Source organism: Taudactylus pleione, unplaced genomic scaffold (assembly GCF_031769625.1).
Source record: "Taudactylus pleione unplaced genomic scaffold, aTauple2 ptg000754l, whole genome shotgun sequence".
In the NCBI taxonomy this organism is placed as follows: Eukaryota; Metazoa; Chordata; class Amphibia; order Anura; family Myobatrachidae; genus Taudactylus; species Taudactylus pleione.
In genome coordinates, this window is record NW_028285156.1 from 230,616 (window position 1) to 374,794 (window position 144,179).

The 144,179-nt window shown below is 48.6% G+C and overlaps 1 protein-coding gene across 1 annotated transcript; it reads right to left on the reverse strand.

Moving 5' to 3' along the window:
• Nucleotides 1-20,490: 20,490 nt before the first annotated feature.
• Nucleotides 20,491-86,279, reverse strand: STRAP (serine/threonine kinase receptor associated protein). Its single transcript, XM_088457289.1, has 9 exons — nt 86,087-86,279; nt 62,885-63,020; nt 60,986-61,067; nt 29,721-29,793; nt 27,833-27,932; nt 25,230-25,367; nt 25,006-25,142; nt 23,932-24,081; nt 20,491-20,896 (listed from the first exon to the last, which is right to left on the reverse strand). Exons 1-9 carry the CDS (start codon nt 86,196-86,198, stop codon nt 20,835-20,837), a joined length of 990 nt encoding a protein of 329 aa, XP_088313415.1. The 5' UTR covers nt 86,199-86,279; the 3' UTR covers nt 20,491-20,834.
• Nucleotides 86,280-144,179: the final 57,900 nt, after the last annotated feature.

Below are 144,179 nucleotides of genomic sequence, written 5' to 3' on the forward strand. Positions count from 1 at the left end.
ACCTGGTGCAGAGATCACTCAGTGTTATACACTGTATCTACCTGGCGCAGAGATCACTGAGTGTTATACAGTGTAACTACCTGGCGCAGAGATCACTGAGTGTTATACAGTGTAACTACCTGGCGCAGAGATCACTGAGTGTTATACAGTGTAACCTGATGCAGAGATCACTGAGTGTTATACAGTGTAACTACCTGGCGCAGAGATCACTGAGTGTTATACAGTGTAACTACCTGGCGCAGAGATCACCGAGTGTTATACAGTGTAACTACCTGGCGCAGAGATCACTGAGTGTTATACAGTGTAACTACCTGGCGCAGAGATCACTGAGTGTTATACAGTGTAACTACCTGGCGCAGAGATCACTGAGTGTTATACAGTGTAACTACCTGGCGCAGAGATCACTGAGTGTTATACAGTGTAACTACCTGGTGCAGAGATCACTGAGTGTTATACAGTGTAACTACCTGGTGCAGAGCTCACTGAGTGTTATACAGTTTATCCTGATGCAGAGATCACTGAGTGTTATACAGTGTAACTACCTGGTGCAGAGATCACTGAGTGTTATACAGTGTAACTACCTGGTGCAGAGATCACTGAGTGTTATACAGTGTAACAACCTGGTGCAGAGATCACTGAGTGTTATACAGTGTAACTACCTGGGGCAGAGATCACTGAGTGTTATACAGTGTAACTACCTGGTGCAGAGATCACTGAGTGTTATACAGTGTAACTACCTGGTGCAGAGATCACTGAGTGTTATACAGTGTAACTACCTGGTGCAGAGCTCACTGAGTGTTATACAGTGTAACTACATGGCGCAGAGATCACTGAGTGTTATACAGTGTAACTACCTGGCGCAGAGATCACTGAGTGTTATACAGTGTAACTACCTGGCGCAGAGATCACTGAGTGTTATACAGTGTAACTACCTGGCGCAGAGATCACTGAGTGTTATACAGTGTAACTACCTGGTGCAGAGATCACTGAGTGTTATACAGTGTAACTACCTGGTGCAGAGATCACTGAGTGTTATACAGTGTAACTACCTGGTGCAGAGCTCACTGAGTGTTATACAGTGTAACCTGAAGCAGAGATCACTGAGTGTTATACAGTGTAACTACATGGTGCAGAGATCACTGAGTGTTATACAGTGTAACTACCTGGCGCAGAGATCACTGAGTGTTATACACTGTAACTACCTGGCGCAGAGATCACTGAGTGTTATACAGTGTAACTACCTGGCGCAGAGATCACTGAGTGTTATACAGTGTAACTACCTGGTGCAGAGATCACTGAGTGTTATACAGTGTAACCTGATGCAGAGATCACTGAGTGTTATACAGTGTAACTACCTGGCGCAGAGATCACTGAGTGTTATACAGTGTAACTACCTGGCGCAGAGATCACTGAGTGTTATACAGTGTAACTACCTGGCGCAGAGATCACTGAGTGTTATACAGTGTAACTCCCTGGCGCAGAGATCACTGAGTGTTATACAGTGTAACTACCTGGTGCAGAGATCACTGAGTGTTATACAGTGTTACTACCTGGCGCAGAGATCACTGAGTGTTATACAGTGTAACTACCTGGTGCAGAGATTACTGAGTGTTATACAGTGTAACTACCTGGTGCAGAGATCACTGAGTGTTATACAGTGTAACTACCTGGCGCAGAGATCACTGAGTGTTATACAGTGTAACTACCTGGTGCAGAGATCACTGAGTGTTATACAGTGTAACCTGATGCAGAGATCACTGAGTGTTATACAGTGTAACTACCTGGTGCAGAGATCACTGAGTATTATACAATGTAACTACCTGGTGCAGAGATTACTGAGTGTTATACAGTGTAACTACCTGGTGCAGAGATCACTGAGTGTTATACAGTGTAACTACCTGGTGCAGAGATCACTGAGTGTTATACAGTGTAACCTTATGCAGAGATCACTGAGTGTTATACAGTGTAACTACCTGGTGCAGAGATCACTGAATGTTATACAGTGTAACCTGATGTAGAGATCACTGAGTGTTATACAGTGTAACTACCTGGCGCAGAGATCACTGAGTGTTATACAGTGTAACTACCTGGTGCAGAGATCACTGAGTGTTACACAGTGTAACTACCTGGTGCAGAGATCACTGAGTGTTATACAGTGTAACTACCTGGTGCAGAGATCACTGAGTGTTATACAGTGTAACTACCTGGTGCAGAGATGAGTGAGTGTTATACAGTGTAACTACCTGGTGCAGACATCACTGAGTGTTATACAGTGTAACTACCTGGTGCAGACATCACTGAGTGTTATACAGTGTAACTACCTGGTGCAGAGATCACTGAGTGTTATACAGTGTACCTACCTGGTGCAGAGATCACTGAGTGTTATGCAGTGTAACTACCTGGTGCCGAGATCACTGAGTGTTATGCAGTGTAACTACCTGGTGCAGAGATCACTGAGTGTTATACAGTGTAACTACCTGGTGCAGAGATCACTGAGTGTTATACAGTGTAACTACCTGGTGCAGAGATCACTGAGTGTTATACAGTGTAACTACCTGGTGCAGAGATCACTGAGTGTTATACAGTGTAACTACCTGGTGCAGACATCACTGAGTGTTATACAGTGTAACTACCTGGTGCAGAGATCACTGAGTGTTATACAGTGTAACTACCTGGTGCAGTGATCACTGAGTGTTATACAGTGTACCTACCTGGTGCAGAGATCACTGAGTGTTATGCAGTGTAACTACCTGGTGCAGAGATCACTGAGTGTTATACAGTGTTACTACCTGGTGCAGAGATCACTGAGTGTTATACAGTGTAACTATCTGGTGCAGAGATCACTGAGTGTTATACAGTGTAACTACCTGGTGCAGAGATCACTGAGTGTTATACAGTGTAACTACCTGGTGCAGAGATCACTGAGTGTTATGCAGTGTAACTACCTGGTGCAGTGATCACTGAGTGTTATGCAGTGTAACTACCTGGTGCAGTGATCACTGAGTGTTATGCAGTGTAACTACCTGGTGCAGAGATCACTGAGTGTTATACAGTGTAATGTCTTTCCTGTTAATCTAATAGTCACAACTAGCATTCTAACAGGGCTCCGGCCCAGGCACCTTGCTAGCGGGATCCATTAGGAGGCGAAAGAGGTGCTCATAGGGACCTGCGGCGGCGGCAGCGGTCACAACCTCCTACTTACAGCCCTGGCCACAACTATTTTGTTTGTATGTAATTAGACTGTTGTTATTCTGCACCTATAGATGTCACTTCTCCAGTTATTGTGTCACTTCTCCACTTATTGTGTCACTTCTCCAGTTATTGTGTCACTTCTCCACTTATTGTGTCACTTCTCCAGTTATTGTGTCACTTCTCCACTTATTGTGTCACTTCTCTAGTTATTCTGTCACTTCTCCAGTTATTGTGTCACTTCTCCAGTTATTGTGTCACTTCTCCACTTATTGTGTCACTTCTCCAGTTATTGTGTCACTTCTCCACTTATTGTGTCACTTCTCCAGTTATTGTGTCACTTCTCCTCTTATTGTGTCACTTCTCTAGTTATTGTGTCACTTGTAATTGTGTCACTTCTCCACTTATTGTGTCACTTCTCCAGTTATTTTGTCACTTCTCCACTTATTGTGTCACTTCTCTAGTTATTGTGTCACTTCTCCACTTATTGTGTCACTTCTCCACTTATTGTGTCACTTCTCCAGTTATTGTGCCACTTCTCTAGTTATTGTGTCACTTCTCCAGTTATTGTTTCACTTCTCTAGTTATTGTGTCACTTCTCCAGTTATTGTGTCACTTCTCCACTTATTGTGTCACTTCTCCAGTTATTGTGTCACTTTTCCACTTATTGTGTCACTTCTCCAGTTATTGTGTCACTTCTCCACTTATTGTGTCACTTCTCCAGTTATTGTGTCACTTCTCCACTTATTGTGTCACTTCTCTAGTTATTGTGTCACTTGTAATTGTGTCACTTCTCCACTTATTGTGTCACTTCTCCAGTTATTGTGTCACTTCTCCACTTATTGTGTCACTTCTCTAGTTATTGTGTCACTTCTCCACTTATTGTGTCACTTCTCTAGTTATTGTGTCACTTCTCCACTTATTGTGTCACTTCTCCAGTTATTGTGTCACTTCTCTAGTTATTGTGTCACTTCTCCAGTTATTGTGTCACTTCTCCACTTATTGTGTCACTTCTCCAGTTATTATGTCACTTCTCCAGTTATTGTGTCACTTCTCTAGTTATTGTGTCACTTCTCCAGTTATTGTGTCACTTCTCCAGTTATTGTGTCACTTCTCCACTTATTGTGTCACTTCTCTAGTTATTCTGTCACTTCTCCACTTATTGCGTCACTTCTCCAGTTATTGTGTCACTTCTCCAGTTATTGTGTCACTTCTCTAGTTATTGTGTCACTTCTCCAGTTATTGTGTCACTTCTCCAGTTATTGTGTCACTTCTCTTGTTATTGTGTGACTTCTCCAGTTATTGTGTCACTTCTCCACTTATTGTGTCACTTCTCTAGTTATTGTGTCACTTCTCCAGTTATTGTGTCACTTCTCTAGTAATTGTGTCACTTCTCCACTTATTGTGTCACTTCTCCAGTTATTGTGTCACTTCTCCAGTTATTGTCTCTTCTCCTCTTATTGTGTCACTTCTCCAGTTATTGTGTCACTTCTCTAGTTATTGTTTCACTTCTCCACTTATTGTGTCACTTCTCTAGTTATTGTGTCACTTCTCCAGTTATTGTGTCACTTCTCCACTTATTGTGTCACTTCTCCACTTATTGTGTCACTTCTCTAGTTATTGTGTCACTTCTCCAGTTATTGTGTCACTTCTCTAGTTATTGTGTCACTTCTCCAGTTATTGTGTCACTTCTCTACTTATTGTGTCACTTCTCTAGTTATTATGTCACTTCTCCCGTTATTGTGTCACTTCTCCAGTTATTGTGTCACTTCTCCACTTATTGTGTCATTTCTCCAGTTATTCTGTCACTTCTCCACTTATTGCGTCACTTCTCTAGTTATTGTGTCACTTCTCCAGTTATTGTGTCACTTCTCTAGTTATTGTTTCACTTCTCCAGTTATTGTGTCACTTCTCTAGTTATTGTGTCACTTCTCTTGTTATTGTGTGACTTCTCCAGTTATTGTGTCACTTCTCCACTTATTGTGTCACTTCTCTAGTTATTGTGTCACTTCTCCAGTTATTGTGTCACTTCTCTAGTAATTGTGTCACTTCTCCACTTATTGTGTCACTTCTCCAGTTATTGTCACTTCTCCAGTTATTGTGTCACTTCTCCAGTTATTGTCACTTCTCTAGTTATTGTGTCACTTCTCTAGTTATTGTGTCACTTCTCCACTTATTGTGTCACTTCTCTAGTTATTCTGTCACTTCTCCACTTATTCCATCACTTCTCCTCTTATTGCGTCACTTCTCCAGTTATTGTGTCACTTCTCCACTTATTGTGTCACTTCTCCAGTTATTGTGTCACTTCTCTAGTTATTGTGTCACTTCTCTTGTTATTGTGTCACTTCTCCAGTTATTGTGTCACTTCTCCAGTTATTGTGTGACTTCTCTATTTATTGTGTGACTTCTCCAGTTATTGTGTCACTTCTCCAGTTATTGTGTCACTTCTCTAGTTATTGTGTCACTTCTCTTGTTATTGTGTGACTTCTCCAGTTATTGTGTCACTTCTCCACTTATTGTGTCACTTCTCTAGTTATTGCCTCACTTCTCCAGTTATTGTGTCACTTCTCTAGTATTTGTGTCACTTCTCCAGTTATTGTGTCACTTCTCCAGTTATTGTCACTTCTCTAGTTATTGTGTTACTTCTCCACTTATTGTGTCACTTCTCCACTTATGGTTTCACTTCTCTAGTTATTGTGTCACTTCTCTAGTTATTGTGTCACTTCTCCACTTATTGTGTCACTTCTCTAGTTATTCTGTCACTTCTCCACTTATTGCGTCACTTCTCCAGTTATTGCGTCACTTCTCGAGTTATTGTGTCACTTCTCCAGTTATTGTGTCACTTCTCTAGTTATTGTGTCACTTCTCCAGTTATTGTGTCACTTCTCCAGTTATTGTCTCACTTCTCTAGTTATTGTGTCACTTCTCCAGTTATTGTGTCACTTCTCTAGTTATTGTGTCACTTCTCTTGTTATTGTGTGACTTCTCTAGTTATTGTGTCACTTCTCCACTTATTGTGTCTCTTCTATAGTTATTGTGTCACTTCTCCAGTTATTGTGTCACTTCTCTAGTAATTGTGTCACTTCTCCACTTATTGTGTCACTTCTCCAGTTATTGTGTCACTTCTCCAGTTATTGTCACTTCTCCACTTATTGTGTCACTTCTCCAGTTATTGTGTCACTTCTCTAGTTGTTTCACTTCTCCAGTTATTGTGTCACTTCTCTAGTTATTGTGTCACTTCTCTAGTTATTGTGTCACTTCTCTAGTATTTGTGTCACTTCTCCAGTTATTGTGTCACTTCTCTAGTTATTGTGTCACTTCTCCAGTTATTGTCACTTCTCTAGTTATTGTGTTACTTCTCCACTTATTGTGTCACTTCTCCACTTATGGTTTCACTTCTCTAGTTATTGTGTCACTTCTCCACTTATTGCGTCACTTCTCCAGTTATTGCGTCACTTCTCCAGTTATTGTGTCACTTCTCCACTTATTGTGTCACTTCTCCAGTTATTGTGTCACTTCTCTAGTTATTGTGTCACTTCTCCAGTTATTGTCACTTCTCCAGTTATTGTCTCACTTCTCTAGTTATTGTGTCACTTCTCCAGTTATTGTGTCACTTCTCTAGTTATTGTGTCACTTCTCCAGTTATTGTGTCACTTCTCTAGTTATTGTGTCACTTCTCCAGATATTGTGTCACTTCTCTAGTTATTGTGTCACTTTTCCAGTGTTGTGGATCCGCCCCGGCTTCGCTTAAGAGCAATGTCATCTCATAACATCCTGCGCCATGTCACCACAGTTCCCTGCATTAGATGTGTACCCGGCCCGACATTGCCGGCAACAGTACTCGGCCCGCGGTATGTACACACTTGCCGCTGCCAGGTCTGACCTGATGGACCCGACCAGTGTCATGTTGCATTCTGCAGCTTGACATTGTTAGCGCCCTCCTCCGTCGGCCCGATGGGCGATGATGCTAACGACCCGCGGGAGCGCACATATCATGGATGCACAATGTATCCGATGTCTGATCCAGTGAATAGAAGAGACATATCGGCAGGTGTGCACCCAGCATAACTCCTACATCTCTACAGCGTCACCACAACCCCCATTGCTGCTGGCTGGGGCCTGGCCCCTGGGATGTGCTGGGAAGGGCAGGAGGATCATGGATGAGAGTTTTATATTGCAGCTACCATAAGCATTATCAGCAGCATGTCCCCGGGGCTGGGGGTACATATTACCACAGTCTCCCTGTGCACCCCTCCCCAGCTGATAAATATGGCTATTAGCAAAATGTCCTCTTTGCACAATGTACCCTGTACTTCCTCGCTTTGGTGACATCCATGGGAGGTGCCTCCTGTTCACAGAGTACATGTGGCTGAGTGGGGATATCACACTGGAGAGGGAGCACTGCACACTGGAGGAGTGGAGATATCACACTGGAGAGGGAGTACGTCACAGTGGGGCAGTGGGAATATCACGCTGGAGAGGGAGCACTGCACAGTGGAGGAGTGGAGTTATCACACTGGAGAGGGAGCACTGCACAGTGGAGGAGTGGGGATATCACGCTGGAGAGGGAGCACTGCACAGTGGAGGAGAGGGAATATCACACTGGAGAGGGAGCACTGCACAGTGGAGGAGTGGGGATATCACACTGGAGAGGGAGCACTGCACAGTGGAGGAGTGGGGATATCACACTGGAGAGGGAGCACTGCACAGTGGAGGAGTGGGGATATCACACTGGAGAGGGAGCACTGCACAGTGGAGGAGAGGGGATATCATGCTGAAAAGGGAGCACTGCACAGTGGAGGAGTGGTGATATCACACTGGAGTGGGAGCACTGCACAGTGGAACAGTGGGAATATCACACTGGAGAGGGAGCACTGCACAGTGGAGGAGTGGGGATATCATGCTGGAGAGGTAGCACGTCACAGTGAAGGAGGGGGATATCATGCTGGAGAGGGAGCACGTCAAAGTGGAGGAGGGGGATAACATGCTGGAGAGGGAGCACTGCACAGTGGAGGAGTGGGGATATAATGCTGGAGAGGGAGCACATCACAGTGGAGATGTCACACTGGAGAGGGAGCACAGCACAGTGGAGCAGTGGGGATCACACTGGAGAGGGAGCACATCACAGTGGAGGAGTGGAGATATCATGCTGGAGAGGGAGCACGTCACAGTGGAGCAGTGGGGATATCACATCGGAGAGGGAGCACATCACAGTGGAGGAGTGGAGATATCATGCTGGAGAGGGAGCACATCACAGTGGAGGAGGGGCGACATCATGCTGGAGAGGGAGCATGTCTCAGAGTAATAGTGGGGATACCACGCTGGAGAGGGAGCATGTCACCATGGAGGAGTGGGGTTACCATGCTGGAGAGGGAGCACGTCACCATGGAGGAGTGGGGATATCATGCTGGAGAGGGAGTACGTCACAGTGGAGTGGGGATATCACACTGGAGAGGGAGCACGTCACAGTGGAGCAGTGGGGATATCACGCTGGAGAGGGAGCACATCACAGTGGAGGAGTGGGGATATCACGCTGGAGAGGGAGCACGTCACAGTGGAGTGGGGATATCATGCTGTAGAGGGAGCACTGCACAGTGGAGGAGTGGGGATATCACGCTGGAGGGAGCACTTCACAGTGGAGGAATGTGGATATCACGCTGGAGAGGGAGCACGTCACAGTGGAGCAGTGGGGATATTACACTGGAGAGGGAGCACATCACACTGGAGAGGGAGCACATCACAGTGGAGGAGGGGGATATCACGCTGGAGAGGGAGCACGTCACAGTGGAGGAGTGGGAAATCACACTGGAGAGGGAGCACTGCACCATGGAGGAGTGGGGGTCACGCTGGATACGGAGCACTACACAGTGGAGGAATGGGGATATCACGCTGGAGAGGGAGCACGTCACAGTGGGGATATCACACTGGAGAGGGAGCACATCACAGTGGAGGAGGGGGATATCACGCTGGAGAGGGAGCACGTCACAGTGGAGGAGTGGGGATATCACGCTGGAAAGGGAGCACTGCACAGTGGAGCAGTGAAGATACCTTGCTGGAAAGGGAGCACGTCACAGATATCATGCTGGAGAGGGAGCACGTCACAGTGGAGTAGTGGGGATACCACACTGGAGAGGGAGCACGTCACCATGGAGGAGTGGGGATATCACGCTGGAAAGGGAGCACGTCACAGTGGAGTGGGGATATCACGCTGGAGAGGGAGCACTGCACAGTGGAGTGGGGATATGCTGGAGATGGAGCACGTCACAGTGGGTCTGTCACACTGGAGAGGGAGCACTGCACAGTGGAGAAGTGGGGACATCACGCTGGAGAGGGAGAACGTCACAGTGGAGGAGTGGGGACATCACGCTGGAGAGGGAGCACGTCACAGTGGAGGAGTGGGGATATCACCCTGGAGAGGGAGCACGTCACAGAGGAGGAGTGGGGATATCACGCTGGGGAGGGAGAACATCACAGTGGAGGAGTGGGGATACCACGCTGGAGAGGGAGCACTGCACTGTGGAGGAGAGGGGATATCACACTGGAAAGGGAGCACGTCACAGTGGGGCAGTGGGAATATCACACTGGAGAGGGAGCACGTCACAGTGGAGGAGTGGGGATATCATGCTGGAGAGGGAGCACTGCACAGTGGAGCAGTGGGGATATCACGCTGGAGAGGGAGCACAGCACAGTGGACCTGTGGGGATATCACGATGGAGAGGGAGCACGTCACAGTGGAGTAGTGGGGATACCACGCTGGAGAAGGAGCAAGTCACACAGGAGGAATGGGGATATCACGCTGGAGAGGGAGCACTGCACAGTAGAGTGGGGATATCACGCTGGAAAGGGAGCACTGCACAGTGGAGGAGTGGGGATATCACGCTGGAGAGGGAGCACTGCACAGTGGAGCAGTGGGGATATCACGCTGTAGAGGGAGAACTGCACAGTGGAGGAGTGGGGATATCACGCTGGAGAGGAAGCACGTCACAGTGGAGCAGTGGGGATATTACACTGGAGAGGGAGCACATCACAGTGGAGCAGTGGGGATATCACACTGGAGAGGGAGCACATCACAGTGGAGGAGGGGGATATCACGCTGGAGAGGGAGCACGTCACAGTGGAGGAGTGGGAACTCACACTGGAGAGGGAGCACGTCACAGTGGAGGAGTGGGAAATCACACTGGAGAGGGAGCACGTCACAGTGGAGCAGTGGAGATACCTTGCTGGAAAGGGAGCACGTCACAGATATCATGCTGGAGAGGGAGCACATCACACTGGAGAGGGAGTACGTCACAGTGGAGGAGGGGGATATCACGCTGGAGAGGGAGCACGTCACAGTGGAGGAGTGGGAAATCACACTGGAGAGGGAGCACTGCACCATGGAGGAGTGGGGGTCACGCTGGAGACGGAGCACTGCACAGTGGAGGAATGGGGATATCACGCTGGAGAGGGAGCACGTCACAGTGGGGATATCACACTGGAGAGGGAGCACATCACAGTGGAGGAGGGGGATATCACGCTGGAGAGGGAGCACGTCACAGTGGAGGAGTGGGGATATCACGCTGGAAAGGGAGCACTGCACAGTGGAGCAGTGGAGATACCTTGCTGGAAAGGGAGCACGTCACAGATATCATGCTGGAGAGGGAGCACGTCACAGTGGAGTAGTGGGGATACCACACTGGAGAGGGAGCACGTCACCATGGAGGAGTGGGGATATCACGCTGGAGAGGGAGCACGTCACAGTGGAGTGGGGATATCACGCTGGAGAGGGAGCACTGCACAGTGGAGTGGGGATATGCTAGAGATGGAGCACGTCACAGTGGGTATATCTCGCTGGAGAGGGAGCACGTCACAGTGGAAGAGTGGGGATATTACGCTGGAGAGGGAGCACGTCACAGTGGAGGAGTGGGTATAACACGCTGGAGAGGGAGCACGTCACAGTGGAGGAGTGGGGATATCACCCAGGAGAGGGAGCACTGCATAGTGGAGGAGTGGGGATATCACGCTGGAGAGGGAGCACTGCACAGTGGAAATATCACACTGGAGAGGGAGCACTGCATAGTGGAGGAGTGGGAATATCACGCTGGAGGGAGCACGTCACAGTGGAGCAGTGGTGATATCAGAGGGAGCACGTCACAGTGGAGCAGTCACGCTGGAGAGGGAGCATGTCACAGTGGAGCAGTGGGAAATCACACTGGAGAGGGAGCACTGCACCATGGAGTGGGGGTGTCACGCTGGAGAGGGAGCACTGCACAGTGGAGGAGTGGGAATATCACGCTGGAGAGGGAGCACTGCACAGTGGAGCAGTGGGGATATCACGCAGGAGAGGGAGCACATCACAGTGGAGGAGTGGGGATATCACGCTGGAGAGGGAGCACTGCACAGTGGAGGAGTGGGGATATCACACTGGAGAGGGAGCACGTCACAGTGGGGCAGTGGGAATATCACACTGGAGAGGGAGCACTGCACAGTGGAGGAGTGGGGATATCATGCTGGAGAGGGAGCATTGCACAGTGGAGCAGTGGGGATATCACGCTGGAGATGGAGCACAGCACAGTGGAGCAGTGGGGATATAACGATGGAGAGGGAGCACGTCACAGTGGAGTAGTGGGGATACCTCGCTGGAGAGGGAGCACGTCACCATGGAGGAGTGGGGATATCACGGTGGAGACGGAGCACATCACAGTGGAGTGGGGATATCACGCTGGAGAGGGAGCACTGCACAGTGGAGGAGTGGGGATATCACGCTGGAGAGGGAGCACGTCACAGTGGAGCAGAGGGGATATCACGCAGGAGAGGGAGCACTTCACAGTGGAGGAGTGGGGATATCACGCTGGAGAGGGAGCACTGCACAGTGGAGGAGTGGGGATATCACACTGGAGAGGGAGCACGTCACAGTGGGGCAGTGGGAATATCACACTGGAGAGGGAGCACGTCACAGTGGAGGAGTGGGGATATCATGCTGGAGAGGGAGCACTGCACAGTGGAGCAGTGGGGACATCACGATGGAGAGGGAGCACGTCACAGTGGAGTAGTGGGGATACCACACTGGAGAGGGAGCACGTCACCATGAAGGAGTGGGGATATCACGATGGAGAGGGAGCACGCCACAGTGGAGTAGTGGGGATACCACGCTGGAGAGGGAGCAAGTCACACTGGAGGAATGGGGATATCACGCTGGAGAGGGAGCACTGCACAGTAGAGTGGGGATATCACGCTGGAGAGGGAGCACTGCACAGTGGAGAAGTGGGGATATCACGCTGTAGAGGGAGCACTGCACAGTGGAGGAGTGGGGATATCACGCTGGAGAGGGAGCACTTCACAGTGGAGGAATGTGGATATCACGCTGGAGAGGGAGCACGTCACAGTGGAGCAGTGGGGATATTACCCTGGAGAGGGAGCACATCACAGTGGAGGAGGGGGATATCACACTGGAGAGGGAGCACGTCACAGTGGAGGAGTGGGAAATCACACTGGAGAGGGAGCACTGCACCATGGAGGAGTGGGGGTCACGCTGGAGACGGAGCACTGCACAGTGGAGGAATGGGGATATCACGCTGGAGAGGGAGCACGTCACAGTGGGGATATCACACTGGAGAGGGAGCACATCACAGTGGAGGAGGGGGATATCACGCTGGAGAGGGAGCACGTCACAGTGGAGGAGTGGGGATATCACGCTGGAAAGGGAGCACTGCACAGTGGAGCAGTGGAGATACCTTGCTGGAAAGGGAGCACGTCACAGATATCATGCTGGAGAGGGAGCACGTCACAGTGGAGTAGTGGGGATACCACACTGGAGAGGGAGCACGTCACCATGGAGGAGTGGGGATATCACGCTGGAGAGGGAGCACGTCACAGTGGAGTGGGGATATCACGCTGGAGAGGGAGCACTGCACAGTGGAGTGGGGATATGCTGGAGATGGAGCACGTCACAGTGAGGATATCACGCTGGAGAGGGAGCACGTCACAGTGGAAGAGTGGGGATATTACGCTGGAGAGGGAGCACGTCACAGTGGAGGAGTGGGGATAACACGCTGGAGAGGGAGCACGTCACAGTGGAGGAGTGGGGATATCACCCAGGAGAGGGAGCACTGCATAGTGGAGGAGTGGGGATATCACGCTGGAGAGGGAGCACTGCACAGTGGAAATATCACACTGGAGAGGGAGCACTGCATAGTGGAGGAGTGGGAATATCACGCTGGAGGGAGCACGTAACAGTGGAGCAGTGGTGATATCAGAGGGAGCACGTCACAGTGGAGCAGTCACGCTGGAGAGGGAGCATGTCACAGTGGAGCAGTGGGAAATCACACTGGAGAGGGAGCACTGCACCATGGAGTGGGGGTGTCACGCTGGAGAGGGAGCACTGCACAGTGGAGGAGTGGGAATATCACGCTGGAGAGGGAGCACTGCACAGTGGAGCAGTGGGGATATCACGCAGGAGAGGGAGCACATCACAGTGGAGGAGTGGGGATATCACGCTGGAGAGGGAGCAGTGCACAGTGGAGGAGTGGGGATATCACACTGGAGAGGGAGCACGTCACAGTGGGGCAGCGAGAATATCACACTGGAGAGGGAGCACTGCACAGTGGAGGAGTGGGGATATCATGCTGGAGAGGGAGCATTGCACAGTGGAGCAGTGGGGATAACACGCTGGAGAGGGAGCACAGCACAGTGGAGCAGTGGGGATATAACTATGGAGAGGGAGCACGTCACAGTGGAGTAGTGGGGATACCACGCTGGAGAGGGAGCAAGTCACACTGGTGGAATGGGGATATCACGCTGGAGAGGGAGCACTGCACAGTAGAGGAGTGGGGATATCACGCTGGAGAGGGAGCACGTCACAGTGGAGCAGTGGGGCTGTCACGCTGGAGAGGGAGCACGTCACTGTGGAGCAGTGGTGATATCACGCTGGAGAGGTAGCAAAGTGGAGGAGTGGGAATATCATGCTGGAGAGAGAGCACTGCACCGTGGAGGAGTGGGGGTGTCACGCTGGAAAGGGAGCACTGCAAAGTGGAGCAGTAGGGATATCACACTGGAGAGGGAGCACGGCACAGTGGAGGAGTGGGAATATCATGATGGAGAGGGAGCATATCACAGTGGGAATATCACGCTGGAGAGGGAGCATGCTACAATGGAGCAGTGGGGATATCACGCTGGAGAGAGAGCATGCTACAATGGAGCAGTGGGGATATCACGCTGGAGAGGCGTCATAGTGGAGGAGTGGGAATATCACACTTGAGAGGGAGCACTGCACAGTGGAGGAATGGGGACATCATGCTGGAGAGGGAGCACTGCACAGTGGAGGAGTGGGAGCATGTCACAGTGAAGCAGTGGGAATATCACACTGGAAAGGGAGTACTGCATAGTGGAGGAGTGGGAATATCACGCTGGAGAGGGAGCACGTAACAGTGGAGCAGTGGTGATATCTCGCTGGAGAGGGAGCACGTCACAGTGGGGCTGTCATGCTGGAGAGGGAGCACTGCAAAGTGGAGAAGTGGGGATATCACGCTGGAGAGGGAAGACGTCACAGTGGAGGAGTGGGGATATCACGCTGGAGAGGAAGCACGTCACAGTGGAGGAGTGGGGATATCACGCTGGAGAGGGAGCATGTCACAGTGGAGGAGTGGGGATATCACGCTGGGGAGGGAGAACGTCACAGTGGAGGAGTGGGGATATCACGCTGGAGAGGGAGCACGTCACAGTGGAGCAGTGGGGATATTACGCTGGAGGGAGCACGGCACAGTGGAGTGGGGATATCATGCTGGATAGGGAGCACGTCACAGTGGTGATATCACGCTGGAGAGGGAGGACGGCACAGTGGAGAAGTGGGGATATCACGCTGGAGAGGGAGCACTGCACAGTGGAGGAAGGGAGATATCATGCAGCAGAGGGAGCACGTTACAGTGGAGCAGTGGGAATATCACACTGGAGAGGGAGCACATCACAGTGGAGGAGTGGAGACATGCTGGAGAGGGAGCACGTCACAGTGAGGATATCACGCTGTAGAGGGAGCATGGCACAGTAGGGATAACACACTGGAGAGGGAGCACATCAGTGGAGGAGTGGGGATATCACGCTGGAGAGCACTGCACAGTGGAGCAGTGTGGATATCACGCTGGAGAGGGAGTACTGCACAGTGGAGCAGTAAAGATGTCATGCTGGAGAGGGATCACGTCACAGAGGAGGAGTGGGGATATCACACTGGAGAGGGAGCAAGTCACAGTGGAGCAGTGGGGATATCACGCTGGAGAGGGAGCACTGCACAGTGGAGCAGTGGGGATATCACGCTGGAGAGGGTGCACTGCACAGTGGAGCAGTAGGATATCACGCTGGAGAGGGAGCACGTCACAGTTGAGGAATGGGGATATCACGCTGCAGAGGGAGCACATCACAGTGGAGGAATGGGGATATCACGCTGCAGAGGGAGCACGTCACAGTGGAGGAAGGGGGATATCACGCTAGAGAGGGAGCACTGCACAGTGGAGCAACGGGGATATCACACTGGAGAGGGAGCACGGCACAGTGGAGTGGGAATATCATGCTGGAGAGGGTGCATGTCACAGTGGGGATACCATGCTGAAGAGGAACCATGTCACAGTGGAGGAGTGGGGATATCACGCTGGAGAGGGAGCACGGCACTGTGGAGGAGTGGGAATATCACGCTGGAGAGGGAGCACGTCACAATGGAGCAGTGGGGATATCACGCTGGAGAGGTGTCACAGTGGAGGAGTGGGAATATCACACTGGAGAGGGAGCACTGCACAGTGGAGTAGTGGGATTATCATGCTGGAGAGGGAGCAGGTCACAGTGGAGGAGTGGTAATATCACACTGGAGCAGGAGCACGTCACAGTGGAGCAATGGGGATATCACGCTGGGGAGGGAGCACGTCACAGTTGAGGAATGGGGATATCACGCTGGAGAGGGAGCACGTCACAGTGGAGCAGTGGGATATCACGCTGGAGAGGGTGCACGTCACAGTGGAGCAGTGGGGCTATCACGCTGGAGAGGCAGCACTGCACAGTGGAGGAGTGGGGATATCACGCTGGAGAGGGAGCACGTCACAGTGGAGCTGTCACGCTGGAGAGGGAGCACTGCACAGTGTAGGAATGGGGATATCACGCTGGAGAGGAAGCACTGCACAGTGGAGCAGTGGGAATATCACACTGGAAAGGGAGCAGTGCAGTGGAGGAATGGGGATATCACGCTGGAGAGGGAGGACGTCACAGTGGAAATATCACACTGGAGAAGGAGCACTGCATAGTGTAGGAGTGGAAATATCACGCTGGAGAGGGAGCACGTCACAGTGGGACTGTCACACTGGAGAGGGAGCACTGCACAGTGGAGAAGTGGGGACATCACGCTGGAGAGGGAGCACGTCACAGTGGAGGAGTGGGGATACCACGCTGGAGAGGGAGCACTGCACAGTGGAGGAGTGGGGATATCACACTGGAGAGGGAGCACGTCACAGTGGGGCAGTGGGAATATCACACTGGAGAGGGAGCACGTCAGTGGAGAAGTGGGGATATCATGCTGGAGAGGGAGCACTGCACAGTGGAGCAGTGGGGATATCACGCTGGAGAGGGAGCACAGCACAGTGGAGCAGTGGGGATATCACAATGGAGAGGGAGCACGTCACAGTGGAGTAGTGGGGATACCACGCTAGAGAGGGAGCAAGTCACACAGGAGGAATGGGGATATCACGCTGGAGAGGGAGCACTGCACAGTGGAGGAGTGGGGATATCACGCTGGAGAGGGAGCACTGCACAGTGGAGGAGTGGGGATATCACGCTGGAGAGGGAGCACTGCACAGTGGAGCAGTGGGGATATCACGCTGTAGAGGGAGAACTGCACAGTGGAGGAGTGGGGATATCACGCTGGAGAAGGAGCACGTCACAGTGGAGCAGTGGGGATATCACACTGGAGAGGGAGCACATCACAGTGGAGCAGTGGGGATATCACACTGGAGAGGGAGCACATCACAGTGGAGGAGGGGGATATCACACTGGAGAGGGAGCACGTCACAGTGGAGGAGTGGGAAATCACAATGGAGAGGGAGCACGTCACAGTGGAGGAGTGGGAAACCACACTGGAGAGGGAGCACGTCACAGTGGAGATACCTTGCTGGAAAGGGAGCACGTCACAGATATCATGCTGGAGAGGGAGCACGTCACAGTGGAGCAGTGGGGATATTACACTGGAGAGGGAGCACTGCACCATGGAGTGGGGGTGTCACACTGGAGAGGGAGCATGGCACAGTGGAGTGGGAATATCATGCTGGAGAGGGAGCACGTCACAGTGGGGATTTCACTCTGAAGAGGGAGCACGTCACAGTGGAGGAATGGGGATATCACGGTGGAGAGGGAGCATTGCATAGTGGAGGAGTGGGAATATCACGCTGGAGAGGGAGCATGTCACAGTGGAGCAGTGGGGATATCACGCTGGAGAGGGAGCATGTCACAGTGGAGCAGTGGGGATATCACGCTGGAGAGGGAGCACTGCACAGTGGAGGAGTGGGGATATCACGCTGGATAGGGAGCACGTTACAGTGGAGGAATGGGGATATCACGCTGGAGAGGGAGCACGTCACAGTGGAGCAGTGGGGATATCACGCTGGAGAGGGAGCACTGCACAGTGGAGGAGTGGGGATATCACGCTGGAGAGGGAGCACTGCACAGTGGAGGAGTGGGGATATCCCGCTGGAGAGGGAGCACTTCGCAGTGGTGATGAACATCTGAATGTTACTAATCAATGCTTTTGTAACAATGATAGTGTTTTTTCCTTTTGACGCAGGCTGTGCGATGTTTACCACCATCAAATGGCCATCATCCAATGGTTGTTTGCTTGTTGTTTTTTTCTTAATTCCTGATAGTTATGCCTCCCCTGGCTACAGTGTCTGCATCAGGGCACCTACATGGGTTCGTTGGAGGCTCTCTCTCACTCTGCCTGAGGCATGATGCTGCTCAGTCCCTGACGACCCCCCTCCTCTCTAGGCTGCTGCTACGTAACAGGGCACATTATCTAGGAATGGCTCTCACTGTCTCAGAGAGCCAATCAGAGTGCTGCCCTCAGTCCAGTAGCATTCACTCACACAGCACAATCGTTTTTTTCTGGGACTTGCTACATTCCGAGCCTCGGTTTCAGATGCGTTCTTGCTGTTTCAGCACCACGTCCAGCTCTTATACAGCAGCTTGGTGCAAGAGGTTTTTTTTTTCTGTCACTTGCTTTACTAAAATAGTCACTGCCCAGCTCCATATTGTTACTGATAAATGGTTCATACACCTAAACTTTCCTCATCCCATGCTGATAGAATAGTTTAGACAGACCCCTAAACCAGTAACACAGACGCCACTGTCTTCTGATCTGCAGGAGACAAGTGGTGGGTGTTTCCCAGAGCTACAACCTAGGAGCAGAGTTACTAAGTCGTCCAAGCCGCCAATAGTTTTTAAAACCGCTGTAAAACTCAATGCGGAATCATGGTGGCGTCATTTATATTTATTGCACTTAAGCAGCAGATAAGCAGCAGATAAGCAGCAGGTTTGAGAGCGGCTCCTTAGTAAATCTGCCTCCCTAGTCCCCATGTGGTGGGGACATAACAATAACCACACAGACTAGGAATGGCCAACCTGTGGCTCTCCAGCTGTTGTAAAACTACAAGTCCCAGGACGCACTGCTTCACTTTTGATATTCGGGAATGCCAAAACTGTGGCAAGGTATGCTGGGATGTGTAGTTTCACAACAGCTGGAGAGCCACAGGTTGGCCGGCCTGCATTACACTATACATTAAACGAAACGGACGATAACATTCAGTATTGTCCAGAGAGTATGAACAATATGGCTAATATATATGACGCACGCATTGTTATATATGTCTTTCATTGCTCATACTTGCAGGACAACCTGGCGATCTAGTCAAGCACTGCAAATACGGGGAGGTGGCAGGTAACGTTCCTGACATTGAGCTCGGCAGCGCAAGGGATAACGCAACGCAGGGCTTGACAAATTTTTGTAAAATCTAGGAGCCATCTTAAAAGTTTAGGAGCCAGACAATCGTCCATTACCAAATTATATCAAAGCTTGTATAGACCACCACACATGCCCAAACCAGCCCCTGTAATAGTGCCCCCAGTAGTAGGCCCCCTGTAATAGTAAGCCCCCTGTAATAGTGCCCCCAGCAGTACGCCCCCTGTAATAGTGCCCCCAGCAGTACGCCCCCTGTAATAGTGCCCCCAGCAGTACGCCCCCTGTAATAGTGCCCCCCCTGTAATAGTGCCCCCAGCAGTACGCCCCCTGTAATAGTGCCTCCAATAGTAGTAAGCCCCCTGTAATAGTGCCCCCAGCAGTACGCCCCCTGTAATAGTGCCCCCAGCAGTACGCCCCCTGTAATAGTACCCCCAGCAGTACGCCCCCTGTAATAGTGCCCCCCCTGTAGTACGCCCCCTGTAATAGTGCCCCCCCTGTAGTACGCCCCCTGTAATAGTGCCCCCAATAGTAGTAAGCCCCCTGTAATAGTGCCCCCCCAGTAGTAAGCCCCCTGTAATAGTGCTCCCCCAGTAGTACGCCCCCTGTAATAGTGCCCCCAGCAGTACGCCCAATGTAATAGTGCCCCCAGTAGTACGCCTCCTGTAATAGTGCGCCCCCCTGTAGTATGCCCCCTGTAATAGTGCCCCCAATAGTAGTAAGCCCCCTGTAATAGTGCCCCCAGTAGTACGCCCCCTGTAATAGTGCCCCCAGTAGTACGCCTCCTGTAATAGTGCGCCCCCCTGTAGTATGCCCCCTGTAATAGTGCCCCCAATAGTAGTAAGCCCCCTGTAATAGTGCCCCCAGTAGTACGCCCCCTGTAATAGTGCCCCCAGTAGTACGCCTCCTGTAATAGTGCGCCCCCCTGTAGTATGCCCCCTGTAATAGTGCCCCCAATAGTAGTAAGCCCCCTGTAATAGTGCCCCCAGTAGTACGCCCCCTATAATATTGCCCGTGGGGAAGCCAGGCGCCCGCTGGTAAAATTTCAGCAGGCGCCCGGCACATGAAGTTTCCCTGCGGTGGGGGGGGGAAGGACCCTTGCAAAGCTTGGTCACCAGGACTAGAATCTTAGTCGCCATGGCCACCAGCATTTGTCCAGCCCTGACTTGATGATATGCTCCGTGATCGATATCATCAAGTGTGTATGAGCCGTAACTTCCAACAATATAGTGATATAACAGTTATTGCTAATTGATTAAACTACACAATAAATACGTATTTCACAACTCCTGGGTGACGTCGTTTATATGGCGAGCGCTCGCTTTCCCTTCAGACATGAGCAGACCATCTTTGTAGAGTTTATTCATAGAACTGAAATACATTCCGCAATGTGGAGAAGCCGGTTATAATGTAACAAAGTGGTCAGGCTGGGGAGTAATAAATGCAACTAATACCGAAATATATATATACATACTCCCCCATAAAAGAATAAGGACATTTTTTCCATCTCCGACAGTTAAACACATCACTGGAACCACCCTTGTGTCCCTTCACAACAAGAGCTGCCAGGTCGCCTCCGATCCGCTCCATCCCAGACGCTGCGCTGGTTGCTGTAGGTCGCACTCCGGGAAGACATTTGCTGAGTCTCAATGTCTGCGCGTTTCATGACATCAGTTGAAGATCGCACTATTCAGGCCTTAGTCTCAGAAGTCACGCTGTAGATGGCATCGGAATTTTCAGAGATAAGCTCTTCTGCCAAAACAAATACACATACTATAACATGGTGATATGGGAAGTGCTGCTTTACATTCACGTGGTCCCCCCGGCTATAATGCCCATGTCCATACCTGGTGCAGGCCACACGGGATCACTGCAGCCCCATACCTGGTGCAGGCCACACGGGATCACTGCAGCCCCATACCTGGTGCAGGCCACACGGGATCACTGCAGCCCCATACCTGGTGCAGGCCACACGGGATCACTGCAGCCCCATACCTGGTGCAGGCCACACGGGATCACTGCAGCCCCATACCTGGTGCAGGCCACACGGGATCACTGCAGCCCCATACCTGGTGCAGGCCACACGGGATCACTGCAGCCCCATACCTGGTGCAGGCCACACGGGATCACTGCAGCCCCATACCTGGTGCAGGCCACACGGGATCACTGCAGCCCCATACCTGGTGCAGGCCACACGGGATCACTGCAGCCCCATACCTGGTGCAGGCCACACGGGATCACTGCAGCCCCATACCTGGTGCAGGCCACACGGGATCACTGCAGCCCCATACCTGGTGCAGGCCACACGGGATCACTGCAGCCCCATACCTGGTGCAGTCACACGGGATCACTGCAGCCCCATACCTGGTGCAGTCACACGGGATCACTGCAGCCCCATACCTGGTGCAGTCACACGGGATCACTGCAGCCCCATACCTGGTGCAGTCACACGGGATCACTGCAGCCCCATACCTGGTGCAGTCACACAGGATCACTGCAGCCCCATACCTGGTGCAGTCACACGGGATCACTGCAGCCCCATACCTGGTGCAGTCACACGGGATCACTGCAGTCTCATCTCACATACACAGATCACTTAGCCCACATGCGCCTTTCCCCAATGGTGCCAGCTACACCCATTCCCATGTAGGCAGAGGCGTTTAGTTGCTCATGCACTAAGCTATGAAGGATGTAAAGACTGTTAGTAACTGATTACTGTGGAAACCATAATAAGTAATTACCATGTGCCCCCATCACACGCACATCTTGGATCAGGGTAAATGAATGAAGTGATTACCATGTGCCCCCATCACACGCAGATCTTGGATCAGGGTAAATGAATGAAGTGATTACCATGTGCCTCCATCACACGCACATCTTGGATCAGGGTAAATGAATGAAGTGATTACCATGTGCCTCCATCACACGCACATCTTGGATCAGGGTAAATGAATGAAGTGATTACCATGTGCCTCCATCACACGCACATCTTGGATCAGGGTAAATGAATGAAGTGATTACCATGTGCCTCCATCACACGCACATCTTGGATCAGGGTAAATGAATGAAGTGATTACCATGTGCCCCCATCACACGCACATCTTGGATCAGGGTAAATGAATGAAGTGATTATTATGTGCCCCCATCACACGCACATCTTGGATCAGGGTAAATGAATGAAGTGATTACCATGTGCCCCCATCACACGCACATCTTGGATCAGGGTAAATGAATGAAGTGATTACCATGTGCCCCCATCACACGTACATCTTGGATCAGGGTAAATGAATGAAGTGATTACCATGTACGCACATCTTGGATCAGGGTAAATGAATGAAGTGATTACCATGTGCCCCCATCACACGCACATCTTGGATCAGGGTAAATGAATGAAGTGATTACCATGTGCCCCCATCACACGCACATCTTGGATCAGGGTAAATGAATGAAGTGATTACCATGTGCCTCCATCACACGCACATCTTGGATCAGGGTAAATGAATGAAGTGATTATCATGTGCCCCAATCACACGCACATCTTGGATCAGGGTAAATGAATGAAGTGATTACCATGTGCCCCCATCACACGCACATCTTGGATCAGGGTAAATGAATGAAGTGATTACCATGTGCCCCCATCACACGCACATCTTGGATCAGGGTAAATGAATGAAGTGATTACCATGTGCCCCCATCACACGCACATCTTGGATCAGGGTAAATGAATGAAGTGATTACCATGTGCCCCCATCACACGCACATCTTGGATCAGGGTAAATGAATGAAGTGATTACCATGTGCCCCCATCACACGCACATCTTGGATCAGGGTAAATGAATGAAGTGATTACCATGTGCCTCCATCACACGCACATCTTGGATCAGGGTAAATGAATGAAGTGATTATCATGTGCCCCAATCACACGCACATCTTGGATCAGGGTAAATGAATGAAGTGATTACCATGTGCCCCCATCACACGCACATCTTGGATCAGGGTAAATGAATGAAGTGATTACCATGTGCCCCCATCACACGCACATCTTGGATCAGGGTAAATGAATGAAGTGATTACCATGTGCCCCCATCACACGCACATCTTGGATCACGGTAAATGAATGAAGTGATTACCATGTGCCTCCATCACACGCACATCTTGGATCACGGTAAATGAATGAAGTGATTACCATGTGCCTCCATCACACGCACATCTTGGATCAGGGTAAATGAATGAAGTGATTATCATGTGCCCCAATCACACGCACATCTTGGATCAGGGTAAATGAATGAAGTGATTACCATGTACGCACATCTTGGATCAGGGTAAATGAATGAAGTGATTACCATGTGCCCCATCACACACACATCTTGGATCAGGGTAAATGAATGAAGTGATTACCATGTACGCACATCTTGGATCAGGGTAAATGAATGAAGTGATTACCATGTGCCCCCATCACACGCACATCTTGGATCAGGGTAAATGAATTAAGTGATTAGCATGTGCCCCCATCACACGCACATCTTGGATCAGGGTAAATGAATTAAGTGATTAGCATTAGGGTTAAGCGCAGTATTTTTTGCTGGAATGCAGATAGAATTAGGCAGAGATGAGAATTGGACAGAAAAGGACATATTACGCCCCCCAGATATATCTAATAGAGTGCAGTAAAGATACAGGGTGGTATCTGTCTAATGGAAACGTGCGCAGTGCTCCCATACCCCCCATGCAGTAAATATCCGGCGTTATCCTCTATCACAGTATTACAGAATATGGAAGAACGTTACCTGGCAGGACGCACTTCCACAGGCCGTACGTCTTCCCCACCGCTGTCTGCCACAGTCTTAAGGTGCCGTCTTCCGAGCCACTGGCATAAAGTTCCCCATCAGGACTGAAGCGCACACAGTGTACCGGCCCAAAGTGCCCTTTGTAGGATTCTAGCAGATGAAACGTTATTGCAGACTATGGGCCGTATTCAATTAGCGACGAAAACGCAATTGGAGAAAAAAAAAAAACTGGAGAAAAGTTTTCTCCATCCCAAATCAGGCGTCAAAAAATGCAAAATCCCTATTTTTGGGTAAAAATGTGGGGATTTCTTACAGAACACTTGGGACAGCCCCCCTAATGATAATTTGGTGCAAAACGACAGCTGAAATTTCGGAATTTTTTTTTTTCCATGAAAAATGCGTTTACCATATTGGGTCTGGTATTTCGGAGTGCCATAAGGATGCGTGAAGTGTTCTAAACATCGCATGTGGCTGGTGCAGGCGGTTTTTTAGCAATTATAAAAATTTGCCTGCGCCAGCCACGCGCGATGTTTAAAACAATTGGCGCATCCTTATAGCCCTCTGAAATACCAGCTCCAATACGGTAAACGCATTTTTCGTGGAAAAAAAAATTTTGAACAAAATTTCAGCGGTCGTTTTTCAACAAATTGCGCAACTTACGCTTTATTTTTCCGCTAAAGTATCATTAGGGGGGCTGTCCTAAGTGTTCTGTAAGAAATCCCCACATTTTTACCCAAAAATAGGGATTTTGGCAATTTTTTCGCCTGCCCTAGGGTGGGGAAAAGTTTTCTTGAGTTTTAGGCGAAAACCGTATGTTTTTCGGCGTCGTTGGTGAAATCGGCCGCAAAGTTGACTGTTCTCGGCCACGATATCGGCCAATCGGACAACCGATTTCGCCAACGATGGCGAAAACTGCCGATTTTGCGTCTAATTGAATACCCCCTTATGTCAGTAACTGAGTAACAGTACTCAAATTGGTATTAATAAATAAAAAGAAAAGTTTTAAGTGGGGAACAGTCATGTGCTTTTCCCAATGACAACCCTGGAAGTAAGAGGTCAGCTGTGAGGACTCACCCAGTTCTTCCCCAGTGGTGTAATCGTATTTATACAGCTTGAAGTCATCCCCTCCAGCCACGATACATTCCTTCTCCGGATGGAGCGACGCAGAGTTAATGGGGGCCGGAGCCTCGAAAGATTTGATCAGATCAAGACTGAAAAGAAACATTTATCACTCAGCATTTCTGTCCATGACAGAGAGAAGAATAGCGCAAATACTCAGGGACTGGGGCTGTATGTACCTGGCGGTGTCATAGAGGGCGATCGTCCTCCCATAGGTGATCAGCAGAGTCTCCCCGTCTGGAATATACTCCATGCTGCTAACCGATAGGCTGAAGGTCAAGGACTTCACCTCCGTCATGCTGGCTCTGTCCCACAGCCTGGAGACACAGAGGAATCAGTAATAATGTTCTGTGCTCCCCATAGCTACAAATAGCTGAGCCCCATAACAAATCACTGCAACAGCTACCCTTCCAAGTACTACAGCATGCCTACTACTCATTACCTGGTGCCACACAATACTACAGCGTGCCGAGTACTCATTACCTGGTGCCACACAATACAGCAGGGTGCCTAGTACTCATTACCTGGTGCCACACAATACTACAGCGTGCCTAGTACTCATTACCTGGTGCCACATAACACTGCAGGATGCCCACTACTCATTACCTGGTGCCACACAACACTGCAGGGTGCCCAGTACTCATTACCTGGTGCCACACAATACTACAGGGTGCCCATTACTCATTACCTGGTGCCACACAATACTACAGGGTGCCCACTACTCATTACCGGGTGCCACACAATACTACAGCGTGCCGAGTACTCATTACCTGGTGCCACACAATACTGCAGGGTGCCTAGTACTCATTACCTGGTGCCACACAATACTGCAGGGTGCCTAGTACTCATTACCTGGTGCCACACAATACTACAGGGTGCCGAGTACTCATTACCTGGTGCCACACAATACTGCAGGGTGCCGAGTACTCATTACCTGGTGCCACACAATACTGCAGGGTGCCTACTACTCATTACCTGGTGCCACACAATACTACAGCGTGCCGAGTACTCATTACCTGGTGCCACACAATACAGCAGGGTGCCTAGTACTCATTACCTGGTGCCACACAATACTACAGCGTGCCTAGTACTCATTACCTGGTGCCACATAACACTGCAGGATGCCCACTACTCATTACCTGGTGCCACACAACACTGCAGGGTGCCCAGTACTCATTACCTGGTGCCACACAATACTACAGGGTGCCCATTACTCATTACCTGGTGCCACACAATACTACAGGGTGCCCACTACTCATTACCGGGTGCCACACAATACTACAGCGTGCCGAGTACTCATTACCTGGTGCCACACAATACTGCAGGGTGCCTAGTACTCATTACCTGGTGCCACACAATACTGCAGGGTGCCTAGTACTCATTACCTGGTGCCACACAATACTACAGGGTGCCGAGTACTCATTACCTGGTGCCACACAATACTGCAGGGTGCCTAGTACTCATTACCTGGTGCCACACAATACTACAGGGTGCCCATTACTCATTACCTGGTGCCACACAATACTACAGGGTGCCTACTACTCATTACCTGGTGCCACACAATACCACAGGGCGCCCATTACTCATTACCTAGTGCCGCACAATACTGCAGGGTGCCCACTACCCGTTACCTGGTGCCCCACAATACTGCAGGGTGCCCACTACTTGTTACCTGGTGCCACACCATACAGCTGCCTGTCTACAACTCGTCCTTGTGGCACACTACTACAGCCTTCCTGGTAATCATTACCTGGTGCCACACAATACTGCAGGGTGCCTAGTAGTCATTACTCAGCTGTATCATACTGCTGCCTGCCTAGTAGTCATTACTCAGAGCTGCATCATACCGCTGCCTGCCTAGTAGTCATTACTCAGAGCTGCATCATACTGCTGCCTGCCTAGTAGTCATTACTCAGAGCTGCATCATACCGCTGCCTGCCTAGTAGTCATTACTCAGAGCTGCATCATACCGCTGCCTGCCTAGTAGTCATTACTCAGAGCTGCATCATACCGCTGCCTGCCTAGTAGTCATTACTCAGAGCTGCATCATACCGCTGCCTGCCTAGTAGTCATTACTCAGAGCTGCATCATACTGCTGCCTACCTAGTAGTCATTACTCAGAGCTGCATCATACCGCTGCCTGCCTAGTAGTCATTACTCAGAGCTGCATCATACTGCTGCCTGCCTAGTAGTCATTACTCAGAGCTGCATCATACCGCTGCCTGCCTAGTAGTCATTACTCAGAGCTGCATCATACTGCTGCCTGCCTAGTAGTCATTACTCAGAGCTGCATCATACTGCTGCCTCTGCCTAGTAGTCATTACTCAGAGCTGCATCATACTGCTGCCTGCCTAGTAGTCATTACTCAGAGCTGCATCATACTGCTGCCTGCCTAGTAGTCATTACTCAGAGCTGCATCATACTGCTGCCTGCCTAGTAGTCATTACTCAGAGCTGCATCATACTGCTGCCTGCCTAGTAGTCATTACTCAGAGCTGCATCATACTGCTGCCTGCCTAGTAGTCATTACTCAGAGCTGCATCATACTGCTGCCTGCCTAGTAGTCATTACTCAGAGCTGCATCATACTGCTGCCTGCCTAGTAGTCATTACTCAGAGCTGCATCATACCGCTGCCTGCCTAGTAGTCATTACTCAGAGCTGCATCATACTGCTGCCTGCCTAGTAGTCATTACTCAGAGCTGCATCATACTGCTGCCTGCCTAGTAATCACGCCATTAGTAAGTCTGTGTTCTCCTAGTACTGCATATGTACCATTTCTTACCGGACTGTTTTGTCATCAGCTGCAGAAATTATTTGCCGGTCATCGTTGTACCACAAAGCCTTCTTAATGGCAGATGTGTGACCGCCAATCTGTTCCGGATCTAGGAAGATGAATAATGGACACATTTATTATTATATTCACTTACTCCTGAGCCAGCAAATCTAGAAGGGGTGAGGAGGGACACCTACATTCACTACGCCTCCCACCACACTACATACTGATTATAGCAGGCACAATGGTTCAGACCCAGATAGATGACAGATCACATATATATATATATATATATATATATATATATATATTATATATATATATATTTTTTTTTTTTTTTATTTGTGTGTGTGTGTCTTCCTTCCACTCATCTTAGTAGGACTGAAGGTTTTGAATTTAAATAAACGCGAAGGAGATTAAACCGTGTAGTGCCTCTCTGTGTAGTGCCTCTCTGATGTGTTGGGAGTTGTTTACCCTTAAAAACTTAGAATGTTAGTTGGGGTTTTCTCCTGTCCTATAGGATTGTTAGGGGAGGATTATGTGGAGTATTAACTGATACTAGGCAGATTTACTACCTCTGATCTGCTTTACCCTGCTTATTTCTCAGTTGTGTGTAAATTTAATGTATTGGTTCAGCTCACTCAAATAAAGACCACAAGCAACAAGAATGTGGACTATCAGGGGGATTGCCTAAGAAGTCACAGCTTGGCTTGAACCAGTCAACTCTGATAGATACTCATGCAGGATGATTCTGCTATGCATTGCGCTATACACACAATTGCACCCCACCACCAAGCATACATGAGACACCAGACATAAGGGTTGCACCCTTCACCCATCTATCCCCGGATGCCGCTATGTGAAGCGGCACCAAATGGTCTGTACAGCAGAGGAAGGATAAACTCTGCCAAATACTCCCATTGTGAGAAGAACCTTCATCACACAGGTGCATGCTTTATAGTAAACACAATGACTAATGAATATATCGCCATCACTTGATCAATGGAGCCAGACAGATGGTGTGGTTGTAAAAAACCATCATGTTTTTGGGGATCTTTTCTGACCATTGTTAATCCTCAAATTGCGTGGCCTGTGGCTATTCACAGGAGTAGGAAACCACAAATTAATGGACAGGGACAACAGAGTATATCTAGGACAGCTGCGTTGCTAGTCTATGGTTTGGTAAAATTTGCCCTAGGTGTTGCTGTGGATCACAACGGTTTGCTTTGTGTCGTGTTGGGATAGATGAGGATTAGAATGTTCTGCCCTGGGTGTAGTGGTTGCTGTAGAATAGAATGTTCTGCCCTGGGTGTAGTGGTTGCTGTAGAATAGAATGTTCTGCCCTGGGTGTAGTGGTTGCTGTAGAATAGAATGTTCTGCCCTGGGTGTAGTGGTTGCTGTAGAATAGAATGTTCTGCCCTGGGTGTAGTGGTTGCTGTAGAATAGAATGTTCTGCCCTGGGTGTAGTGGTTGCTGTAGATGTTCTGCCCTGGGTGTAGTGGTTGCTGTAGAATAGAATGTTCTGCCCTGGGTGTAGTGGTTGCTGTAGAATAGAATGTTCTGCCCTGGGTGTAGGGAATATTAGCTTGCTCTGTCATGGGTTGTCGGTCTCTGCACTGAATTATGCTGGGGAGGGAATGTGCCATGTGTAACTGCTGGGCACCACAAAGTGTTAGGTTTGGTTGCAGAATCCATAATCATCTGTTTGTAGTTTCCCACCAATAATGGGCCTACTGGTGCCATTCCTCACTGTTAGCTGCAAATCAGGCAATTACTGTGTGGACATTGCTTCACTTACTAGTGTCTGCTGTTACCATTGGTTGGATGACCATGTGCTGCATGGGTCAGTAAGTATAAAACAGAAGCCACATATACCTCGGGGGAACGGGCAACCTACCGGCTTCCGGTTTGCTGAGGTCATAAATGCGCAGCAGCTTATCCTGCCCTCCGGTCAGCAGATTGTTACTGTCCTGTAACATGGAGATAAGGAACGTATCACCTTTTATACTCAGTTACTGGTTACAGCATTTCTTAGTATGTAACAGTGCATGCAGGTTATAACAAGCTTGTGCGTCATGGAGGCCAGGACACCTCAGCGGACCAGACCTATTAGTCTCAGCGTTAGGTGACCCATCATTGATAAATGGACCCAGTTTAGATGTTACTGGTTCACGATCAGAATACTGAACAATTAGGAATTTCATAGAGCCTGAAAGACAATAGGACTCGAGCCGTGGAACCGAACCAGGCAGCTAACATGGCTCCAACTACTCACACGTTCCAGGCTGCGGTGCCATAGAGAACATATTGGCACAATGCGCCTGTCCTGGACTGAGGACGGAATGATGTATGCACAGGTGTTTGCAGCACCAAAGGCGTAAATCCCAGTACTGAGTGTAAACCAGTAGTTACCATCGCGGCACCCTGGAGAAGCAGCACCCCCTAAGGACAAATGGTTTTTATTGGTCAAATTCTTAAAAACTATAAAAATTAAGTAAATTGCTCACCTGGCATTCAGGTATGTGGTGGTGACCGGTTTGTGCGTCTGTCATGGTTGGCAGCCACCAGTGCCGGTTTTGCCTATCACATGGACCATAAATAATTTAATTTGGTCCTGGTCCATCAACCAGTGGCATCCCTGCAAGTGCCCTGCAGCACCCCAGGGTGCCATGACACCCAGATTTGGAACTACTGGTGTAGACAACGTGCAATATACAAGTAGGTGAGCATGTATTAGAATTCATACGTAGTGTAAAATATGTACAGAGAATATACAAATGTGTTCACTGCGCACTTTATCGTTAAAGGACGTCATACGGTAATGATCCGGCCTTAGCAGAAGGCTCCAAACACCTCCATTCCCTTTAATGCACTCCAGGGGTACTCCCATATTTTGGAGTATTCTAGGATGACAATGGGTTGAACTCCAAATTGGGAATATTTCACTTCCCGATCATAAAAGTGACTATTTGTAAAAACATCCAGATTTGTTAATATTATTGGTTACAGGGACAGAAGGATGGACTCTAGCCCTGCTTTATGGTGTGCTGAAGCTGAATATTGTGTATATGCCGGCACTGGCCATCAGGGAGGAGCAGCATCTGTACGCTGTGTGCATTATTCATACCTAGGACTAATACTCTACTTTTTCAAGACATTTGGAGCTAAAACAAGTATAATTTTGCTTTAAGACCACATCTGCCCTGAGACTGAGCCCAGTGTTTCCAAGCTCAGGCCCTCTGCCTGCTACCAAGTACAGTACTGGCCTACAGTAAGAGGCCAGCGGGGAATTAACCGATACCAACCAGGTGGTGCTGCTGCACGGTGACCACAGTAACCAGTACAGGGAGTAGCGGTACCAGGAGGTGGTGATGGGGGGACTGGGAGTAGCGGTACCAGGAGGTGGTGATGGGGGGACAGGGAGTAGCGGTACCAGGAGGTGGTGATGGGGGGACAGGGAGTAGCGGTACCAGGAGGTGGTGATGGGGGGACAGGGAGTAGCGGTACCAGGAGGTGGTGATGGGGGGACTGGGAGTAGCGGTACCAGGAGGTGGTGATGGGGGAGTGGGTGTAGCGGCACCTAGTGGTGGTGATGTTGGGGACTGGGAGTAGCAGTACCTAGTGGTGGTGATGATGGGGGACTGGGAGTAGCAGTACCTAGTGGTGGTGATGATGGGGGACTGGGAGTAGCAGTACCTAGTGGTGGTGATGATGGGGGACTTGGAGTAGCGGTACCTAGTGGTGGTGAGTGGGGACTGGGAGTAGCAATACCAGATGGCGATGTGGGACTGGGAGTAGCGGTACCAGGTGGTGATGGGAGGACTGGGTGTAGTGGTACAAAGAGGTGGTGATGGGGGACTGGGAGTAGCGGTACGTAGTGGCGGTGATGGGGGACTGGGAGCAGCTGCTCCTGGTGGTGGTGATAGGGCACTGGGAGAAGCAGATGCCGACCAGCAATGGACGATGGCGGGGGGGAGGGAGCGGGACCATGCTGCATTCAGTAGCATGGTATCGCTCACGATATCCCCAGATTGGGCTTGGGCATGGACAGCCAACTGGTGATATCGCAAACGACCAGCGGGAGCGCTCATTGCTGGTCGTTTTTCACATACACACTGGCCGATATTGTGAACGATTTCGTTATCGTTCAAAATATCGTCAAGGGTGTACGCGGCATTAGATGTAAGTGTAGGCAGGAGGCTGCTCGCCTCTAGATCTTCTATATCCTCCCGGTTGCCATGGAGGATGTATAGTACAGGAAAGTGTACATATAAATCGGCAGCAGGTGTCGGGGAAGGAGGAGTGTGCAGGAAAACGAGATATGCTAAGAACTTACCTTTGTTATCTCTGTTTCTACGAAGTCCATAGGGTCCACAGGGTTGACCTTGGGGGTATAGCTGGATCTCGATCCACGGGCACCACGCAGTTAAAGCTTTGCTGCTCCCAGGATGCACTTGGGTCCGTCCTCCTCTATACCCCACCCCCGGCCACAGCACCTCAGTTGGTAAGCAGCCATGGCCGGAGGAGGAGACTAAACAGAGAGAAGGAAGACTGGAACACACAAGAAACCATACTCACAGAAATGGGAGACGGAAAACCGGTGACCAGCCACACAGACCATATGAAGCCAGGTGCGTCAGGGCGGGCGCCCTGTGGACCCTATGGACTTCGTAGAAACAGAGATAACAAAGGTAAGTTCTTACCATAGCTCTTGTTTTCTACTTCAGGGTCCATAGGGGGTCCACAGGGTTGACCTTGGGGATGTCCCAAAGCAGTTCAACTAAGGGCGGGGACGCTCCTGTGCTGAAAAGAGTACCCGGCGCCTGAAGGATGCATCCTGAGAGGCGAAGGTGTCAAACGCATAGAACCTCAAAAACATTTGAATGGAAGACCAAGTGGCCGTCCTACACAGCTGAACAGCGGAGGCGCCACGTCTAGCAGCCCAAGAGGGACCCACAGAACGAGTGGAATGAGCCTTAACAGAGGCTGGCACAGGTAAACCCTCCTGTGCATAAGCCTCACAAATAACTGAACGAAGCCAACGGGCTAACGTCTGCTTGTTTGCAGGCCAACCCCTCTTGTGAAAACCGAAGAGGACAAACAAAGAATCCGACTTCCTAACCGAAGCAGTCCGGTCCACGTAGATTCTAAGTGCCCGGACTACATCTAAGGAAGCCTCACCAGCGGAAAGATCAGGTGACTGAAAAGCTGGCACAACAAGCTCCTGATTAATGTGGAACTTGGAAACCACTTTGGGCAAAAACTCAGGACGAGTGCGGAGCACCACTCTATCCTGGTGAAAAATCAGAAAAGGGGGGCGACAGGAAAGTGCCCCCAACTCTGACACCCTCCTGGCAGAAGCAATTGCCAGGAGAAAAACGGTCTTGAACGTCGGCCACTTGAGCTCCACCGACTCAAGAGGCTCAAACGGAGGACCCTGCAGGACCCGCAGAACCACTGCCAAGTCCCAAGGAGCCACAGGAGGCACAAAGGGAGGCTGGATCCTGAGAACACCTTGGAAAAAGGTGTGAACATCTGGCAGTATTGCAATCCGCCGTTGAAACCACACGGACAAAGCTGACACTTGAACCTTCAGAGATGCAAGGCGTAAGCAAAGTCCAATCCTGATTGAAGAAATTCCAAGATCCTAGAAACTCGGAACACCTGAGGATCATAATGTCTGGACTCACCACTGAAAGTAAGTGTGCCACACCCTGTGATAAATCCGTGCTGAAGCAGGCTTGCGTGCCCTGAGCATGGTACCAATAACCGAACTGGAGAAACCCCGAGACCTCAAGACGGCTGTCTCAAGAGCCACGCCGTCAAAGACAGCCGACCCAGATCCGGGTAAAGGCAGGTCCCGACGCTGAGGAAGAAGGTACGGAGCGTCAATGGAGAGACACCTCAGATCGGAGTACCAAGGACGTCTGAGCCACGCCGGAGCCACCAGCACGAGCGTGCCGCCGTCCTGCTTGAATTTCCGCAGAACCCGAGGAAGTAAGGATATCGGAGGAAACCGATACGCCAGGTGAAACGTCCATTTCACCGACAGCGCGTCTACCAGACTGGCGCCTGCGTCTCCCAATTGAGGACTCCGGGAATGAAGACTGCCGAGATCGCTGGAATGTGACACTCCGCCCAAGCAAGGAAGCGAGACACCTCCGACATCGCTGCCCGACTGCGAGTTCCTCCTTGGTGGTTGATATACGCCACCGTGGTGGCGTTGTCGGACTGCACCTGAACCGCCCTTCTGTGAAGAGCCGGACCGGATGACGGCAGGGCCCGGTATACTGCCCGCAGTTCCAGAATGTTGATGGGAAGAAGAGCTTCTTCCGCAGACCAACGACCCTGAAGTGACAACGAGCCGGTCACTGCCCCCCAACCACGAAGACTGGCATCCGTCCTGAGCTGGACAACACCAGCAACTGAGAGCGGATCCGGTGAGGTAACCCGTTCCATTCCGATAGAACCAGCCCCTGCAGGGGCCGGGAATGGAACTGGGCTAATTCCACCATGTCGAATGTCGACACCATGGAGCCCAGAACTCTCATAGCCGAATGGACCGACAGGCGGCAACTGCTCAGGCAACTGTGTATCCTCAGCTGCAGGGAGGAGACCTTCTCCGGGGTCAGGAAGATCCTTTGCTGACGAGAATCCAGCAGGGCTCCCAAATGAACCATCCGCTGAGATGGAATCAGGGGGGACTTTTTCCAATTTATCAGCCACCCGTGCGCTTGCAGGCAAGCGATCGTCAGGTGGAGATGTTGAAGCAGTACCTCCGGGGAGCTCGCCAGCAACAGGAGGTCGTCCAGATACGGCAGCAGCCGTACATTCTGGTTCCGAAGATGTGCGGCCATGACCGCCATAATCTTCGTGAACACCCTCGGTGCCGTGGAGAGACCAAAGGGTAGCGCCCGGAACTGATAATGGTGTTGAAGGATAGCGAACCTCAGATACCGCTGGTGCGAAGGTGCTATCGGAACATGGAGGTAGGCGTCCTGGATATCCAGGGACACCATGTAATCCCCCGGTTCCATCGCCAGAATGATGGAACGTAACGTTTCCATCCTGAACTTGGGAACTCTGAGGAATTTGTTCAGAGACTTCAAGTTGAGGATAGGGCGATGAGAACCATTGGGTTTCTGCACCAGAAACAGAGAAGAACAGTACCCCGTCCCTCGTTGTAATTGAGGAACGGGAACAATGACCCCTGCTGTCAGCAAGGACTCTATAGCTTCCTGAATCTGTAAGGACTTGGTCGTATCCTGAGAAAGACTCGTGCAGAAAAACTGGTGGGGCGGTCTGTGCCGAAAAGACAGGGCGTACCCCTGGGAGACCACTTCTCGAACCCAGGCATCCGTGGTGGTATTGCGCCAGCACTGGGCAAATAGAAGAAGTCGACCTCCCACTCTGGGGTCCCCACAGAGGGAGGCCCGTCCCATCAGGCAGAAGGTTTATCTTCCTGCTTGGAAGAAGGGCGCCTGGCACTCCAGGCCTGTTTCTTGGGCTTAGAAGCGGCCTTGGTTGTCGACTGCCTCGGGAAGGACTGACCTTTGGCCTTGCCCTGAACACGAAAGGACCGAAAAACAGAGCTCCGAACCTTGGTAGGTGCAGAAGCCGAAGGGAGGAAGGCTGATGTAGATTTAGCCAGAGTGTCCACAATTTTGTCCAAGTCTGGACCAAACAGCAACTCCCCATTAAAAGGTAAGGCCTCCAGCCCCTTTTTGGAGTCAGCGTCAACTCTCCAAGACCTCAGCCACAAGGACCGACTCACCGACACAGCTGCAGCCGACACCGGAGAGGTCAGCAGGCTTGCATCTAACGATGCTTCCCCAATGTAGGAAGCCGCATCCCTCATTTGACCTATCAACGCTCTCTGGATCTCCGGAGCATCTTCCGGAAAGATATCCTCCAAAGCATTGGCCCAGCTCTCGATGGCCTTAGTCACCCAAGAGATGGCCATGGACGGACGGGCCACCGCCCGCGAGAGAGAGTAGATAGACTTCAAACAAGTCTACACCTTCCTGTCCGTGGGATCTTTCAGGGAGGAGATTGACGGCAAAGGCAGCGTAGCGCTTTTAATTAAGCGAGTAACGTGGGAATCCACCGCGGGAGGAGTTTCCCACTTCCTGCAATGAGCCTCCGGAAACGGATAGATCGAAGCCAACCGCTTCTGCGGTTGGAACCTCTTGCTGGGCAACTGCCAGGCCCCTGCCATATGATCCGTCAACTGATCGGACAGGGGAAAAACAGTCGAAGATACTTATCCTTTTTAAAATTTGGGTACTTTGACCTGGGGGCCGGCACATCCTCCTCAATGTGAAGGATGGCCCGCACCGTCCTAACCAATGCCGGCACATTAATGGAAGACTTAGCCTCCACCTCCTGGGCCCCGGCATCCGAGTCAGAGTCTTCATGGATGTCCCCGTCATCCGAAGACACGTCCGTGTCCGTGAACTGAGCCGCCAGTGAAGCCGAAACGGAACGCTTGGACACCCGAGGGGGCAAATCACTGTGCAACATAGATTGAAAAGCCGATGACGAAGCCGCCAGGCTCTGAACAGAGCTGGAGAGGACGTCCACCCAAGGCGGGGGTACTGCCTGAGGATAGCCCTGAAAAGGTACCATCGACTGCTGTGGCACCGTGGGGGATTGCACGTATACCGGCAAACCCGCATAAGGACCCACAGTCTGAGACCCGGGAGGAGACTGTACCAGACGCGTCACACCCGGGGAAGGGGGGATTGTAGGCTGGGGCAACGCCCTAGAAGGGGCTGCAGTCGGGACCGCAAGTCGGTCCGCGATCAACGCCAGCACTTGCGTAAACATCGCCCACGGAGGATCCTGCGCCACCGGGGGTTTAGAAAGTCCAGGTACCAACTGGCACCGCCCACACAGACCGTCCTGAGACAAATCCGCCCCGTCAACTCCTGCCGAACAGCATCGGCAGGAAACAAACACAGGAGCCACGGAGTGCTCATTCTCCTCATCAGACATGAGAAACTTTTTTGCAATAAAAGTGTCTCACCGAAACGAGGTAAGGCGTATAACACCCACGCACTCCCAAGTATGCAACCCAAACAGCCCACAATATGGTACTGAGGAGCACACCGCAGTATGTGACGGACCTCACAAAAACGTAGATTTATATAAGTGAGGTTACACAGAAAGAACACCCCTCCCCCACGCACCTGCGGGCCGTAGGAGAAGGAAAGGGATAGGTATAAGCTGACAGTAAGTAGAAATAAGCACAGACAGGCAGCACTAGCAATAGTCACATACCATGCAGGAAGATATACTCACTGCACCTTCCGCTACAATCACCCTCCCAGATTCAGTGTCTGGGAGGGCTATAGCGCTGCGAACACTGTCCTGATCAGGGGAGAGGTACGCAGGGGGACTGGTCCACTGGGAGCTCTGCGATGCTGCCTGAAGATGGCCGCCGGAGAGCTCTGAGGAGGAGTGGCCAGGAGATAACAGCCCAGCGACGCCAGCACACATGAGAGAAGGCGCGCTGGGCTGAGGGGAGGAGCACTGAAGCAGGGAAGGCTGCCTCCCCTGCTAGTATAAAAACCCCCAGGGAAGCCGGTCCCCCGCCGGTCTTACACCCTGGAGGTCAGCAGACACGCGGGGTATGCCACATAGTGGGGGAGCCCGCCGCCGCTATTAGCGCCGCCGGTCTGTCCCCAGAGACCGGCGGCATGAAGACTGCTGCACGCGGCTTACCTGGCCCCTTGAGTCCGGCAGCAGTCGGTGGGAGCTCCCGAAGCCATGCTAGCACTGACTCCGGGGTCCCGCTGCAATCCCCGGATCAGTACCGGCGTCACAGCGCCAGCGGGGCTGTTGGAGAGGCAGCGTGGACGTCCAGATGGTCAGTCTGATGCTGCCGCTCTGAAGACAGTAAAAATAAAATAAAATCTTTTTTTTTTTTTTAAATAAAGCTTAGGGGCTGCTTATGCAGCCCCACTGCGCAGGGTGACCCGACTCCGGCCGGGCACCAACTAAAACTGAGGTGCTGTGGCTCGGGGGCGGGGCATAGAGGAGGATGGACCCAAGTGCATCCTGGGAGCAGCAAAGCTTTAACTGCGTGGTGCCCGTGGATCCAGACCCAGCTATACCCCCAAGGTCAACCCTGTGGACCCCCTATGGACCATGAAGTAGAAAGGGTACATGTAGATCGGCAGCAGATGTCGGGGGAAGGAGGGGAGTGCAGGAAAGTGTACACATAGATCGGCAGCAGATGTCGGGGAAGGAGGGGAGTACAGGAAAGTGTACATACAGATCGGCAGCAGATGTCGGGGAAGGAGGGTACAGGAAAGTGTACATATAGATCGGCAGCAGATGTCGGCGAACGAGGGGAGTGCAGGAAAGCATACATACAGATCGGCAGCAGATGTCGGCGAACGAGGGAAGTGCAGGAAAGCGTACATATAGATCGGCAGCAGATGTCGGGGGAAGGAGGGAGTGCAGGAAAGCGTACATATAGATCGGCAGCAGATGTCGGGGGAAGGAGGGGAGTGCAGGAAAGCGTACATATAGATCGGCAGCAGATGTCGGGGGAAGGAGGTGAGTGCAGGAAAGTGTACATATAGATCGGCACCAGATGTCGGGGAAGGAGGTGAGTGCAGGAAAGTGTACATACAGATCGGCAGCAGATGTCGGGGAAGGAGGTGAGTGCAGGAAAGTGTACATATAGATCGGCAGCAGATGTCGGGGGAAGGAGGTTGAGTGCAGGAAAGTGTACATACAGATCGGCAGCAGATGTCGGGGAACGAGGGGAGTGCAGGAAAGTGTACATATAGATTGGCAGCAGATGTCGGCGAACGAGGGGAGTGCAGGAAAGCGTACATACAGATCGGCAGCAGATGTCGGCGAACGAGGTGAGTGCAGGAAAGTGTACATATAGATCGGCAGCAGATGTCGGGGGAAGGAGGTGAGTGCAGGAAAGCGTACAGATAGATCGGCAGCAGATGTCGGGGAACGAGGGGAGTGCAGGAAAGTGTACATATAGATCGGCAGCAGATGTCGGGGAAGGAGGGGAGGGCAGGAAAGTGTATATACAGATCGGCAGCAGATGTCGGGGAAGGAGGTGAGTGCAGGAAAGTGTACATATAGACCAGCAGCAGATGTCGGGGAAGGAGGGGAGGGCAGGAAAGTGTATATACAGATCGGCAGCAGATGTCGGGGAAGGAGGTGAGTGCAGGAAAGTGTACATATAGACCAGCAGCAGATGTCGGGGAAGAAGAGGAGGGCAGACGTCTGAGTGATTATGCTTATTGCCATCCTGTGCTGTCTGGGTACTTTCCTGTTAGCACAGTATTTACAATGCCTGCAGTACCAGCCTCTCCCATGCACTGTATTATATCTGCAGTTCTTACAGTGAGCTGAGGTTTGTGTTCTTGAGGGAATGGGGATGACAGATCAGACAGGACTGGGTACTATCCTTCCTGGAACTTTTCTTTTAGACTGCAATTTAGATACAAGAATTTAACGCTTTCATGGAGCCGCGATGACAAATTGGTGTACTTTTGGGGGGGAAGGGGGTGGTTGTGGTTGTTGGGGAGAATCATGCTTTCAGTTTTAATACAATAGTGTGTTTTGTATACAAGTCACTGGCATTCTGAGCCTGCGAACCCGACTACCTCTCAGATGCCAATGGCGGCCTGCACCCAGAAGCCAATGGCGGCCTGCACCCAGAAGCCAATGGCGGCCTGCACCCAGAAGCCAATGGCGGCCTGCACCCAGAAGCCAATGGCGGCCTGCACCCAGATGCCAATGGCGGCCTGCACCCAGATGCCAATGGCGGCCTGCACCCAGATGCCAATGGCGGCCTGCACCCAGATGCCAATGGCGGCCTGCACCCAGATGCCAATGGCGGCCTGCACCCAGATGCCAATGGCGGCCTGCACCCAGATGCCAATGGCGGCCTGCACCCAGATGCCAATGGCGGCCTGCACCCAGATGCCAATGGCGGCCTGCACCCAGATGCCAATGGCGGCCTGCACCCAGATGCCAATGGCGGCCTGCACCCAGATGCCAATGGCGGCCTGCACCCAGATGCCAATGGCGGCCTGCACCCAGATACCAATGGCGGCCTGCACCCAGATACCAATGGCGGCCTGCACCCAGATACCAATGGCGGCCTGCACCCAGATACCAATGGCGGCCTGCACCCAGATACCTCCTGCCTGGTCACTTTCATTGTGTTATAGAAAGACATGTATAGAGAACATTAATGCGCTGCTTCAAAATGATCAGCCTAAGGTCAAAAATAAGGCACACCCACACCTGTATGTATAACCAATCAAATATGTAGTTCCAACCTCAGGTGCTGCCCACAGGGGGTAAAGTATCAAACTTCAGGCAACAGAATATGAAAAAAGGATTATCAAATGCCTATAGTCTATTTAAAAGTTTATGGCTGTATCTAACCACTTAAAAATTAAACTAGAATGGTCACAGTATAATATGCAATTTTAATATACAAAATAAAAGACAGGAAAGATCCATAACTTCAATAATAACGATGTCCGAAATTAAGGATAAAAATAACAAGAGATATGGTAAGAACTTACCTTTGTTATCTCTGTTTCTACGAAGTCCATAGGGTCCACAGGGTTGACCTTGGGGTATAGGTTGGGAACCAAATCCGGGCACCACGCAGTTAAAGCTTTTAGCTCTCAGGATGCACTTGGGTCCACTCTCCCTATAACCCCACCCCCCAGCCAGAGGCACCTCAGTTTGTAAGTAGCCAAAGGCCGGAGGAGGAGAGAAAAAGAGAGAAAACTGGAACACTCGATAACCATACTCACAGAAATGGGAGACAGAAAACCGGTGACCAGCCACACAGCCCATTTGAAGCCAGGTGCGTCAGGGCGGGCGCCCTGTGGACCCTATGGACTTCGTAGAAACAGAGATAACAAAGGTAAGTTCTTACCATATCTCTTGTTTTCTACTTCAGGGTCCATAGGGGATCCACAGGGTTGACCTTGGGGATGTCCCAAAGCAGTTCAACCAAGGGAGGGGACGCTCCTGTGCTGAGAGGAGAATCCGCCGCCAAAAAGGAAGCATCCTGAGAGGCAAAGGAAACCAATGCCCAGAACCTTAAAAAGGTGTGGACAGAAGACCACGTGGCCACCTAGCAAGGCAAAACAGCCAATGCGCCACCGCGAGCCACCCACGAGGGTTACATGGCCCGAGGAAAAACAAGCAACAGAAAGGCCTACCCATGTGTAGGCCCCTGAAGACGACATACAAGGCCGTCCAGCCAACATTTGGCCACAGGCCGGCCATCCTTTCCTGTTAAAACCAGAAATCTCAGACCACCAACAAGGAGTCCGATTTCCGTCAGGAACTTGAACGGATCACATAAATCCACAGAGGCCGGACCACAGTGAATGAGGCCACACCAGCCTAGAGGACTGGGGACTGAATGGCCGCACCATAAGTTCCAGAATAATATGGAACCTAAAAATCACTAAGAAGAAACACAGGGTGAGAGCAACTCACACCCTGACAAGATGCCCTCCAGAAGAGGGAGCCACATGAGAACACTCCCAATCCCGACACTCACCTGGTTGATATAAACTCCCTGAGAGAAAGAGAGAAAGCCAAAGCAATAGACCATGTAATGGCTATCACAACCCGCGGTTCCATTAACTTTCCCCGGAGTTAACTAAGAACCACTACTAACTCCCAAGGAGTCCCTAGGGAGGACAAATGGAGGCATAATCCAGAAAACACGCCAAAGGATGAACTGGATACCAGAGCGGAGCAATTCCATATCTTAATCATACTGACAGTGTAGAGATCCGCACTGTCAGGAAGGCCAGGCCGAGGGTGAAACCCAAGCCAGCCGGAAGGAATGCCAGAATATCTGGAAATCCTGGACACCAGAGGATCGTATCGACAGGTATACCATAAGAATTATGGCTGCCACAGTTTGTGGTAGGTCCCAGCAAAAGCTGATCCATGTGCTCTAATCATTCCAACAATGACAAAGCCAGGGAAGCCGTAAGACCACTGTAGGGACGCAGTCAAAGACAAACGACCCAGGTCCAAGGCAAACCCCAGGAACCTGAGACAACAGGTCTGGGCAGTGTAGCATCAGGAATGGAGTATCGATGGAGAGACTCCGAAAAACCAAGTACCCCTGACATCTGGGGCAATCAGGAGCCACCAGCAGGAAAGCATCTCCGTCTCGATTGAAACACTTCCCTCGAGGAAGAATGGAGACCGGAGAAGACAGGTACACAAATTGGAAGAACCACTTCACCGACAAAGAGTCACTGAAGGTTGCTTCAGAATCCCCAGAGTTGGACTGTAACACTATAGTGTGATAGAATCAGAAGGCCATGAGGGTTACTTCAGGATGAAACCTCTCTTGGGGAAGAGACTAGTCCCCGGGATGCACGTCGTGACGGCTGAGGACTCCCGCTTCCCAATGGAGAGCACCTGAAATGAACACTGTCGAGATGGTCGGGAGGAGACCCTCATACAATGTCCGAATGTACGACATACCTGACATTGCCACCCAACGAACAGTATTGCTAAAAAGGAAGCCACTGTTCTGACCCTGTCAGACTGAACTTTTTCAGGTTCACCGGGAAACAAGGGCTATGCCAGAGTGAAGGCCCAAGACAGGCTAAAGTTCCAACAAGTTAATTGACAGGGTGGAATCGACAGACATCCAACTGCACTGAAATGGATGCGAACCAGACACTGTCCTTAGCAAAGAATACCCAGGACGAGATGGCCATAGTCACCCGAAAAGGGACCGTCTTGCCTCCGGGGAGAGCATCATCGTTTGAACAGTGAGCAGACAGAAAAAACTTGTTCCATCTGGAGATAAGCCAATTATGGAAAGGCCTGGAATGGAACTAAGCCCATTCCACCCTTCCAAAGGCAGACACTGAATAGTGGACCATGCATCCCAGAGTGTAAAGACATATGTCGACTGCGCAGACATCCATGTACTCCTAATGGAAGAGTGGAGATGCCGTCTTACGCCAGAAGAATTCTCAGATTCTGAGAATCCAGCAGGGCTCCTAGGTGAAGAATATCCAGAAAGGGATGCAGGGAGGACTTTTTCCCCATTGATTAAACGTCTGCACCCTGAAGAAGCCACAGTCAACCTGACCCGGCTGTAAAGTACCCCGGTGATCCTGCTAAGAGCAGGAGGCCATCCTGGTACAGGAGCATTGGGATATACTGAACAGAAGAACTGCCAGAAAATCCAAAACGCTGGTAAACCTCTGTGGGGCTGAGGACAGTCCCAACAGGCAGAGCCCGAAAAATCGTAAGTGCTGTGATACAGCAAACCTCAGTCCATGCTGAGGCAAGATCTCTATAAGTACCCGTAGGCACGCGTCCTGTATATCCAGTGTAACCATAAAGTCCCCAGGTTCCAAACATAGTATGATGGAGCATAGGGATTGCCTCCTGAGCCCAGGTAGCTTTAGGAACTGGTTCAGGGAATTGAGACAGAGAATAGGCCAAAGAGGACCACTCAGCCACCGCACCAGAAAGAAAGCAGAACAACCAGTCCCTCGCTGAGAAAGTGGGGATGGCCCAATTAGCTCCGCTTACCGCAACAACTGTATAGCTTTCTGGATTTGTAAGGCCCTGTTCGAGTCTGAATAAGGGCCTGCGTACCATCACATGGAAATAGGCCGCCTGAGCAAAGAGAGGGCGTACCCTCCTACCCACATAGCCGCGGCAATTTGTCACTAGTACCGGGCGAACTGAGAAAATCGCCATCTCCCAGTGGTAGGCCTGTCTCGTCAGGCTGACGATATATCCGTAGGTTCAGAAGCAGGATTGGCTGGCAGTCCAGGCCTGCTCGGAACTGGATATGTCGGCCCTTGTAAAGGCCGACAGTCTATGAAGAAACAGATCTTTAGGCTGACCCAGAGGACAAAAAGACTTAATAGACTTAGTCTGAGGCCCTGTAGTGGGCATAGCTGAAGGCGGGAAATTTGTACTGCCACTGTCAAGGTCAGGACCCAACAAGATCTACCCTATAGATGGTATCTGCACCTCTGCATTCCCAGAGCGCAGCCATAGGGTATTACGGAGGATACCGTCGCAGCCGGAACTCTGAAAGTTAGGAGCTGGTATCCAATATAGGCATGTCCACCTATGACAACTGCATATATTACGTGAGCGACCAAATACACTTGAACCCCAGACGTGTTGGAGGGGAAAAACATTACAAATACATCAGCTCAGTATGCAATAGTATTAACCAACCATGCTATAGCCATGGTAGGATGGGTAACAAGCCCTGAAAGCGAGTATACTGATTTCAGGCAGAGTTACCACCTACGGATCAGAAGAATCCGACCACGCAGGAATGGGATGCGTAGTAATGTCTGTAATCCGACGAGTAACACGCCCATCCACCCCAGGAGGGGCTCATGATGACCCTCAGGGAATTTGGGACAGGAGACCAAACACTGTTGTAATACCTCATATCTGGCAACAGCCAGAGTCCCGCCCTGCGATCCACCCGCTAGTCAGCAACAGGGACCCAGAAGGCACGTAATACTGAGGGTGTATGATACAGGTGCAGGTCAACATTCACTCTAACCAGAATGGACCTGCTACCAGCCCTAAAGCAGGGATAATAATACCTGAAATAGGCTTCCCCCCGTGTAAGAGGGAAAGAGCCCAAAATAGTATCCAGTTCACGCAGAGCCAACTGGGAAGTAACCACAGGGCGTCAACCACGCCAATTTGCGTTTCATAGAAAAACGACATCCACCCAGGGTGGCTGTGGGAATCCCTGCAAGGGGCATGACAGACTATTGTGACACCAGGGGGAATTCATATACTCGAAAACCCCCTGCAGGGAGCGATAGTCTGTGTCACAGGGGAAGAGTGCAAGAAACTGCGAGATACCCTGAGATGAAAAAGGGCAGTATGGTGAAGTAACCCCAAGTGAGGTACAACAATGGGGCCCACCCGGCGATCCGCAAGCGAGAGGCTCCCGAGAAAACAAACCGCCCAAGGTGGTCGTGAAAGGGGCCGGCACCCGATGACGCCACATACAGAACCCTTTAAGAGTTAAATCCTCCACACTAACACCTGCAGCACATGGCTTGCAGGATAGTAAAAATGGGTGCAGTATAACGCTCTATCTCCTGGTCAGACATATCTGACCAATCTTGTGATCAAGCAGCGCTATACTGGTCCTGACTGATACTAAAAATTAGCTGCAGGGACCCATTTTCAGCGTATGCAACACACAGTTCCACTCAAAATATGGCAACGTGCAGCACGCAACCGTATGTGACAAACCTCACAAATATTAACAAGTATATAAATGTGAGGTCTCAGAACCACCCCAAGTACAGATGTATTAGGGCAGATAAGGAAAAGGGATAGATATACACTGACAGGTGAGAGAATAAAGTACAGTCAGCACTAGCATAAGTCACATACAATGCAGATATATACATATATACATAAACATGTCATATAATATACTGCACTATTACACTGCATTCAACTGCCCAGATTCAGTGTCTGGGAAGGCTACAGCGCTGTGTACACTGACCTGATGGTGAGGTACGCAGGGGGACTGGACTCACTGCCATCTCCAGAGATTTCTGCTGCACCACAAGAAAATGGCCGCTGGAGACCTCAGAAGAAGCGTGGCCCGCGGAGGAAGCAGCTCAGCGACGCCAGACTATAGATACTGAAAGGCGCGCTGAGCTGAGGTGAGGAGCCGCTGTAACAGGGAAGACTTGCTCCCCCGGCCGGCTATTAACCCCCGGGACGCGCGGTCCCTGCACCGATCGTTAAGTCCCTGGTGGTCTAGTGGACACACGGGGTATGGGGGGCCCGTCGCCACTGCCTGCGCCTCCGGTCTGTCCCCAGAGACCGGAGGCACAGGACTGCATCCGGCAGCAGTCCTGGGCGCCCGCAGATTCCGGCTAGTACAGACTCTGGGGTCCCGCTGAGATCCCCAGATCTGTACTGGCGTCTCAGCGCCAGCGGGGTGACGGAGTGGCAGCTTAGACGTCCTATGGACAGTCTGACGCTGCAGCTCTGAAGTATCCAAAGTAAAAATAAAAAACTTTGTCCTTTAGAAAAAATAAAGCTTAGGGGCTGCTAATCAGCTCCCCACTGCACTAAACGGTGACCCGACTCCGGCCGGGCACCAACTTAAACTGAGGTGCCTCTGGCTTGGGGGTGGGGTTATAGGGAGAGTGGACCGAAGTGCATCCTGGGAGCTAAAAGCTTTAACTGCGTGGTGCCCGGATTTGGTTCCCAACCTATACCCCAAGGTCAACCCTGTGGACCCCCTATGGACCCTGAAGTAGAAACACTGAATAAATAAAATGACTGCGGAGAATGTGCAGGGCTGAGAGAATACCAGTCACGTCTTGTGTGTACACGCGAGTGGTACGCAGAGGAATTAAGGACAAAGTGAATTACATGTTGGGGTGCTGAGGTCATTTATGTTATGAATGGGTAATGCGAGGCTGCCCGTGTGGTCTCTGGTTAGGGAGTCACTGGCGTCATCCTCAGAGGGTCAGTAACACTATATCCGCTGATCACATCCCTACACTGACAGGATTTATGTAGTAGACTTAACCCCACAAATTATACCTTATTATTTCTATTTTTAACTGATAATAATATGAGATATGGTAAGAACTTACCCTTGTTATCTCTATTTCTACGAAGTCCATAGGGTATCCACAGGATACCTTGGGGTATAGGTGTGACGTCAGTCGCAGGGCACCAAAGAGTTAAGCTTTCAGCCTCCCAGGATGCACTAGGTCCCCCTCCTATACCCCGCCCCCGGGCCAAGGCACCTCAGTTAGTTACCAAGCCATAGGCCGGAGGAGGAGAAGGAAGAGAGAGAACAAAGATCTGGACACATACAAGAATCACATTCTCACCAGAGGGAGACGGAAAACCGGTGACCAGAGCAAAGCCCATCTGCAGCACAGGTGCGACAGGGCGGGAGTCCTGTGGAACCCTATGGACTTCGTAGAAATAGAGATAACAAGGGTAAGTTCTTACCATATCTCATATTTTCTACTTCAGGGTCCATAGGGTATCCACAGGATACCTTGGGGATGTCCCAAAGCAGTATCCTTTAAGGGTGGGGACGCTCCTGTGCAGAAAGGAGAATCCGCCGCCCGAAGGAAGCATCCTGAGAGGCGAAGGTGTCAAACCTGTAATACCTCACGAAGGTATGGACAGAAGACCACGTAGCAGCCTTGCAGATCTGAACTGCCGAGGCACCACGTCGAGCTGCCCACGAAGGACCCACAGACCTAGTGGAATGAGCCTTCAGAGAAGGAGGAACCGGTAGGCCTTCATGAAGATAAGCTTCAGAAATAGCCATACGGATCCAGGCTGCCAAAGTTTGCTTTGAAGCAGGCCAACCCTTTTTACAGAAGCCATAGAGGACAACAAAGCGTCCGACTTCCTAAACAAAGAAGTGCGGTCAACATAAGTCCTTAAGGCCCGCACAACATCCAAAGAGGCCTCACCCACGGAAAGACCCGGTGAGTTAAAGGCCGGAACAACTATTTCCTCGTTAACATGAAACTGGGAAACAACTTTGGGAAGAAACTCGGGCCGAGTACGGAGCACTGCCCTGTTCCCATGAAAAACCAAGAAAGGGGGTCTACAAGAAAGAGCCCCTAACTCAGAAACACGTCTGGCTGAAGCAACGGCCAGAAGGAAAACAGTCTTAGCTGTTAGCCATTTAATATCCACTGAGCCCAGTGGTTCAAACGGCGGTCCTTGGAGAGCCCTCAGGACCACAGCCAAATCCCAAGGCGCCACAGGTGGAACAAAGGGCGGCTGAATACGGAGAACACCTTGCATAAAGGTGCGCACATCCGGGATTGTAGCAATCCTACGGTGAAACCAGACAGATAGGGCCGAAACCTGTACCTTCAAAGAAGCAAGGCGAAGCCCATGATCTAGTCCCGCTTGCAGGAAGGCGAGAATCCGAGACAGACGAAACTCCCGCAGTGCATAACCTCTCGGTCGACACCACTGGAAGAACGTATGCCACACGCGATGGTATATCCTCGCGGAAGACGGTTTCCGAGCTCGTAACATGGTACGCACCACAGAGCTGGAAAACCCCCAGGACCTCAGCATGGCCGTCTCAACAGCCACGCCGCCAAAGACAGCCGAGTCAGGTCCGGGTGAAGACAAGGACCCTGAGACAGAAGGTCCGGTCGTAGCGGCAACCGCAGAGGACTGTCCACGGACAGACCCTGAAGGTCTGAGAACCAGTGCCGTCTGGGCCACGCGGGAGCTATCAACAGGAGCGTCCCTCCTTCCTGTTTGAATTTCCGGATTATCCGTGGAAGAAGGGAGACCGGAGGGAACAGGTATGCGAACCTGAACGTCCACCGGACGGACAGAGCATCCACCAGAGACGCCCCTTCGTCTCTTGTGCGAGACCCGTACACCGGCAACTTGTTGTTGTGCCGGGACGCCATGAGGTCGATTTCTGGAAGACCCCACCTGTCCACCAGTAGTTGAAAAACGTCCGGGTGCAGGGACCATTCCCCTGGATGAACGTCCTGGCGACTTAGAAAGTCCGCCTCCCAATTTAGCACTCCCGGGATGAAGACCGCTGATATGGCCGGAAGATTGCGCTCCGCCCAAACCAGGATCCGAGAGACCTCTACGAGAGCCGCCCGACTGCGAGTTCCTCCTTGCCTGTTTATGTAGGCCACGGTGGTAGCATTGTCCGACTGGACCTGCACCGGGTGACCCTGGAGAAACCGCTGTGCCTGCAGGAGAGCATTGAAGACCGCACGGAGTTCCAAGATATTTATTGGAAGCTCCGCTTCTGTCGGCGTCCACCTGCCCTGGAACAAGTGTGGACCCGAAACTGCTCCCCAGCCCCGAAGACTGGCGTCCGTTGTCAACAGGACCCAATTTGGAACCCAGAACGGACGTCCCTTGTTGAGGTGGGTCGTCTTTAACCACCACGCAAGGGACAGTCGAACCTCCGGGGTGAGCACAATCGTCTGGAACTTCAGAGACTGAGGCAGCCCGTTCCACTTGGACAGGATCAGGTGCTGCAGAGGTCTGGAGTGAAACTGGGCGTATTCCACCATGTCGAACACCGACACCATGGAGCCCAGTAACCTCATCGCCGAGTGTAAGGACACCCGGCGGCTGTGCAGACAACTGCGCACCCTTGACTGTAAAGCAGAGATCTTGTCCTCCGTCACGAGAGATCTGCATCTTGGAGCCTTATTGGACTCGGGACAGCAAAGGATCCTCCGAGACGGGATTAGAGTGGACTTCTGCCAGTTGATTAGCCAGCCGTGCCGTTGGAGCAGTGCAATGGTCAGGTCCAAGTGGTGTAACAGGAGCTCTGGAGATCCTGCCACCAATAACAGGTCGTCCAAGTACGGCAACATGCGGACTCCTTGCAGCCGCAGAGAAGCCGCCATGAACGCCATAGCGTCCTGTATGTCCAATGACACCATGTAGTCCCCAGGTTCCAGCGCCAGAATGATGGACCGTAGGGTCTCCATCCGAAACTTCGGGACCCGCAAAGACTTGTTGAGTGCTTTGAGGTTGAGAATCGGACGATATGACCCATTGGGTTTCTGTACCAAAAATAGATTTGAATAGAAACCCTGGCCCCTCTGGGAGAATGGAACAGGCACTATAACTCCAGCCTGGAGCATAGTGTGCAATACCTTCCGCAGCCCCGTAGCCTTGTTCCGGTCTGATGGTAGACCCGTGGTGAAGAATCGAGCCGGGGGTCTGTGCCGGAAGGAGAGGGCGTACCCGTGAGAGACCACCTCCAGAACCCAAGTGTCTGTCGTAGTGAACGACCAACACCGGGAGAACTGCAGCAGGCGGCCTCCCACCCTGGGATCCCCCAAGGGGAGACCCGGACCGTCAGGCCGCAGGCTTGTCATCTGGCTTGGGGGCCGGACGTCTGGTACTCCATGCCTGTTTCCGGGGCTTGACCGATTTCTTAGGGCCAGCCTGTCGAGGAAACGACTGTGGTTTGGGCCTGCCCTGGGCCCTAGATGACCGAAAGGACGATGGTCCAGAACCAGAAGGAGCAGCGGCCGATGGGAGACAAGCAGATTTGGCTGCCGCCAGCGTGGCCACAATCTTATCCAGATCCGGACCGAAGAGAACTTCTCCGGTAAACGGCAACGCTTCCAGACCTTTCTTGGATCTGCGTCCGCCTTCCAGGATCGCAGCCACAAGGTGCGACGAGCAGCTACCGCTGCTGAAGAAATTCTAGACACCAGAGTACTAATGTCTAGAGCCGCCTCGTTGATGTAGGTGGCCGAATCACGGAGATTGCCAATCAACTCCGCCTGTTCGGCCGGACAGTCGGATTCAAAAGAAGCCTCTAATGAATCCGCCCAGCGCTCCATCGCTCTGGCAACCCAGCAAATGGCCATAGCCGGCCGTGCTGCCCCCCCTGCAAGGGAATAAGCGGACTTCAGGCAGATTTCTACCTTGCGGTCCGTAGCATCCTTAAGGGAGGACATGGATGGCATCGGCAATGTGGCACTACGGACAAGACGGGTCACGTGAGAATCCACCTGTGGAGGGGATTCACACTTAGCAAAATAATTATCCGCGAACGGATAAGCCACCGCCAGGCGTCTCTGCGGCTGGTATCTTTTGCCAGGTTGTTTCCACGCCTCCTCTAAATGGTCCACCAACTGACCCGAAAGAGGAAAGACTGTGGCATCGCCCTTCACATCTTTGAAAAAGGCATACTTAGATTTAGCCGCTGGGGGAACTTCGTCCTCAATCACCAAGGCTGTGCGGACCGCCCGAATAAGTCCAGGAATATATACTTTGGACTTAGCATCAGCGTCCTTAGTATGGAAAGGTTCCTGATCGTAAGGATCCAGAATCTCCCCATCATCAGACGTCCCTTCGTCATCCTCATAAGGAGCGGACAGAGACACCACCGGCCGTTTATGAGGCCGCATCACAGACTCCCCTTGCAACACATCCGACAAGTGCTGTACAGAACTCGTCAGGGAGTTAACCCACGCTGGCTCCTGAGAACCCGGGAGCGGGGAAATAGGGAGACTGTGGGGTACCACCAATTGTCGTGGGAACCCCTGCATGGGTGACGACACCACAGACTGCTGGGACAAACCCATCGGAGTAAACGCGGGCTGCGGAGCTAACTGGCCCACTAAAGCTGTTAACGCCTGAGCAAAACAAGCCCAGGGCGGCTCCTGTACCGGTGCTGTAACCGTAATAGGCCGCGCCATGGACAAACACTGCCGGCAAAGGCCCTCCGCGCTACCCTCCCCCTCCGCTAACGGTACTTTGCACGTGGTACACTGTAGCCGGAGGGGAAAATCACTTTCAGACATTATGGCACCACGTATGTGACCTCTCTCACCAATTAAGTATTAAATAGGCGAGAGACCACCCTGCAGCACCGCACCGCAAGGGCTTTAGCAGAAAGAACAGGGACAGTAATAAAGCTGACAGTTTAGAGAAGAAAAGTTACAGGCAGCGCTAGCACAGTCACATACAATGCAGAGAAATAACAATTCCTGCACTAACAGCGCTGATCACTCAACTACACAGACACAGGGCCTGGTAGGACACAGCGCTGCATACACAGACCTGAGCCACAGCGGAGGAGAGGTATGCGGGGGGACCCAGACCACGATGCTTCCTTCCAGACTTCCAGCAGCGTTCACCATGCGTTGCAGAGAAGATGGCCGCCGAGGAGCAGAGAGAAGCTGGCCTGGGGGAGGAGCGCTGACACAGGACCAGTCAGCACAGTGCAGAGGGGGCTGTGTGCAGCGGGGGAGGCGCCGGCTGTGAGACAGGGAAGGCGCGCTCCCCTGGCATGCATTTAACCCCTGGGACGCCGCAGCGCTACCGCTCTGCTGCGGTCCGCTGTCCCAGGGGGTAGTGGAAGCGCAGGTTGGTCGCCTGGCTCCACGCTGCAGCCAGTCCCCAGGGAGCCCCCTGCCTGGGGACTTAGGACCATGTGATCAGCGGGGACCCACCGCGGGACCCCGCTGCTTACCTCTGTCCCCCTTGAATCCGGCCATGGTCCGGAGCATCTGGGGTCACCGCTAGCTGTGACCCCAGACGCCCACCAGCATCCCCGGATCAGTACCGGCGTTCTGGTACCGGCGGGGTGTAGGGAAGACAGCATGGACGTCAGGACTGACTGTCCATGCTGTTCATCCAGATGTGCAGCCACAGCTGCATGAAGAAAAAGCTTCAGGGGCTCTTCTAGCCCCCACTCCAACAGGTGCACCCGACTCCGGCCGGGCACCAAACTAAACTGAGGTGCCTTGGCCCGGGGGCGGGGTATAGGAGGGGGACCTAGTGCATCCTGGGAGGCTGAAAGCTTAACTCTTTGGTGCCCTGCGACTGACGTCACACCTATACCCCAAGGTATCCTGTGGATACCCTATGGACCCTGAAGTAGAAAAAGAGGATTAAAGGCAAATGTATATTTATGTTATACCACCAAGATCTCTGGACTTAGTAATACTTTCTGTAGTACAGGGCGTTATCGCCTGGTGATCACCAATAACGTCTATAGGACACAAGTATATCTGCGGTGTACGTTGTCTGGTGACAGATGTATGAGGGGACGATAGCGGTGATATCAGTAACTGCGCATGTTATGTGCTGCACTTACCGATTCCCTGTATGTAACAATCAGGGAAGTGATCAGAATGCGCCCGTCATTATCGGCATCGCTATACCTAGTACCTAGATAGCATCAGTTGTCTGGTGACAGATGTATGAGGGGACGATAGCGGTGATATCAGTAACTGCGCATGTTATGTGCTGCACTTACCGATTCCCTGGATGTAACAATCAGGGAAGTGATCAGAATGCGCCCGTCATTATCGGCATCGCTATACCTAGTACCTAGATAGCATCAGTTGTCTGGTGACAGATGTATGAGGGGACGATAGCGGTGATATCAGTAACTGCGCATGTTATGTGCTGCACTTACCGATTCCCTGCATGTAACAATCAGGGAAGTGATCAGAATGCGCCCGTCATTATCGGCATCGCTATACCTAGTACCTAGATAGCATCAGTTGTCTGGTGACAGATGTATGAGGGGACGATAGCGGTGATATCAGTAACTGCGCATGTTATGTGCTGCACTTACCGATTCCCTGCATGTAACAATCAGGGAAGTGATCAGAATGCGCCCGTCATTATCGGCATCGCTATACCTAGTACCTAGATAACATCAGTTGTCTGGTGACAGATGTATGAGGGGACGATAGCGGTGATATCAGTAACTGCGCATGTTATGTGCTGCACTTACCGATTCCCTGTATGTAACAATCAGGGAAGTGATCAGAATGCGCCCGTCATTATCGGCATCGCTATACCTAGTACCTAGATAGCATCAGTTGTCTGGTGACAGATGTATGAGGGGACGATAACAAGAGATATGGTAAGAACTTACCTTTGTTATCTCTGTTTCTACGAAGTCCATAGGGTCCACAGGGTTGACCTTGGGGTATAGCTGGATCTGGATCCATGGGCACCACGCAGTTAAAGCTTTAGCTGCTCCCAGGATGCACTTGGGTCCGTCCTCCTCTATACCCCGCCCCCGGCCACAGCACCTCAGTTGGTAAGCAGCCTAGGCCGGAGGAGGAGACTAAACAGAGAGAAGGAAGACTGGAACACACAAGTAACCATACTCACAGAAATGGGAGACGGAAAACCGGTGACCAGCCACACAGCCCATTTGAAGCCAGGTGCGTCAGGGCGGGCGCCCTGTGGACCCTATGGACTTCGTAGAAACAGAGATAACAAAGGTAAGTTCTTACCATATCTCTTGTTTTCAACTTCAGGGTCCATAGGGGGTCCACAGGGTTGACCTTGGGGATGTCCCAAAGCAGTACAACTAAGGGCGGGGACGCTCCTGTGCTGAAAGGAGTACCCGGCGCCCAAAGGATGCATCCTGAGAGGCAAAGGTGTCAAACGCATAGAACCTCAAAAACGTTTGAATTGAAGACCAAGTAGCCGCCTTACACAGCTGAACAGCAGAGGCGCCACGTCTAGCAGCCCAAGAGGGACCCACAGAACGAGTGGAATGAGCCTTAACAGAGGCTGGCACAGGTAAGCCCTCCTGTGCATAAGCCTCACAAATAACGGAACGAAGCCAACGGGCTAACGTTTGTTTGTTGGCAGGCCAACCCCTCTTGTGAAAACCAAAGAGGATAAACAAGGAATCAGACTTCCTAACCGAAGCAGTCCGGTCTACATAAATTCTAAGCGCCCGGACCACATCTAAGGAAGTCTCACCAAGCTGAAAGATCAGGGGACTGAAAAGCTGGCACAACAAGTTTTTGATTAATATGGAACTTCGAGACCACTTTGGGCAAAAACTCAGGACGAGTGCGGAGCACCGCTCTGTCCTGGTGAAAAATCAGGAAAGGAGGGCGACAGGAAAGCGCCCCCAATTCAGACACCCTCCTGGCCGAAGCAATTGCCAGGAGAAAAACCTCTTAAATGTCAGCCACTTGAGCTCCACCGCCTCAAGAGGCTCAAATGGTGGACCCCGCAGGACCCGTAGCACCACCGCCAAGTCCCAAGGAGCCACAGGAGGCACAAAGGGAGGCTGGATCCTGAGAACACCTTGGAAAAAGGTGTGAACGTCTGGTAGTATTGCAATCCGCCGTTGAAACCACACGGACAAGGCAGACACATGAACCTTCAGAGATGCAAGGCGTAAGCCGAGATCCAATCCTGACTGAAGAAATTCCAAGATCCTAGAAACTCGGAACACCTGAGGATCATAATGTCTGGACTCACACCACTGAAAGTAAGTGTGCCACACTCTGTGGTAAATCCGTGCTGAAGCAGGCTTGCGTGCCCAGAGCATGGTACCAATAACCGAACTGGAGAAGCCCCGAGACCTCAAGACGGCTGTCTCAAGAGCCACGCCGTCAAAGACAGCCGACCCAGATCCGGGTAAAGGCAGGGCCCCTGAGACAACAGGTCCCGACGCTGAGGAAGAAGGTACGGAGCGTCGATGGAGAGGCTCCTGAGATCGGAGTACCAAGGACGTCTGGGCCACACCGGAGCTACCAGCACGAGCCTGCCGCCGTCCTGCTTGAATTTCCGCAGAACCCGAGGAAGCAGGGATATCGGAGGAAACAGATACGCCAGGTGAAACGTCCATTTCACCGACAGCGCGTCCACCAGACTTGCACCTGCGTCTCTTGTCCTTGACCCGTAAACGGGCAACTTGTGATTGTGACGGGAGGCCATCAAGTCCAGCTCCGGCAGTCCCCACCTGTCCACGAGTAGCTGAAACACCTCTGGGTGAAGCGACCATTCCCCGGGATGCACGTCGTGACGGCTGAGGAAGTCCGCCTCCCAATTGAGGACTCCGGGGATGAAGACCGCCGAGATCGCTGGAATGTGACCCTCCGCCCAAGTCAGGATACGAGACACCTCCGACATCGCTGCCTGACTGCGAGTTCCGCCTTGGTGGTTGATATACGCCACCGTGGTGGCGTTGTCGGACTGCACCTGTACCGCCCTTCCGTGAAGAGCGGGGCCGGACGACTGCAGGGCCCTGTATACTGCCCGCAGTTCCAGGATGTTGATGGGGAGAAGTGCTTCTTCCGCTGACCAACGACCCTGAAGCGACAAAGAGCCGGTCACTGCCCCCCAACCCCGGAGACTGGCATCCGTCGTGAGCAGGACCCAGTCCGGGATCCAAAATGGGCGCCCCTCGACCAGATGAGCTGTCTGAAGCCATCAAGCCAAAGATAGCCGAACGTCCGGAGACAACACCAGCACCTGAGAGCGGATCCGGTGAGGTAACCCGTTCCATTCTGATAGAATCAGCCCCTGCAGGGGCCGGGAATGGAACTGGGCAAATTCCACCATGTCGAATGTCGACACCATGGACCCCAGAACTCTCATAGCCGAATGGACCGACAGGCGGCAATGGCTCAGGCAACTGCGTATCCGCAGCTGTAGGGAGGCGACCTTCTCCGGAGTCAGGAAGATCCTTTGCTGACGCGAATCCAGCAGGGCTCCCAAATGAACCATCCGCTGTGATGGAATCAGGGAGGACTTTTTCCAATTTATCAGCCACCCGTGTGCTTGCAGGCAAGCGATCATCAGGTGGAGATGTTGAAGCAGTACCTCCGGGGAGCTCGCCAACAACAGGAGGTCGTCCAGGTACGGCAGCAGCCGTACATTCTGGTTCCGAAGATGTGTGGCCATGACCGCCATAATCTTCGTGAACACCCTCGGTGCCGTGGAGAGACCAAAGGGTAGCGCCCGGAACTGATAGTGGTGTTGAAGGATAGCGAACCTCAGATACCGCTGGTGTGAAGATGCTATCGGAACATGGAGGTAGGCGTCCTGGATGTCCAGGGACACCATGTAATCCCCCGGTTCCATCGCCAGAATGATGGAACGTAACGTTTCCATCCTGAACTTGGGAACTCTGAGGAATTTGTTCAGAGACTTCAAGTTGAGGATAGGGCGATGAGAACCATTGGGTTTCTGCACCAGAAACAGAGACGAATAATACCCCGTCCCTCGTTGTGATAGAGGAACGGGAACAATGACCCCTGCTTTCAGCAAGGACTCTATAGCCTCCTGAACCTGTAACACCTTGGTCTTTTCCTGAGAAGGACTTGTGCAGAAAAACTGGTAGGGTGGTCTGTGCCGAAAAGACAGGGCGTACCCCTGGGAGACCACTTCTCGAACCCAGGCATCCGTGGTGGTATTGTGCCAGCACTGGGCAAATAGAAGAAGTCGGCCTCCCACTCTGAGGTCCCCCAGAGGGAGGCCCGTCCCATCAGGCCGCAGGTTTATCTTCCTGCTTGGAAGAAGGGCGTCGAGCACTCCAGGCTTGCTTCTTGGGTTTAGAGGCCGTCTTACTCGCAGACTGTCTCGGGAAGGACTGACCTTTCGCCTTACCCTGAACCCGAAAGGAACGAAAAGCCGAACTCCGAACCTTAGCAGGCAGTGCCGCCGAAGGGAGGAAGGCCGACTTGGATTTAGCCAGGGTGTCCACTATTTTGTCCAAGTCCGGACCAAATAGTAATTCCCCATTGAAAGGTAAGGCCTCCAGACCTTTCTTTGAATCAGAGTCCGCTCTCCAGGACCGCAACCATAAGGATCGGCGGGCAGACACCGCTGCAGCCGATACCCGCGAGGTCAGCAGACAAGCATCTAAAGAAGTTTCTCCAATGTAAGAAGCAGCGTCCCTCATTTGTCCCAACAACACCCGCTGGACATCCGGAGCGTCGTCCGGGAAGGTATCTTCCAATGCATTGGCCCACCCCTCAATGGCCTTGGTCACCCAGGAGATGGCCATGGACGGTCGGGCCTCCGCCCCGGAGAGGGAGTAAATAGACTTTAAGCAAGTCTCAACTGTCCTGTCCGTGGGATCCTTCAGCGAGGATATCGACGGTAATAGTAAGGTGGCGCCCCGAGTTAAACGGGTGACATGGGAATCCACCGCCGGTGGAGTTTCCCATTTTTTACAATGTGCCTCAGGGAAGGGGTAATTAGAAGCCAACCGCTTCTGAGGAAGGAATCTCTTACTGGGCGCCTCCCAAGCTACCGCCATATGATCCGTCAACTGATCCGACAGGGGAAACACCGCAGAAGCCACCTTAGTTTTTTTGAAACTAGGAAACTTCGACTTAGGAACCGGTGCCTCATCCTCTATAAGAAGAATAGCTCGCACCGCCCTAACTAGTGCTCGCACATTAATGGACGACTTGGTATCCATTTCCTGGACCGAGGCGTCCGAGTCAGTGTCATCAGGGACCTCCCCATCATCTGAGGAACCCTCTGAGTCCGATACCTGAGCAGCCCGTGTCATGAGTGGGCGTTTTGAAATCCTAGAAGGCATGTCAGTCTGCAACATTGACTGAAAAGCCGAGAAAGCGGCCGCCATATTTTGCACGGAGTTGGAGAGCACATCCACCCAGGGTGGAGGAGTCACCATAGGGGCCTGAAAAGGTACCACAGGCTGCTGCGGCACAGGGGAAGCCTGTATATACATAGGCAACCGCGCATAGGGACCCACCGACTGAGACCCAGGAGGACTCCGCAATAACTGCGGGACACCCGGGGAATGGGGGATGGTCGGCTGGGGCAACGCCCTAGTAGGGAGAGCAGTCGGGACCGACAGACGGTCCGCAATAGACACCAGCACTTGAGAAAACATCGCCCACGGTGGTTCCTGCGCCAGAGAAGGTCTGGATGGGCCAGGAGCCACCTGGCATCGACTACACAGGCCATCCTGTGACAAATCCTCCCTATCTACTCCTGCAGAACAGCGTCCGCAGGAGGCCAACACCGGAGCCACTGAGCGCTCAACCTCCTCGTCTGACATGACAGAATATATTATATAGTCAAAAAATATATCTGGCAACAGGGCAGAAGAAAACGCACTCACCGGTGTGCTAAACAACAGCCCACAATACGGCACTGTGTAGCACACAACTGTATGTGACGGACCTCACAAATACGTGATCTATATAGGTGAGGTCAGTAGAAACACCCTTCCCCCACACACCTGTAGGGCTTGTAGGAGAAGTAAAGGGATAGGTATAAGCTGACAGTAAGCGGAAAATAAGCACAGACAGGCAGCACTAGCAAAAGTCACATACCATGCAGGAAGATATACTCATTGCACCTTTCCACTACAATCAACCTCCCAGATTCAGTGTCTGGGAGGGCTATAGTGCTGTGTACACTGTACTTAATCAGGGGAGAGGTACACAGGGGGACCGGTCCGCGTGCTCCCTGAGAGATCTGCGCTGCCACTGTGAGAAAATGGCCGCTGGAGACCTCAGAGGAGGAGTGGCCGAGGAATCTGCAGCTCAGCGACGCCAGACTCCAAGCTGAAAGGCGCGCTGAGCTGAGGGGAGGAGCCGCTGACAGGGAAGGCTTCCTTCCCTGGCTAGCATATTAACCCCAGGGCTTGCCGGCATCCCGCTTGCCATATATCCCTGGTGGTCTAGTGGTCCCACGGGTTATTCCTCCTCAGAGGGGGAGCCCGCCGCCACCGCTAGCGGCCCCCGGTCTGTCCCCTAGGACCGGGGGCAAAGGACTGCATTTGCAGGCAAAACCCGCGAGCCGCCGCTAATCGGCGACTCGCGGCTTACCTTGTCCCCGGCGACTCCGGCAGCAGTCCAGGGAGGGACCCAGAGTCCGGCTAGTACGGACTCTGGCCTCCCGCCGCGATCCCCAGTGCAGTACTGGCGTCGCGGCGCCAGCGGGGAAGGAGAGCGGCAGCGTGGGCGTCTGCATAGACAGCCCGTCGCTGCCACACTAGAGCCTCTGTTTTAAAATAAAAATCTAACAGGCTCTTTTTTTTTTTTTTTTAAATAAAAATAGAAAGCTTTTGGGGGCTGCTCCTGCAGCCCCCCTGCGCAGGTGACCCGACTCCGGCCGGGCACCAACTCAAACTGAGGTGCTGTGGCCGGGGGCGGGGTATAGAGGAGGACGGACCCAAGTGCATCCTGGGAGCAGCTAAAGCTTTAACTGCGTGGTGCCCATGGATCCAGATCCAGCTATACCCCAAGGTCAACCCTGTGGACCCCCTATGGACCCTGAAGTAGAAAGCGGTGATATCAGTAACTGCGCATGTTATGTGCTGCACTTACCGATTCCCTGCATGTAACAATCAGGGAAGTGATCAGAATGCGCCCGTCATTATCGGCATCGCTATACCTAGTACCTAGATAGCATCAGTTGTCTGGTGACAGATGTATGAGGGGACGATAGCGGTGATATCAGTAACTGCTCATGTTATGTGCTGCACTTACCGATTCCCTGCATGTAACAATCAGGGAAGTGATCAGAATGCGCCCGTCATTATCGGCATCGCTATACCTAGTACCTAGATAGCATCAGTTGTTGAACCAGGCTACATAAAAACAAGAACAATTTATTCTTTACTTTCTAATATCGCTGGTGCCACTGGGAATTTCTCATCGACGATGCGCAGATTCACTGCTAGCGCCAGTCTGATACCAAACGAGGGAGAGCGCGATTCACCAGACAGATGTACTAGCACTCTCCATTTTCCGCAAACTAATTAATAGTACATGTGGGGTGAGAGTGAGACTTGCGTCACCACTACAATAGGCAAAGCAGGTCCAGACATTTACCACCCGTTAGCCGCCCGGTCAAACATCTTCCTGTGTGATCAGACAACGACCACTAATTGGCCACGGACTCGCCTCATGCAAATAAGGGGGCCCCTGGGTATATTTGAAACCAGGTTATGGCAAATATTCCTTTATTGATGGACTTTATAATGATTTCCGCAGGGCAGTGATGTTCTTTGGTGATCACATGGGGACTTCTTTCTTTCAAATGAGGGTACTCCAGACTATAAGGGTCCTAGGATGGGACAAGGCTTTCTCCCCTATATCCCGGTATTGATAAATGTTTGCCATAGTTTATCATAGCTGGGCTTAATGGCACCGTCACAGGCCTGGAGTCATGACGCCATTAATGTGGCCCTGACACCAGGCGACAGATTACCCAAACCTCCAATCGGATCGGAAACAGTGATCTGCCGGTCATGCCGACCATTAATGGTCATCAATCCATTGGAGAATCGGTGAGATACTACGTTACAACTCACCGATTTGCAAATCACGATTATATTTTGATCGTGATCTGCAAATCGGTGAAACCCAACATATTGGATCAGACGTCGGCATGTGGGTATCGCAGAATTGCCACAATTAGCCGGTGATGTACCGTAAGTACAGCCCACTCTCTGCCCCAAGCACCAGCGTCTATAAAGGCGACATTTATAGTGTCAGCCCCCATTTGGACCCCTGCAGTGCTTAGATACAAGTCCCACTTATATAGTGATTAACTAAATATTAGTGACCACAGAACTAGGTGATGAACTTGGGAGGATTGTAATACATTTTAGACAGTTTGCTCTGTTTTTATTCCCCTTATAACACATTACACAGGATGCAGCTTTATATAGACACTTACTGGGCCCATTACCTAATCTCCTGCACCCGATACAGCCACTGGAGTGTTAGCCCAGTGGGTTAGTGGAGCTCTTACTGACTTCCTATGAATCATACCGGTTATAATAATGTAACTTCACTAAATATTCAGCAGAAAAAAACAAAATCATTTTACCTGTGTGAAGTCCACACTTTTCACAATGTGTTTGTGCGTCAAAGAAATGAGCTCGTCACCCGTCACCGCGTCCCAAACCTTCCTACAAAACACAAACACCCACAAGCGTCATTAAATGGAGACCTGGATATAAGGGATGCACTCATCCTTCAATTATAGGGGAATTATGCCCAAAATAACAGAGACCATCTAGGTGTGCCGGCTCTATTTCCCGGTTATTGAAGGTCAGAAGTTACTAAAGTTAGTTCCAGCTTTCCAGAGATTTTATATATAGATTAATGGGCTACAATTATTTCTGTAATTTGTAATGATCCTTGGGCTCACCACTAGGGGGCAGTCACTTCTGTCTCTGATTACCCATGACAGTCACAGCTGTCTAATCGCTATTACAGCCCTCTAATGACGAGTCACAGCTGTCTGATCGCTATTACAGCGCTCTCTCTAATGACGAGTCACAGCTGTCTGATAGCTATTACAGCCCTCTCTCTGATGACAGTCACAGCTGTCTGATTGCTATTACAGCCCTCTCTCTGATGACGAGTCACAGCTGTCTGATCGCTATTACAGCCCTCTCTCTGATGACAGTCACAGCTGTCTGATTGCTATTACAGCCCTCTCTCTGATGACAGTCACAGCTGTCTGATTGCTATTACAGCCCTCTCTCTGATGACGAGTCACAGCTGTCTGATCACTATTACAGCCCTCTCTCAAATGACGAGTCACAGCTGTCTGATCACTATTACAGCCCTCTCTCTGATGACGAGTCACAGCTGTCTAATCGCTATTACAGCCCTCTCTCTGATGACAGTCACAGCTGTCTGATCGCTATTACAGCCCTCTCTCTGATGACAGTCACAGCTGTCTGATTGCTATTACAGCCCTCTCTCTGATGACAGTCACAGCTGTCTGATCGCTATTACAGCCCTCTCTCTGATGACAGTCACAGCTGTCTGATCGCTATTACAGCCCTCTCTCTGATGACAGTCACAGCTGTCTGATCGCTATTACAGCCCTCTCTCTGATTCAGGATGGTGCAGGTAAATTAATGCTTCTGGCTGGCTCAGTATGTTCCCGTCGGCAGACTATGGGCGCGATTCTGAGATGTACGCGCACCCTATTGTTGGTTATGGGACTGCGCATGGTGATCAGAGGCAGAGTATATGGACGCTGCACTGGGATTGCAGATGGTCAGGTGAGGTCTATCTCCTACAGACCCCTCCTGCTGTATTAGCTGGTCGCTATTGTCCTGAGAGTGGGTATCTTCCTATGGTTCTGTTTTCGGGGTAACCATGTATAATCTGCCTATCTGCATTGTCTGTCCCTGGTAATGTTTCTTAGAACTCGTCCAGCCGCCTGAACGCCACCATTTTTACCTGCGCTCTGTTCATATCCCTTCAGGTATCATTATATAGTGTTCCCGCTAACTTGTTTTAGCGGGGTGCTGCGCCCTGCCTAATTTCAAAAGGGCAAAATGCACCCCAATAAAACAGCAAGCCCTGAGCATTCCCTACCCTTGGGACGCAGTATCCTACGGCTGGGAAAAGTTGCGGTGATCACCGCCGGGTGAATAAATGCCGTGCACATGCACACGGTATCTATTCAACGTGAGGGGAGCGCTTGGTGGAAGCCAAGCAACTCTTTAAGTGTTAGGCAAGCCCTCAAGCGCGACAAATTGGAGGAGTGTCCCAAGGACATGCCCACTTACTGACTGGCCACGCCTCTTTTCGGGAGCGCCAGCCTTCGGCGTGGGCATAGACTTCCTGCTGGTACCCCCAGCGTCCTGCCCTGTCCGCACTCCAGGAACACTAATGATATGCCAATAGCCTCTGTGTTTGGGTTCAGTGCACACATGAAACAGCTACTACTATAACCGTGTCACGCAGGGTCACCGATACATACGCTGTGAAGTCTGCAGCTGCCGTGGCGGCCTTTGTGGCATTGTTATTGAGAGTGGCTCCCCACACGGCACCCTTGTGGCCCAGAAATGTGCCAATCCAATCTCCGGTGTCACCCTGACGCAACATTGGTTTGCCATCTGTCAAAACAAAAGGTTTGTTTATTTAATAATCATCGAGATTGTAATTATTTTCTATATACACTATCACTATACATGACCATGGTCATTGTAACCTGGGCATTCACAGACCAAGGTGCCCCCCTGCCTATTATTCCACCCTGGTTACTGCTGCCTACTCCTAACTGGCATTCCACCCACCCACCAACACCACATCTAAAATAAAGTGATAAAGGCTGTTTTGTGTTGTCACACCCTTTGCACATTATGTTAGTATCACCTGTAGTTATTACAGGGCAATTGGAGTAGTATTCGTAAAATTCTGCTCCAACCCCCAGTATCACTTATTGTTAGTAATCAGATCACATTTCCCATAACTGTAATAAGAAATGTGATCCGACCAAAGTTACTAAAAATAAATTGTGAAAAAATACCGGGGGAAGCCCTGTGATAACAAGAGATATGGTAAGAACTTACCTTTGTTATCTCTGTTTCTACGAAGTCCATAGGGTCCACAGGGTTGACCTTGGGGTTATAGCTGGAACAGGATCCATGGGCACCACACAGTTAAGCTTTTAGCTCCCAGGATGCACTTGGGTCCTCCTCTATACCCCGCCCCCGAGCCACAGGCACCTCAGTTGGTAAGCAGCCTAGGCCGGAGGAGAATATGGAACAGAGAGAAGGAAGACTGGAACACACAAGAAACCATACTCACAGCAATAGGAGACGGAAAACAAGTGACCAGCCACACAGCCCATTTGAAGCCAGGTGCGTCAGGGCGGGCGCCCTGTGGACCCTATGGACTTCGTAGAAACAGAGATAACAAAGGTAAGTTCTTACCATATCTCTTGTTTTCTACTTCAGGGTCCATAGGGGGTCCACAGGGTTGACCTTGGGGATGTCCCAAAGCAGTACAACTAAGGGCGGGGACGCTCCTGTGCTGAAAGGAGTACCCGGCGCCCAAAGGATGCATCCTGAGAGGCAAAGGTGTCAAACGCATAGAACCTCAAAAACGTTTGAATTGAAGACCAAGTGGCCGCCCTACACAGCTGAACAGCAGAAGCGCCACGTCTAGCAGCCCAAGAGGGACCCACAGAACGAGTGGAATGAGCCTTAACAGAGGCTGGCACAGGTAAGCCCTCCTGTGCATAAGCCTCACAAATAACGGAACGAAGCCAACGGGCTAACGTTTGTTTGTTGGCAGGCCAACCCCTCTTGTGAAAACCAAAGAGGATAAACAAGGAATCAGACTTCCTAACCGAAGCCGTCCGGTCTACATAAATTCTAAGCGCCCGGACCACATCTAAGGAAGTCTCACCAAGCTGAAAGATCAGGGGACTGAAAAGCTGGCACAACAAGTTCCTGATTAATATGGAACTTCGAGACCACTTTGGGCAAAAACTCAGGACGAGTGCGGAGCACCGCTCTGTCCTGGTGAAAAATCAGGAAAGGAGGGCGACAGGAAAGCGCCCCCAATTCAGACACCCTCCTGGCCGAAGCAATTGCCAGGAGAAAAACCGTCTTAAATGTCAGCCACTTGAGCTCCACCGCCTCAAGAGGCTCAAACGGAGGACCCTGCAGGACCGGTAGCACCACCGCCAAGTCCCAAGGAGCCACAGGAGGCACAAAGGGAGGCTGGATCCTGAGAACACCTTGGAAAAAGGTGTGAACGTCTGGTAGTATTGCAATCCGCCGTTGAAACCACACGGACAAGGCGGACACATGAACCTTCAGAGATGCAAGGCGTAAGCCGAGATCCAATCCTGACTGAAGAAATTCCAAGATCCTAGAAACTCGGAACACCTGAGGATCATAATGTCTGGACTCACACCACTGAAAGTAAGTGTGCCACACTCTGTGATAAATCCGTGCTGAAGCAGGCTTGCGTGCCCTGAGCATCGTACCAATAACCGAACTGGAGAAGCCCCGAGACCTCAAGACGGCTGTCTCAAGAGCCACGCCGTCAAAGACAGCCGACCCAGATCCGGGTAAAGGCAGGGCCCCTGAGACAACAGGTCCCGACGTTGAGGAAGAAGGTACGGAGCGTAGATGGAGAGGCTCCTCAGATCGGAGTACCAAGGACGTCTGGGCCACGCCGGAGCTACCAGCACGAGCATGCCGCCGTCCTGCTTGAATTTCCGCAGAACCCGAGGAAGCAGGGATATCGGAGGAAACAGATACGCCAGGTGAAACGTCCATGTCACCGACAGCGCGTCCACCAGACTTGCACCTGCGTCTCTTGTCCTTGACCCGTAAACGGGCAACTTGTGATTGTGACGGGAGGCCATCAAGTCCAGCTCCGGCAGTCCCCACCTGTCCACGAGTAGCTGAAACACCTCTGGGTGAAGCGACCATTCCCCGGGATGCACGTCGTGACGGCTGAGGAAGTCCGCCTCCCAATTGAGGACTCCGGGGATGAAGACCGCCGAGATCGCTGGAATGTGACCCTCCGCCCAAGACAGGATACGAGACACCTCCGACATCGCTGCCTGACTGCGAGTTCCGCCTTGGTGATTGATATACGCCACCGTGGTGGCGTTGTCAGACTGCACCTGTACCGCCCTTCCGTGAAGAGCGGGGCCGGACGACTGCAGGGCCTTGTATACTGCCCGCAGTTCCAGGATGTTGATGGGGAGAAGTGCTTCTTCCGCTGACCAACGACCCTGAAGCGACAAAGAGCCGGTCACTGCCCCCCAACCCCGGAGACTGGCATCCGTCGTGAGCAGGACCCAGTCCGGGATCCAAAATGGGCGCCCCTCGACCAGATGAGCTGTCTGAAGCCACCAAGCCAAAGATAGCCGAACGTCCGGAGACAACACCAGCACCTGAGAGCGGATCCGGTGAGGTAACCCGTTCCATTCTGATAGAATCAGCCCCTGCAGGGGCCGGGAATGGAACTGGGCAAATTCCACCATGTCGAATGTCGACACCATGGACCCCAGAACTCTCATAGCCGAATGGACCGACAGGCGGCAACGGCTCAGGCAACTGCGTATCCGCAGCTGTAGTGAGGCGACCTTCTCCGGAGTCAGGAAGATCCTTTGCTGACGCGAATCTAGCAGGGCTCCCAAATGAACCATCCGCTGTGATGGAATCAGAGAGGACTTTTTCCAATTTATCAACCACCCGTGTGCTTGCAGGCAAGCGATCGTCAGGTGGAGATGTTGAAGCAGTACCTCCGGGGAGCTCGCCAGCAACAGGAGGTCGTCCAGGTACGGCAGCAGCCGTACATTCTGGTTCCGAAGATGTGCGGCCATGACCGCCATAATCTTCGTGAACACCCTCGGTGCCGTGGAGAGACCAAAGGGTAGCGCCCGGAACTGATAGTGGTGTTGAAGGATAGCGAACCTCAGATACCGCTGGTGTGAAGATGCTATCGGAACATGGAGGTAGGCGTCCTGGATGTCCAGGGACACCATGTAATCCCCCGGTTCCATCGCCAGAATGATGGAACGTAACGTTTCCATCCTGAACTTGGGAACTCTGAGGAATTTGTTCAGAGACTTCAAGTTGAGGATAGGGCGATGAGAACCATTGGGTTTCTGCACCAGAAACAGAGACGAATAATACCCCGTCCCTCGTTGTGATAGAGGAACGGGAACAATGACCCCTGCTTTCAGCAAGGACTCTATAGCCTCCTGAACCTGTACCACCTTGGTCTTGTTCTGAGAAGGACTTGTGCAGAAAAACTGGTGGGGTGGTCTGTGCCGAAAAGACAGGGCGTACCCCTGGGAGACCACTTCTCGAACCCAGGCATCCGTGGTGGTATTGTGCCAGCACTGGGCAAATAGAAGAAGTCGGCCTCCCACTCTGAGGTCCCCCAGAGGGAGGCCCGTCCCATCAGGCCGCAGGTTTATCTTCCTGCTTGGAAGAAGGGCGCCGAGCACTCCAGGCTTGCTTCTTGGGTTTAGAGGCCGTCTTACTCGCAGACTGTCTCGGGAAGGACTGACCTTTCGCCTTACCCTGAACCCGAAAGGAACGAAAAGCCGAACTCCGAACCTTAGCAGGCAGTGCCGCCGAAGGGAGGAAGGCCGACTTGGATTTAGCCAGGGTGTCCACTATTTTGTCCAAGTCCGGACCAAATAGTAATTCCCCATTGAAAGGTAAGGCCTCCAGACCTTTCTTTGAATCAGAGTCCGCTCTCCAGGACCGCAACCATAAGGATCGGCGGGCAGACACCGCTGCAGCCGATACCCGCGAGGTCAGCAGACTAGCATCTAAAGAAGCTTCTCCAATGTAAGAAGCGGCGTCCCTCATTTGTCCCAACAACGCCCGCTGGACATCCGGAGCGTCGTCCGGGAAGGTATCTTCCAATGCATTGGCCCACCCCTCAATGGCCTTGGCCACCCAGGAAATGGCCATGGACGGTCGGGCCACCGCCCCGGAGAGGGAGTAAATAGACTTTAAGCAAGTCTCAACTTTCCTGTCCGTGGGATCCTTCAGCGAGGATATCGACGGTAATGGTAAGGTGGCGCCCCGAGTTAAACGGGTGACATGGGAATCCACCGCCGGTGGAGTTTCCCATTTTTTACAATGTGCCTCAGGGAAGGGGTAATTAGAAGCCAACCGCTTCTGAGGAAGGAATCTCTTACTGGGCGCCTGCCAAGCTACCGCCATATGATCCGTCAACTGATCCGACAGGGGAAACACCGCAGAAGCCACCTTAGTTTTTTTGAAACTAGGAAACTTCGACCTAGGAACCGGTGCCTCATCCTCTATAAGAAGAATAGCTCGCACCGCCCTAACTAGTGCTCGCACATTAATGGACGACTTGGTATCCATTTCCTGGACCGAGGCGTCCGAGTCAGTGTCATCAGGGACCTCCCCATCATCTGAGGAACCCTCTGAGTCCGATACCTGAGCAGCCCGTGTCATGAGTGGGCGTTTAGAAATCCTAGAAGGCATGTCAGTCTGCAACATTGACTGAAAAGCCGAGGAAGCGGCCGCCAAATTTTGCACGGAGTTGGAGAGAACATCCACCCATGGTGGAGGCGTCGCCATAGGGGCCTGAAAAGGTACCACAGGCTGCTGCGGCACAGGGGAAGCCTGTATATACATAGGCAACCCCGCATAGGGACCAACTGATTGAGACCCAGGAGGACTCCGCAATAACTGCGGGACACCCGGGGAATGGGGGATGGTCGGCTGGGGCAACGCCCTAGTAGGGAGAGCAGTCGGGACCGACAGACGGTCCGCAATAGACACCAGCACTTGAGAAAACATCGCCCACGGTGGTTCCTGCGCCAGAGAAGGTCTGGATGGGCCAGGAGCCACCTGGCATCGACTACACAGGCCATCCTGTGACAAATCCTCCCTATCTACTCCTGCAGAACAGCGTCCGCAGGAGGCCAACACCGGAGCCACTGAGCGCTCAACCTCCTCGTCTGACATGACAGAATATATTATATATCTGGCACCAGGGTAGAAGTGAAACGCACTCACCGGTGTGCTGAACAACAGCCCACAATATGGCACTGAGTAGCACACAACTGTATGTGACGGACCTCACAAATACGTGATCTATATAAGTGAGGTCAGTAGAAACGCCCCTCCCCCACACACCTGCAGGGCTTGTAGGAGAAGTAAAGGGATAGGTATAAGCTGACAGTAAGCGGAAAATAAGCACAGACAGGCAGCACTAGCAAAAGTCACATACCATGCAGGAAGATATACTCACTGCACCTTTCCACTACAATCAACCTCCCAGATTCAGTGTCTGGGAGGGCTATAGTGCTGTGTACGCTGTCCGTAATCAGGGGAGAGGTACACAGGGGGACCGGTCCGCGTGCTCCCTGAGATCTGCGCTGCCACTGTGAGAAAATGGCCGCTGGAGACCTCAGAGGAGGAGTGGCCGAGGAATCTGCAGCTCAGCGACGCCAGACTGCGTGCTGAAAGGCGCGCTGAGCTGAGGGGAGGAGCCGCTGACAGGGAAGGCTTCCTCCCCTGGCTGGCCATTAACCCCAGGGATGCTGGCTTCCCGCTTGCCGGTTATCCCTGGTGGTCTAGTGGTCCCACGGGTTATGGGGGGGGCCCGCCGCCACTGCCAGCAGCCTCCGGTCTGTCCCCAGGACCGGAGGCTAAAGGACTGCATTTAAGGCATTCCGCGCGCCGCCGCTAGCCAGCGACGCGCGGCTTACCTGAATCCCCGGCGACTCCGGCAGCAGTCCTGGGAGGTAGACAGAGTCCGGCTAGTACGGACTCTGTCCTCCCGCCGCGATCCCCAGATCAGTACTGGCGTCGCGGCGCCAGTCGGGGATCAGAGCGGCAGCGTGGGCGTCTGTATAGACAGCCCTTCGCTGCCGTCTGTAGTAAAAATAGATTAAAAATAAATAATATTTAACTTAAAATAAAAAGCTTCTGGGGGCTGCTCCTGCAGCCCCCCTGCGCGGTGACCGACTCCAGCCGGGCACCAGCTTACACTGAGGTGCCTGTGGCTCGGGGGCGGGGTATAGAGGAGGACCCAAGTGCATCCTGGGAGCTAAAAGCTTAACTGTGTGGTGCCCATGGATCCTGTTCCAGCTATAACCCCAAGGTCAACCCTGTGGACCCCCTATGGACCCTGAAGTAGAAAATAACGTTACCTGGAGGTGGCGTTATCCAGGGTCTCCCCCGGTTACCGGCCCCCTGCCCTGCTCTAACGGGGAGAGCAGAGCCCGGAGCCGGCCCCAGTGATCAGCTGTGTGGTCTAACCAGACCCCACACTCACACACACCACACGCTGATCACTGCTACACACACCACACGCTGATCACCGCTACACACACCACACGCTGATCACCGCTACACACACCACACGCTGATCACCGCTACACACACCACACGCTGATCACCGCTACACACACCACACGCTGATCACCGCTACACACACCACAGGCTGATCACCGCTACACACACCACACGCTGATCACCGCTACACACACCACAGGCGGATCACCGCTACACACACCACAGGCGGATCACCGCTACACACACCACAGGCGGATCACCGCTACACACACCACAGGCGGATCACCGCTACACACACCACAGGCGGATCACCGCTACACACACCACAGGCGGATCACCGCTACACACACCACAGGCGGATCACCGCTACACACACCACAGGCGGATCACCGCTACACACACCACAGGCGGATCACCGCTACACACACCACAGGCGGATCACCGCTACACACACCCCACAGGCGGATCACCGCTACACACACCCCACAGGCGGATCACCGCTACACACACCCCACGCTGATCACCGCTACACACACCCCACGCTGATCACCGCTACACACACCCCACGCTGATCACCGCTACACACACCCCACGCTGATCACCGCTACACACACCCCACGCTGATCACCGCTACACACACCTCACGCTGATCACCGCTACACACACCTCACGCTGATCACCGCTCCACACACCCCACGCTGATCACCGCTCCACACACCGCACGCTGATCACCGCTCCACACACCGCACGCTGATCACCGCTCCACACACCGCACGCTGATCACCGCTCCACACACCGCACGCTGATCACTGCTACACACACCACACGCTGATCACTGCTACACACACCACACCCTGATCACTGCTACACACACCACACGCTGATCACTGCTACACACACCACACGCTGATCACTGCTACACACACCACACGCTGATCACTACTACACACCACACGCTGATCACTGCTACACACACCACACGCTGATCACTGCTACACACACCACATGCTGATACACTGCTACACACACCACACGCTGATCACTGCTACACACACCACACGCTGATCACTGCTACACACACCGCACCCTGATCACTGCTACACACACCGCACCCTGATCACTGCTACACACACCGCACCCTGATCACTGCTACACACACCGCACCCTGATCACTGCTACACACACCACACGCTGATCACTACTACACACACCGCACCCTGATCACTGCTACACACACCGCACCCTGATCACTGCTACACACACCACACGCTGATCACTGCTACACACACCACACCCTGATCACTGCTACACACACCACACGCTGATCACTGCTACACACCACACGCTGATCACTGCTACACACACACCACACGCTGATCACTGCTACACACACCACACGCCGATCACTGCTACACACACCGCACCCTGATCACTGCTACACACACCGCACCCTGATCACTGCTACACACACCACACGCTGATCACTACTACACACACCGCACCCTGATCACTGCTACACACACCGCACCCTGATCACTGCTACACACACCACACGCTGATCACTGCTACACACACCACACCCTGATCACTGCTACACACACCACACGCTGATCACTGCTACACACACCACACCCTGATCACTGCTACACACACCACACGCTGATCACTACTACACACCACACGCTGATCACTGCTACACACACACCACACGCTGATCACTGCTACACACACCACACGCCGATCACTGCTACACACACCACACGCTGATCACTGCTACACACACCACACGCTGATCACTGCTACACACACCACACGCTGATCACTGCTACACACACCACACGCTGATCACCGCTACACACACCACACGCTGTTCACCGCTACACAGACCACACGCTGATCACCGCTACACACACCCCACGCCGATCACCGCTACACACACCACACGCTGATCACTGCTACACACACCACAGGCTGATCACCGCTACACACACCACACGCTGATCACTGCTACACACACCACACGCTGATCACTGCTACACACACCACACGCTGATCACTGCTACACACACCACACACTGATACACTGTAAAAAAAAAAAAAAGAAAAAAAAAATAGTAAAAAAAAACATTTACTTACCTGAATCCAGGGACCGGTGATCGGGCCTCCGGTGATGACTCCCCTCCGGTCAGCTGGTCTCCGACAGTGCACTGCTGCCCGGTCATCAGGTGATCAGGCCCCAGTGCAGTATGGGAGATCACCTGACCGGAGGAATGGAGATCATCACCGGAGGCCTGGAGCATGCAGGTAAGTGTAAGTAAGGGAGAGAGGGGGTCGTGGGGGGGGTGTCACGCATGGGGGCGGGGCTTAGCGCCGAAGGGGGGGGTAGCAGTGGCGACCGGTCGGCGCATGCGCGGGCACTTAATCACGGTATTTTTTGCAAAAATACCGTGATAAGGCTCCGAAGGGGATTAGCAGCGACAGAGCTCTGTCGCAAGCTCTGTCCCTATAAGGGATTTATAGTAAATCCCTGTGATATTGCCTGAAGTCACTCGGTAATATCACACTACAATCTGCATTACCAATGTGGATTGTAGTAAATAGAGCCCAAAATCACTATACATGAGACAATGGTCATTGTAACCCGGACATTCACAGACCAAGGTGCCCCCTGCCTTTTATTCCACCCTGGTTACTGCTGCCTACTCCTAACTGGCATTCCACCCACCCACCCACACACCCCACACACCCCAGTGCTGTGAGACAGTAAATCTATAACCATACCAAACAAACAGCAGCTGTATTACTATCTTCTATCTACCTGTAAATATAAACCCGATATATAACACAGGAATACTGACGTTCAGCGCTCAGCTCCAATGCTAAAGAGCAAAATTCATAATATATACAAGTAAAATAAAGATACGTGGATCAGATATTCTGAGAGAGAACAATTTAGTCAATATCCAAATAAAAAGAATAGGAATGAGGAAATGTATGAAAGCTGATAGAGGAAAACTAACTGCGCACGTTAAGTTATGCGCCCGTTATTATCGGCGCTCCAATCTTCAAGATGTACAGGCAAATGTATAAACGGTCAGTGGTCGATTTTGACAGCTGCAGCCATCGTTGCTGCATGTATAGCGCTGCCCCTCGCTCCAACAGCCGGGATAGTGCATTAAAGAGTATGATTTTCTAATAACTGCGCGTACCGCTGCGAGGGATTTGGCCAGATAATACGCAGTATGCTAGCAAGCCCCAGTCAGTGACAGCGGCCCCACCGAAAGAGGGCGAGCACAACTCGCAGAACAGGTGACCCCTCTTCAGCAACAAAGAAAACACTGATCGTGCCCCCCTGGCTTTGAGCCAGGCTGAGGGGCTCACACCACACCCCTTCCACGGCACGGCTCTCTACGCCCCCGACCATATGATGGAAAATAAGAGCTTCACAAGCGCTGACAATAGTGGACCGATATAGGGTATGACGACTAATATGGGGTAACAGCTGTGTAATGGGTAACCCATAGTAACACCAGGCATGTTGACAATATGATTAATGAGGCCAGGGGGTAGGACGGGCAGCATATGGGGTGACGCCAGGGGGTAGGACAGACACATATGGGGTGACGCCAGAGGGTAGGACGGGCAACATATGGGGTGACGCCAGGGGGTAGGACGGGCAACATATGGGGTGACGCCAGGGGGTAGGACGGGCAACATATGGGGTGACGCCAGGGGGTAGGACGGGCAGCATATGGGAAGACAAAGTTGTACTACCAGTCATATTTGAGACAACACCGTGTGAGGAGTGAATGTGACGGGTGACAGAGGAGGTGGCACAGGGTGAGAGGGGAGTGGGATGGGTAATATAGGAGGTGGCACAGGGTGAGAGGGGAGTGGGATGGGTAATATAGGAGGTGGCACAGGGTGAGAGGGGAGTGGGATGGGTAATATAGGAGGTGGCACAGGGTGAGAGGGGAGTGGGATGGGTAATATAGGAGGTGGCACAGGGTGATAGGGGAGTGGGATGGGTAATACAGGAGGCGGCACAGGGTGAGGGAGATGTGACGGGTGATACAGGAGGCGGCACAGGGTGAGGGAGATGTGACGGGTGATACAGGAGGCGGCACAGGGTGAGGGGAGATGTGACGGGTGATACAGGAGGCGGCACAGGGTGAGGGAGATGTGACGGGTGATACAGGAGGCGGCACAGGGTGAGGGGGATGTGACGGGTGATACAGGAGACGGCACAGGGTGAGGGGGATGTGACGGGTGATACAGGAGGCGGCACAGGGTGAGAGGTGGGATGGGGGATACAGGAGGCGGCACAGGGTGAGGGAGATGTGACGAGTGATACAGGAGGCGGCACAGGGTGAGGGGGATGTGACGAGTGATACAGGAGGCGGCACAGGGTGAGGGGGATGTGACGGGTGATACAGGAGGCGGCACAGGGTGAGAGGTGGGATGGGGGTGATACAGGAGGCGGCACAGGGTGAGGGAGATGTGACGGGTTATACAGGAGGCGGCACAGGGTGAGGGAGATGTGACGGGTGATACAGGAGGCGGCACAGGGTGAGGGAGATGTGACGGGTGATACAGGAGGCGGCACAGGGTGAGGGAGATGTGACGGGTGATACAGGAGGCGGCACAGGGTGAGGGGGATGTGACGGGTGATACAGGAGGCGGCACAGGGTGAGGGGAGATGTGACGGGTGATACAGGAGGCGGCACAGGGTGAGGGGAGATGTGACGGGTGATACAGGAGGCAGCACAAGGTGAGGGGGATGTGACGGGTGATACAGGAGGCGGCACAGGGTGAGGGGGATGTGACGGGTGATACAGGAGGCGGCACAGGGTGAGAGGTGGGATGTGACGGGTGATACAGGAGGCGGCACAGGGTGAGGGGGATGTGACGGGTGATACAGGAGGCGGCACAGGGTGAGAGGTGGGATGGGGGGGATACAGGAGGCGGCACAGGGTGAGAGGTGGGATGGGGGGGATACAGGAGGCGGCACAGGGTGAGGGGAGATGTGACGGGTGATACAGGAGGCGGCACAGGGTGAGGGGAGATGTGAAGGGTGATACAGGAGGCGGCACAGGGTGAGAGGTGGGATGTGACGGGTGATACAGGAGGCGGCACAGGGTGAGAGGTGGGATGTGACGGGTGATACAGGAGGCGGCACAGGGTGAGGGGGATGTGACGGGTGATACAGGAGGCGGCACAGGGTGAGGGGGATGTGACGGGTGATACAGGAGGCGGCACAGGGTGAGGGGGATGTGACGGGTGATACAGGAGGCGGCACAGGGTGAGGGGAGATGTGACGGGTGATACAGGAGGCGGCACAGGGTGAGGGGAGATGTGACGGGTGATACAGGAGGCGGCACAGGGTGAGGGGAGATGTGACGGGTGATACAGGAGGCGGCACAGGGTGAGGGGAGATGTGACGGGTGATACAGGAGGCGGCACAGGGTGAGGGGAGATGTGACGGGTGATACAGGAGGCGGTACAGGGTGAGGGGGATGTGACGGGTGATACAGGAGGCGGCACAGGGTGAGGGGGATGTGACGGGTGATACAAAAGGCGGCACAGGGTGAGAGGTGGGATGGGGGTGATACAGGAGGCGGCACAGGGTGAGGGAGATGTGACGGGTGATACAGGAGGCGGCACAGGGTGAGAGGTGGGATGTGACGGGTGATACAGGAGGCGGCACAGGGTGAGGGAGATGTGACGGGTGATACAGGAGGCGGCACAGGGTGAGGGGGATGTGACGGGTTATACAGGAGGCGGCACAGGGTGAGGGGGATGTGACGGGTGATACAGGAGGCGGCACAGGGTGAGGTGGGATGGGGGGGATACAGGAGGCGGCACAGGGTGAGAGGTGGGATGTGACGGGTGATACAGGAGGCGGCACAGGGTGAGGGGGACGTGACGGGTGATACAGGAGGCGGCACAGGGTGAGGGGGATGTGACGGGTGATACAGGAGGCGGCACAGGGTGATGGAGATGTGACGGGTGATACAGGAGGCGGCACAGGGTGAGGGAGATGTGACGGGTAATACAGGAGGCGGCACAGGGTGAGGGGGATGTGACGGGTGATACAGGAGGCGGAACAGGGTGAGAGGTGGGATGGGGGGATACAGGAGGCGGCACAGGGTGAGAGGTGGGATGTGACGGGTGATACAGGAGGCGGCACAGGGTGAGAGGTGGGATGGGGGTGATACAGGAGGCGGCACAGGGTGAGGGAGATGTGACGGGTGATACAGGAGGCGGAACAGGGTGAGAGGTGGGATGGGGGGATACAGGAGGCGGCACAGGGTGAGAGGTGGGATGTGACGGGTGATACAGGAGGCGGCACAGGGTGAGGGAGATGTGACGGGTGATACAGGAGGCGGCACAGGGTGAGGGGGATGTGACGGGTGATACAGGAGGCGGCACAGGGTGAGAGGTGGGATGTGACGGGTGATACAGGAGGCGGCACAGGGTGAGAGGTGGGATGGGGGGGATACAGGAGGCGGCACAGGGTGAGAGGTGGGATGTGACGGGTGATACAGGAGGCGGCACAGGGTGAGGGAGATGTGACGGGTGATACAGGAGGCGGCACAGGGTGAGGGGGATGTGACGGGTGATACAGGAGGCGGCACAGGGTGAAGGGGATGTGACGGGTGATACAGGAGGCGGCACAGGGTGAGAGGTGGGATGTGACGGGTGATACAGGAGGCGGCACAGGGTGAGGGAGATGTGACGGGTGATACAGGAGGCGGCACAGGGTGAGAGGTGGGATGGGGGGGATACAGGAGGCGGCACAGGGTGAGGGGGATGTGACGGGTGATACAGGAGGCTGCACAGGGTGAGGGGGATGTGACGGGTGATACAGGAGGCGGCACAGGGTGAGGGAGATGTGACGGGTGATACAGGAGGCGGCACAGGGTGAGGGGGATGTGACGGGTGATACAGGAGGCGGCACACGGTGAGGGGGATGTGACGGGTGATACAGGAGGCGGCACATAGTGAGGGGGATGTGACGGGTGATACAGGAGGCGGAACAGGGTGAGAGGTGGGATGGGGGGGATACAGGAGGCGGCACAGGGTGAGAGGTGGGATGTGACGGGTGATACAGGAGGCGGCACAGGGAGAGGGAGATGTGACGGTGATACAGGAGGCGGCACAGGGAGAGGGGGATGTGACGGGTGATACAGGAGGCGGCACAGGGTGAGAGGTGGGATGGGGGGGATACAGGAGGCGGCACAGGGTGAGAGGTGGGATATGACGGGTGATACAGGAGGCGGCACAGGGTGAGGGGGATGTGACGGGTGATACAGGAGGCGGCACAGGGTGAGAGGTGGGATGGGGGGGATACAGGAGGCGGCACAGGGTGAGAGGTGGGATGTGACGGGTGATACAGGAGGCGGCACAGGATGAGGGAGATGTGACGGGTGATACAGGAGGCGGCACAGGGTGAGGGAGATGTGACGGGTGATACAGGAGGCGGCACAGGGTGAGGGGGATGTGACGGGTGATACAGGAGGCGGCACAGGGTGAGAGGTGGGATGGGGGGGATACAGGAGGCGGCACAGGGTGAGGGGGATGTGACGGGTGATACAGGAGGCGGCACAGGGTGAGGGAGATGTGACGGGTGATACAGGAGGCGGCACAGGGTGAGGGGGATGTGACGGGTGATACAGGAGGCGGCACAGGGTGAGGGGGATGTGACGGGTGATACAGGAGGCGGCACAGGGTGAGGGGAGATGTGACGGGTGATACAGGAGGCGGCACAGGGTGAGGGGGATGTGACGGGTGATACAGGAGGCGGCACAGGGTGAGGGAGATGTGACGGGTGATACAGGAGGCGGCACAGGGTGAGTGGAGATGTGACGGGTGATACAGGAGGCGGCACAGGGTGAGGGAGATGTGACGGGTGATACAGGAGGCGGCACAGGGTGAGGGAGATGTGACGGGTGATACAGGAGGCGGCACAGGGTGAAGGGAGATGTGACTGGTGATACAGGAGGCGGCACAGGGTGAGGGGAGATGTGACGGGTGATACAGGAGGCGGCACAGGGTGAGGGGGATGTGACGGGTGATACAGGAGGCGGCACAGGGTGAGGGGGATGTGACGGGTGATACAGGAGGCGGCACAGGGTGAGGGGAGATGTGACGGGTGATACAGGAGGCGGCACAGGGTGAGGGGAGATGTGACGGGTGATACAGGAGGCGGCACAGGGTGAGGGAGATGTGACGGGTGATACAGGAGGCGGCACAGGGTGAGGGGGATGTGACGGGTGATACAGGAGGCGGCACAGGGTGAGGGGAGATGTGACGGGTGATACAGGAGGCGGCACAGGGTGAGGGAGATGTGACGGGTGATACAGGAGGCGGCACAGGGTGAGGGGGATGTGACGGGTGATACAGGAGGCGGCACAGGGTGAGGGGGATGTGACGGGTGATACAGGAGGCGGCACAGGGTGAGGGGGATGTGACGGGTGATACAGGAGGCGGCACAGGGTGAGGGGGATGTGACGGGTGATACAGGAGGCGGCACAGGGTGAGGGGAGATGTGACGGGTGATACAGGAGGCGGCACAGGGTGAGAGGTGGGATGGGGGGGGATACAGGAGGCGGCACAGGGTGAGAGGTGGGATGTGACGGGTGATACAGGAGGCGGCACAGGGTGAGGGAGATGTGACGGGTGATACAGGAGGCGGCACAGGGTGAGGGGGATGTGACGGGTGATACAGGAGGCGGCACAGGGTGAGAGGTGGGATGGGGGGGATACAGGACAGGGTGAGGGGGATGTGACGGGTGATACAGGAGGCGGCACAGGGTGAGGGGGATGTGACGGGTGATACAGGAGGCGGCACAGGGTGAGGGGAGATGTGACGGGTGATACAGGAGGCGGCACAGGGTGAGAGGTGGGATGGGGGGGATACAGGAGGCGGCACAGGGTGAGAGGTGGGATGTGACGGGTGATACAGGAGGCGGCACAGGGTGAGGGAGATGTGACGGGTGATACAGGAGGCGGCACAGGGTGAGGGGGATGTGACGGGTGATACAGGAGGCGGCACAGGGTGAGAGGTGGGATGTGACGGGTGATACAGGAGGCGGCACAGGGTGAGAGGTGGGATGTGACGGGTGATACAGGAGGCGGCACAGGGTGAGGGAGATGTGACGGGTGATACAGGAGGCGGCACAGGGTGAGAGGTGGGATGTGACGGGTGATACAGGAGGCGGCACAGGGTGAGGGAGATGTGACGGGTGATACAGGAGGCGGCACAGGGTGAGGGGGATGTGACGGGTGATACAGGAGGCGGCACAGGGTGAGAGGTGGGATGGGGGTGATACAGGAGGCGGCACAGGGTGAGGGGGATGTGACGGGTGATACAGGAGGCGGCACATGGTGAGGGGGATGTGACGGGTGATACAGGAGGCGGCACAGGGTGAGGGGGATGTGACGGGTGATACAGGAGGCGGCACAGGGTGAGGGAGATGTGACGGGTGATACAGGAGGCGGCACAGGGTGAGGGAGATGTGACGGGTGATACAGGAGGCGGCACAGGGTGAGGGAGATGTGACGGGTGATACAGGAGGCGGCACAGGGTGAGGGGGGATGTGACGGGTGATACAGGAGGCGGCACAGGGTGAGGGGAGATGTGACGGGTGATACAGGAGGCGGCACAGGGTGAGGGAGATGTGACGGGTGATACAGGAGGCGGCACAGGGTGAGGGGAGATGTGACGGGTGATACAGGAGGCGGCACAGGGTGAGGGAGATGTGACGGGTGATACAGGAGGCGGCACAGGGTGAGAGGTGGGATGTGACGGGTGATACAGGAGGCGGCACAGGGTGAGGGAGATGTGACGGGTGATACAGGAGGCGGCACAGGGTGAGAGGTGGGATGTGACGGGTGATACAGGAGGCGGCACAGGGTGAGGGAGATGTGACGGGTGATACAGGAGGCGGCACAGGGTGAGGGGGATGTGACGTGTGATACAGGAGGCGGCACAGGGTGAGGGGGATGTGACGGGTGATACAGGAGGCGGCACAGGGTGAGGGAGATGTGACGGGTGATACAGGAGGCGGCACAGGGTGAGAGGTGGGATGTGACGGGTGATACAGGAGGCGGCACAGGGTGAGGGGGATGTGACGGGTGATACAGGAGGCGGCACAGGGTGAGGGGGATGTGACGGGTGATACAGGAGGCGGCACAGGGTGAGGGGAGATGTGACGGGTGATACAGGAGGCGGCACAGGGTGAGGGGGGATGTGACGGGTGATACAGGAGGCGGCACAGGGTGAGGGAGATGTGACGGGTGATACAGGAGGCGGCACAGGGTGAGGGGGATGTGACGGGTGATACAGGAGGCGGCACAGGGTGAGGGGAGATGTGACGGGTGATACAGGAGGCGGCACAGGGTGAGGGGGATGTGACGGGTGATACAGGAGGCGGCACAGGGTGAGGGGAGATGTGACGGGTGATACAGGAGGCGGCACAGGGTGAGGGAGATGTGACGGGTGATACAGGAGGCGGCACAGGGTGAGGGAGATGTGACGGGTGATACAGGAGGCGGCACAGGGTCAGGGGGATGTGACGGGTGATACAGGAGGCGGCACAGGGTGAGGGGAGATGTGACGGGTGATACAGGAGGCGGCACAGGGTGAGGGAGATGTGACGGGTGATACAGGAGGCGGCACAGGGTGAGGGGGATGTGACGGGTGATACAGGAGGCGGCACAGGGTGAGGGGGATGTGACGGGTGATACAGGAGGCGGCACAGGGTGAGGGGGATGTGACGGGTGATACAGGAGGCGGCACAGGGTGAGGGGGATGTGACGGGTGATACAGGAGGCGGCACAGGGTGAGGGGAGATGTGACGGGTGATACAGGAGGCGGCACAGGGTGAGAGGTGGGATGGGGGGGATACAGGAGGCGGCACAGGGTGAGAGGTGGGATGTGACGGGTGATACAGGAGGCGGCACAGGGTGAGGGAGATGTGACGGGTGATACAGGAGGCGGCACAGGGTGAGGGGGATGTGACGGGTGATACAGGAGGCGGCACAGGGTGAGAGGTGGGATGGGGGGGGATACAGGAGGCGGCACAGGGTGAGAGGTGGGATGTGACGGGTGATACAGGAGGCGGCACAGGGTGAGGGGGATGTGACGGGTGATACAGGAGGCGGCACAGGGTGAGGGGGATGTGACGGGTGATACAGGAGGCGGCACAGGGTGAGGGGGATGTGACGGGTGATACAGGAGGCGGCACAGTGTGAGGGGAGATGTGACGGGTGATACAGGAGGCGGCACAGGGTGAGGGGAGATGTGATGGGTGATACAGAAGGCGGCACAGGGTGAGGGGGGATGTGACGGGTGATACAGGAGGCGGCACAGGGTGAGGGAGATGTGACGGGTGATACAGGAGGCGGCACAGGGTGAGGGGGATGTGACGGGTGATACAGGAGGCGGCACAGGGTGAGGGGAGATGTGACGGGTGATACAGGAGGCGGCACAGGGTGAGGGGGATGTGACGGGTGATACAGGAGGCGGCACAGGGTGAGGGGAGATGTGACGGGTGATACAGGAGGCGGCACAGGGTGAGGGAGATGTGACGGGTGATACAGGAGGCGGCACAGGGTGAGGGAGATGTGACGGGTGATACAGGAGGCGGCACAGGGTCAGGGGGATGTGACGGGTGATACAGGAGGCGGCACAGGGTGAGGGGAGATGTGACGGGTGATACAGGAGGCGGCACAGGGTGAGGGAGATGTGACGGGTGATACAGGAGGCGGCACAGGGTGAGGGGGATGTGACGGGTGATACAGGAGGCGGCACAGGGTGAGGTGGGATGTGACGGGTGATACAGGAGGCGGCACAGGGTGAGGGGGATGTGACGGGTGATACAGGAGGCGGCACAGGGTGAGGGGGATGTGACGGGTGATACAGGAGGCGGCACAGGGTGAGGGGAGATGTGACGGGTGATACAGGAGGCGGCACAGGGTGAGAGGTGGGATGAGGGGGATACAGGAGGCGGCACAGGGTGAGAGGTGGGATGTGACGGGTGATACAGGAGGCGGCACAGGGTGAGGGAGATGTGACGGGTGATACAGGAGGCGGCACAGGGTGAGGGGGATGTGACGGGTGATACAGGAGGCGGCACAGGGTGAGAGGTGGGATGGGGGGGATACAGGAGGCGGCACAGGGTGAGAGGTGGGATGTGACGGGTGATACAGGAGGCGGCACAGGGTGAGGGGGATGTGACGGGTGATACAGGAGGCGGCACAGGGTGAGGGGGATGTGACGGGTGATACAGGAGGCGGCACAGGGTGAGGGGGATGTGACGGGTGATACAGGAGGCGGCACAGGGTGAGGGGAGATGTGACGGGTGATACAGGAGGCGGCACAGGGTGAGGGGAGATGTGATGGGTGATACAGGAGGCGGCACAGGGTGAGGGGGATGTGACGGGTGATACAGGAGGCGGCACAGGGTGAGGGAGATGTGACGGGTGATACAGGAGGCGGCACAGGGTGAGGGGAGATGTGACGGGTGATACAGGAGGCGGCACAGGGTGAGGGGAGATGTGACGGGTGATACAGGAGGCGGCACAGGGTGAGGGGGATGTGACGGGTGATACAGGAGGCGGCACAGGGTGAGGGGGATGTGACGGGTGATACAGGAGGCGGCACAGGGTGAGGGGGATGTGACGGGTGATACAGGAGGCGGCACAGGGTGAGGGGGATGTGACGGGTGATACAGGAGGCGGCACAGGGTGAGAGGTGGGATGTGACGGGTGATACAGGAGGCGGCACAGGGTGAGGGGAGATGTGACGGGTGATACAGGAGGCGGCACAGGGTGAGGGGGATGTGACGGGTGATACAGGAGGCGGCACAAGTGAGGGAGATGTGACGGGTGATACAGGAGGCGGCACAGGGTGAGGGGAGATGTGACGGGTGATACAGGAGGCGGCACAGGGTGAGGGAGATGTGACGGGTGATACAGGAGGCGGCACAGGGTGAGGGGGATGTGACGGGTGATACAGGAGGCGGCACAGGGTGAGAGGTGGGATGTGACGGGTGATACAGGAGGCGGCACAGGGTGAGAGGTGGGATGTGACGGGTGATACAGGAGGCGGCACAGGGTGAGAGGTGGGATGTGACGGGTGATACAGGAGGCGGCACAGGGAGAGAGGTGGGATGTGACGGGTGATACAGGAGGCGGCACAGGGTGAGGGAGATGTGACGGGTGATACAGGAGGCGGCACAGGGTGAGGGGGATGTGACGGGTGATACAGGAGGCGGCACAGGGTGAGAGGTGGGATGGGGGTGATACAGGAGGCGGCACAGGGTGAGAGGTGGGATGTGACGGGTGATACAGGAGGCGGCACAGGGTGAGGGGGATGTGACGGGTGATACAGGAGGCGGCACAGGGTGAGGGGGATGTGACGGGTGATACAGGAGGCGGCACAGGGTGAGGGGAGATGTGACGGGTGATACAGGAGGCGGCACAGGGTGAGGGGGATGTGACGGGTGATACAGGAGGCGGCACAGGGTGAGGGGGATGTGACGGGTGATACAGGAGGCGGCACAGGGTGAGGGGGATGTGACGGGTGATACAGGAGGCGGCACAGGGTGAGGGGAGATGTGACGGGTGATACAGGAGGCGGCACAGGGTGAGAGGAGATGTGACGGGTGATACAGGAGGCGGCACAGGGTGAGAGGAGATGTGACGGGTGATACAGGAGGCGGCACAGGGTGAGGGAGATGTGACTGGTGATACAGGAGGCGGCACAGGGTGAGGGGGATGTGACGGGTGATACAGGAGGCGGCACAGGGTGAGAGGTGGGATGGGGGTGATACAGGAGGCGGCACAGGGTGAGAGGTGGGATGTGACGGGTGATACAGGAGGCGGCACAGGGTGAGGGGGATGTGACGGGTGATACAGGAGGCGGCACAGGGTGAGGGGGATGTGACGGGTGATACAGGAGGCGGCACAGGGTGAGGGGAGATGTGACGGGTGATACAGGAGGCGGCACAGGGTGAGGGGGATGTGACGGGTGATACAGGAGGCGGCACAGGGTGAGGGGGATGTGACGGGTGATACAGGAGGCGGCACAGGGTGAGGGGAGATGTGACGGGTGATACAGGAGGCGGCACAGGGTGAGGGGAGATGTGACGGGTGATACAGGAGGCGGCACAGGGTGAGGGGGATGTGACGGGTGATACAGGAGGCGGCACAGGGTGAGGGGAGATGTAACGGGTGATACAGGAGGCGGCACAGGGTGAGGGGAGATGTGACGGGTGATACAAGAGGCGGCACAGGGTGAGGGGGATGTGACGGGTGATACAGGAGGCGGCACAGGGTGAGGGGGATGTGACGGGTGATACAGGAGGCGGCACAGGGTGAGGGGAGATGTGACGGGTGATACAGGAGGCGGCACAGGGTGAGGGGATGTGACGGGTGATACAGGAGGCGGCACAGGGTGAGGGGGATGTGACGGGTGATACAGGAGGCGGCACAGGGTGAGGGGAGATGTGACGGGTGATACAGGAGGCGGCACAGGGTGAGGGGGATGTGACGGGTGATACAGGAGGCGCAGGGTGAGGGGGATGTGACGGGTGATACAGGAGGCGGCACAGGGTGAGGGGAGATGTGACGGGTGATACAGGAGGCGGCACAGGGTGAGGGGAGATGTGACGGGTGATACAGGAGGCGGCACAGGGTGAGGGGAGATGTGACGGGTGATACAGGAGGCGGCACAGGGTGAGGGGAGATGTGACGGGTGATACAGGAGGCGGCACAGGGTGAGGGGAGATGTGACGGGTGATACAGGAGGCGGCACAGGGTGAGGGGAGATGTGACGGGTGATACAGGAGGCGGCACAGGGTGAGGGGGATGTGACGGGTGATACAGGAGGCGGCACAGGGTGAGGGGGATGTGACGGGTGATACAGGAGGCGGCACAGGGTGAGGGGAGATGTGACGGGTGATACAGGAGGCGGCACAGGGTGAGATGTGACGGGTGATACAGGAGGCGGTACAGGGTGAGGGGGATGTGACGGGTGATACAGGAGGCGGCACAGGGTGAGGGGAGATGTGACGGGTGATACAGGAGGCGGCACAGGGTGAGAGGAGATGTGACGGGTGATACAGGAGGCGGCACAGGGTGAGGGGAGATGTGACGGGTGATACAGGAGGCGGTACAGGGTGAGGGGGATGTGACGGGTGATACAGGAGGCGGCACAGGGTGAGAGGAGATGTGACGGGTGATACAGGAGGCGGCACAGGGTGAGGGGGATGTGACGGGTGATACAGGAGGCGGCACAGGGTGAGGGGGATGTGACGGGTGATACAGGAGGCGGCACAGGGTGATGGAGATGTGACGGGTGATACAGGAGGCGGCACAGGGTGAGGGGAGATGTGACGGGTGATACAGGAGGCGGCACAGGGTGAGGGGGATGTGACGGGTGATACAGGAGGCGGCACAGGGTGAGGGGAGATGTGACGGGTGATACAGGAGGCGGTACAGGGTGAGGGGGATGTGACGGGTGATACAGGAGGCGGCACAGGGTGAGAGGAGATGTGACGGGTGATACAGGAGGCGGCACAGGGTGAGGGGGATGTGACGGGTGATACAGGAGGCGGCACAGGGTGAGGGGGATGTGACGGGTGATACAGGAGGCGGCACAGGGTGATGGAGATGTGACGGGTGATACAGGAGGCGGCACAGGGTGAGGGGAGATGTGACGGGTGATACAGGAGGCGGCACAGGGTGAGGGGAGATGTGACGGGTGATACAGGAGGCGGCACAGGGTGAGGGGGATGTGACGGGTGATACAGGAGGCGGCACAGGGTGAGGGGAGATGTGACGGGTGATACAGGAGGCGGTACAGGGTGAGGGGGATGTGACGGGTGATACAGGAGGCGGCACAGGGTGAGAGGAGATGTGACGGGTGATACAGGAGGCGGCACAGGGTGAGGGGGATGTGACGGGTGATACAGGAGGCGGCACAGGGTGAGGGGGATGTGACGGGTGATACAGGAGGCGGCACAGGGTGATGGAGATGTGACGGGTGATACAGGAGGCGGCACAGGGTGAGGGGAGATGTGACGGGTGATACAGGAGGCGGCACAGGGTGAGGGGATGTGACGGGTGATACAGGAGGCGGCACAGGGTGAGGGAGATGTGACGGGTGATACAGGAGGCGGCACAGGGTGAGGGGGATGTGACGGGTGATACAGGAGGCGGCACAGGGTGAGGGGAGATGTGACGGGTGATACAGGAGGCGGCACAGGGTGAGGGAGATGTGACGGGTGATACAGGAGGCGGCACAGGGTGAGGGGTGGGGGATACAATGCGGGTCACTCCGGGGGTCTCACCCTTGCAGGCGCTGATCAGGAAGTAGCCGTAGGGGGTGATGGGGCTGAAGGCCAGGTCCACCACAGGCCGGGTGTGCCCGGAGCAGGTGAGGGGGGTTTGCCGCATCGCCATCTCCGTCTCTCACACAGGCGGCGGCGGCTGCACGCTACCGGAAATCGTCATCACACGGAAGTGAGGCGGCAGAGAGCGGGCGTCCATCTTGGGTGAAGGCGGAAGTCACTCTCTGGCGGCATTTCCTGTTCCGGCCACGAGCGTTCCAGGCTGGAACGCATGTGACTGCTGGGCGGGCTGCCAAATCCCCTTCACGGAGAGGACCCTGACGTCATCAGCCAGTGTCCAGCGTCATTCCCAGTGTCCAGCGTCATTCCCAGTGTCCAGCGTCATTCCCTACCATTGTGCTTACCTACAATCAGGTGAGCTATGATTCTGTTACCTAAGCAGCGAGGGGATATAGGTTTCCCGTGCGTATGGCGGTGTGGAACCGTGTCCTCGCACTCGTGTTTGCCTTTAGTAAATGTCTGAGTTGCAGAATCAGGAAAACACCTGCAGGATGTAATTACAATCGGATTCTTCCCAGCTGCGGGCGCGTCACTCCAGGAGGACGTCTGCGTCATAGACCCGGGATTTCCTCTATCGCAAAGGACGGAGACTACCGGGAACGCTGTCCTGTGTGATATTTTTCAAGGATACAGCATTAACCTTGCATCAGGCGCACCTCTGGGACTCGGCGCACTGCGCCTGTTACCAAACCGTCATTAGCACCTAATTAACTCAATTCTAACGTTAAAGTGATCAGTGACCTTCATTAGTATGTACAAAGAGAGAATATATGGAAATCTGATTCACAAAACCACATTTATTAACCTTAAAGCAAATAAAGCAAAGGATACTAAATTGTAAGAGGTGCAGTGTAAGAGGCCGCCCTGGACAAACCTACGTATTTCCGCAAAATACCCACAACCTGTGTAATTTTATTTTATAATATGAGCAAATGACACAAAATTGTGAGAAAATAAAAAGAAATACGCATCTTCAATAGTCGGACGATTTTGGGCGCAATGAGCCTGAGAGGCCAGGAAGGTCACTACTGCACTCCCTGCAGGCGGCGGGAAAACTGACTAGGGGGGTTTCAAACAGCACCTAGAGATAGCAATGTACTAGGAGGGGCAGGCCCCTGCGCCCCCTTTGTGGTGGAGAGGAGAGCGAGAACAGCTTTGTGGCACCAGCCCAGCTGCCTCTGACGCAGGGTTAATAGACCCCTTCAGTTTGCAAAGGTTGGTAGGTTGCATTGCATTCAAAGTGCAATACGTCACACATCCCGTCCTATATGACGATATACATGAGATAAGGTCATATATCACACGTCCCGTCCTATATGACGATATACATGAGATAAGGGCATATATCAAACGTCCCGTCCTATATGATGATATACATGAGATAAGGGCATATATCACACGTCCCGTCCTATATGACGATATACATGAGATAAGGGCATATATCACACGTCCTGTCCTATATGACGATATACATGAGATAAGGGCATATATCACACGTCCCGTCCTATATGACGATATACATGAGATAAGGGCATATATCATACGTCCCGTCCTATATGACGATATGCATGAGACAAGGGCATATATCACACGTCCCGTCCTATATAACATTATACATGAGATAAGGGCATATATCATACGTCCCGTCCTATATAACATTATACATGACATAAGGGCATATATCATACGTCCCGTCCTATATGACGATATGCATGAGGTAAGGGCATATATCACACATCCCATCCTATATGACGATATGCATGAGGTAAGGGCATATATCACACGTCCCGTCCTGTATGACGATATACATGAGATAAGGGCATATATCACACATCCCATCCTATATGACGATATGCATGAGGTAAGGGCATATATCACACGTCCCGTCCTGTATGACGATATACATGAGATAAGGGCATATATCACACGTCCTGTCCTATATGACGATATACATGAGATAAGGGCATATATCACACGTCCCGTCCTATATGACGATATACATGAGATAAGGGCATATATCACACGTCTCGTCCTTTATAACATTATACATGAGATAAGGGCGTATATCACACGTCCCGTCCTATATGACTATATACATGAGTTAAGGGTGTATATCACACGTCCCGTCCTATATAACATTATACATGAGAGAAGGACATGTATCACACGTCCCATCCTATATGACATTATACATGACACAAGGGCATATGTCACACGTCCCGTCCTATATGACGATATACATGAGACAAGGGCGTATATCACACATCCCGTCCTATGTAACATTATATATGAGATAAGGGCTTATATCACACGTACCGCCCTATATAACATTATACATGAGATAAGGGCGTATATCACGTCCCGTCCTATATAACATTATACATGAGATAAGGGCGTATATCACACATCCCGTCCTATATGACATTATACATGAGATAAGGGCGTATATCACACATCCCGTCCTATATGACGATATACATGAGATAAGGACATGTATCACACGTCCCATCCTATATGACATTATACATGACACAAGGGCATATGTCACATGTCCCGTCCTATATGACGATATGCATGAGACAAGGGCATATATCACATGTCCCGTCCTATATAACAATATACATGAGACAAGGGCATATATCAAATGTCCCGTCATATGTAACACTATACATGAGATAAGAGCATTTATCACACGTACCGCCCTATATAACATTATACATGAGATAAGGGCGTATATCACACGTCCCGCCCTATATAACATTATACATGAGATAAGGGCGTATATCACTCGTCCCACCGTATATAACATTATACATGAGATAAGGGCGTATATCACACGTCCCGTCCTATATAACATTATACATGAGATAAGGGCGTATATCACATGTCCCGTCCTATATAACATTATACATGAGATAAGGGCGTATATCACACATCCCGTCCTATATGACGATATACATGAGATAAGGGCGTATATCAAATGTCCCGTCATATGTAACACTATACATGAGATAAGGGCATATATCATACGTCCCGTCCTATATAACATTATACATGACATAAGGGCATATATCATACGTCCCGTCCTATATGACGATATGCATGAGGTAAGGGCATATATCACACATCCCATCCTATATGACGATATGCATGAGGTAAGGGCATATATCACACGTCCCGTCCTGTATGACGATATACATGAGATAAGGGCATATATCACACATCCCATCCTATATGACGATATGCATGAGGTAAGGGCATATATCACACGTCCCGTCCTGTATGACGATATACATGAGATAAGGGCATATATCACACGTCCTGTCCTATATGACGATATACATGAGATAAGGGCATATATCACACGTCCCGTCCTATATGACGATATACATGAGATAAGGGCATATATCACACGTCTCGTCCTTTATAACATTATACATGAGATAAGGGCGTATATCACACGTCCCGTCCTATATGACTATATACATGAGTTAAGGGTGTATATCACACGTCCCGTCCTATATAACATTATACATGAGAGAAGGACATGTATCACACGTCCCATCCTATATGACATTATACATGACACAAGGGCATATGTCACACGTCCCGTCCTATATGACGATATACATGAGACAAGGGCGTATATCACACGTCCCGTCCTATGTAACATTATATATGAGATAAGGGCTTATATCACACGTACCGCCCTATATAACATTATACATGAGATAAGGGCGTATATCACGTCCCGTCCTATATAACATTATACATGAGATAAGGGCGTATATCACACATCCCGTCCTATATGACATTATACATGAGATAAGGGCGTATATCACACATCCCGTCCTATATGACGATATACATGAGATAAGGACATGTATCACACGTCCCATCCTATATGACATTATACATGACACAAGGGCATATGTCACATGTCCCGTCCTATATGACGATATGCATGAGACAAGGGCATATATCACATGTCCCGTCCTATATAACAATATACATGAGACAAGGGCATATATCAAATGTCCCGTCATATGTAACACTATACATGAGATAAGAGCATTTATCACACGTACCGCCCTATATAACATTATACATGAGATAAGGGCGTATATCACACGTCCCGCCCTATATAACATTATACATGAGATAAGGGCGTATATCACTCGTCCCACCGTATATAACATTATACATGAGATAAGGGCGTATATCACACGTCCCGTCCTATATAACATTATACATGAGATAAGGGCGTATATCACATGTCCCGTCCTATATAACATTATACATGAGATAAGGGCGTATATCACACATCCCGTCCTATATGACATTATACATGAGATAAGGGCGTATATCACACATCCCGTCCTATATGACGATATACATGAGATAATGGCGTATATCAAATGTCCCGTCATATGTAACACTATACATGAGATAAGGGCATATATCACACGTACCGCCCTATATGACATTATACATGAGATAAGGGCGTATATCACACGTCCCACCGTATATAACATTATACATGAGATAAGGGCGTATTTCACACGTCCCGCCATATATAACATTATACATGAGATAAGGGCGTATATCACACGTCCCGCCCTATATAACATTATACATGAGATAAGGGCGTATATCACACGTCCCGTCCTATATAACATTATACATGAGATAAGGTCATATATCATACGCCCTTATCTCATTTGGAGATTGCAATAAAAATGTTGTTATACTTTTAAACACGATGTGGCGTCCCCTGTCTATGTTCTTTTTCTAGTATATATATATATATATGTGTGTGACTTTAAATGTGTAATTTTAAAGTATAATGCACTAACTTTACCTTGTTTTTGTTGGATGTCCAGGGGATTCAAAGCCATCAGTAGGCTGCTGGATCCTCCAGCCCCTTCCAGAGAAAGATGAAATGCCTTGCCATGCAGCCTCATACCTGGAAGTGGCATGAGGGGAGCTGGCCAATGCAGCCAGTTATTATTTTCAGGGAGCTCCAAAGAGCTTCTCCTCGGTGGCCAGGAGACTGCTGGCTGGGGTTATAATCTTATTTAATTTGATTTAATTTAACTTGAGGTTTTTTTCTCCGTATTTAAAAGATGTGGTCTTAGTATATATTGTAAATTTTTATTACTTTTTAGCAGAGATGAGCGGGTTCGGTTCCCTGAGAACCGAACCCTCCCGAACTACGGGGATCTGAGTCAGATCCGAGTCGACTCAGGTTTTCCTGCCTGACTCAGATCTGAAAACGAGGCAAAACGTCATCATCCCGCTGTCGGATTCACGCGGGTTTTGGATTCTATAAAAGGTCCCGCGATCGCCGCCATTTTTCATTCCGGCTGTGGAGCATGCACAGGGTGGGAGCTGTTGCTGACGCTGACCATAGGAGCTGGTTGGCTACTGTTGTCCATATAGGGGCTGGCTGGCTACTGTTGTTCATATAGGGGCTGGCTGGCTGGCTACTGTTGTCTATATAGGGGCTGGCTGGCTACTGTTATCCATAATATAGGGGCTGGCTGGCTACTGTTGTCCATATGGCTGGCTGGCTACTGTTGTCCATAATATAGGGGCTGACAGGCTACTGTTGTCCATATAGGGCTGGCTGGCTACGATTGTCCATATAGGGGCTGGCTGACTACTGTTGTCCATATAGGGGCTGGCTGGCTACTGTTGTCCATATAGGGGCTGGCAGTTGTGCTGTGTTGTCCAGGGGGTGCTCTGTCCTTCAGGGGTGCTCTTCACCCACCCCCAGTGTGAAAAAAATAAATAAAAATAGTGTTAGCCACACTTGTCATCAGTGCAGGGGTGCTGTGCTGCTGTCTGTTAAGGGGCTGCTGCCTCTTTCTCTTTTCAGGGGTTCACTCCAGTGTTAAAAAAAATAAACAATTTTTTTTGTGTGGCGTGTTAGCCACAACTATCATTGGCGTAGGTGCGCAGGGTTGCTGTGCTGCTGCCCGAGAAATAAATAAACAATTTTTTTTTTGTGCGTGTTCGCCACACCTGCTGTCACTGTCATCGGCGTAGCTGCGCAGTGGTGCTGTGCTGCTGTTTGTCAAGGGCTGTCGCCCAAAAAATAAATGAACAATTTTTTTGTGTGCGTGTTCGCCACACAATCAGTGAAAACATAAAAACAATTTTTAAATATTTTTATTTTGATAAATATTTTTATTGCATTTTGTAAACAAAACCAGTAATAAAAAATCTATTTTTTAAAAAAAAAACGAACATGAATATTGCAATGAAAATATATATATATAGACCATAGAGTGGACATCCTAAATTCTAAAACTTTTCTGTTCAAAAATGTAAACAAAAGCAAAGATTATAAGTCTAGTGTGTTATAGTGTGTTATTATGATGTTAGAATGTAGAAGGCAAAACATTGGGTGGACCACACATGGCTGATTGATCAACCATGGAGACTGGATTAGTGTCATAAGGAAGAGGAGGCTGCAAACTGGGTGTCATGTTATGAGTTGGCCATATGGGGTATGTTGCTGGTAAGGGATCAGGCTGGTTATCAGTGGAAACATTATTATAGTTGTTATTCTGGGTTGCCATCTCCTGAAGGGTGTTTACCAACAAACAGAGACTACCTATCAGCTCAGGCTTAGACACTTCCTGAGGAACAGAGCCCTGCTCTCTGGAGGGAAGCCAAATAGGTGGAAGCCCCTGTTCCAACATCTGAAGCTCTTCTCTCTCCACATCATCTATTATAGATGAAAAAAATGTCATCAGGGACATCTAGCTTCTTTTTCTGTACCCTGCTCACCCTTTTTGGACAGGAAGTCCAGGATGGATGGTTTGGAAGAAGAAGGCCTAGCAACAGATGGGATTGGTTATTATCAAGATCTGGTCCTCCCAGTGGGTGTAGTCTGGGAGGTATTGATTGGCATGCAGGCAGCGTAATAACAAAGGCTTCCATGTCTATGCTCACTATTCCGTATTTCAGTTTGCGATTCAGGTAGGAATAAAGTCGGCTACAGAACACAGACTCACCTGACGTCTTAGTACATTCAGGCCATATACGATCCATGAATTCCCAGACAGATTCCGGACAGATGAATCCTTTGCTTGTGATAATCATTGGTAATTCCTGGCAAAGGTGGGTGTTATAGCCAGACACTTTGAAGGCTGTAACTTTGAACTGCTTTATAGAAAACATGTGAATGAAACCTTTCCACAATGCAGAACATGATGGAGAAATCCCTTGTTCAGCACCTAGAGCATCTTTTTTGATGTTCTCTGATGCCTCTCCTGACTGTGAAGATTCTCCACACTGTTGTCTTCCATTGGCTGAGATCCATCTCATCTGAGGGTTGGGATTTCCCCATGCAAATGAGACAATTCACATCCAGAAGGTGACTTATGTTTAGCCGTGGTGTCAGTCTCTCTTTTGTTCCAACAAACGGGTACTATATAACAGATGGCGCCAAACATAAAAATAAATAGGGAAAGTAATGCTTAATAACAGGACTAGAAATGATACATATATTCATAAATCACTTCCAGACAGTCATGTAGAGTGAGATCTTCCTCCTTTTTAAAATTTTCTGGAATGTATGCCTCAGATGCAGTCACCGGAAAATCAAAAGAATCAAATAAAAGTTCATAGTGTAGTATTTTTATAGCCACAGGTTTTCATGAACCCCAACAATCAGGTTCCTTTATTTATTACTAAGTGAGAGCGTACCCCAACTCACAGTTTGGATAGTATACAGGACCTATAAAGGTATCTTTATCCCGTTTTCCACCCTCTATGAGGTCAATATAAATGTACCCCACTTACAGGGCTCAATTTCTGTTGAATCCTATAATGGTTTCTTTACAAATTCTGTCCCACCATTCTCTCCCCTTCACACCAGATTTGGGGAACCTCGGCCACAAAGGAGATAAGAGAAGGTCTTGGTACCTCTTAGTTTGTCCAAACAATTTTATTACAAGTCACATATATAAAAAAAATCTTCTTTTAAAAAAAATATCAAGACTCCTTATTAGTGGAAGAAGTACACCTGACCTGGATTTAAGATGTCAAATACAGTCTGGACTTCAGGTTGGTATAAGAGTCGCCACCGTTGGAATTCCAAAATTAACACACAAATGGTCCTCCCCTACCAACGCGTTTCGATACACAGTTGTGAAAAGTCTCCATTCTTCAAGGAGTATGAAGATGGGAGAAAATAAGTCTACTGGCTTCCACCGATGTGGTATGTGTATAGGTTGCAGATACATTCCAAAAAATACGAATAAAAGGAAGATTGACAAGATTATAATAAATGGTAGGACACATAAGGTGTTAGATTTCATTACATGTCATTCAAAAAATGTAATCTATGCAGTAGAGTGCAAATGTGGAAAATATTACATTGGACTTACTACAAGATGTCTTAAAATCCGTATAGGCGAACATCTAAATAACATAAGAAAAGGGCTGGAATCACATTCCCTATCGGCCCACTTTAAAAGTGTACACAATTGTTCAATACAAGATATTAAGAACTTTTATGGCATTAGAAAAATAGGAGAGTCCATTAGATACTATGAACAGACTGGCAAAAGAAGAGATGAGATATATTTTTGAATTTAACACTTTAGCCCCGCAGGGTCTTAATATTGACTTTGAACTCAAATGGTTTTTATAATTCATGGTTTTAGATTTCTTTGTCTGTATTTTATTTTATCGAATGTATATAATATGGCCTTACTTATTTATGTTTATTTTTAGATTATTTATGAAGTGGGAAAGAGAGATTATCGTAATGATTTACAAGTTATATATATCTCTCAGAAAATGGCCACCGCTTTTTTTCAAAATATCCTTAAGAAAATGGCCACCGCTATATTTTGTGAATAGATTTGGACTACAGCAAAATGGCTGCTGGAGTTGTGTAGGAACTCTAGATGAGCCAGGAACTAAGAGAAAAGGACATAACCCGGCGGTATCCAGATGCACCGGAGATTCCGGTGACGCGATCGGTAGTCGCGTAACTTACGGTGATGAAGCTAAGGTCACTTCTGGTCACGCGGACTGCGTTTTAGAAAAAGATGAAAAAAGCGGGAAGATTATTAAAGGAAGTTGAATACAACACCAGGAAAGGACTACATCAAGTGGAGATATCAATAGGAATTGATAGGAGAGGGTCAGATCAATTGATCCATGTCTAGTTTTAGGGATAATTTAGATTATTAAGGTTGGGCTATATAATGTGGGATTGGAGTGGTCCTCTCCATACCTTGAGGGAGATACTGTGTATTGAAACGCATTGGTAGGGGAGGACCATTTGTGTGTTCATTTTGGAATTCCAACGGTGGCGAGTCTTATACCGACCTGAAGTCCGGACTGTATTTGACATCTTAAATCCAGGTCAGGTGTACTTCTTCCACTAATAAGGAGTCTTGATATTTTTTTTAAAAGAAGATTTTTTTTATATATGTGACTTGTAATAAAATTGTTTGGACAAACTAAGAGGTACCAAGACCTTCTCTTATCTCCTTTGTGGCTGAGGTTCCCCAAATCCGGTGTGAAGGGGAGAGAATGGTGGGACAGAATTTGTAAAGAAACCATTATAGGATTCAACAGAAATTAAGCCCTGTAAGTGGGGTACGTTTATATTGACCTCATAGAGGGTGGAAAACAGGATAAAGATACCTTTATAGGTCCTGTATACTATCCAAACTGTGAGTTGGGGTACGCTCTCACTTAGTAATAAATAAAGGAACCTGATTGTTGGGGTTCATGAAAACCTGTGGCTATAAAAATACTACACTATGAACTTTTATTTGATTCTTTTGATTTTCCGGTGACTGCATCTGAGGCATACATTCCAGAAAATTTTAAAAAGGAGGAAGATCTCACTCTACATGACTGTCTGGAAGTGATTTATGAGTATATGTATCATTTCTAGTCCTGTTATTAAGCATTACTTTCCCTATTTATTTTTATGTTTGGCGCCATCTGTTATATAGTACCCGTTTGTTGGAAGAAAGTATTTTGTTGAAAGAGTGGTGTACCTTTAGGATACTATTATAGAGGGCTGCCAATTAGCGCACTGTTCATTTCCAATACTGTATTCTCTCTCTTTTGGCAGAATTTGCACAATCTTGGGGGCACCATGATGAATCAGACAGATCCTCCAGAGTAAACATCTGATCTGGTGTTGTATCTATTTCTATTAAACCTTTGTGTGTGAGTTTAGTCATCTGCCGCTTATGGTGGAGCTCTTTCTCTGCTTTCTTAATGATCTCCAGACACAACGTAAAACTTAAACCTTAAACTGAAATGTAATGCTCTGTTCCACTTGTTCACATATCTAAGTAATATGGTTAAGTGGACAGTGGGAACAACGGCAATTTGAAGGCCACTGTTTTTAATAATGTCCCTGTACAAGTTGGGAAATTCCTTTACAGAAGGTTTGCAAAGGACTATTTAAGTCAATTGTTTATTTCCTTTTGGAAAGCACGCTTCCTGGTCCCCTTCTGGATGAAAAAAATCCACTCCCAGCAAGCAGGCATGGCGCTCAAGAATTCCCAAGAAAGACACAACATAAGACTTAAATCTGAAATGTTGCGTTTAATGCTCTGTTCCGCTTGTTCACATATCTGATATGGTTAAGTGGACAGTGGGAACCATGGCAGTTTGAACTAAGGCCACTAAAAACTAACTATGATTTTTTTTTAATGTCTCTGTACAGGTTCCGCTATTCCAAAGGATTATTTAAGTCAATTGTTTTTGGAAGCACTCTTCCTGTTCCCTTTCTGGGATGAAAATCCACTCCTAGCCACAGAAGCAGGAACAGGATTCTCAAGAAAGACACAACATATAGCCTAAATCAGGGGTACCCAACCTCGGTCCTCGAGAGCTACTAACAGTTCATGTTTTCCAGACCACCTAGCTGGTGCACAGGTGTATTCATTACTCATCAATACATTTGGAAAGGTGGAGTTAATTATTACAGTTATTCTGTGAGGAGACCTGGAAAACATGCACTGTTGGTAGCTCTCAGGGTTGGCTACCCCTGCCTTAAATCATAGATCTTGCGCTTGAGGCGACTAACTAACTCTGTTTTTTTTTAATGGCCCTGTACAGGTTGGGAAATGCCTTTACAGAAGGTTTGCAAATAATTTTTTAAGTGAATTGTTTATTTGTTTTTAGAAAACACTCTTCCTGGTCCCCTTCTGGGATGAGAAAATCCACTCCCAGCAGTAGCAGCAGCTGTCATGCTCAAGGATTATTCTGTGGCAAGGACTGATGTAAATGTTTAAAAAAAAATTTGTAAATGCCTCGTCCCCTCCACTTCTCCCTCATAAATTTTCTTCAGAATCAAAAAATTAAATTAAATTTACTACCAATCAACCCTTCCTGTCCCTGCCTTGCCTTCATCTACATACATACACCAACTCCCTCAGGCCTCTCTTGAATAATAAAAGTGTTTCCTGATGTGCCATGTTTGAAGTTGAACTGCCATGTGTTTGTGCTGCTCACTGCTGCCGCTTAGCTTAGTCAGCCAGCTAGCTTGGTGCAAATTTTGGGCCTAAACTGGATGAAAACAATATAGTGAGGTGGTCAAAATTGACTGGAAACAAGTGGAAATAAATGTTATTGAGGTTAATAATACTGTAGGAACAAAAAAGGTGAATTTTATGTGATTTTAGCTGTTTTTATGATTATTTTTTAAGAAAAAAACCAAAAACGAAAAACAAAACATGGAGGTGAGGTTTTGGCAGAACCAATCCAGATCCAAAACCAGGCGAGATCCAGATCCAAAATTAAAACACGGGGGTCAGCGCACATCTCTACTTTTTAGCCCATATGGGAAGATAAAACAATTGCAAGATGCCAATTATGATGAATTGATAAGAATAGAAAAATGTCTGTGTCCTTTGTATATATGGACCTTTTTATTCTAAGAATATACTCAATAAAGTCTATAGATGACATCTTTGGGAACAGGTGAAAACTAATTGAGAAGGGAAGTGCCGAATCAGAAAAGGGCAGGAATGACAAGGAATACCTGTGCTCAAACTGTTTATGCTCTTTGATAAAGCCTCCATGAATGGAAGAGAAACACGTCAGGAGATTCCACCAGATGGTTGACATTGATCCTCAATTACTTTGAAGGAGCCTCTTGTTGTATTGGAGCAGAGCTGTATCTATCATGTGCTAACAAAGGCGGTCACTAGCTGACTTAATTGTTGCCTCCGAAGCCACAGACTTTTGGACCAACCAGGCTAAGTACCGCTACAGACCCGGAGGTCTGAAATGTAAGGATCAAACATTACTTTTACCTTTGTGAAAAGGTCCAGTGAGAGCTGTTTTTTCTGGATAGACTGTCTCAGTCAGTATGCTGATGGTTCCTTAGGGGCCTTTCCATAGTAATAATAATTTGCTGTCATATATTGCAATATCACTGCTTATAAATATTGGTAGATAAATGTAGCGTGAGTATCAAGGTGGGTACACACTTCACAGATATATCTGTAGATGATGGTCGTTCATACACACCGAACGACCTTCATCTATCCAGCAGCCGCGGGTCCGGCCCCCCCTCCATGCGGTTGCATGTGTACAAGTGGTCTGCAGATATATCTGTCAGCAGGAGTAACCACATACAGTATGAGATTCAGCCACTAGATGGCAGCAGTGTTATAGAATCACGTTATAAACCTGCAGGTATAAACCACACTAAATTAGTTAGCGCAGATAGTGGGGTTAATTCAGCAGTGCACACAAGTTCACTATCGGGAATCTGCATGCCGAGTGTGTAGAATGGGTCCTGCTAACACGCTCTGTAGCCCTTGAATGCCTCTGCCTGATCGACAGGCAGAAGCATTTAAAATGCGGGGGCGGCCGGCGTTCCTGGAAATGGGGCGTGGCCAGCCCAGAGACTGTGTGGATGTACGTAGTCTGCTGGGCTCACAAGCCGGCCAGCCTGAGTAAGCTAAGGCTTACTTACCCGGGCGCCCAGCCATAGGCAAAAGCAGGGGGGGTTTCCGTCTGTCTGGAAACCCCCCTCCCCAGCCAACACCATGACCACAATAGTAATATAATAGAATGTTACTAGTGCTGCAAGTTGTTCTCAGTATCACAAATGAAATAAATAGCACCAACTGTGGATCTTTTAAAATGTGTCAGCCAGTGATAAATACATCTGTGCACCAACTAGAAGATGTGGAAAACATGCACTGTTAGAGATGCACTGCTATAGACCATCTATATTGCTAATTATTAATACTGTATAATAAGACACTATCCAGTACATAAGGAGACCGATATGTACATCTATGTCCAGGGTAGTGCTAGGTTCTTCTGCCGATCTCCCAGACTCCCAAACTTGCTCCAATGCTCAGGAATTGTGCCAACATCTAATATAAATACATTCAGCTCAGATAGGATGAACCTACTGCCACATATAATATGTATGACACACAATACACTATGTATGACACATATAATGGTCACTGTGATCACTGCTCCTGTATATGCTGGAATTATGACACACAATACACTATGTATGACACATATAATGGGATACTGTGATCACTGGTCCTGTATATACTGGAATTATGACACACAATACACTATGTATGACACATATAATGGGTTACTGTGATCACTGGTCCTGTATATGCTGGAATTATGACACACAATACACTATGTATGACACATATAATGGGTTACTGTGATCACTGGTCCTGTATATGCTGGAATTATGACACACAATACACTATGTATGACACATATAATGGGTTACTGTGATCACTGGTCCTGTATATGCTGGAATTATGACACACAATACACTATGTATGACACATATAATGGGTTACTGTGATCACTGGTCCTGTATATGCTGGAATTATGACACACAATACACTATGTATGACACATATAATGGGTTACTGTGATCACTGGTCCTGTATATGCTGGAATTATGACACACAATACACTATGTATGACACATATAATGGGTTACTGTGATCACTGGTCCTGTATATGCTGGAATTATGACACACAATACACTATGTATGACACATATAATGGGTTACTGTGATCACTGGTCCTGTATATGCTGGAATTATGACACACAATACACTATGTATGACACATATAATGGGTTACTGTGATCTCTGGTCCTGTATATGCTGGAATTATGACACACAATACACTATGTATGACACATATAATGGCTTACTGTGATCACTGGTCCTGTATATGCTGGAATTATGACACACAATACACTATGTATGACACATATAATGGGTTACTGTGATCACTGGTCCTGTATATGCTGGAATTATGACACACAATACACTATGTATGACACATATAATGGGTTACTGTGATCACTGGTCCTGTATATGCTGGAATTATGACACACAATACACTATGTATGACACATATAATGGGTTACTGTGATCGCTGGTCCTGTATATGCTGGAATTATGACACAATACACTATGTATGACACATATAATGGTTACTGTGATCGCTGGTCCTGTATATGCTGGAATTATGACACGCAATACACTATGTATGACACATATAATGGGTTACTGTGATCTCTGGTCCTGTATATGCTGGAATTATGACACACAATACACTATGTATGACACATATAATGGTTACTGTGATCGCTGGTCCTGTATATGCTGGAATTATGACACACAATACACTATGTATGACACATATAATGGGTTACTGTGATCGTTGGTCCTGTATATGCTGGAATTATGACACACAATACACTATGTATGACACATATAATGGGTTACTGTGATCACTGGTCCTGTATATGCTGGAATTATGACACACAATACACTATGTATGACACATAAAATGGGTTACTGTGATCGCTGGTCCTGTACATGCTGGAATTATGACACACAATACACTATGTATGACACATATAATGGGTTACTGTGATCACTGGTCCTGTATAAGCTGGAATTATGACACACAATACACTATGTTTGACACATATAATGGGTTACTGTGATCTCTGGTCCTGTATATGCTGGAATTATGACACACAATACACTATGTATGACACATATAATGGGTTACTGTGATCGCTGGTCCTGTATATGCTGGAATTATGACACAATACACTATGTATGACACATATATTGGGTTACTGTGATCGCTGGTCCTGTATATGCTGGAATTATGACACACAATACACTATGTATGACACATATAATGGGATACTGTGATCACTGGTCCTGTATATGCTGGAATTATGACACACAATACACTATGTATGACACATATAATGGGTTACTGTGATCACTGGTCCTGTATCTGCTGGAATTATGACACACAATACACTATGTATGACACATATAATGGGTTACTATGATCACTGGTCCTGTATATGCTGGAATTATGACACACAATACACTATGTATGACACATATAATGGTTACTGTGATCGCTGGTCCTGTATATGATGGAATTATGACACACAATACACTATGTATGACACATATAATGGGTTACTGTGATCGCTGGTCCTGTATATGCTGGAATTATTACACACAATACACTATGTATGACACATATAATGGGTTACTGTGATCGCTGGTCCTGTATATGCTGGAATTATTACACACAATACACTATGTATGACACATATAATGGGTTACTGTGATCGCTGGTCCTGGATATGCTGGAATTATGACACAATACACTATGTATGACACATATAATGGTTACTGTGATCGCTGGTCCTGTATATGCTGGAATTATGACACACAATACACTATGTATGACACATATAATGGGTTACTGTGATCTCTGGTCCTGTATATGCTGGAATTATGACACACAATACACTATGTGTGACACATATAATGGGTTACTGTGATCGCTGGTCCTGTATATGCTGGAATTATGACACAATACACTATGTATGACACATATAATGGTTACTGTGATCACTAGTCCTGTATATGCTGGAATTATGACACACAATACACTATGTATGACACATATAATGGGTTACTGTGATCTCTGGTCCTGTATATGCTGGAATTATGACACACAATACACTATGTGTGACACATATAATGGGTTACTGTGATCGCTGGTCCTGTATATGCTGGAATTATGACACAATACACTATGTATGACACATATAATGGTTACTGTGATCGCTGGTCCTGTATATGCTGGAATTATGACACGCAATACACTATGTATGACACATATAATGGGTTACTGTGATCTCTGGTCCTGTATATGCTGGAATTATGACACACAATACACTATGTATGACACATATAATGGTTACTGTGATCGCTGGTCCTGTATATGCTGGAATTATGACACACAATACACTATGTATGACACATATAATGGGTTACTGTGATCGTTGGTCCTGTATATGCTGGAATTATGACACACAATACACTATGTATGACACATATAATGGGTTACTGTGATCACTGGTCCTGTATATGCTGGAATTATGACACACAATACACTATGTATGACACATAAAATGGGTTACTGTGATCGCTGGTCCTGTACATGCTGGAATTATGACACACAATACACTATGTATGACACATATAATGGGTTACTGTGATCACTGGTCCTGTATAAGCTGGAATTATGACACACAATACACTATGTTTGACACATATAATGGGTTACTGTGATCTCTGGTCCTGTATATGCTGGAATTATGACACACAATACACTATGTATGACACATATAATGGGTTACTGTGATCGCTGGTCCTGTATATGCTGGAATTATGACACAATACACTATGTATGACACATATATTGGGTTACTGTGATCGCTGGTCCTGTATATGCTGGAATTATGACACACAATACACTATGTATGACACATATAATGGGTTACTGTGATCGCTGGTCCTGTATATGCTGGAATTATGACACACAATACACTATGTATGACACATATAATGGGTTACTGTGATCGCTGGTCCTGTATATGCTGGAATTATGACACACAATACACTATGTATGACACATATAATGGCTTACAGTGATCACTGGTCCTGTATATGCTGGAATTATGACACACAATACACTATGTATGACACATATAATGGGTTACTGTGATCTCTGGTCCTGTATATGCTGGAATTATGACACACAATACACTATGTATGACACATATAATGGGTTACTATGATCGCTGGTCCTGTATATGCTGGAATTATGACACACAATACACTATGTATGACACATATAATGGTTACTGTGATCACTGGTCCCGTATATGCTGGAATTATGACACACAATACACTATGTATGACACATATAATGGGTTACTGTGATCACTGGTCCTGTATATGCTGGAATTATGACACACAATACACTATGTATGACACATATAATGGGTTACTGTGATCACTGGTCCTGTATATGCTGGAATTATGACACACAATACAATATGTATGACACATATAATGGGTTACTGTGATCGCTGGTCCTGTATATGCTGGAATTATGACGCACAATACACTATGTATAACACATATAATGGGTTACTGTGATCTCTGGTCCTGTATATGCTGGAATTATGACACACAATACACTATGTATGACACATATAATGGGATACTGTGATCACTGGTCCTGTATATGCTGGAATTATGACACACAATACACTATGTATGATGCATATAATGTGTTACTGTGATCACTGGTCCTGTATATGCTGGAATTATGACACACAATACACTATGTATGACACATATAATGGTTACTGTGATCACTGGTCCTGTATATGCTGGAATTATGACACACAATACACTATGTATGACACATATAATGGGTTACTGTGATCACTGGTCCTGTATATGCTGGAATTATGACACACAATACACTATGTATGACACATATAATGGGTTACTGTGATCGCTGGTCCTGTATATGCTGGAATTATGACACACAATACACTATGTGTGACACATATAATGGGTTACTGTGATCGCTGGTCCTGTATATGTTGGAATTATGACACACAATACACTATGTATGACACATATAATGGGTTACTGTGATCGCTGGTCCTGTATATGCTGGAATTATGACACACAATACACTATGTATGACACATATAATGGGTTACTGTGGTCACTGGTCCTGTATATGCTGGAATTATGACACACAATACACTATGTATGACACATATAATGGGTTACTGTGATCGCTGGTCCTGTATATGCTGGAATTATGACACACAATACACTATGTATGACACATATAATGGGTTACTGTGATCACTGGTCCTGTATCTGCTGGAATTATGACACACAATACACTATGTATGACACATATAATGGGTTACTATGATTACTGGTCCTGTATATGCTGGAATTATGACACACAATACACTATGTATGACACATATAATGGTTACTGTGATCACTGGTCCTGTATATGCTGGAATTATGACACACAATACACTATGTATGACACATATAATGGGTTACTGTGATCGCTGGTCCTGTATATGCTGGAATTATGACACACAATACACTATGTATGACACATATAATGGGTTACTGTGATCGCTGGTCCTGTATATGCTGGAATTATGACACACAATACACTATATATGACACATATAATGGGTTACTGTGATCACTGGTCCTGTATATGCTGGAATTATGACACACAATACACTATGTATGACACATATAATGTGTTACTGTGATCACTGGTCCTGTATATGCTGGAATTATGACACACAATACACTATGTATGACACATATAATGGGTTACTGTGATCACTGGTCCTGTATATGCTGGAATTATGACACACAATACACTATGTATGACACATATAATGGGTTACTATGATCACTGGTCCTGTATATGCTGGAATTATGACACACAATACACTATGTATGACACATATAATGGGTCACTGTGATCACTGGTCCTGTATATGCTGGAATTATGACACACAATACACTATGTATGACACATATAATGGGATACTGTGATCACTGGTCCTGTATATGCTGGAATTATGATACACAATACACTATGTATGACACATATAATGGGTTACTGTGATCACTGGTCCTGTATATGCTGGAATTATGACACACAATACACTATGTATGACACATATAATGGTTACTGTGATCACTGGTCCTGTATATGCTGGAATTATGACACCCAATACACTATGTATGACACATATAATGGGTTACTGTGATCACTGGTCCTGTATATGCTGCAATTATGACACACAATACACTATGTATGACACATATAACGGGTTACTGTGATAACTGGTCCTGTATATGCTGGAATTATGACACACAATACACTATGTATGACACATATAATGGGTTACTGTGATCACTGGTCCTGTATATGCTGGAATTATGACACACAATACACTATGTATGACACATATAACGGGTTACTGTGATAACTGGTCCTGTATATGCTGGAATTATGACACACAATACACTATGTATGACACATATAATGGGTTACTGTGATCACTGGTCCTGTATATGCTGGAATTATGACACACAATACACTATGTATGACACATATAATGGTTACTGTGATCGCTGGTCCTGTATATGCTGGATATATGACACACAATACACTATGTATGACACATATAATGGTTACTGTGATCACTGGTCCTGTATATGCTGGAATTATGACACACAATACACTATGTATGACACATATAATGGTTACTGTGATCGCTGGTCCTGTATATGCTGGAATTATGACACACAATACACTATGTATGACACATATAATGGGTTACTGTGATCGCTGGTCCTGTATATGCTGGAATTATGACACACAATACACTATGTATGACACATATAATGGGTTACTGTGATCGCTGGTCCTGTATATGCTGGAATTATGACACACAATACACTATGTGTGACACATATAATGGGTTACTGTGATCTCTGGTCCTGTATATGCTGGAATTATGACACACAATACACTATGTGTGACACATATAATCGGTTACTGTGATCACTGGTCCTGTATATGCTGGAATTATGACACAATACACTATGTATGACACATATAATGGGTTACTGTGATCGCTGGTCCTGTATATGCTGGAATTATTACACACAATACACTATGTATGACACATATAATGGGTTACTGTGATCGCTGGTCCTGTATATGCTGGAATTATTACACACAATACACTATGTATGACACATATAATGGGTTACTGTGATCGCTGGTCCTGGATATGCTGGAATTATGACACAATACACTATGTATGACACATATAATGGTTACTGTGATCGCTGGTCCTGTATATGCTGGAATTATGACACACAATACACTATGTATGACACATATAATGGGTTACTGTGATCTCTGGTCCTGTATATGCTGGAATTATGACACACAATACACTATGTGTGACACATATAATGGGTTACTGTGATCGCTGGTCCTGTATATGCTGGAATTATGACACAATACACTATGTATGACACATATAATGGTTACTGTGATCACTAGTCCTGTATATGCTGGAATTATGACACAATACACTATGTATGACACATATAATGGTTACTGTGATCGCTGGTCCTGTATATGCTGGAATTATGACACGCAATACACTATGTATGACACATATAATGGGTTACTGTGATCACTGGTCCTGTATATGCTGGAATTATGACACACAATACACTATGTATGACACATATAATGGGTTACTGTGATCACTGGTCCTGTATATGCTGGAATTATGACACACAATACACTATGTATGACACATATAATGTGTTACTGTGATCGCTGGTCCTGTGTATGCTGGAATTATGACACACAATACACTATGTATGACACATATAATGGGTTACTGTGATCACTGGTCCCGTATATGCTGGAATTATGACACACAATACACTATGTATGACACATATAATGGGTTACTGTGATCGCTGGTCCTGTATATGCTGGAATTATGACACAATACACTATGTATGACACATATAATGGTTACTGTGATCACTGGTCCTGTATATGCTGGAATTATGACACAATACACTATGTATGACACATATAATGGTTACTGTGATCGCTGGTCCTGTATATGCTGTAATTATGACACGCAATACACTATGTATGACACATATAATGGGTTACTGTGATCTCTGGTCCTGTATATGCTGGAATTATGACACACAATACACTATGTGTGACACATATAATGGGTTACTGTGATCACTGGTCCTGTATATGCTGGAATTATGACACACAATACACTATGTATGACACATATAATGGGTTACTGTGATCGCTGGTCCTGTATATGCTGGAATTATGACACACAATACACTATGTATGACACATATAATGGGTTACTGTGATCGCTGGTCCTATATATGCTGGAATTATGACACAATACACTATGTATGACACATATAATGGTTACTGTGATCACTAGTCCTGTATATGCTGGAATTATGACACACAATACACTATGTATGACACATATAATGGGTTACTGTGATCACTGGTCCTGTATATGCTGGAATTATGACACACAATACACTATGTATGACACATATAATGGTTACTGTGATTGCTGGTCCTGTATATGCTGGAATTATGATACACAATACACTATGTATGACACATATAATGGGTTACTGTGATCTCTGGTCCTGTATATGCTGGAATTATGACACACAATACACTATGTATGACACATATAATGGTTACTGTGATCACTAGTCCTGTATATGCTGGAATTATGACACACAATACAGTATGTATGACACATATAATGGTTACTGTGATCGCTGGTCCTGTATATGATGGAATTATGACACGCAATACACTATGTATGACACATATAATGGGTTACTGTGATCTCTGGTCCTGTATATGCTGGATGTATGACACACAATACACTATGTATGACACATATAATGGGTTACTGTGATCGCTGGTCCTGTATATGCTGGAATTATGACACACAATACACTATGTATGACACATATAATGGGTTACTGTGATCGCTGGTCCTGTATATGCTGGAATTATGACACAATACACTATGTATGACACATATAATGGTTACTGTGATCACTAGTCCTGTATATGCTGGAATTATGACACAATACACTATGTAAGACACATATAATGGTTACTGTGATCTGTGGTCCTGTATATGCTGGATGTATGACACACAATACACTATGTATGACACATATAATGGGTTACTGTGATCGCTGGTCCTATATATGCTGGAATTATGACACAATACACTATGTATGACACATATAATGGTTACTGTGATCACTAGTCCTGTATATGCTGGAATTATGACACAATACACTATGTATGACACATATAATGGTTACTGTGATCGCTGGTCCTGTATATGCTGGAATTATGACACGCAATACACTATGTATGACACATATAATGGGTTACAGTGATCTCTGGTCCTGTATATGCTGGATGTATGACACACAATACACTATGTATGACACATATAATGGGTTGCTGTGATCACTGGTCCTGTATATGCTGGAATTATGACACACAATACACTATGTATGACACATATAATGGGTTACTGTGATCGCTGGTCCTGTATATGCTGGAATTATGACACACAATACACTATGTATGACACATATAATGGGTTACTGTGATCACTGGTCCTGTATATGCTGGAATTATGACACACAATACACTATGTATGACACATATAATGGGTTACTGTGATCGCTGGTCCTATATATGCTGGAATTATGACACAATACACTATGTATGACACATATAATGGTTACTGTGATCACTAGTCCTGTATATGCTGGAATTATGACACAATACACTATGTATGACACATATAATGGTTACTGTGATCGCTGGTCCTGTATATGCTGGAATTATGACACGCAATACACTATGTATGACACATATAATGGGTTACTGTGATCTCTGGTCCTGTATATGCTGGATGTATGACACACAATACACTATGTATGACACATATAATGGGTTGCTGTGATCACTGGTCCTGTATATGCTGGAATTATGACACACAATACACTATGTATGACACATATAATGGGTTACTGTGATCGCTGGTCCTGTATATGCTGGAATTATGACACACAATACACTATGTATGACACATATAATGGGTTACTGTGATCACTGGTCCTGTATATGCTGGAATTATGACACACAATACACTATGTATGACACATATAATGGGTTACTGTGTTCACTGGTCCTGTATATGCTGGAATTATGACACACAATACACTATGTATGACACATATAATGGGATACTGTGATCACTGATCCTGTATATGCTGGAATTATGACACACAATACACTATGTATGACACATATAATGGGTTACTGTGATCTCTGCTCCTGTATATGCTGGAATTATGACACACAATACACTATGTATGACACATATAATGGGTTACTGTGATCACTGGTCCTGTATATGCTGGAATTATGAAACACAATACACTATGTATGACACAAATAATGGGTTACTGTGATCGCTGGTCCTGTATATGCTGGAATTATGACACAATACACTATGTATGACACATATAATGGGTTACTGTGATCGCTGGTCCTGTATATGCTGGAATTATGACACACAATACACTATGTATGACACATATAATGGGTTACTGTGATCGCTGGTCCTGTATATGCTGGAATTATGACACAATACACTATGTATGACACATATAATGGGTTACTGTGATCGCTGGTCCTGTATATGCTGGAATTATGACACACAATACACTATGTATGACACATATAATGGGTTACTGTGATCGCTGGTCCTGTATATGCTGGAATTATGACACACAATACACTATGTGTGACACATATAATGGGTTACTGTGATCGCTGGTCCTGTATATGCTGGAATTATGACACACAATACACTATGTATGACACATATAATGGGATACTGTGATCACTGATCCTGTATATGCTGGAATTATGACACACAATACACTATGTATGACACATATAATGGGTTACTGTGTTCACTGGTCCTGTATATGCTGGAATTATGACACACAATACACTATGTATGACACATATAATGGGATACTGTGATCACTGATCCTGTATATGCTGGAATTATGACACACAATACACAATGTATGACACATATAATGGGTTACTGTGATCTCTGCTCCTGTATATGCTGGAATTATGACACACAATACACTATGTATGACACATATAATGGGTTACTGTGATCACTGGTCCTGTATATGCTGGAATTATGACACAATACACTATGTATGACACATATAATCGGTTACTGTGATCTCTGCTCCTGTATATGCTGGAATTATGACACACAATACACTATGTATGACACATATATTGGGTTACTGTGATCACTGGTCCTGTATATGCTGGAATTATGACACACAATACACTATGTATGACACATATAATGGTTACTGTGATCACTGGTCCTGTATATGCTGGAATTATGACACACAATACACTATGTATGACACATATAATGGGTTACTGTGATCACTGGTCCTGTATATGCTGGAATTATGACACACAATACACTATGTGTGACACATATAATGGGTTACTGTGATCGCTGGTCCTGTATATGCTGGAATTATGACACACAATACACTATGTATGACACATATAATGGTTACTGTGATCACTGGTCCTGTATATGCTGGAATTATGACACACAATACACTATGTATGACACATATAATGGGTTACTGTGATCGCTGGTCCTGTATATGCTGGAATTATGACACACAATACACTATGTATGACACATATAATGGGTTACTGTGATCGCTGGTCCTGTATATGCTGGAATTATGACACACAATACACTATGTATGACACATATAATGGGTTACTGTGATCGCTGGTCCTGTATATGCTGGAATTTTGACACACAATACACTATGTATGACACATATAATGGGTTACTGTGATCGCTGGTCCTGTATATGCTGGAATTATGACAGGCAATACACTGTGTGTGACACATATAATGGGTTACTGTGATCGCTGGTCCTGTATATGCTGGAATTATGACACACAATACACTATGTATGACACATATAATGGGTTACTGTGGTCGCTGGTCCTGTATATGCGGGAATTATGACACAATACACTATGTATGACACATATAATGGGTTACTGTGATCGCTGGTCCTGTATATGCTGGAATTATGACACATAATACACTATGTATGACACATATAATGGGTTACTGTGATCACTGGTCCTGTATATGCTGGAATTATGACACACAATACACTATGTGTGACACATATAATGGGTTACTCTGATCGCTGGTCCTGTATATGCTGGAATTATGACACACAATACACTATGTATGACACATATAATGGGTTACTGTGATCACTGGTCCTGTATATGCTGGAATTATGACACACAATACACTATGTATGACACATATAATGGACACACAATACACTATGTGTGACACATATAATGGGTTACTGTGATCGCTGGTCCTGTATATGCTGGAATTATGACACACAATACACTATGTATGACACATATAATGGCTAATTACTGTGATCGCTGGTCCTGTATATGCTGGAATTATGACACACAATACACTATGTATGACACATATAATGGGTTACTGTGATCACTGGTCCTGTATATGCTGGAATTATGACACACAATACACTATGTATGACACATATAATGGGTTACTGTGATCACTGGTCCTGTATATGCTGGAATTATGACACACAATACACTATGTATGACACATATAATGGACACACAATACACAATGTATGACACATATAATGGGTTACTGTGATCACTGGTCCTGTATATGCTGGAATTATGACACACAATACACTATGTATGACACATATAATGAGTTACTGTGATCACTGGTCCTGTATATGCTGGAATTATGAAACACAATACACTATGTATGACACAAATAATGGGTTACTGTGATCGCTGGTCCTGTATATGCTGGAATTATGACACAATACACTATGTATGACACATATAATGGGTTACTGTGATCACTGGTCCTGTATATGCTGGAATTATGACACACAATACACTATGTATGACACATATAATGGGTTACTGTGATCACTGGTCCTGTATATGCTGGAATTATGACACACAATACACTATGTATGACACATATAATGGACACACAATACACAATGTATGACACATATAATGGGTTACTGTGATCACTGGTCCTGTATATGCTGGAATTATGACACACAATACACTATGTATGACACATATAATGGGTTACTGTGATCACTGATCCTGTATATGCTGGAATTATGACACACAATACACTATGTATGACACATATAATGGGTTACTGTGTTCACTGGTCCTGTATATGCTGGAATTATGACACAGAATACACTATGTATGACACATATAATGGGATACTGTGATCACTGATCCTGTATATGCTGGAATTATGACACACAATACACAATGTATGACACATATAATGGGTTACTGTGATCTCTGCTCCTGTATATGCTGGAATTATGACACACAATACACTATGTATGACACATATAATGGGTTACTGTGATCGCTGGTCCTGTATATGCTGGAATTATGACACACAATACACTATGTATGACACATATAATGGGTTACTGTGATCGCTGGTCCTGTATATGCTGGAATTATGACACACAATACACTATGTATGACACATATAATGGGTTACTGTGATCGCTGGTCCTGTATATGCTGGAATTTTGACACACAATACACTATGTATGACACATATAATGGGTTACTGTGATCGCTGGTCCTGTATATGCTGGAATTATGACACGCAATACACTGTGTGTGACACATATAATGGGTTACTGTGATCGCTGGTCCTGTATATGCTGGAATTATGACATGCAATACACTATGTATGACACATATAATGGGTTACTGTGATCGCTGGTCCTGTATATGCTGGAATTATGACACATAATACACTATGTATGACACATATAATGGGTTACTGTGATCACTGGTCCTGTATATGCTGGAATTATGACACACAATACACTATGTGTGACACATATAATGGGTTACTCTGATCGCTGGTCCTGTATATGCTGGAATTATGACACACAATACACTATGTATGACACATATAATGGGTTACTGTGATCACTGGTCCTGTATATGCTGGAATTATGACACACAATAGACTATGTGTGACACATATAATGGACACACAATACACTATGTGTGACACATATAATGGGTTACTGTGATCGCTGGTCCTGTATATGCTGGAATTATGACACACAATACACTATGTATGACACATATAATGGCTAATTACTGTGATCGCTGGTCCTGTATATGCTGGAATTATGATACACAATACACTATGTATGACACATATAATGGGTTACTGTGATCACTGGTCCTGTATATGCTGGAATTATGACACACAATACACTATGTGTGACACATATAATGGACACACAATACACTATGTGTGACACATATAATGGGTTACTGTGATCGCTGGTCCTGTATATGCTGGAATTCTGACACACAATACACTATGTATGACACATATAATGGGATACTGTGATCACTGATCCTGTATATGCTGGAATTATGACACACAATACACAATGTATGACACATATAATGGGTTACTGTGATCTCTGCTCCTGTATATGCTGGAATTATGACACACAATACACTATGTATGACACATATAATGGGTTACTGTGATCACTGGTCCTGTATATGCTGGAATTATGACACAATACACTATGTATGACACATATAATCGGTTACTGTGATCTCTGCTCCTGTATATGCTGGAATTATGACACACAATACACTATGTATGACACATATAATGGGTTACTGTGATCACTGGTCCTGTATATGCTGGAATTATGACACAATACACTATGTATGACACATATAATCGGTTACTGTGATCTCTGCTCCTGTATATGCTGGAATTATGACACACAATACACTATGTATGACACATATATTGGGTTACTGTGATCACTGGTCCTGTATATGCTGGAATTATGACACACAATACACTATGTATGACACATATAATGGTTACTGTGATCACTGGTCCTGTATATGCTGGAATTATGACACACAATACACTATGTATGACACATATAATGGGTTACTGTGATCACTGGTCCTGTATATGCTGGAATTATGACACACAATACACTATGTGTGACACATATAATGGATTACTGTGATCGCTGGTCCTGTATATGCTGGAATTATGACACACAATACACTATGTGTGACACATATAATGGGTTACTGTGATCGCTGGTCCTGTATATGCTGGAATTATGACACACAATACACTATGTATGACACATATAATGGGTTACTGTGATCGCTGGTCCTGTATATGCTGGAATTATGACACACAATACACTATGTATGACACATATAATGGGTTACTGTGATCGCTGGTCCTGTATATGCTGGAATTTTGACACACAATACACTATGTATGACACATATAATGGGTTACTGTGGTCGCTGGTCCTGTATATGCTGGAATTATGACACACAATACACTATGTATGACACATATAATGGGTTACTGTGATCACTGGTCCTGTATATGCTGGAATTATGACACACAATACACTATGTGTGACACATATAATGGGTTACTCTGATCGCTGGTCCTGTATATGCTGGAATTATGACACACAATACACTATGTATGACACATATAATGGGTTACTGTGATCACTGGTCCTGTATATGCTGGAATTATGACACACAATACACTATGTATGACACATATAATGGACACATAATACACTATGTGTGACACATATAATGGGTTACTGTGATCGCTGGTCCTGTATATGCTGGAATTATGTCACACAATACACTATGTATGACACATATAATGGCTAATTACTGTGATCGCTGGTCCTGTATATGCTGGAATTATGACACACAATACACTATGTATGACACATATAATGGGTTACTGTGATCACTGGTCCTGTATATGCTGGAATTATGAAACACAATACACTATGTATGACACAAATAATGGGTTACTGTGATCGCTGGTCCTGTATATGCTGGAATTATGAAACACAATACACTATGTATGACACAAATAATGGGTTACTGTGATCACTGGTCCTGTATATGCTGGAATTATGACACACAATACACTATGTATGACACATATAATGGGTTACTGTGATCACTGGTCCTGTATATGCTGGAATTATGAAACACAATACACTATGTATGACACATATAATGGGTTACTGTGATCACTGGTCCTGTATATGCTGGAATTATGAAACACAATACACTATGTATGACACATATAATGGGTTACTGTGATCACTGGTCCTGTATATGCTGGAATTATGAAACACAATACACTATGTATGACACAAATAATGGGTTACTGTGATCGCTGGTCCTGTATATGCTGGAATTATGACACAATACACTATGTATGACACATATAATGGGTTACTGTGATCGCTGGTCCTGTATATGCTGGAATTATGACACACAATGCACTATGTATGACACATATAATGGGATACTGTGATCACTGATCCTGTATATGCTGGAATTATGACACACAATACACTATGTATGACACATATAATGGGTTACTGTGTTCACTGGTCCTGTATATGCTGGAATTATGACACAGAATACACTATGTATGACACATATAATGGGATACTGTGATCACTGATCCTGTATATGCTGGAATTATGACACACAATACACAATGTATGACACATATAATGGGTTACTGTGATCTCTGCTCCTGTATATGCTGGAATTATGACACACAATACACTATGTATGACACATATAATGGGTTACTGTGATCACTGGTCCTGTATATGCTGGAATTATGACACAATACACTATGTATGACACATATAATGGGTTACTGTGATCTCTGCTCCTGTATATGCTGGAATTATGACACACAATACACTATGTATGACACATATAATGGGTTACTGTGATCACTGGTCCTGTATATGCTGGAATTATGACACACAATACACTATGTATGACACATATAATGGTTACTGTGATCACTGGTCCTGTATATGCTGGAATTATGACACACAATACACTATGTATGACACATATAATGGGTTACTGTGATCGCTGGTCCTGTATATGCTGGAATTATGACACACAATACACTATGTGTGACACATATAATGGGTTACTGTGATCGCTGGTCCTGTATATGCTGGAATTATGACACACAATACACTATGTATGACACATATAATGGTTACTGTGATCACTGGTCCTGTATATGCTGGAATTATGACACACAATACACTATGTATGACACATATAATGGGTTACTGTGATCGCTGGTCCTGTATATGCTGGAATTATGACACACAATACACTATGTATGACACATATAATGGGTTACTGTGATCACTGGTCCTGTATATGCTGGAATTATGACACACAATACACTATGTATGACACATATAATGGGTTACTGTGATCGCTGGTCCTGTATATGCTGGAATTTTGACACACAATACACTATGTATGACACATATAATGGGTTACTGTGATCGCTGGTCCTGTATATGCTGGAATTATGACACGCAATACACTGTGTGTGACACATATAATGGGTTACTGTGATCGCTGGTCCTGTATATGCTGGAATTATGACACACAATACACTATGTATGACACATATAATGGGTTACTGTAATCGCTGGTCCTGTATATGCTGGAATTATGACACACAATACACTATGTATGACACATATAATGGGTTACTGTAATCGCTGGTCCTGTATATGCTGGAATTATGACACACAATACACTATGTATGACACATATAATGGGTTACTGTGATCGCTGGTCCTGTATATGCTGGAATTATGACACATAATACACTATGTATGACACATATAATGGGTTACTGTGATCACTGGTCCTGTATATGCTGGAATTATGACACACAATACACTATGTGTGACACATATAATGGGTTACTCTGATCGCTGGTCCTGTATATGCTGGAATTATGACACACAATACACTATGTATGACACATATAATGGGTTACTGTGATCACTGGTCCTGTATATGCTGGAATTATGACACACAATACACTATGTATGACACATATAATGGACACACAATACACTATGTGTGACACATATAATGGGTTACTGTGATCGCTGGTCCTGTATATGCTGGAATTATGACACACAATACACTATGTATGACACATATAATGGCTAATTACTGTGATCGCTGGTCCTGTATATGCTGGAATTATGATACACAATACACTATGTATGACACATATAATGGGTTACTGTGATCACTGGTCCTGTATATGCTGGAATTATGACACACAATACACTATGTGTGACACATATAATGGACACACAATACACTATGTGTGACACATATAATGGGTTACTGTGATCGCTGGTCCTGTATATGCTGGAATTATGACACACAATACACTATGTATGACACATATAATGGGTTACTGTGATCGCAGGTCCTGTACATGCTGGAATTATGACACACAATACACTATGTATGACACATATAATGGGTTACTGTGATCACTGGTCCTGTATATGCTGGAATTATGACACACAATACACTATGTGTGACACATATAATGGGTTACTGTGATCGCTGGTCCTGTATATGCTGGAATTATGACACACAATACACTATGTATGACACATATAATGGGTTACTGTGATCGCAGGTCCTGTACATGCTGGAATTATGACACACAATACACTATGTATGATGCATATAATGGGTTACTGTGATCACTGGTCCTGTATATGCTGGAATTATGACACACAATACACTATGTATAACACATATAATGGTTACTGTGATCGCTGGTCCTGTATATGCTGGAATTATGACACACAATACACTATGTATGACACATATAATGGCTAATTACTGTGATCGCTGGTCCTGTATATGCTGGAATTATGACACACAATACACTATGTATGACACATATAATGGTTACTGTGATCACTGGTCCTGTATATGCTGGAATTATGACACACAATACACTATGTATGACACATATAATGGGTTACTGTGATCTCTGGTCCTGTATATGCTGGAATTATGACACACAATACACTATGTATGACACATATAATGGGTTACTGTGATCGCTTGTCCTGTATATGCTGGAATTATGACACACAATACACTATGTATGACACATATAATGGGTTACTGTGATCGCTGGTCCTGTATATGCTGGAATTATGACACACAATACACTATGTATGACACATATAATGGGTTACTGTGATCACTAGTCCTGTATATGCTGGAATTATGACACACAATACACTATGTATGACACATATAATGGTTACTGTGATCACTGGTCCTGTATATGCTGGAATTATGACACACAATACACTATGTATGACACATATAATGTGTTACTGTGATCGCTGGTCCTGTACATGCTGGAATTATGACACACAATACACTATGTATGACACATATAATGGGTTACTGTGATCACTGGTCCTATATATGCTGGAATTATGACACACAATACACTATGTATGACACATATAATGGGTTACTGTGATTGCTGGTCCTGTATATGCTGGAATTATGACACACAATACACTATGTATGACACATGTAATGGGTTACTGTGATCGCTGGTCCTGTACATGCCGGAATTATGACACACAATACACTATGTATGACACATATAATGGGTTACTGTGATCATTGGTCCTGTATATACTGGAATTATGACACACAATACACTATGTATGACACATATTATGGGTTACTGTAATCACTGGTCCTGTATATGCTGCAATTATGACACACAATACACTATGTATGACACATATAATGGGTTTCTGTGATCGCTGGTCCTGTATATGCTGGAATTATGACACACAATACACTATGTATGACACATATAATGGGTTACTGTGATCACTGGTCCTGTATATGCTGGAATTATGACACACAATACACTATGTATGACACATATAATGGGTTACTGTGATCACTGGTCCTGTATATGCTGGAATTATGATACACAATACATTATGTATGACACATATAATGGGTTACTGTGATTGCTGGTCCTGTATATGCTGGAATTATGACACAATACATTATGTATGACACATATAATGGGTTACTGTGATTGCTGGTCCTGTATATGCTGGAATTAGGACACAATACACTATGTATGACACATAATGGATTACTGTGATCACTGGTCCTGTATATGCTGGAATTATGACACACAATACACTATGTATGACACATATAATGGGTTACTGTCATCACTGGTCCTCTATATGCTGGAATTAGGACACACAATACACTATGTATGACACATATAATGGGTTACTGTGATCACTGGTCCTGTATATGCTGGATATATGACACACAATACACTATGTATGACACATATAATGGGTTACTGTGATCGCTGCTCCTGTACATGCTGGAATTATGATACACAATACACTATGTATGACACATATAATGGGTTACTGTGATCACTGGTCCTGTATATGCTGGAATTATGACACACAATACACTATGTATGACACATATAATGGGTTACTGTGATCGCTGGTCCTGTATATGCTGGAATTATGACACGCAATACACTATGTATGACACATATAATGGGTTACTGTGATCACTGGTCCTGTATATGCTGGAATTATGACACACAATACACTATGTATGACACATATAATGGTTACCGTGATCGCTGGTCCTGTATATGCTGGAATTATGACACACAATACACTATGTATGACACATATAATGGGTTACTGTGATCACTGATCCTGTATATGCTGGGATTATGACACACAATACACTATGTATGACACATATAATGGGTTACTGTGATCGCTGGTCCTGTATATGCTGGAATTATGACACACAATACACTATGTATGACACATATAATGGGTTACTGTGATCTCTGCTCCTGTATATGCTGGAATTATGACACACAATACACTATGTATGACACATATAATGGGTTACTGTGATCGCTGGTCCTGTATATGCTGGAATTATGACACATAATACACTATGTATGACACATATAATGGGTTACTGTGATCACTGGTCCTGTATATGCTGGAATTATGACACACAATACACTATGTATGACACATATAATGGGTTACTGTGATCGCTGGTCCTGTATATACTGGAATTATGACACATAATACACTATGTATGACACATATAATGGGTTACTGTGATCACTGGTCCTGTATATGCTGGATATATGATACACAATACACTATGTATGACACATATAATGGTTACTGTGATCACTGGTCCTGTATATGCTGGAATTATGACACACAATACACTATGTATGACACATATAATGGGTTACTGTGATCGCTGGTCCTGTATATGCTGGAATTATGACATGCAATACACTATGTATGACACATATAATGGGTTACTGTGATCGCTGGTCCTGTATATGCTGGAATTATGACACATAATACACTATGTATGACACATATAATGGGTTACTGTGATCACTGGTCCTGTATATGCTGGAATTAAGACACACAATACACTATGTGTGACACATATAATGGACACACAATACACTATGTGTGACACATATAATGGGTTACTGTGATCGCTGGTCCTGTATATGCTGGAATTATGACACACAATACACTATGTATGACACATATAATGGGTTACTGTGATCGCAGGTCCTGTACATGCTGGAATTATGACACACAATACACTATGTATGATGCATATAATGGGTTACTGTGATCGCTGGTCCTGTATATGCTGGAATTATGACACACAATACACTATGTATGACACATATAATGGGTTACTGTGATCCCTGGTCCTGTACATGCTGGAATTATGACACACAATACACTATGTATGATGCATATAATGGGTTACTGTGATCACTGGTCCTGTATATGCTGGAATTATGACACACAATACACTATGTATGATGCATATAATGGGTTCCTGTGATCGCTGGTCCTGTATATGCTGGAATTATGACACACAATACACTATGTATGACACATATAATGGGTTACTGTGATCGCTGGTCCTGTATATGCTGGAATTATGACACACAATACACTATGTATGACACATATAATGGGTTACTGTGATCGCTGGTCCTGTATATGCTAGAATTATGACACACAATACACTATGTATGACACATATAATGGTTACTGTGATCACTGGTCCTGTATATGCTGGAATTATGACACACAATACACTATGTATGACACATAATGGGTTACTGTGATCGCTGGTCCTGTACATGCTGGAATTATGACACACAATACACTATGTATGACACATATAATGGGTTACTGTGATCACTGGTCCTATATATGCTGGAATTATGACACACAATACACTATGTATGACACATATAATGGGTTACTGTGATCGCTGGTCCTGTATATGCTGGAATTATGACACACAATACACTATGTATGACACATATAATGGGTTACTGTGATCGCTGGTCCTGTATATGCTGGAATTATGACACACAATACACTATGTATGACACATGTAATGGGTTACTGTGATCACTGGTCCTGTATATGCTGGAATTATGACACACAATACACTATGTATGACACATATAATGGGTTACTGTGATCCCTGGTCCTGTATATCTTGGAATTATGACACACAATACACTATGTATGACACATATAATGGGTTACTGTGATCACTGGTCCTGTATATGCTGGAATTATGACACACAATACACTATGTATGACACATATAATGGGTTACTGTCATCACTGGTCCTCTATATGCTGGAATTAGGACACACAATACACTATGTGTCACGCTGGGAGGCAGTTTTCTGGAAGCTGAGGCAGCGGGAGGAAACGGAGGCGAGGGGCCTGAATGTACGACCTCCGCATCCACGGGTCTTGTTCGTTGGCGAGACCTAGTCAAAGGTACGGAATGTAACCCATGAGATGGTGTTCGCCAGTGACCCCACCAATCGGGATATGGGCTTGAGCTACACCACGTAAGCAGGTCGTGGTCCTTTGTCTAGGTGACCAAAGCCTGCGGGAAAAAGGTGAGACGAACACTCATGGCCCAAAGGGTCGGTGCCAGTAAGGGGCATGTAGGGACACTGTACTTGAGGTACAAGGAAGTGTGCACTGCGGACACACTCTACCGGGTTGCCGGTCAGAAAGAGTGCACCACGATGCAATACTGTAACACGTAGGTAGGGACCTCAGAGTCCAGTAACGAGGTGGGTAGTGGCACTGGAGCCAGCCAGAGATTACAACGCTGGAGAGGTGGGTATGTATAACTACACTCAGGCTGTGATGGTAAAGCACTGGTGAAATGTATAGTTTACTGCACACAGGTGTCGGTGGTAACGCACTGACGATATAGCTGCACATGGGCTGAGGTGGTAAAGCACTGGTGAGATGAATGATATAGCTGCACACAGGCTGAGATGGTAACGCACTGGTGAGATGAACGATATAGCTGCACACAGGCTGAGATGGTAAAGCACTGGTGAGATGAATGATATAGCTGCACACAGGCTGAGGTGGTAAAGCACTGGTGAGATGAATGATATAGCTGCACACAGGCTGAGGTGGTAAAGCACTGGTGAGATGAATGATATAGCTGCACACAGGCTGAGATGGTAACGCACTGGTGAGATGAACGATATAGCTGCACACAGGCTGAGATGTTAAAGCACTGGTGAAATGAATGATATAGCTGCACACAGGCTGAGATGGTAAAGCACTGGTGACATGGATGATATAGCTGCACACAGGCTGAGATGGTAAAGCACTGGTGAGATGAATGATATAGCTGCACACAGGCTGAGATGGTAAAGCACTGGTGAAATGAATGATATAGCTGCACACAGGCTGAGGTGGTAAAGCACTGGTGAAATGAATGATATAGCTGCACACAGGCTGAGATGGTAAAGCACTGGTGACATGGATGATATAGCTGCACACAGGATGAGATGGTAAAGCACTGATGTGATGAATGATATAGCTGCACACAGGCTGAGGTGGTAAAGCACTGGTGAGATGAATGATATAGCTGTACACAGCTGAGATGGTAAAGCACTGATGAGATGAATGATATAGCTGCACACAGGCTGAGGTGGTAAAGCACTGGTGAGATGGGCCGTGCGCGGTGCTTCTTGGCTCTCCTACCGCCACAAGCCATCTCTGCCCCCAAGGCGGGTGTTCCCATTGCCTAGCGGGATCCTGGTTCCCGGACTCGGGCTGCCGGACCTCGCGGCCTACTGCAGACGCTGTGCGTGGTGCTGGATTCCGGCCCTCGCCTCCCGGCTCCTGCATCGCGCCTGGTCCACTGCCAAACCCCGCGACGCTGGCTCACAGACAGTCAGCTGGTGGGTGCGAGCAGCGAGGGGAACACACGGGGACGCCGCTGGACGGGTCCCCGCGACCGCATATCGCAATTGCAGAAGGCAGACGCTGGCTCCTTTCAAGGTCCTTTTACAGACGGCGCCATTTTGCAGACACTGCATATACAGGAGACAAGGTACTGTGTGTTACCAGTTAAAGCCCTATACTGGAGAACGTACAGCTGCTTATAAACAGAAGTCTTGCAACTCTATACTTCTTTTGAATCCCCAGCTATAGCTGATGATAAATTTGGCAATATTTATGTACATATCCTTTACTCTGGGGAATAGTTACAGTACCAGCTTCTACCACCAGATGGTGCTCCAGCCCTATTTTTCAAGTTACTTCACAATTATTTGAAATGTAAAGGATCTCCTGTCTGTGATCACAGCCATTTCTAAGCAACACACTCCTCAGTATTATCATAACCTGGTGAAAATTAGGACCAATCTCTACATGGATAAGTTCATGGCTCCACAGCCCACCCCCAAGGCAAATCGAGCCAGGGGTAGTAGCAAACGTACAGATCAACCTACAGACTCTGTGGAAAACATGCCACACACACATAGTTCCGAACCCGCTACTACCCATAACACAATGGGCCCGGTTCCTGCTCCTCTCTCATATGCAGAGATAGTTAGAGCCATTAAAGAAACAGTGGAACCACTACTGCAAAACCAAGCGGATAAATTCATGGGGGCACTGGCGGATATTAAGACGCAAATGTCTTCTGTCTCACAACAAGTGCGTGAAAATGAAAACAGGATCGGAGTCAACTTTCATGAACTTTCGGAACTAAAACAACAAGTTGCTACCATGTCGACCACTCAACAACAATTACTATCCAAGGTAGACGATCTGGAAAATAGGTCCAGACGCAACAACCTGCGACTTCTGGGTCTTAAGGAAACGATTAAAGGCAACGATCTCACTAAATTTCTTCAAACCGATCTCCCTGAGCTACTCGGCATCTCGACTGAACTGAATAATTTTGAGATAGAACGAGCACATAGATTAGGTCCTTTTCGCGATTCTAACATCTCACGCCCTAGAGCTGTTATCTTCAAGTGCTTAAATTTTCGTCACAAGGATCTGATATGGTCAACTGCTCGACAGAAGGGCCCTCTTCAGTGGGATGGCCAACGTATCCTCTTGTTCCAGGACTACTCCGCGGAGGTTGCCAGAGCACGCAGAAATATGTCCCCTGTCTGCTCTCAGCTCATCCAATCAGGGACTCGCTTCGCGCTCTTATTCCCAGCTAGACTTCGCATTTTCTCATCTCAAGGCCCTAAAGATTTCACAGAAGTTGCTGACGCCCAGGCTTTCCTTAACGAAGTAAAAGAGTCCTCGGACCCCTCCACGATGGACCATAATGATTGATTACGGGAAGATGTCCCATACCTATTTTGATGCCTTTACCAGGTTTTACCCTTTTCTTCAAAAATATGTTTATAGTCTGATTTAGGATTATAATTACATATATACTTGTGACGTTGCTTTATAGTTATTATTAAGACTATTGTCTTTTTTTTTTTCCTTTTCAATAGGCTGAGATCAATGACTATAGTTTTGGTTATATGTTTGCATTTGATTCGCAATCTCTGCATATAAGCGTCTATCTTTATTTTCTTTTTATGTCTATGTCCATTTGTTTATTTGTTTCTTTATACTGTATGAATCACGAAGCTCATGCCCTTCATAGCTTATTTATGACTTATACTAGAGCCGACATTCATATTATTATGAACCTACCTAGCACCAACCGGTATTATGGGGAGTATATTAACATTTATACTACACTTTTTTACTATTTGCATTACCTAATTTCCACACCTTGTGATGCATTCCCACCTTAGGTTTTGCACCTGGAATGTCAGGGGGATTCACTCACCAGTGAAAAGAAAGCGCATATTGACATATCTTAATAAGCTTAAATCCGATATCACTTATTTACAGGAGACTCATTTAACTCCCACAGAACACGCCAAGCTAAACACACTGCACCACCAGGTATTGGCGTCATCATCATTTGGTTCTAAGTCACGTGGAGTGGTAATCCTAATACGCAAGGGTATTCAATTCGATATTCACTCCTCTGATGTGGACCAAGAGGGCCGATACATTCTTATGGATGTCACGCTAGACGGCACTAGATATTGTTTGTGTAATGTCTATGGTCCCAATATATATGATAAATCTTTTTTCTTAGGATTGATTAACAAATTATATTCTTTTGCAGATTCTAAGATTATATTAGGGGGTGATTTCAATCTGGTCGCTTCCCCAACCTTAGATAGGAAAACTTTCTCTCATTCCTCCCCCAAACAACCAAAAATAGGTTTAAATTATATAGCCAAAGAATTGAATTTATTAGATGTGTGGAGAATGAGACACCCCACTGATCTGGAATACACGTACTACTCAGCCACTCATAACGCCTTTTCTAGGCTTGATTATTTTTACTTATCTAACTCAATATCCCCAATGATTATCGATACATCGATTGAAACTATAGCTATTTCGGATCATGCGCCGGTGTGGGTGGATGTACAGGGGAAATTCCTTTTGGGTTCATACTCCCAATGGCGATTTCCGGCAAAATTAGCCTCATCCCTTAAATTTAAGTCAATGCTAGAGTCTGCTTGGGCCAGTTACGAAATGAACAACCAAATACATAAAGATAACCCAGGTTTATATTGGCAAACTGCTAAGGCGGTGATTAGGGGGGAAATTATCTCCTTTATGACAAAATATAAGGCTGAACAGGACGCCACTTATAGATCTGCACAGACGGCCTTAACATCCGCATTTCAAGCTCTAAGAGCTTCATCCTCACCGGTGACTAGAGCCGCATATGGTGAGTGCAAGTTACACTTTGATCAAATCCTCACTCAAATGGATGATAAATATGTATACTCAGGTAAATTACATTTCTTTCGATACGGCAACAAACCTAGCCGACTCCTATCAAACATGCTGAGAGGTACCAAGCCACATAATAATATTGCAGCTCTCAAAGATGAAAGCTCTGCCATACAATTCAATGGCAAAGATATCGCGAATATCTTTTTCCGTTACTACCAAAACCTCTATTCCCAAGACCCAATAGATATCACTAAAAAAGAGGCTTTTTGGGAATCACACACCCTGCCACAGATTTCATCTGCACAGGCTGATATATTGATTGGCAAAATTACACATGAAGAGGTAGATCAGGCTGTTAAATCTCTCAAGACGTTCAAGGCCCCAGGCCCAGATGGTCTGAGTGGGGAGTTTTTCAAAATATTACGTCCCCAAATCACAGAGACTTTAACTAATGTATTTAACTCCATAATGGATAGTAAAATAATCCCTCACTATTTTAATTCGGCCATTATAAAAGTTCTGCCGAAGTCAGGCAGAGACCCCCTTTTGCCTTCATCATATAGACCCATTTCTCTACTTAACGTAGACTATAAATTATTGACAAAAATTTTAGCAGAGCGGTTGAAGTTGATTCTCCCGTCTATCATACACCCGGACCAAACCGGGTTTATTTGTGGCAGAAATTCTGTCACAAACATTAGGAAAGTCCTTACGGTGCTGCAGTCTCTGCATATGGGCGAGACGGGTGATCCCAGGTTCTTGTTGTCTTTAGACGCAGAAAAAGCGTTTGATCTGGTAACCTGGGATCACCTGTTTGAATCTCTGCGTCGGTTTGGTATGCCCGCCCTTTTTGTTGAGATCATACGATCCTTATATACTTCTCCCCTTACTCAGATTCTCACTAATAGATATTTATCACCTGTATTCTGTACACAGAGAGGGACGAGACAGGGTTGCCCGCTTTCTCCACTTTTGTTTGCAATTGCGCTAGAACCATTGGCAATAGCAATAAGACAGGAAACGGAGGTAAATGGTATTACTATCAGAAACCAAACATGTAAATTGTCTTTATTTGCAGACGATATGATGCTTTTTATATCTGACCCCCTACGATCCATCCCTACACTTCTGGATCTAATTACCACATTTGGATCATTTGCAGGTTATCGCATCACTGTGAGTAAATCTGAGTTGCTCCCTATTGATGCAGCTACTTTTTTAGCTACACATCCCCACATAGCCTCTCTTTTCACAATTGCAACACATAAATTAAAATACTTAGGTATATTTATACCAGCTCAATTATCCTCTCTATATGCTTTTAATTTCTCTCCATTGCTAAATAGATTAAACTCCCAACTCCAGAATTGGAAAGATCTTAAACTCTCTCTACTCGGACGAGTAACTGTAATAAAGAGTGTGGTGTTCCCGAAACTAGCCTATCTTTTACAAACTTTACCCATTACTTTAACAAGAGCGGATGTACTGAAGTTTACGCAGATCTTTTTTAAATTCATTTGGCAGTACAAGAAACCCAGAATGCCGCGTTCCCGAGCTTACCTACTGAAAAAAAATGGAGGGCTGAGCATCCCAAGCATCTCTGCATTTGCAAAAGCTGCCATATTCCGATATATAACTGATTGGTTATTACATACCGATCACTATACTAATCCTGACTTGGAGGAAGCATTATTTCACCCATATGCCCCAGCAGCCTTGTTACACACCCCTAAAATACACATTCCTAAGATATTTCGTTCTAATATTTTATTCTGGGACACTTACACTACGTGGTTGAAGGTTAATACACATTTGGGGAAAAATCCTTTTTCATCCCCGTACATCCCCTTATGGGGTAATCCCTGTTTTCCCCCTTCACTTGACATTCCTCTTTTTAAAATGTGGAATCAAAAGGGAATCATGTCCATCAAAGATGTATTTGATCCGGGTGGCAATTTGCTCTCCTTTGTACAATTACAGGATAAATATGACATCCCTCGTACACAATTTTTTATGTTTCTACAAGTACGTCATTTCATTCAATCCTTAGATAATCCTTTATGGATCTCAGTTAACACAGATACAATGGGTCGCATTCTACTCTTATGTCGCTCAACCAAATTCAGAATAGCTCATTTATATAAATACCTGATTGAAATTCCTATACATGCTTGGGCACCAGTTGCGGAAGCTTGGCACACAGAGATACCCGAATTATGTGACTTGGAGCCATTTGTTGCGAATCTGGATTGTGTTTTACCCTGTCTTAAGTCAGCGAGACTTCAAGAAATTCATCTTAGAATTTTAAATCATACATATATGTCCCCGGCCCAACTGAGACATTTTGTGCCACAGGAGGAGGGAAATTGTGTGAAATGTGACTGCTCTAATGCCTCTCTCTCGCATAGCCTCTGGTACTGCAGAAAGATCCATAGATTTTGGAATAAAATTTTGTGTTATCTAAATAATACGATACATCTTAAATTGTCCAAAAATGCGGCAGCTCTTATTTTCGCAGAATTTTCAATATGGGAGTCTGAGTCCTCCTTGGGCCCATGGAAACCTGCTCTGAGAGTCATGGTTACAGTAGCTAAACAACTTATCCTTAATTACTGGATCTCAAAATCAGCACCTACACTAATGGAATGGAAAACTGCGCTGCTGGAGGTAATTTATGCGGAGAGACGTATGGCTATCTTTAACATCGAAAGAGGGGTGCGGATTTTTTCCAAAAAATGGGAACCATACATACAATGTCTACCGGTCCAGATTCAGAATAACATATGGAAAGTCTTTGATCACACGGAATGGTTTATGCTAAGAAATATCACTTAAAATGCCCCTATTTGTGCTATTTATATGTAGCTCTCTGTGAATCCCCCCAGACAAGGTATCTCTCACCTTCTGTCAGTGATTCCCCCTCTATTTCTATTTCACCTTTCTTTCTTCTTCTGTTTCTTTTATCATTTTATTCTAACTCTCCCCCCCTTTTTTCTAATATAATTCTGCATTGATGTAGATTATATTGACGCAACGATTGACTGATATACCGAAGTTGATGTGATAATTGGTTAACTCAAAATTCAATTGCTGCTTACACTGGCTCTATAAGTTGCATAGTTTGAGTGACATTGATTGTATATTTACTTGCATTTCTATACGGTGTACTATATTGATTTTTTTATACAGTATTTGTAATTTTGTAAATTTCTACATTATATTATATTCAAGTACTTTGTTTCTTTGTACTTTGACATAATTTCAATCTATATTTGTACTATTTTCCAAAAAATTTGAAAAGATTAACAGTAGTTTGTATATTGTTTGTTCCAAGAAACAGACTAGTCGTTTATCAGACAATTTTATTTTCTCTAATTCTTGGATTGTGCAATGTATAACTGTTTTATTGCTGTTCAATAAAAAAGATATTTAAAAAAAAAAAAAGCACTGGTGAGATGAATGATATAGCTGCACACAGGCTGAGATGGTAAAGCACTGGTGAGATGGATGATATAGCTGCACACAGGATGAGATGGTAAAGCACTGGTGAGATGGATGATATAGCTGCACACAGGCTGAGATGGTAAAGCACTGGTGAGATGGATGATATAGCTGCACACAGGATGAGATGGTAAAGCACTGGTGAGATGGATGATATAGCTGCACACAGGATGAGATGGTAAAGCACTGGTGAGATGGATGATATAGCTGCACACAGGCTGTGATGGTAAAGCACTGGTGAGATGGATGATATAGCTGCACACAGGATGAGATGGTAAAGCACTGGTGAGATGGATGATATAGCTGCACACAGGATGAGATGGTAAAGCACTGGTGAGATGGATGATATAGCTGCACACAGGCTGAGATGGTAAAGCACTGGTGAGATGGATGATATAGCTGCACACAGGATGAGATGGTAAAGCACTGGTGAGATGGATGATATAGCTGCACACAGGCTGAGATGGTAAAGCACTGGTGAGATGGATGATATAGCTGCACACAGGATGAGATGGTAAAGCACTGGTGAGATGGATGATATAGCTGCACACAGGATGAGATGGTAAAGCACTGGTGAGATGAATGATATAGCTGCACACAGGCTGAGATGGTAAAGCACTGGTGAGATGGATGATATAGCTGCACACAGGCTGAGATGGTAAAGCACTGGTGAGATGGATGATATAGCTGCACACAGGATGAGATGGTAAAGCACTGGTGAGATGGATGATATAGCTGCACACAGGATGAGATGGTAAAGCACTGGTGAGATGAATGATATAGCTGCACACAGGCTGAGATGGTAAAGCACTGGTGAGATGGATGATATAGCTGCACACAGGCTGAGATGGTAAAGCACTGGTGAGATGGATGATATAGCTGCACACAGGATGAGATGGTAAAGCACTGGTGAGATGGATGATATAGCTGCACACAGGATGAGATGGTAAAGCACTGGTGAGATGGATGATATAGCTGCACACAGGATGAGATGGTAAAGCACTGGTGAGATGGATGATATAGCTGCACACAGGATGAGATGGTAAAGCACTGGTGAGATGGATGATATAGCTGCACACAGGATGAGATGGTAAAGCACTGGTGAGATGGATGATATAGCTGCACACAGGCTGAGATGGTAAAGCACTGGTGAGATGGATGATATAGCTGCACACAGGATGAGATGGTAAAGCACTGGTGAGATGAATGATATAGCTGCACACAGGCTGAGATGGTAAAGCACTGGTGAGATGGATGATATAGCTGCACACAGGCTGAGATGGTAAAGCACTGGTGAGATGGATGATATAGCTGCACACAGGATGAGATGGTAAAGCACTGGTGAGATGGATGATATAGCTGCACACAGGATGAGATGGTAAAGCACTGGTGAGATGGATGATATAGCTGCACACAGGATGAGATGGTAAAGCACTGGTGAGATGGATGATATAGCTGCACACAGGCTGAGATGGTAAAGCACTGGTGAGATGGATGATATAGCTGCACACAGGCTGTGATGGTAAAGCACTGGTGAGATGGATGATATAGCTGCACACAGGATGAGATGGTAAAGCACTGGTGAGATGGATGATATAGCTGCACACAGGATGAGATGGTAAAGCACTGGTGAGATGGATGATATAGCTGCACACAGGATGAGATGGTAAAGCACTGGTGAGATGGATGATATAGCTGCACACAGGCTGAGATGGTAAAGCACTGGTGAGATGGATGATATAGCTGCACACAGGATGAGATGGTAAAGCACTGGTGAGATGGATGATATAGCTGCACACAGGCTGTGATGGTAAAGCACTGGTGAGATGGATGATATAGCTGCACACAGGATGAGATGGTAAAGCACTGGTGAGATGGATGATATAGCTGCACACAGGATGAGATGGTAAAGCACTGGTGAGATGGATGATATAGCTGCACACAGGCTGAGATGGTAAAGCACTGGTGAGATGGATGATATAGCTGCACACAGGATGAGATGGTAAAGCACTGGTGAGATGGATGATATAGCTGCACACAGGCTGTGATGGTAAAGCACTGGTGAGATGGATGATATAGCTGCACACAGGATGAGATGGTAAAGCACTGGTGAGATGGATGATATAGCTGCACACAGGATGAGATGGTAAAGCACTGGTGAGATGGATGATATAGCTGTACACAGCTGAGATGGTAAAGCACTGATGAGATGGATGATATAGCTGCACACAGGATGAGATGGTAAAGCACTGGTGAGAAGGATGATATAGCTGCACACAGGCTGAGGTGGTAAAGCACTGGTGAGATGGATGATATAGCTGCACACAGGCTGAGATGGTAAAGCACTGATGAGATGAATGATATAGCTGCACACAGGCTGAGATGGTAAAGCACTGGTGAGATGGATGATATAGCTGCACACAGGCTGAGATGGTAAAGCACTGGTGAGATGGATGATATAGCTGCACACAGGATGAGATGGTAAAGCACTGGTGAGATGGATGATATAGCTGCACACAGGCTGAGATGGTAAAGCACTGGTGAGATGGATGATATAGCTGCACACAGGATGAGATGGTAAAGCACTGGTGAGATGAATGATATAGCTGCACACAGGCTGAGATGGTAAAGCACTGGTGAGATGGATGATATAGCTGCACACAGGCTGAGATGGTAAAGCACTGGTGAGATGGATGATATAGCTGCACACAGGATGAGATGGTAAAGCACTGGTGAGATGGATGATATAGCTGCACACAGGATGAGATGGTAAAGCACTGGTGAGATGGATGATATAGCTGCACACAGGATGAGATGGTAAAGCACTGGTGAGATGGATGATATAGCTGCACACAGGCTGAGATGGTAAAGCACTGGTGAGATGGATGATATAGCTGCACACAGGCTGTGATGGTAAAGCACTGGTGAGATGGATGATATAGCTGCACACAGGATGAGATGGTAAAGCACTGGTGAGATGGATGATATAGCTGCACACAGGATGAGATGGTAAAGCACTGGTGAGATGGATGATATAGCTGCACACAGGATGAGATGGTAAAGCACTGGTGAGATGGATGATATAGCTGCACACAGGCTGAGATGGTAAAGCACTGGTGAGATGGATGATATAGCTGCACACAGGATGAGATGGTAAAGCACTGGTGAGATGGATGATATAGCTGCACACAGGCTGTGATGGTAAAGCACTGGTGAGATGGATGATATAGCTGCACACAGGATGAGATGGTAAAGCACTGGTGAGATGGATGATATAGCTGCACACAGGATGAGATGGTAAAGCACTGGTGAGATGGATGATATAGCTGCACACAGGCTGAGATGGTAAAGCACTGGTGAGATGGATGATATAGCTGCACACAGGATGAGATGGTAAAGCACTGGTGAGATGGATGATATAGCTGCACACAGGCTGTGATGGTAAAGCACTGGTGAGATGGATGATATAGCTGCACACAGGATGAGATGGTAAAGCACTGGTGAGATGGATGATATAGCTGCACACAGGATGAGATGGTAAAGCACTGGTGAGATGGATGATATAGCTGTACACAGCTGAGATGGTAAAGCACTGATGAGATGGATGATATAGCTGCACACAGGATGAGATGGTAAAGCACTGGTGAGAAGGATGATATAGCTGCACACAGGCTGAGGTGGTAAAGCACTGGTGAGATGGATGATATAGCTGCACACAGGCTGAGGTGGTAAAGCACTGGTGAGATGGATGATATAGCTGCACACAGGATGAGATGGTAAAGCACTGGTGAGATGGATGATATAGCTGCACACAGGATGAGATGGTAAAGCACTGGTGAGATGGATGGTATAGCTGCACACAGGCTGAGATGGTAAAGCACTGGTGAGATGGATGATATAGCTGCACACAGGCTGTGATGGTAAAGCACTGGTGAGATGGATGATATAGCTGTACACAGCTGAGATGGTAAAGCACTGATGAGATGGATGATATAGCTGCACACAGGATGAGATGGTAAAGCACTGGTGAGAAGGATGATATAGCTGCACACAGGCTGAGGTGGTAAAGCACTGGTGAGATGGATGATATAGCTGCACACAGGCTGAGGTGGTAAAGCACTGGTGAGATGGATGATATAGCTGCACACAGGATGAGATGGTAAAGCACTGGTGAGATGGATGATATAGCTGCACACAGGATGAGATGGTAAAGCACTGGTGAGATGGATGATATAGCTGCACACAGGCTGAGATGGTAAAGCACTGGTGAGATGGATGATATAGCTGCACACAGGCTGTGATGGTAAAGCACTGGTGAGATGGATGATATAGCTGTATACAGCTGAGATGGTAAAGCACTGATGAGATGGATGATATAGCTGCACACAGGATGAGATGGTAAAGCACTGGTGAGAAGGATGATATAGCTGCACACAGGCTGAGGTGGTAAAGCACTGGTGAGATGGATGATATAGCTGCACAAAGGCTGAGGTGGTAAAGCACTGGTGAGATGGATGATATAGCTGCACACAGGCTGAGATGGTAAAGCACTGGTGAGATGGATGATATAGCTGCACACAGGCTGAGATGGTAAAGCACTGGTGAGATGGATGATATAGCTGCACACAGGCTGAGATGGTAAAGCACTGGTGAGATGGATGATATAGCTGCACACAGGCTGTGATGGTAAAGCACTGGTGAGATGGATGATATAGCTGTACACAGCTGAGATGGTAAAGCACTGATGAGATGGATGATATAGCTGCACACAGGATGAGATGGTAAAGCACTGGTGAGAAGGATGATATAGCTGCACACAGGCTGAGGTGGTAAAGCACTGGTGAGATGGATGATATAGCTGCACACAGGCTGAGGTGGTAAAGCACTGGTGAGATGGATGATATAGCTGCACACAGGCTGAGGTGGTAAAGCACTGGTGAGATGAATGATATAGCTGCACACAGGCTGAGGTGGTAAAGCACTGGTGAGATGGATGATATAGCTGCACACAGGATGAGATGGTAAAGCACTGGTGAGATGGATGATATAGCTGCACACAGGCTGAGGTGGTAAAGCACTGATGAGATTAATGATATAGCAAAAGCACTGATGAGATGGATGATATAGCTGCACACAGGCTGAGATGGTAAAGCACTGATGAGATGAATGATATAGCTGCACACAGGCTGAGATGGTAAAGCACTGGTGAGATGAATGATATAGCAAAAGCACTGATGAGATGGATGATATAGCTGCACACAGGCTGAGATGGTAAAGCACTGATGAGATGAATGATATAGCAAAAGCACTGATGAGATGGATGATATAGCTGCACACAGCTGAGATGGTAAAGCACTGGTGAGATGAATGATATAGCTGCACACAGGCTGAGATGGTAAAGCACTGGTGAGATGGATGATATAGCTGCACACAGAATGAGATGGTAAAGCACTGGTGAGATGGATGATATAGCTGCACACAGGCTGAGATGGTAAAGCACTGGTGAGATGAATGATATAGCAAAAGCACTGATGAGATGGATGATATAGCTGCACACAGCTGAGATGGTAAAGCACTGGTGAGATGAATGATATAGCTGCACACAGCTGAGATGGTAAAGCACTGGTGAGATGGATGATATAGCTGCACACAGGATGAGATGGTAAAGCACTGGTGAGATGGATGATATAGCTGCACACAGGCTGAGATGGTAAAGCACTGGTGAGATGGATGATATAGCTGCACACAGAATGAGATGGTAAAGCACTGGTGAGATGGATGATATAGCTGCACACAGGCTGAGATGGTAAAGCACTGGTGAGATGAATGATATAGCAAAAGCACTGATGAGATGGATGATATAGCTGCACACAGCTGAGATGGTAAAGCACTGGTGAGATGAATGATATAGCTGCACACAGCTGAGATGGTAAAGCACTGGTGAGATGGATGATATAGCTGCACACAGGATGAGATGGTAAAGCACTGGTGAGATGGATGATATAGCTGCACACAGGCTGAGATGGTAAAGCACTGGTGAGATGGATGATATAGCTGCACACAGGCTGTGATGGTAAAGCACTGGTGAGATGGATGATATAGCTGTACACAGCTGAGATGGTAAAGCACTGATGAGATGGATGATATAGCTGCACACAGGATGAGATGGTAAAGCACTGGTGAGATGGATGATATAGCTGCACACAGGCTGTGATGGTAAAGCACTGGTGAGATGGATGATATAGCTGTACACAGCTGAGATGGTAAAGCACTGATGAGATGGATGATATAGCTGCACACAGGATGAGATGGTAAAGCACTGGTGAGAAGGATGATATAGCTGCACACAGGCTGAGGTGGTAAAGCACTGGTGAGATGGATGATATAGCTGCACACAGGCTGAGGTGGTAAAGCACTGGTGAGATGGATGATATAGCTGCACACAGGCTGAGGTGGTAAAGCACTGGTGAGATGGATGATATAGCTGCACACAGGATGAGATGGTAAAGCACTGGTGAGATGGATGATATAGCTGCACACAGGCTGAGGTGGTAAAGCACTGATGAGATTAATGATATAGCAAAAGCACTGATGAGATGGATGATATAGCTGCACACAGGCTGAGATGGTAAAGCACTGATGAGATGAATGATATAGCTGCACACAGGCTGAGATGGTAAAGCACTGGTGAGATGAATGATATAGCAAAAGCACTGATGAGATGGATGATATAGCTGCACACAGGCTGAGATGGTAAAGCACTGATGAGATGAATGATATAGCAAAAGCACTGATGAGATGGATGATATAGCTGCACACAGGCTGAGATGGTAAAGCACTGGTGAGATGAATGATATAGCTGCACACAGGCTGAGATGGTAAAGCACTGGTGAGATGGATGATATAGCTGCACACAGGATGAGATGGTAAAGCACTGGTGAGATGGATGATATAGCTGCACACAGGCTGAGATGGTAAAGCACTGGTGAGATGAATGATATAGCAAAAGCACTGATGAGATGGATGATATAGCTGCACACAGCTGAGATGGTAAAGCACTGGTGAGATGAATGATATAGCTGCACACAGCTGAGATGGTAAAGCACTGGTTGAGATGAATGATATAGCTGCACACAGGCTGAGATGGTAAAGCACTGGTGAGATGGATGATATAGCTGCACACAGGATGAGATGGTAAAGCACTGGTGAGATGGATGATATAGCTGCACACAGGCTGAGATGGTAAAGCACTGGTGAGATGGATGATATAGCTGCACACAGGCTGAGATGGTAAAGCACTGGTGAGATGGATGATATAGCTGTACACAGCTGAGATGGTAAAGCACTGGTGAGATGAATGATATAGCTGCACACAGGCTGAGATGGTAAAGCACTGATGAGATGGATGATATAGCTGCACACAGGATGAGATGGTAAAGCACTGGTGAGATGGATGATATAGCTGCACACAGGCTGAGGTGGTAAAGCACTGGTGAGATGGATGATATAGCTGCACACAGGCTGAGGTGGTAAAGCACTGGTGAGATGAATGATATAGCTGCACACAGGCTGAGGTGGTAAGCACTGATGAGATTAATGATATAGCAAAAGCACTGATGAGATGGATGATATAGCTGCACACAGGCTGAGATGGTAAAGCACTGGTGAGATGAATGATATAGCAAAAGCACTGATGAGATGGATGATATAGCTGCACACAGGCTGAGATGGTAAAGCACTGATGAGATGAATGATATAGCAAAAGCACTGATGAGATGGATGATATAGCTGCACACAGCTGAGATGGTAAAGCACTGGTGAGATGGATGATATAGCTGCACACAGGATGAGATGGTAAAGCACTGGTGAGATGGATGATATAGTTGCACACAGGCTGAGATGGTAAAGCACTGGTGAGATGAATGATATAGCAAAAGCACTGATGAGATGGATGATATAGCTGCACACAGCTGAGATGGTAAAGCACTGGTGAGATGGATGATATAGCTGCACACAGGCTGAGGTGGTAAAGCACTGGTGAGATGAATGATATAGCTGCACACAGGCTGAGGTGGTAAAGCACTGGTGAGATGGATGATATAGCTGCACACAGGATGAGATGGTAAAGCACTGGTGAGATGGATGATATAGCTGCACACAGGCTGAGGTGGTAAAGCACTGATGAGATTAATGATATAGCAAAAGCACTGATGAGATGGATGATATAGCTGCACACAGGCTGAGATGGTAAAGCACTGATGAGATGAATGATATAGCTGCACACAGGCTGAGATGGTAAAGCACTGGTGAGATGAATGATATAGCAAAAGCACTGATGAGATGGATGATATAGCTGCACACAGGCTGAGATGGTAAAGCACTGATGAGATGAATGATATAGCAAAAGCACTGATGAGATGGATGATATAGCTGCACACAGCTGAGATGGTAAAGCACTGGTGAGATGAATGATATAGCTGCACACAGGCTGAGATGGTAAAGCACTGGTGAGATGGATGATATAGCTGCACACAGGCTGAGATGGTAAAGCACTGGTGAGATGAATGATATAGCTGCACACAGGCTGAGGTGGTAAAGCACTGGTGAGATGGATGATATAGCTGCACACAGGATGAGATGGTAAAGCACTGATGAGATGGATGATATAGCTGCACACAGGCTGAGATGGTAAAGCACTGGTGAGATGAATGATATAGCAAAAGCACTGATGAGATGGATGATATAGCTGCACACAGGCTGAGATGGTAAAGCACTGGTGAGATGGATGATATAGCTGCACACAGGCTGAGATGGTAAAGCACTGGTGAGATGGATGATATAGCTGCACACAGGATGAGATGGTAAAGCACTGGTGAGATGGATGATATAGCTGCACACAGGCTGAGGTGGTAAAGCACTGATGAGATTAATGATATAGCAAAAGCACTGATGAGATGGATGATATAGCTGCACACAGGCTGAGATGGTAAAGCACTGGTGAGATGAATGATATAGCTGCACACAGGCTGAGATGGTAAAGCACTGGTGAGATGGATGATATAGCTGCACACAGGATGAGATGGTAAAGCACTGGTGAGATGGATGATATAGCTGCACACAGGCTGAGATGGTAAAGCACTGGTGAGATGGATGATATAGCTGCACACAGGCTGTGATGGTAAAGCACTGGTGAGATGGATGATATAGCTGTACACAGCTGAGATGGTAAAGCACTGATGAGATGGATGATATAGCTGCACACAGGATGAGATGGTAAAGCACTGGTGAGATGGATGATATAGCTGCACACAGGCTGAGGTGGTAAAGCACTGGTGAGATGGATGATATAGCTGCACACAGGCTGAGGTGGTAAAGCACTGGTGAGATGGATGATATAGCTGCACACAGGCTGAGGTGGTAAAGCACTGGTGAGATGAATGATATAGCTGCACACAGGCTGAGGTGGTAAAGCACTGGTGAGATGGATGATATAGCTGCACACAGGATGAGATGGTAAAGCACTGATGAGATGAATGATATAGCTGCACACAGGCTGAGATGGTAAAGCACTGGTGAGATGAATGATATAGCAAAAGCACTGATGAGATGGATGATATAGCTGCACACAGGATGAGATGGTAAAGCACTGGTGAGATGGATGATATAGCTGCACACAGGCTGAGATGGTAAAGCACTGGTGAGATGGATGATATAGCTGCACACAGGCTGTGATGGTAAAGCACTGGTGAGATGGATGATATAGCTGCACACAGGATGAGATGGTAAAGCACTGGTGAGATGGATGATATAGCTGCACACAGGATGAGATGGTAAAGCACTGGTGAGATGGATGATATAGCTGCACACAGGATGAGATGGTAAAGCACTGGTGAGATGGATGATATAGCTGCACACAGGCTGAGATGGTAAAGCACTGGTGAGATGGATGATATAGCTGCACACAGGATGAGATGGTAAAGCACTGGTGAGATGGATGATATAGCTGCACACAGGCTGTGATGGTAAAGCACTGGTGAGATGGATGATATAGCTGCACACAGGATGAGATGGTAAAGCACTGGTGAGATGGATGATATAGCTGCACACAGGATGAGATGGTAAAGCACTGGTGAGATGGATGATATAGCTGCACACAGGCTGAGATGGTAAAGCACTGGTGAGATGGATGATATAGCTGCACACAGGATGAGATGGTAAAGCACTGGTGAGATGGATGATATAGCTGCACACAGGCTGTGATGGTAAAGCACTGGTGAGATGGATGATATAGCTGCACACAGGATGAGATGGTAAAGCACTGGTGAGATGGATGATATAGCTGCACACAGGATGAGATGGTAAAGCACTGGTGAGATGGATGATATAGCTGTACACAGCTGAGATGGTAAAGCACTGATGAGATGGATGATATAGCTGCACACAGGATGAGATGGTAAAGCACTGGTGAGAAGGATGATATAGCTGCACACAGGCTGAGGTGGTAAAGCACTGGTGAGATGGATGATATAGCTGCACACAGGCTGAGATGGTAAAGCACTGATGAGATGAATGATATAGCTGCACACAGGCTGAGATGGTAAAGCACTGGTGAGATGGATGATATAGCTGCACACAGGCTGAGATGGTAAAGCACTGGTGAGATGGATGATATAGCTGCACACAGGATGAGATGGTAAAGCACTGGTGAGATGGATGATATAGCTGCACACAGGCTGAGATGGTAAAGCACTGGTGAGATGGATGATATAGCTGCACACAGGATGAGATGGTAAAGCACTGGTGAGATGAATGATATAGCTGCACACAGGCTGAGATGGTAAAGCACTGGTGAGATGGATGATATAGCTGCACACAGGCTGAGATGGTAAAGCACTGGTGAGATGGATGATATAGCTGCACACAGGATGAGATGGTAAAGCACTGGTGAGATGGATGATATAGCTGCACACAGGATGAGATGGTAAAGCACTGGTGAGATGGATGATATAGCTGCACACAGGATGAGATGGTAAAGCACTGGTGAGATGGATGATATAGCTGCACACAGGCTGAGATGGTAAAGCACTGGTGAGATGGATGATATAGCTGCACACAGGCTGTGATGGTAAAGCACTGGTGAGATGGATGATATAGCTGCACACAGGATGAGATGGTAAAGCACTGGTGAGATGGATGATATAGCTGCACACAGGATGAGATGGTAAAGCACTGGTGAGATGGATGATATAGCTGCACACAGGATGAGATGGTAAAGCACTGGTGAGATGGATGATATAGCTGCACACAGGCTGAGATGGTAAAGCACTGGTGAGATGGATGATATAGCTGCACACAGGATGAGATGGTAAAGCACTGGTGAGATGGATGATATAGCTGCACACAGGCTGTGATGGTAAAGCACTGGTGAGATGGATGATATAGCTGCACACAGGATGAGATGGTAAAGCACTGGTGAGATGGATGATATAGCTGCACACAGGATGAGATGGTAAAGCACTGGTGAGATGGATGATATAGCTGCACACAGGCTGAGATGGTAAAGCACTGGTGAGATGGATGATATAGCTGCACACAGGCTGTGATGGTAAAGCACTGGTGAGATGGATGATATAGCTGCACACAGGATGAGATGGTAAAGCACTGGTGAGATGGATGATATAGCTGCACACAGGATGAGATGGTAAAGCACTGGTGAGATGGATGATATAGCTGCACACAGGATGAGATGGTAAAGCACTGGTGAGATGGATGATATAGCTGCACACAGGCTGAGATGGTAAAGCACTGGTGAGATGGATGATATAGCTGCACACAGGATGAGATGGTAAAGCACTGGTGAGATGGATGATATAGCTGCACACAGGCTGTGATGGTAAAGCACTGGTGAGATGGATGATATAGCTGCACACAGGATGAGATGGTAAAGCACTGGTGAGATGGATGATATAGCTGGACACAGGATGAGATGGTAAAGCACTGGTGAGATGGATGATATAGCTGCACACAGGCTGAGATGGTAAAGCACTGGTGAGATGGATGATATAGCTGCACACAGGATGAGATGGTAAAGCACTGGTGAGATGGATGATATAGCTGCACACAGGCTGTGATGGTAAAGCACTGGTGAGATGGATGATATAGCTGCACACAGGATGAGATGGTAAAGCACTGGTGAGATGGATGATATAGCTGCACACAGGATGAGATGGTAAAGCACTGGTGAGATGGATGATATAGCTGTACACAGCTGAGATGGTAAAGCACTGATGAGATGGATGATATAGCTGCACACAGGATGAGATGGTAAAGCACTGGTGAGAAGGATGATATAGCTGCACACAGGCTGAGGTGGTAAAGCACTGGTGAGATGGATGATATAGCTGCACACAGGCTGAGATGGTAAAGCACTGATGAGATGAATGATATAGCTGCACACAGGCTGAGATGGTAAAGCACTGGTGAGATGGATGATATAGCTGCACACAGGCTGAGATGGTAAAGCACTGGTGAGATGGATGATATAGCTGCACACAGGATGAGATGGTAAAGCACTGGTGAGATGGATGATATAGCTGCACACAGGCTGAGATGGTAAAGCACTGGTGAGATGGATGATATAGCTGCACACAGGATGAGATGGTAAAGCACTGGTGAGATGAATGATATAGCTGCACACAGGCTGAGATGGTAAAGCACTGGTGAGATGGATGATATAGCTGCACACAGGCTGAGATGGTAAAGCACTGGTGAGATGGATGATATAGCTGCACACAGGATGAGATGGTAAAGCACTGGTGAGATGGATGATATAGCTGCACACAGGATGAGATGGTAAAGCACTGGTGAGATGGATGATATAGCTGCACACAGGATGAGATGGTAAAGCACTGGTGAGATGGATGATATAGCTGCACACAGGCTGAGATGGTAAAGCACTGGTGAGATGGATGATATAGCTGCACACAGGCTGTGATGGTAAAGCACTGGTGAGATGGATGATATAGCTGCACACAGGATGAGATGGTAAAGCACTGGTGAGATGGATGATATAGCTGCACACAGGATGAGATGGTAAAGCACTGGTGAGATGGATGATATAGCTGCACACAGGATGAGATGGTAAAGCACTGGTGAGATGGATGATATAGCTGCACACAGGCTGAGATGGTAAAGCACTGGTGAGATGGATGATATAGCTGCACACAGGATGAGATGGTAAAGCACTGGTGAGATGGATGATATAGCTGCACACAGGCTGTGATGGTAAAGCACTGGTGAGATGGATGATATAGCTGCACACAGGATGAGATGGTAAAGCACTGGTGAGATGGATGATATAGCTGCACACAGGATGAGATGGTAAAGCACTGGTGAGATGGATGATATAGCTGCACACAGGCTGAGATGGTAAAGCACTGGTGAGATGGATGATATAGCTGCACACAGGATGAGATGGTAAAGCACTGGTGAGATGGATGATATAGCTGCACACAGGCTGTGATGGTAAAGCACTGGTGAGATGGATGATATAGCTGCACACAGGATGAGATGGTAAAGCACTGGTGAGATGGATGATATAGCTGCACACAGGATGAGATGGTAAAGCACTGGTGAGATGGATGATATAGCTGTACACAGCTGAGATGGTAAAGCACTGATGAGATGGATGATATAGCTGCACACAGGATGAGATGGTAAAGCACTGGTGAGAAGGATGATATAGCTGCACACAGGCTGAGGTGGTAAAGCACTGGTGAGATGGATGATATAGCTGCACACAGGCTGAGGTGGTAAAGCACTGGTGAGATGGATGATATAGCTGCACACAGGATGAGATGGTAAAGCACTGGTGAGATGGATGATATAGCTGCACACAGGATGAGATGGTAAAGCACTGGTGAGATGGATGATATAGCTGCACACAGGCTGAGATGGTAAAGCACTGGTGAGATGGATGATATAGCTGCACACAGGCTGTGATGGTAAAGCACTGGTGAGATGGATGATATAGCTGTACACAGCTGAGATGGTAAAGCACTGATGAGATGGATGAT

Coding starts and splice junctions, on each gene's coding strand:
- STRAP (XM_088457289.1), bottom strand. CDS start 86,198: ATGGCGATGCGGCAAACCCCCCTCACCTGCTCCGGGCACACCCGGCCT. Junction 61,068..62,884: donor GCAGCTGCAGACTTCACAGC/GTATGTATCGGT, acceptor TGTGTTTTGTAG/GAAGGTTTGGGACGCGGTGA. Junction 24,082..25,005: donor CACCACTGGGGAAGAACTGG/GTGAGTCCTCAC, acceptor TTCATCTGCTAG/AATCCTACAAAGGGCACTTT.